General features: G+C 34.0%; 7 protein-coding genes across 10 annotated transcripts; 3 read left to right on the forward strand and 4 right to left on the reverse strand.

Moving 5' to 3' along the window:
* The first annotated feature begins 7851 nt into the window (after nt 1-7851).
* Nucleotides 7852-18031, forward strand: LOC124825548 (guanine nucleotide-binding protein alpha-2 subunit). 2 transcript variants are annotated; one of them, XM_088099564.1, is made up of 14 exons: nt 7852-8425; nt 9445-9619; nt 9712-9784; nt 10528-10565; nt 10652-10741; nt 10906-10983; nt 11769-11876; nt 11983-12084; nt 12614-12669; nt 13588-13722; nt 16802-16895; nt 17051-17110; nt 17192-17271; nt 17542-18031. In XM_088099564.1, exons 2-14 carry the CDS (start codon nt 9533-9535, stop codon nt 17717-17719), a joined length of 1179 nt encoding a protein of 392 aa, XP_087955690.1. In that variant the 5' UTR covers nt 7852-8425; nt 9445-9532; the 3' UTR covers nt 17720-18031. The 2 variants fall into 2 exon arrangements, with proteins under 2 accessions (XP_087955690.1, XP_087955696.1); XM_088099570.1 differs by lacking the exon at nt 7852-8425 and adding an exon at nt 8552-8569.
* A 2513-nt stretch (nt 18032-20544) lies between these two features.
* FAP2 (Chalcone-flavanone isomerase family protein) lies at nt 20545-26643 on the forward strand. The gene is made up of 10 exons (XM_047298183.2): nt 20545-21270; nt 21575-21797; nt 23360-23435; nt 23532-23634; nt 23942-24010; nt 24640-24676; nt 24772-24846; nt 24934-24985; nt 25834-25878; nt 25982-26643. The coding sequence occupies exons 1-10, from the start codon at nt 20801-20803 to the stop codon at nt 26077-26079; spliced, it is 1248 nt and encodes a 415-aa protein (XP_047154139.2). The 5' UTR covers nt 20545-20800; the 3' UTR covers nt 26080-26643.
* Nucleotides 26644-31991: 5348 nt separating this feature from the next.
* On the reverse strand, nt 31992-32709 carry LOC148204862 (uncharacterized). Its single transcript, XM_088093188.1, has 2 exons — nt 32633-32709; nt 31992-32562 (listed from the first exon to the last, which is right to left on the reverse strand). Exons 1-2 carry the CDS (start codon nt 32707-32709, stop codon nt 31992-31994), a joined length of 648 nt encoding a protein of 215 aa, XP_087949314.1.
* Nucleotides 32710-39685: 6976 nt separating this feature from the next.
* On the forward strand, nt 39686-41462 carry LOC124839568 (protein OXIDATIVE STRESS 3 LIKE 2-like). The gene is made up of 2 exons (XM_047315442.2): nt 39686-39990; nt 40782-41462. Exons 1-2 carry the CDS (start codon nt 39785-39787, stop codon nt 41299-41301), a joined length of 726 nt encoding a protein of 241 aa, XP_047171398.1. The 5' UTR covers nt 39686-39784; the 3' UTR covers nt 41302-41462.
* Nucleotides 41463-42260: 798 nt separating this feature from the next.
* Nucleotides 42261-95327, reverse strand: LOC124839586 (myosin-15-like). 2 transcript variants are annotated; one of them, XM_088099585.1, is made up of 38 exons: nt 94977-95327; nt 94756-94902; nt 93730-93875; nt 93465-93621; nt 93297-93355; nt 89563-89719; nt 89246-89395; nt 88991-89127; nt 79893-80039; nt 79700-79801; nt 78821-78878; nt 78597-78698; nt 78035-78072; nt 77824-77950; nt 77563-77736; nt 77279-77410; nt 76805-76914; nt 69036-69096; nt 68759-68936; nt 56921-57126; nt 55593-55712; nt 55405-55503; nt 54763-54984; nt 53526-53665; nt 53306-53417; nt 53134-53181; nt 52963-53052; nt 51885-52055; nt 51557-51709; nt 50408-50584; nt 48970-49110; nt 46381-46451; nt 46173-46272; nt 46048-46104; nt 45903-45959; nt 43829-43909; nt 43658-43740; nt 42261-42828 (listed from the first exon to the last, which is right to left on the reverse strand). In XM_088099585.1, the coding sequence occupies exons 1-38, from the start codon at nt 95094-95096 to the stop codon at nt 42705-42707; spliced, it is 4554 nt and encodes a 1517-aa protein (XP_087955711.1). In that variant the 5' UTR covers nt 95097-95327; the 3' UTR covers nt 42261-42704. The 2 variants fall into 2 exon arrangements, with proteins under 2 accessions (XP_087955711.1, XP_087955716.1); XM_088099590.1 differs by lacking the exons at nt 94756-94902; nt 94977-95327 and having other exon boundaries at nt 93465-93604; nt 93730-93863.
* Nucleotides 58362-65663, reverse strand: LOC148204863 (uncharacterized). Its single transcript, XM_088099597.1, has one exon. The coding sequence runs from the start codon at nt 63635-63637 to the stop codon at nt 62924-62926; it is 714 nt and encodes a 237-aa protein (XP_087955723.1). The 5' UTR covers nt 63638-65663; the 3' UTR covers nt 58362-62923.
* Nucleotides 95328-104219: 8892 nt separating the features above from the next.
* LOC124845125 (LRR receptor-like serine/threonine-protein kinase ERECTA) lies at nt 104220-112692 on the reverse strand. 2 transcript variants are annotated; one of them, XM_088099620.1, is made up of 27 exons: nt 112002-112692; nt 111208-111347; nt 111059-111130; nt 110890-110961; nt 110734-110805; nt 110569-110640; nt 110407-110478; nt 110246-110317; nt 110099-110170; nt 109946-110014; nt 109773-109844; nt 109587-109658; nt 109385-109456; nt 109091-109162; nt 108942-109013; nt 108788-108859; nt 108511-108582; nt 108363-108434; nt 108216-108287; nt 108068-108139; nt 107587-107655; nt 107418-107489; nt 107253-107326; nt 106953-107078; nt 106293-106640; nt 105516-105886; nt 104220-105269 (listed from the first exon to the last, which is right to left on the reverse strand). In XM_088099620.1, exons 2-27 carry the CDS (start codon nt 111231-111233, stop codon nt 104898-104900), a joined length of 2751 nt encoding a protein of 916 aa, XP_087955746.1. In that variant the 5' UTR covers nt 111234-111347; nt 112002-112692; the 3' UTR covers nt 104220-104897. The 2 variants fall into 2 exon arrangements, with proteins under 2 accessions (XP_087955746.1, XP_087955742.1); XM_088099616.1 differs by lacking the exons at nt 111208-111347; nt 112002-112692.
* Nucleotides 112693-122036: the final 9344 nt, after the last annotated feature.

Here is a 122036-nt window from a genome sequence, read left to right on the forward strand (position 1 = left end):
AGTACGACATTGACGACGGGAAAGATTCACATGGCAGAAAAGCTGAGAAGATTGACTCAGTGTCAGAAAAAAAAAGAAGATGATATGTCACAACACCGTTAGCCACATCAGCTGGTTTTTAACGGTGTTAATTTTGGAGGACTAAAATCAAAGTTTCCTTAAGAAGGAGGACTAAAATGTACCTTACTTTGAAAGAAGGACAAAAACCAAAATCGCTTGATAATATAGGGACTAAAAACATATTTAACCCAATTATAAATCATTAAGAATATTTAGTAATTATTAACTGTTTCTTTATATAATTATTGTTATTAATATTGTTTTTTTATTGTTATTAATATTGTTTTTTCAATTATACAAAGGTATCAAATATACTTACTCACTAGTAAATTAAAATAGAAATATTGTAATACAAGATTCTAGAAAAATTTGTGACAGAGTGTTTTAAATATTGAGATTAAATTATTTTAATATAAAAAATTAAAAATATATAAATAGAATTTTAATTAATGAGTTTTATTATCTAAAAAAATACATTATTTCTTTAAAAATCTTTTTCTAAAAACTTTTTGCTTCTTTAAGTTTTCTAATTCTTTGTCCATCTGTCTGAATATTAGAGACCACGTAAATAATTCTTGATATGAGATTTTTAGGTCTATCCGATCAGTTTCTGCAAAAGATTAAGATGATTTTTGTTCTTTATCTCAATTTGTATGTTTTTTTGTGAATAACTGGTGATTTTACGAGTTTTTAAGTGTATACTTTTATGAATAGATTAACTCCTTCATAACTTTTATTTTATTTTGTCCCAAGTTTAGTGTGTTTTTATGTATTTTTATGTTTTAGTTGATATATGTTTGTTTTACCCCTAATAGTGTGAGATATGGAAATAGGTAGCATTTCTAGTGGATGAAAACAAATTGAAACTCAAAGAAGCATGATTGGACAAAAAAGAATGATTTTTAGACAAATAGTCACTTCAGGGGCTTTAGAATCACACCCAAGACTGCAAACATGAAGAAAAGACTCTCTTGTAGGGTTATTTTTCCATGGACCACCCCCGGACAACCAAAAAATCACCATTGGGCGCCAAGTTGAGTCGTTAGGCAAGCTAGCTGCTTGTTAGGTGAGTTTGACAGCCTAAACCTACAATATTAGAGTCGCTAGGTGCAAAAATGGCTCGCCTAATTGGGCACCAAGTTGAGTCGTTAGGCGAGCTAGTTGCTTGTTAGGTGAGTTTGACAGCCTAAACCTATAATATTAGAGTCCCTATGTGCAAAAATGGCTCGCCCAACAAGTTAGAAGTAGAGAACATTAGTTTTTAGACCTTAATGTGCGAGAATGAAGTCGTTGGGCGAGTCTGTCAACTTTGATACGTGAAAGTGATATTTAGTCATGTTTTCGCTGGGGTTTTCGTAATTCCTCATTCTCACACAAATAAAATCACATAGGGTGCTTGAGAAATGCTTTTGGAGGTTGTTTGGAGTCTTGGGAAGCTTTCCCTCTCCTGCTTAGGTTTCCTCCTTCATCCATGGTGGTTTTCCCCCTTTTTGGGGTTAAGGAGGAATATGGGTCACAAATTAGGGGTGTAGATGCAAAGGGGAGGCGCAATTAGAACATGAAGCAACTACCAAGAACCTTGGGAAAGGGCGTGCATCTGTCTTTGGTTTCAATTTTTTCCTTATCTCTTCAATTTGTAAAACCCTCCACCATGGAGGACTATTCTTATTTATTGGTATTAGATGTAATAAACTGAATCTTATGTATTTTGTGATGTTAATGCATATGATTTTCCATTTCAAAGTTAGTATTTGATTTTTATGATTAATTCTTGTTGTGGCTTGATCACCCATGACTTGATTTGTGGCTCTTGATGTATTGAAAAATATAACCTGAACTTAAAACTGAAATTGAATACTTGATGAAACTTGTATCTAGAGATAAAATATGACTCATTAGTAATCTTAAGACTCTTGAACTTAATGCATGGTTGCTTGTTGATGATTCAAGGAATTGGAACTTGATGAGTTATCATAGACTCAAAGTTTATAGGGATAAGATTTGAGTATGTTTGTGAGTTGATTTTGACTTGATTATGGAATTGAGATGTTTGTGAATGTGAGACTGAAGTGGATGAACTTTAGCCTCAACAATTTGTAAATAATATGTTACATTTCCTTGCACACCAACTATTCGATGAAAATACCAAAAAGAGTTTCTTGTGTGTTTTGAAAACTTTGTGGTCTAATTGAGTTAGAATGCAAGAGTTTTTAAGTGTTGCACAAGTCCCTTGGGAGATAACGATATTTATCACTTGTTACGCTGCCACCGAAGCACTTGTCATTGGTTTTGCAGCCAACAAATTGTTGGTGTCGTCATTGGGGACTTGGAAATAACTTATTTGTCGGGGCCAACGTTCCAATGAGTAACTTTTCCACCAATATATTTAAATGGAACCTCCTTTACTAAGTCCCAACATGGTGAACCACAACTTCAAATTTGTCGTCACACATCCCAAATCAAACCTTGCAAATGGAAACCGACAAAAGACCACTAAAAAAGCTTAAAGTTAAAAGCTGGGATACGAATCCCAACACTGAAAATTGACATGGGACCACTACAAAAAAATTACAACATTTTAAACACCAAACCCATACACACTCACACCAAAAATAACATTTTACACACTTCTCCAAATCATAACCACACGAAATTTCAAAACAAACAAAATTCAATTCAACGAACCTTAATACCCCAATACACAAATGCATTCTCAGATTAAGAACACATACCTGACCTAGGCTCCTCCATATCCAATTTCAACGAACAAGCAAGCTAAATTGAACGTGAATGTGATCTAGCTTTTGCACCTCCCCTTTAACAACAAAGTCAAATGTCTTTCACCACAAAAACCACTTTGAAATACCACCTATCCACATTCTTTGTTTAAGTTGTCACGTATGTGAAAAAGTTACACTCATTTACTCATAACTCACATAGATACTATGTCTTTAATGATTTAGACGCCATTATAAAAAATGATCAAATTGAATAAAAATTACAAAAATTGAAACCATGTTCAAAAAAGTTGATGACATTTTAAACAAAACTAACAAAAGAAATATAATTTCTTTAACACAATGAAGCTATTTTTCCTTTTATAGAATGTAAGTTAAGATTTTTTTTATCATATTGATAAAAGAAAAAAGAATCTAATTAATATTATTGTGATATGTCAACCGTAAAGCTTTTTTTATTTTTTTTTACCAATAGCAATGAAACATTTTTTTTATGGATGTTAATAGTATCTTTTTACATGAATTTATAGTAATTAATTTTTATCATGTTTGTAAAAATTATATTTCAATTTACGTTACAAGAATTATTTGATAACAGTACCTTATAAAAACATAACAAGTTAAATTCGATAAACTTAAAATATCTCATCTAAATATTTTAAAAGAATTAATTAATTTTAAAAATTAAACATTTTGAAATTAAAACAATTCAAATATAATATATTTGATTCCTGAAAATTATAAATTCATTGTAAAAAATATTTATTTTTATTTAATAACACTCTAAATTAAAAGTTTATGTCGAAAGGTGAGTTAAAGTTTTTTGTTTGAGTGGGGACTCTCTCTCTATATATATATTAAAATACTAAGCAAATAAATATATTATTTGTTTCCATAAATATTTTATATATTTATACATATTGGATAAATTTTTGTATAAATATTTTTTAAAAACTAAGAAAAAAAATAAAATAATTGTTTCCAAAAATAATTTATGGACAAATTTAATTTGTAAATTTTTTTATAATATAAATTTCTTATATTTTATTTTCTTATTTATATATAAATTAATTTTACCATAAGAAACTATTTTATATTTTTCTTCTCTTTTTATCAAAAATTATTTATTAAAAATGTATCTAAACATACACGTATTTATCCAAAACTTATTAAACATGCACTAGTTACTCTAACATCTCAAAAATATAAAGCATAAAATAAGGAGTTATCATATAATAATATTGTAGCACAATTATAAATATTATAATAAGATTACAGTTATCCTAAACTAACCATAAAATTTAAAGCTTTTTACAGCAGTTCTACACCACTCCAGAACTATACACCTAACTGATCGGGTAATACAGGATTAAGATGCAACTGAACGGTTCAACCAAAAACTATAAACAGTAATATGACCGAACGATCATAATCTAAATAGCAGGATTCTCACCGTCCAACTCCCAACGTACACTCCTCCCCCTCTCCTCACACCCAAAAAGAGTGATCATAAGAGAAAAAAAACCGAACGGGGACATGGACAAAACATGAAATAAGGGTAAGCTAATGTAATTTAATTGTGCAAACATACATACATTTCATACAAGTACAACCAATGCAGAACCGAACACTACAACATACCAAAACAAATACAATAAGCATATACAAACTGAACACTATACTTCATGTATAAACCGAACACCTGACTTGACCATCCAAATTGTATGAATATGTAGCTTGAGGCCGTTCATACACTCGGGTGGTGTAGTAATTGGAAAACCATCAGTTGCCACCCGAGGTTAGTCCGTTATAACTCATCCAAGAACCTATGGGCTAGGACCTCATGCCATTCTCACACAATGCATTACCCGTCTCTACTTGAGAATTGGTAATCACCAGAATATCAGGATGAACTTCGTGAATTTCACTGTCCATATTCATATTTTACCACTTCAATACACTTTTCACTGAGACATTCCTCCTTGGAATTCTCTTCCATATTACTTGAAACATATGCCTTATTGGAATATCAATAAAATTTCACATACATAATAGATCAATACAACTATCTCAAGCAATCAGAGCCAAACGATGAAATTAGCATTTAAAGTCCAAATAATCATTCACAGAAGAAAACCGAACGACAACAACACAATCCCCCGAGTACGACCGAACAAGCGTTAGTACGAGACCGATCACTACCAAGAACGAGCGCTAGTACGAGACCGAGCACTACCAAGAACGAGCGCTAGTACAAGACCGAGCGTTAACAATAGCATTACTGTCAGTATAAGACCGAGCGCTAACATTAGCATAACTGCTAGTACACGACCGATCGCTAACACTAGCATAACTGCTAGTACAAGACCGAACGCTTAACAAGAAACCATCCACACACCTAAGGCCGAACGGTCATGAACGGGTAAGACTAAAAAGACCAAACCCAGTTAATGACTAAGTACTTGAACATAGCCGAGCGGAAAACCATCATATGATCGAGCGGGTCAATCGCTATGACTACCGAATACTAGTGTATAACCGAACGTTATAATCCATCGATTACTACCAGACCGAACGCTAATACATAATACTACTAATAATGAACGATAAACGTAGTACGACTAAGAACGAAAGATAATACCAACTCGAAGACTGCTGAGGTCGAAAACGAGTATAATTATAAATGAACGTCAATATTAACCGAACAACACTAAGACAGAATATCACTACGAAACCGATTATCGCTAAGCCCAATTAACTGACATGACCGAGCGTTCAACAACGAGCGCTCGACTTTCTACATAACTCTGTAGAACTTCTAAACCAGTTCACAGGTCTCGACAATACACAGATATCAAGCCAACATCAAATTATCCACACATGCACACGTCCAACAATGGTGAATACCAATTCATTCACTTTTACACACATGCATGATCATCAAACAACATATTCATACATAGTAAATCATAATTAAATTAACTAGCTTTCCTTACCTCTTAACTAGACAGAAAGTTTTGAGTGCAGAAACTTGCTCACCACCAAAAATCTTAGAAACCAGTTCAAACAACCACTTGATCGGTTCGAAAGAAAGCTTTTGACACCAAGAAAACTCAAGCACCACCTGATTGTTGATGAGATGAAGAGAACATGTGAAGTTCTAGAGAGAAGTTAGAGAGAATGAGGAGAAAAACTCAAGAAGTTTGGAGAGAAGAGGTGCATGCAGAAAGTGGCTCGAAGTTTTGAAAATTTTACTTATATACTATCGTAAAAAACCAATCGACCACTCAACTACACACACCTATCTTCCATTTTTTGAATTTCTAAATCCTTACACCTATACCTGGTTTGCACCCTCTGCTGAGAGTTACCATTTCTTATTACTTTGTGACTTATTCGGTAGTTGTTAATTATCACATGTTTTACTTGAAACTGAAGAATAAACTCATAATAGTATTTCATTATATGTAATATAGAAACAAACTTAATAAATTTATTGCCAAATAAAAAACTTAATAAATTTCAATTTTGCCGCACTAGCGTACCATGTTAGTAAGGGAATGGAATTTTTGCGACAAAAAAATGAGTCAAACTTTGACAGAAATAATGATTTAATAATAAGTTGGCATCAAATAATTTAGAAAGAAACATGGTCGGTTCAACGAGCATGTAAAGAAAATATTGAAAATGAAGAAAAAGGAAAGTTCAAAAAACAAAGACAATTGACCTTTCACTTTGAATTTCCTTTCCAATAAGCTTTGGTCATAAAGTGCAATCTAATCTTTTCCTTTCACATTTATTTTCTAAACTTAACTTCAAGATTTTGTTTAATTATTATACTTGTCTAAACATTCTCTTTTATTTCTTTATCACATTTCATCTAACATAATGTAGGAAAATTTATCTATATCAAATTATTTTCATTTATAACATTTACATTAATTTGAGAACTTCTTCACCAAAAGTGTATTTTCTTGTTTTTGATATAAATAACATAACTACGTATACCAAGTTAATTAATTATGTTTAAAAAAAACATTTCTATTTATACTATAATTTTATCTCTATTCATCATCCATCCTTATTGATTGATTAAAAAATTTATTGCTTTTTTTTACCTCATTTCTTCTAAACTTTTCAAATACATTAATGAATATTAATTTTAATGTTTTAAAATAAAGTTAAATATGTATTTATTTCTAAAATTATAATTCGATCCAAATTTTAATACAATTTCTTAAACTTTAAAAAATAAATCAACATAATTCTCATAATTCAATTACATTAATTTTTGTTACATACTGAAAAGCATTTCTGATTAACTTTTGAATCATTTATATTATTTAAATGTCAACTTCAATTTTTTTACCAAGTAAATAAATATCTAACATAATTATCTAAAAAAAACCATTAATTTTTTAAAAAAATTTGAACCAAATAATATAAAAATTTAAAACAGAAATAAATTTCAATAAATATATTTAACTCTTTAAATTATGTTAACAGTTTTTTTAACATACTCAAAGACTTCTCTTGACCTATCTTATATCAAAATAATAAAAAAAGAAGAAACATATTTGAAAAAAATTTGTAATTATATATATTTATTTATTTTTGGTTTAATGTCTCAATAGGTCCCTATTTTTGTTCAGAATTTGAAATAGGTCCCTTTATTTTTTGGCATCTCAATTGGGTCCTTATTTTTGTTAATTTGATGCAAATAAATCCTTTTCGTCAATTTCATCAAACGGCGTTAATGAATGTGTGACGTGGCCTTACACATGTCAATACTGTCCTCAGGCCACGTCACACATTCATTAACGCCGTTTGATGAAATTGACGGAAAAGATTTATTTGCATCAAATTAACAAAAATAAGGACCCAATTGAGATGCCAAAAAATAAAGGGACCTATTTCAAATTCTGAACAAAAATAGGGACCTATTGAGACATTAAACCTTTATTTTTTGTATAAAAATTCTTAAAACATGTTACAAGTTTACACGGTGAAGGTTATAACTATGCACAGTGGGGATAGTGTATTTTCCCAAGAAGACACATAGAAAAGTGTTGTAGTCGTTCTGGCCTCGCTGTTTCTGTCTTTGACCGAACTGAACCCAAAGAAGAGGAAGAAACCTTAGCAGCTTTCGGCGCTCTTTTTTCTTTAATCTCTATGTTTCCTTCCCTTCTTCTTCGTCTTCTTCGCTTCACCTTTTTTTCATATCATATTCATCCCTGTCTCTCTATGACACACTAGTACTTCTTCTTTTCTGTACCCATTATTACCCACACACCCCAAGTACTAATACTATATTATATTCCACTATTTTATTATTATCACTACTATTATTGTTTTTATTACCTTAAACTAAACAAAAACTAGTTTTTCTTTATTGTTGTTGTGGTTGTTTTGTTTTTATATACTAGAGTCATGTATCTTCTGGTTTCTACACTATGTGCAATGAACAAACCAACTGAAGTTGTTGCCTTTTAGCTTCAATCTCTCAACTCCACCAACGCATCATCCAAATCTAGCGGCATATCTCAGCCTGCACTTTCACAACTCTGCCAAAGAGAAAAAGGAAAAAGTAAAAGTTAAAGAAAGAGAAACCCTTTACTTGTTTTCAGGTAACCCTCTTGTTTTTCTCTGTTGTATTCCCAATATCTCTCTAAAGATCGTTCCTTTTCCTGTTAAATTGAGATGAACTGGATTTTCTTTTGGCCGAGGAGATTTCTGTAATTGATTCTGCACTTGCGTATTCAGATCGAGATGTGGGTTTGTTCCGTTTTTTTTGTTGTTGTTGTGTTGATCTTGCATTTGGTTTGTGTATCATTTTGGAATGTATTTTTCTTTTGTTTTGTTTAAGTTTGATGGGTTGATTGGACTTTGCATGCTAATGGTAGCATTTGAGGTGCTGAATTTTCTTGCTAAGTAGGAAGAAATTGATTTGTTTCTTTTTGTAGGTATGGCACTGCCTAGCTGACCAATGATAACGTTAATAGAAGCAAGAAAGGAAAAATGAGTGTATGCCCAAATGAATTGATTGCTTTCTTCTTGTGTCTATGAATTGGGGAGGGGAGGGTGTTAGCACATCAGAGATTTATGACTTGATTATTTTGCTAAACCCAAAAGGAACAGTCTTAAGGCACAGTAAAACAATGGTTCATGTAAAATTCTGTCAGTCCTAGGTATCTTAGTTATCTTCATAACCCTGTCGTCAACATGGGGGGTACTTGTAAGATTATCTGATTTGTGGGATGTATGGTGAAATTCTTGGTACATTGCTGTTTACCTTGGACCTTTGTGTCTCTCGTACTTCATTCCTGCTTGATTACTAAATTGTTCCCAATTGTGAAAAGTGGAGAATTTCCTATTGTCCATTCAAAATGGCAATTTGGCCTTTTTGGGAAAATAACTTGTTCATAATATTCTCAACTTCAAGTATAACGTGGCAAATATTTTGGCACATATAGGTTTTAGTCAACCTGCAGTCAAGCTGTGCTTGAGTCTGTTTTACTTCATTCAGCTGTCTTATTATGCTGAGTGGAATACCAACTTATGAAGTGACTTAAGATCTTCCGTTGCAGGGATGATGGTTTCTGGTTGTCTTGTTTTGGCTGCTGACACTATCTAGTTTTTTTGTTAGGTGAAATCAAGCCGGTTAATGCATGTACCCATTAGAGACGGACGTTGAAACTCAGTGATTTCTGGTGGAGCTTGACTAGTCGTCTTCTATGCTGTCTTGTGTAACAGAAAATATGGGCTTACTCTGTAGCAGAAACCGGCGTTATAATGATGCTGATGCTGAAGAAAACGCACAGGTCAATAATAGTAAAAAAGTACATGTTTTTTAAGGTCTTAATCTTAAAGTGTTACATAGCTTTTAATTTGATAAATTTGTGTGAATTTGCAGACTGCAGAGATTGAAAGAAGAATAGAATTGGAAACAAAGGCTGAAAAGCACATTCAGAAACTTCTACTACTTGGTACAATTTATTCAGTCAGTTTTCTTATATATCTTTTGCATGTATGCTTAGACACACTTGGAATCAAATATTGTATAAGTGTTGATGATGCTACCATATTTGAAGGAATTACAAATATTTTTTGTACCTAGTATCTGCTGGTGATTGGAGTGCTACAAAAAACACTTGGTCCCAGACGTGTCATTCACTGTTACATATGTTACCATTTATTTGTCTCCGATATATGAAAAAACCTGAAAACTCTGTAGTTTAAGGTCTTCTACTATTAAAAAAATGAAGGTTGTCTATCTTCTGATTAAGCTTTACAGAATTCATAATTCAATATGCTTTTGAGATATAAAATCATGCGAGCCTTCATCTAATATCTCAAGCTTTTGGGGTAGTTGGTGATTGACATGATACTATAATTTAGAGCTTCTATGACCAAGTTGTAATTCAATCCTTCCAGCACTCATTCTTTTTGATAAAATTTGTTGCAAAATGTGTTTTAGTTTCTATTGTTCTGGAAACTATTTGATAATTTGTATACTCATGATCATGGATCAGACCTTTAAGATTTGGAATAACTCATTAAAAAGGATATCTTGGATGATTTCTTCTGTTAGTTTAGTGGTCTATCACCTTCCCATTCATTTAATTGAATCATGCATGATGTATGCAATAAGTGCTTAATTTCTTCCTTAGTTGCTTTTCTTATTTTTCTTCTAGACTTATTTATATGTGTTGAATTTTCTGTTCTTTAGGAGCTGGAGAGTCAGGGAAGTCCACAATATTTAAGCAGGTAAGAAAAAGCATTGCTGTCCTTGTTTTAGCTTTGTACATACTTGCTTGATTGTTGATATTTATTTGTTTGCCTGTACTATGCAGATAAAACTTTTGTTTCAAACTGGCTTTGACGAGGCAGAACTAAAAAGCTACTTACCAGTCATCCATGCTAATGTGTATCAGACAATAAAAGTACGCAATACTTGAAAGGGTGTGTTAATTATTTTTCTCTTTAAAATACAGAGTTTGCAGTGTCCACTGCTTATAGTTTGAAAAAGTTTTTATGTGAATTGAGTTTTATTGGAGGTAGTTGAGTATATTGTTTTCCTTAATATGTACTTGATGTGTTTATACAGTTATTGCATGATGGATCAAAGGAATTTTCCCAGAATGATGCTGATTTTTCCAAGTATGTTTTATCCGATGAAAATAAGGTAGTTTACTGCCACCATCTCTATGATCCTCTACTACGATATGGCCAAGAATTTTAGGATGTGGTCTTCAAAGTATTGCAACTGTGTAAATTTAGTTCCTCCATCAGTTTTCAATTAAGTATTTAATATATTTTGCTAATGTAGCACTAGATGAGGACATGTCGATGATGTGTCAGCTAACATGGTTAACATTTTACATGACTTAATTACACTCTTAGAACCTTTGGAGCCACAATCATTAGCAATCAAATGTGCAATTAAGCCACTGTTAGGTAACATGTCAACTACCATGACATTGTCCAATATAATAGTAAAATCAGATGAATGTTTGAGAGAGGAAAAATTGACATAAGTATGGCTCTGCAAGGACCCCCCCAACTTGTGCAATTGGAATTTGGGAGCTCAAAGTTACACAATTCCGATATTTGGGGAACCAAAAGTTCAATTAAGCAAATTATTTATTAGAAGTATAATATAAAACAATTCATAGGTCTTTAGGCCATAACTAAAGTTTATGGAATAATTGAGATATCAAAGTGTCTACAAGTTTAGAGTTTTATCTTAGTCATCTCCATTCTTTTGATAAAAGGCTGAAATTTTGGCACAAGGTAGATGGACCTGTGCATCATCCATACTTCAAGCCCAAATGGGTATTGCATGAAGAGGCATGTTAGTAATATAAAACCATTCACCAGTCTTCATCCGACAGCTTCATCTTTTGGATAGTGATCTGTGACAGGATTTTTGTCTAAATCCAAATGAATCTTTCTTAATTTTTCTGTCAGGAAATTGGGGAAAAGTTATCAGATATTGGAGGAAGGCTGGATTACCCATATCTCACCAAGGAACTTGCACAGGAAATTGAAAATCTGTGGAAGGATCCTGCAATTCAGGTTGCTAGATGTCATACTTTGGTTTCTTTTACTTAATTCTTGCTATATAGTTGTTTTTTTGGCATAATCTAATTATTTTATGGATCACATATTTTACTTTCTGTAGGAAACATATGCCCGTGGTAGTGAGCTTCAAATTCCAGATTGTACTGATTATTTCATGGAAAATTTGCAAAGGTTGTCTGATGCAAATTATGTTCCAACAAAGGTAGCCAAAATCTATCATACTTTTACATAGATTTTAAATCTAATTCATAATTTTATTTTTATCTGCCTTGGTACATTACAGATCTGATCTATTTCTTGGTTGGTTTAGTAGTTTTTATTTTCTAGATGTTTTGGGTTTGAAGGCCCAAATTATTTTTATTTCTCTTCTTACTTTATTGGAGTTAGATTTAAGAGGTCCGACTTACAGATGCATCTATTTTATTACTGATAAAAGTTTATTTAAAATGGGTTTGAAAAAAAGAAGATTTGCTTCAAATTTGTAAAAGATCAAGTAATATGGTGTCATTCTTGATCTGAAAAACAACTAGTGGTATGTAGTCCTGTTCTGACCGGCCTTGTTTCCTTAACTTAATTTTGTACTTAAATAACTTATGTTCTACTTTGCTTCTTGTTGGTATATAGTTGCCATACTATTCTGCAAAAATAGAGGATCTATCTCAGAAGAAGTTCACCAAAATTTTGTACATTCATAATTTTTATTGTAATTTCGCACTCTTTTACAACTGCAGGAGGATGTTTTGTATGCTAGAGTGCGTACCACTGGGGTTGTAGAGATCCAGTTCAGGTAAACATGCTGTTTGGCTTGATACTTCTTACTATACTTTTTGATGAAGAATGAAGATATATCGCCTGCATTAATTTGTAGCAATGTAATTTCTCTATATTTAAACGGATAACAAATGCATCAGGGAAAGTATGGTAGCACCTATTAAGGATAAGATGGTAGAATCTTCTATATGATGATTTGGTCTTGTGAGAAGAAGACAAATAGAAGCAATGTAAGAAGAATTTATCAAATGGCGGGGATAATATGTAGAGGTAGAAGAAAACCAATAAAAGGTTTTAGTGAAACCATTAAGACAGACTTAGATCTAAATGACTTTTGTACCTACTTGTTCAACACAATTGCAAAGTTTGATCAATGTAACTTATCCCACTTAGTGGTAAATGACTTTTTATTTTTGCACTCTTTCCATGTAAGTTTCACAATATTCTCCAAAGAGGTCATAAAAAACTACATAAGAGTTCAGCATTTGCTGAATACTATTATTACTTGGACATTGTTAGAATGATGGCCCTCAAGTAATACTTAAAATTATATAAGCCATCAATTTTCAATCTATACTTTGAGCTGCCTAATTCTCCTTTCTTTTGTTATCCTAAACCTATAGTTATTTTGACAGTTAGTGCATTGTTCTTACATTTTGCTATAATTGGCTAGCTCATGGTTGTATGTTATTTTCTGATATCCATATCCACCTTCTCATATCATCTAAATGATTAAAAATGATCAAAATCTGGTTGCATTGTATCTTTTGTTTTTGTTTTTCAAATGATCTTTGTTATGCTTGTCTTAGTGTGCTTGGTGACTGACATATGCACTTGATATTCAGTAACTTTTTTATATTTCCTTAACATAATATGCTGTACAGTGTAAAATTACTCAATAACATTAGTTAATATATCTTTGCTATTTTGATAGCCCTGTTGGGGAAAATAAGAAAAGCGGTGAAGTCTATAGACTCTTTGATGTTGGTGGCCAGAGAAATGAGAGGAGAAAGTGGATCCATTTGTTTGAAGGAGTTTCAGCTGTAATATTCTGTGCTGCAATTAGCGAGTATGTTGTTCCTTCTGTCTCTTAATTTTAAATTTTAATTTTACATTGTCAAATTCCAAAAACACAAGATTTCAGCATATATGATTACATACTATTTGGTATTACTTTGTCACTTCTTTAGTAGTTGTTTGATTATCATTCACACATTTCAATTAAATGAATGAATCCACAAATTGTACTCCTGCTATGTATGTTTGCTTTAGTTTCTAATACTTGAGAATTAAACTATAAATAATTCTAGAGGGCTTAATTGATCCCTCTCATAATCTTCTATTTATAAAAATAAATTGATACAAGAGTACATGATAATTAGGGTAACTTAGACACAATATAATCATGATAAATAGGGTAACCTAGACACAATATAATCATGATAAATAGGGTAACCTAGACACAATATAATCAGGATAAATAGAGTAACTCTAGACACAATATAATCATGATAAATAGGGTAACCCTAGACATAATATAATCATGATAAATAGGGTAAATATTCTAACACTCCCCCTCAAGCTGGAGTATACAAATTGTATGTGCCAAGCTTGGAATAAATAAACTCAATCCAACAAAATCAACTTGTCTAAAATGTCGAGACAATAGACGTGGTAACTTTGGCTCCGAACAAGATGCACATATGCTTCTGACCATCGAGAGAGAATGTTTACAAACCAAATTGGACACAATCCAGCATAGCCAAAGAGACTCCTCATAAGTTATGAAGAATAATATTGGACAACCACGAAACTTCATTTAGCACCATGAACCTTCAAGTAGGATGACTTTGACAAAGTTGATTTCCATCAAAAGTGAATGATGAGTGGTAGACAATGACAGCCATTAAGTAAGGATGGGGCTTGCATGGCTAATTAAGACAAACTACAGGGCTTAAATTGCTAGAATAAATAATAATGAGATAACTGTTTTAGTAAATGATGCGGAAAAGGGTAGTGACATTGATCCACAAGAAGCACAACAAACTCTTGAAATAGCAGAAACTAATTTGAATAAGGCTGAAGGCAAGAGACAAACAATTGAAGCAAATCTAGCTCTTAGACGAGCTAGAACACGAGTAGAGGCTATCAATGTTATTTCATAACAAGTTGAAATTGATGCGTCCCAATATCCGAAAACAATAAAAAGAAAAAAGAAACAGTCAGAAGAAAAAAGTAAGTAGAAAAGCTTATTAGATACCACAGTCAAACCTGTAGTGGTTGAAAGCGACCAAACTGCAGGGACTAAACTGCTATCAAGTAAGGATGGGGCCTGTAGTGGCTAAAAGCAACAAACTACAGAGAAAAAATTGCCATCAGTGACTGATGGGGTCTGTAGTGGTTGAAAGCGACCAAACTGCAGGGGCTAAACTACCATCACTGATTGATGGGGTTTGCAGTAGCTGAAACATACTACAGGGACTAAACTGCCATCATTGACTAATGGGGCCTGCAATGGTTGAAAGCGACAAACTACAGGGACTGCCATCACTGACTGATGAGGTGATGGGGGCCTGCAGTGGCTGAAAGGAAAAAACTGCAGGGACTGCCATCACTGACTGATGGGGCATGCAGTGGCTGGAAACATATTGCAATGGTTGGAAATATATTGCAGTGGCTGGAAACATACTCTCCCTCACGGCAAACGACGGAAATGACGACGCGCCAAGACAAATCGTGAAGGTGGAAGATCATTATGGTCTCTTTATTCGGATCCAAAAATAGATCTCACAAGGGACTGGTGAAATTGTTTGACTAAGATTCTTAATCTTGCCAGAAATAGACTCTCCCTCATGCCATGAGGAACCTTCAACCTATGACTTTGGTTTTGAAATTCCTTGTGTTAACAAGCTAATAACACTGACTCTCCTTGGAGACTTATAAATAAATGACACAAGCCATCAGAAACATCACAACTGCTACAATACGCAAATGCTGAAACAGAGGTATAATGCTGAAATAGAGTTTTTTTTATTTGGTCGAGCGAAACGAACTACAATGACACAGTGTGATTCCGACACCGGAAAGGTGGCGTGACAAGCGCCGAATGCTTATCGAAGAGAAGTCGTGCGTGACAAGATGAGAATGAGGCAACGACTAGGGATGAGTCGCGCTCCTCGAGGCACACAAAACCCCTAACTTCGCCAGAGAAAATGTGACCATGGCAGAGGCGAACGTCGGACAAATGTGGCGCGCATGGCGGCGCCTAGATGAGAACTAGCCCTCTCGCTCAAGGAGGCGATCCATATCACTAGTCGTCGGACTAAACTGTGGCAGCAGATGGCAACGGACGACAATAGACGGTGGTCGGCAGCGGACAACGGCGGACGATGACAAACAGCGTCGGGAACAAAAGTTGATGGTGACAAACTTCTGTGGACAGCTCCTCACTGTGGCAAAACAGTGCTAGATGGACAGCGGCAAATGGCACCAGACAACGACAAACGACGTCGAACAGCTGCAAACGGCGCCTGGACAGCAGCAAACGGCGCCTGGACAGTGGCAAACGGTGCTTGACAGTTGCGGACAACAACTAAGGTTTGGAGACTAGACAAAAATCAGAACGGGACTACTCATTGAAGTATTTCAGAAAAGATGAAATTTTTAAGACCGCCCGCCACCGACAGCAACAAACACAGAGTAGGAAGAGACTCAGATAACCTGCTCTGATACCAACTTGAGAATTAAACTGTAAATAATTTTAGAGGGCTTAATTGATCCCTCTCATAATCTTCTATTTATAAAAATAAATTGATACAAGAGTACATGATAATTAGGGTAACTTAGACACAATATAATCATGATAAATAGGATAACCTAGACAGAATATAATCATGATAAATAGGGTAACCTAGACACTATAATCATGATAAATAGAGTAACCCTAGACACAATATAATCATGATAAATAGGGTAACCCTAGACATAATATAATCATGATAAATAGGGTAAATATTCTAACACTAATAAAAACACGCCGTTCATAAAATAGTTGGTGCTAGGACTAACAAAAGTTCTTGCATTCTTCCAATATTTCTGGCAAGAGGAATTATAAACTTTAAAGGTATTGACATCAAACTTGCCTTCAGGTATGATCAAACACTTTTTGAGGATGAAAACAGAAACAGAATGATGGAGACTAAGGAACTTTTTGAGTGGGTCCTGAAGCAACCATGTTTTGAGGTTTCCTTTTTTTTACCTTTAACTTTCTACTACAATTACTAAGAAATTTCTTATGTCAACCTTTTCTTTTTCTGGTTCCTTTATATTTTACATTTCATGAGTTGACATTTCTACCTATCTTAGCAAATAAAGATGTCCTTCTCTTTTGTACGCAGAAAACATCCTTCATGTTATTCTTAAACAAGTTTGACATATTTGAGAAGAAGATCTTGAAAGTAAGAACCATCTGAATATATTGCACATTCTTGCTGGAGAGGTTATCACCATTGCAATCTCTAACGTTTTGCATTGTGCAGGTCCCTCTTAGTGTATGTGAATGGTTCAAAGATTACCAATCTGTCTCAACAGGGAAACAAGAGATCGAGCATGCATACGAGTAAGCAGCTTCTTTATACTAAGGCATACAGAATAATGCAAGTTGCTGAAAGAAACATGCCAAAATAGTTTATCTCTGGCATTCAAGTTCAGCATTCTTACTTTGTTGTGTAACTGCTTTGTACTGCATGATGAGCCAAAACAATCTTGGTCGTGCTGTGTTTCCATCAGAACCATAATATGAAAGGGGAAATAGGAAATTCCAAGCACTTGATGATTACTTTTTCATGACCGAAACAACTAGTTGACTTTGGATACACTTTGTTTTCAGGTTTGTAAAGAAAAAATTTGAGGAATCATATTTCCAGAACACTGCTCCTGATCGTGTAGATCGTGTGTTCAAGATCTACCGGACCACTGCCCTTGATCAGAAGGTTGTGAAGAAGACTTTCAAGCTTGTTGATGAGACTTTGAGGCGGAGAAATCTCTTTGAGGCTGGCTTGTTATGAACAGTGAACCATATATGTCACCAAAAGGGATAACAAACACAATATTTTAACATTGAAGAGTTGATCAGATTTTGGGTATACTAGGGGTCAGGTATACTAAATATTAAAATCGATTTGTTGATTTGTATTTTCAAGTTAATCTTGTTGAATGAATGAATGAGTGAGTGGAGAAAAAGGGCCTTGTAGTTGATCTCCACATCCTTCTTCAAAGGGCAAAATTTGTTACTCAAGTTTCAAGATTTGATGATACCATGATTTGTGATCATGTTTTTACAGATTGAAAGATATATTTCATATTTCTGTCAGGGATCATACTTTGCCTCCTACTTGTGTTGTGTTGCTGTGCATGCATGTTCCATGCACACGTGTAAATAATTAGGAGATGTTGCTGATTTGTGGAGTTCTGAATTCAAACCTATGTTCATTTGCTTTTGAATTCTTGTTTCCACCATTGGTCGGCCTTGATGTTCTTTTCTACCATGTTAGAGAAATGTTTTAACACGTGATTCACGTGTACGCGTTTTGTTTTGCTGTTGCTTACATGACTTGTGTTCTGTTTCCCTGCTGCACACATCTTTCATAGTACAAACATAAATTTGGTCAATGGCTAAGTAAGATTCTTTTTAATAATTTCATTTTTACTAATTATATAACTCTTTTTATATTATTCACATCCTTTAAACAATCAGTGAAATTTGTGTTGTTATTGAAAATAATTCTTAACTTCTTTCAATGCTTTTATTGAAAATATTTTTTACCATATTATAAACTTATATAATAGTTTGGATTTTATTTTATTTTTGTTTTGTATTCTTTTACTCTTTAGAATTAATTGTGTATCACAAAATCAAGGGCTAATTTTAGTTTTATTCTGACGTGGTATTTTTCTTTTTGTATTCCTGGTGTTTTTTTTGCGCTATCATTTCTACTTGTCCCTACATAATTAAATACAAAAGTCAAATACACAGGAGAAATACAAAATTTGTTAATAAAGTGTAAATATTGATATTAATATAAAATATTGCATATGTGATGAGTATATCTTTAATACTTGAAGAACTGTGTTTCCAAGTTCAACCATTTAAATTAATTGGTTGATCTAAATAGCATCAAAAAAATAATATAAACGTGATAATATTAAGAAATAAGTAATGATTTTATGAAAAAAAATTGTCAAGAGATCCTAATTTTTCAACAAAAAAAAAAGTTCTAAAGTTAATAAATAATGACACGCTAAACACGTTAAACACGTAAATAATGTTTCGATACAAACTATTAGATAACGTTATTATTAATTAAATAAAAAAATACCAAACATCCAGATAGATAACACACGACTTTATGCTATTATTAATTAATTAATAATTATAACACTATTTGAATGGTTTTGTCTTATTTTTAATTAGGCTGTATTCTTTTTAATGGATTTATTATTTATGAAAAGATGTGGGAGAATGACATGTTTGTTCTTTTTTTAGGTAAATGATATATAATATTTGAAAAGGATGAAGAATGACTTTTAACTGAAATTAATGATGGTTTATATATATATATATATATATATATATATATATATATATATATATATATATATATATATATAAAAGATAACTAATAATCATAATAATAAAAATAATATTAAACAGAAAAACAATATAACATACAAATAAAATACTAACAAAATTATAATGACAAAAGTAATTAGTTAATAATATTATTATTTTTTTATAATTTAATATTTAATTAAAATTATTTTTAATCAATCACATTTTATTTTAAATTAATTGTACTTATTAATTTGTTTTCTATAAAATGTCATCCAAGTTATATATTAAATTAATTTTATTTTATTTTTTATTAAATTTATTTTATCATTTATTATATTAAATTTTACTTATATTTTATTTAATATATTATATAATTTTATCATGTATTAAATTTACTTTTATTTGTCACATCATTTATAAACTCTATTAAATATTTCTTCTTTTTTCTCTATATTTCTTAAAACAAATAACACCGATTTATTCTTTATTCATATTCCAATAATCTATTTCCTCTTCCTGAAATGATCCAGTCTCTAAAAAAAAAAAACACAGTCTAAATTGAATATAAATAAAAAATTTTAATAAAAAATAATTGCAATAAATTGAGTATTACTAAAGAGTATCCAGAAGCAAGAACCCCATCTCAATCGATGCCATTAATTGCCCAGGTCATGACTTATAGAAAGAGATTCTAAAGGTCATAAACGTCATTCTCTCGTTTTCAAAGATCATCTTATGCTACAATAGTAGTCTACTGATAATTTTTCATGCTAGGATACAAATAATATTTACTCACTCGTGATAAAATTATTTATCTGTTATTTTTTATTTATTGAATATTTATTGATATTTTAAAATTCGTGAATATATATATTTAAAAAATATATTTTATAAATTTTTAAAATAAAATTTAAATGAAATTATAAAATAAAATATAAATTAATTTTAATTTTAATTAAATTTAACTTTAAAAAATATAAATTAATTTTAATTTTTTACTAATAAATATCCATAAATACAAGTAATATGATATTATATCCCACCCATTTATAAAAACGTATTAAAATACCTATTATACATAACTAATAAATATCCATTTTTACAATCTATCCCTAGCATATTTTATGTGTAAAAAGAAATATTTTTGCTATCTATTCACACCTTTCGAAAGCACAAAAAGTTACTCCACAATTTCCACCTTTTCCATTTTTACCCTCTAAAGATCGCTTTTGGGTTGAATCCTCCTTGACTTCTCTTCTCTCCCCTTTCCCTGTCCAAAGCATATTCCCTTCTCTTATTTAATTCCATTTTCCTTTTCCTTTCTCTCTCTCATTTCCTTCCTTCAGACAAACAACAACGCCAAAATTCACGTCGCCACTCGCGAAAAGCCCAACTTCGCATTCAATTATTCTCCGATCCCAACCAAACAGAATCCTTTTGTCTCTCTCCCTTTCCGTTTTCTCATTCCCCTCTCAAACGCCGCCACGAGAACTCGCTTCGCAGGTTCTTGAACTGATCGCCGTTGTGCGTCGCGATGAATAACGATTTCGTTTGGCTGCCGTCGCTGTACTCGGATCCCGAAGTGTTCACCTATTTGGAGCCATTCATGCTCCGCAATTCTCTGAGCTCGCGCTGCATGCATTCGCTGGCCAACAATCCCGGAAGTTTCGCGATCGGAGAAGCCTTGGGACACGTGTCGCGGTTCGCCGGCGCGTTTCTGGTGTGGCTCTCACGCACGTCGAGTTTCAATGTGGCGTGTTCCCTGCGCGGTTCTCCTCCACCTCCTCCTCCTCCTCGGTTTGGTAGTGCGCAGGTTAAGGCCGTGGCGACGAATGTGAGTCTGTTCGGGTTTCCGTTTCGATCGAAGAGGAAATCGTTTGCGTCTGTAAAGTTGGGGAAGATATCGAGTTTGGCGATGAAGATGATTTGGAGTGAAGCGAAGAGGCTTCGGTCGTTACCTATTCTGTCGCTGGCTGCAGCGTTGGTTCCACCTTTTCAAAACTTGTATGGAACATTATGAAAACTGAGATGTTAATTTTATTGATTTTCTGGGATATGTTAGATGAAATATGGTTAGAATTTGATTAAAATGCACTGCTAATTACATTGCAACTCAATTGCAGGATCTGATGATGAGTTAAGTTTTTGGATTTTATAGTAATAATTTAAAAATGATATCTAAGATGATTTGTAATTTATTCTATTCTTCAATTCAAGCATAGGTTAGCTTTGCTTGTCATTTTCTTTCTTCGGTTTGTGAAATGTAAGTTTGTTGTTCTTCTTCTTATTTATTTTTTTTTGCATATAGGTCATCGAATGTTCTAGCTAGCCCATTGCAGAGTCCTGATATGCAAATATATGGAACCATTGACCAAGTGCCCAAGGAGGTTGAATGCCAAGGGTGTCCGTTCCTGTCGTATCTTGAGTTGAACCAATCAAAGCCTGCAGTTGAGCCTAAAACTGGCATTGAATTTCCCTTGGTTCTAGACAATATATTTGCTGGAGAGAAGGATTTTGGCTTCAACTCTGAGGTTAATATTTTGTTTGCAAAGTTCTCTTCTGGTCTTTTGGGCCTTATGCTGTTTTGTACGTAGGGTTTTGTGTGCTCCATGCAACTTTTACACTTTTAGTTAAGAGTTTTTTGCTAGATTTTTGCATGATTGATGTCTAGTAGTTAAAGAAAATGCTGGCTATCAAATACGTAGGAACTATTCAGGTAAATCTTTCTATAAAAACTTATAGGACTAAGAAAGAAAAATAAAATAGACTTCTTTATAAGTAAATGTTGGTTTATTAAAAATTAACTTCTGGAGAAGCTAATATGAGAAAACTTCCACAAATAAATTATACATAAGCTAATTTTAGCTTATAGAGAAAACTTCACTATTGAACTAACTAAACTCAACCAATGAACCATATGCAGTACATCCCAGGTGGAGGATGTGTAGCATTCCAACTTTTGGGATGAACAATGCATCTCATGTTAATAAATATAAAGAACCCTAATTGAAAAATGCAAATATTTATGCTGTAGTCACAATTGGCTAACAAGAATGAAAATCTAAAATTCATTGCTGAATAGAAGTTTTAGTAGAATTTTCTTTAGGCATATTCTTATTCCTGTATCTCAATGGTTTATGACCCAAGAAAAACAAATGTTGCTAGAATTATAAGTGAAATGGAGCTGAAATTTTTTATTTGAAATAAGTTTCACTAGATTTATTGTTAGGTCTGTTGCATTTGGGCTCTGTAGGCCACCAAACAGCATTTTATTCTGATACTAACCAATCCTACATGTAAGTCATGAGTCAGAAATAGAACAGGATTTTATAATTTGTTGGAAGAGGCTGAGGATAAATGAAGGAAAATTTTGGGTTTATTTTCTGTAGAAATGAAAGATGCAGGAAGAAGAAATGAGAAGGATGAAAATGACACTGCTATTCTATCGTTTCTGGACTGACAGAGTGAATTGGAAAAAGGATCTGATGTTTACCTTTGGGGCATCTTAAGTCACCAAAGATCATTACATTGTGATACAAACAATCGCAAATGTAAATCATGAATAAAAAATATAACAAGATTTGAAATAGAATTTTGAGAATGATTGAAATTGATTTGATGGAAAAGGCTGAGGGAAAATGATGGAAAATTGTGGATATATATTTTGAGGAAATACAAAAAATATGCAGAAAGAAGAAAAGAAATGAAAATGACAGTGCTATACTACGGTTTATAGACTGATAGAGGGAGGGTTAGAAGAAGGATCTGAAGTTTACTGAGTCACTTACTGACTTATAATTGTGGAAATAACTGATAACTGATTATCCACCAACTTCAATCCTGTAAGCCAAAATTTAACCATGAGCCACATGTGGTGATTTACGGAATAGGTACTTGGGTGTAAGAGTATCCGAGTAGTATAAGTAGTATCCGAGTATTGTCAGTGGTGTGATCTTGTAATTTTTTTTTTGTTTCTATTTTCCAATTCCTTTTGAATTAATTTATTTGCCTATTATGGTATTACATGCTTTGGTTGAGATTCCATTTTTACCTAATATTTTTTAGATAAACTGATCAATTAAATCTGCTTCAGGTCCTGGTTGGAACAGGATCCAGAACCATGACAATTGTTAAAATCAAGTCACTGAAAGTCTATGCTTTTGGAGTTTGTAAGCTTTCTTGATTACTTGAATATTTTCTACTTCCTTTCGAACAGACAAAGATTATTATTGGTTCATTTTCTGTAACTCTTGGTCTTTTAACAGATATTCATCCGTACTCCCTCTGTAAGAAATTGGGGCCAAAATATGCATCAATTTCTGCTGATGAACTGAATAACCATCAGGACTTCTACCAGGATCTTCTCAGGTCTCAAACATCATATCTTTGATAAATCTATAACATGTTATTGGGGAAGGATTTTTCTTAACAGTGATGGAAATTAGTCCTGCATTGATTATTATAAAGTACATATGAAAGTTTGGGAAGGTCTTTATGAACATTGTCGGTAATTTATAACTAAGTTGATTTAATCAATTGGATATCGTGAAGCTGGATTTAGATAAATATTATCTACTTCTAAGCTTTGCTAACTTAAAGAAGCAATTGGTTGGTTTCGTGTTTATGGAATTTAATCTTAAATTTGACGGAACTTTTCTGTTTTCTACCATTGCAGGGAGGATATCAACATGACTGTTAGACTTGTTGTAAATTGCAGGGGTATGAAGATTAACAGTGTGAGAAAGTAAGTAATAGTTTTATCTTCTGAAAAGTGTGATTTAAAATTATATTTTCACAATTAGATTTGGCTTTCTTTCCCTTTGTTTTTGGAGAAATATTCTCTTCTGTTTGTTTTCTATTTCTTCTGTCTCTTATAAAATTGTCCAAATCTCAGTTTTGCATATTGTGCTGTTGTACAAATCTCGATGTCTCAATACTGAGTAATTTTTCCTTTTCCCAGTAAGAATTTGCTGAACCGTGTTTGAATTAGAAATGATTTACTTAATTTAGATTTGAGTAACTTTTGGGACTACAGGACGAGTTTATAAAAAAGCCTGGTGTGATTCTCTTCTAATTACAAAATTTTCATTTCTTCATAACCCAAATTACAAAAGAACAATAACTCTACAACTAACCTAATCGGATGACGACCATACAATTGTCATCATCAAGCTTTAGGGAATAAAAAGGATATTAAATAATTAAAATAACTTAGTCCCATGCGATATGATCTTTTTGGCCACTTAATTTTGGGTCTGGAGCCCATCCTACCAGGTGCTGCCTTACTATAGAGATGTTAGGCTATACAATTGATTATAAAAGTACATGGTAAAGCAACATGCTGCTGATTTGTTTTGGTATTTTTTATTACAGTGCTTTTGAAAAATCACTTCGAGCTCGATTAGTAAAGGTACTCTATCTATGTAGGAAAATGTTTTTTATTTTGTTGTTTTAACACCGTATTAGTTCTAATTTTAACGCCCTTTGAACCCCATATTTGGTCAGACAAATCCTTCCACGGACTTTCATTGCCTAGAGACATTTGGTTCATACTTCGAAGAGAATATCTCAATACCTTTGGTAAATAATTTATCAGTATGTTTCTTTTCTGCTTTACTAAATTACTAATGATGTCAGGGTTACATTAGATATATTACAATGTTGCAGGGAACAGTAATTGAGTTCAAACAAACAGTTGATGGGCGTCTCATCACTAAAAGTGAGTTATATATTTCAACACGTACTTGACTTCTGAAAATTATAGCTGTCAAAACGGGTAATCCGGCTCAACCCAGCCCGGCCCACCACGGGTTGGTCACTTAGTGAGCCAACCCAACTCGGCTCACTTATTAGCGAGCTGAAAAAATTCAAACCCGGCTCAACCCATCACGAGTTGGTGGGTTAAACGGGTTGACTCACTAGCTTATTTAATTATAATTTTTTTTAAAATAAAAAAATTACAACTTTTTTATTTCAAATCTAAATAAACGGCATTCTAAAATAATGTTAAACTCCCAAGACAATTCAAAATAAAAAAAATATCATACAATCAAAGCGTAATTCAAAAACATGTACAAAAGACGAACAAATAAGTTTTTAATATTGTTAATTTTTGTATCACTTGTCCCTTTATAATATTAGGGTCTTAAATAGATAAATCTATAATATTTTTCTGTCTTGAAATATCTTCTTTATCACCATCTGCAATATATATAATAAAAAAAATGCTAACTAATAATATTGAAACACAAAATAATAAATAATTAAATTAAATTAGGTGGGTTGGTGAGCCAACCCGGCTCACCGCGGGTTCAACCTGGTGAGCCGGGTTCTAAGTGAGCCGGATTGAAAACCAGCCCGCATAAAAAAATTACATTTTTTTCAAATCCAACCCGGCTCAAACCCGTGGTGAGCCGGGTTGGCTCACGGGTTACAACCCATTTTGACAGCACTACTGAAAATATATTTATTTATACTGTTTGCCTATGGGAAAACGGTGATTAAACTCATGTTTTGTGTCTTTTCTCTGTTGTGTGAACTGAAGTGTTCGTTTTTTTACCTGTGCAGTTGGTGACAATCAGATAGGAAGTGTCCACAGCAAAGATTTGTGCCGTAAGTCATTTCAAATACCTGTGCTTGCAGTCCATCAGTTTGAATTTGTTTTTCTTTTATCTTCAGTATGAAACTGAGCTCATGATATCATTTTAACTTATAGGGGCTTTCTTTGACATGTACATTGGAGATGTTCCTGTGTGCGAAGAAACTAAAAAAGAGATCGGCACGAACATAGCGAGTATCATTAGGAGGTGCTAAAAAGATTCGTTTTCTACCCAGTTGGTTGTCCTACTTTTAGAAAGGACAATTGGACATGGGTAAATGGCATATACCCTTAACTTACACTAGAAGCAGTGGTTTCTTGAAATTGATTTAAACCCGCTTTAAAAAGTCATTTGCAGGCATTACTTCTCAAGGTTCGTCCTTTTCAAATCATAGAATAGAAGTCTTTAGGATAGCTTAATTTGGATTTTCACGGAAAATTTTCTGTTCCAATTGATTTTATCATTATATTCATCGTCTCGATGTTATCCCTCGTGTTAGATGTACAGTCCTTTTAGAGAATGAAAGGAAAAAACGCTTATATAATCCTTTTACCCCTTTTCTCAAGCAAATAAGTTATGTCACCTTGCGTTCAACTAACATTTCCCGTTTGACACAGTTGGGAAATGTTGTACTCAGCAGCGATTAGATTCGGTTGACTTAGCACAAGGTTGATTTTATGGCTATTTTTGGGCTGGATAATGTCTCTTGTAATGTGTTATTGTTGAGGTGTAATATTTGAACGATTGTTGTTTTACTCGTTTTCACGATTTCTGATGATTTGTCATTATACATTACAAATCAACCAAACCAATCTTGAAATGGAATTGTTTGGAGTGGAGGAGAAGGTCGTTGCCATTGCCAAACAAGAATAGTATAAACTGTCAAGTCCCACAATTGGCCAGACAATGAGTCACTTTATTTGACTCCTTACCAGCATGAATGAACTCTCTTGAGTAGATCAAGAATTTGATATACAGCATGTGAGGTGAAGATGAGGTGCAAGAAGCAATTGCCAAAACAAGCTGGTTATTATCTGAAAGAGAAACCCAATAGAGGGGTTGAGGTGAGTTGGGCCTTGATGGAGGAAGAGGCGTTATTGAACATGGAGTAGGTTGACATATGGTAGCCAACAGGGAGCGTGAAGACTGCAGCGTAGGTAACATAACCATTCATTTACCATTAGTTGATGATTCAATTCCATACTAATTTAATCTCCCTTTCTACTAAACAATGCAAAACCAAAACTTTTCACTTATAGGTAAATAATTAAAATTTTAAATTTCAGTATAGTTGATTTTTTAATATATAATAATTTAAAATTTTATGTTGGATAATATTTAACAACTAAAAAAAAGTATATATATTTTGATAACAGTCTTTACTAAGTTCTTGGAGCATCTAAGTATTGCATCTGTGATCGTTTTACCATTCATACATTTAGTGAGCAATGATAGTATATTCTAAATAAATATAATGTAATATGTGTTATATATTCTAAATAAATTATGTTAACATATTTTAGATCTTTCACGAAACATGAAAATGTTACATTCTTCACTCATCTAGGATTACTGATTAATGTTCCAACTTTTTAATTTCGTTTTAGTCATTCATTTCCTTTCTTTTTATACATATAATTGATAAAATAATTTTAAATAAAATTTGAAAAGCATTTTTGTCGATCATGATTGTGTAATTAAAAAGCAGTGGAAATCGAGTATAGAAACCAAATGAAAACGACATCACGTGTTGAAAAATACACGTGATGAAACCAAACGAAAACCAGAGCGTTACTCCCTATATCACCCCACATTGCTCTGCATCATCACATTTTTTTAAATTCTAAAACCATCCTTTATGTTTTAAAATATCCCACACTCTCACCTCTTTTATTAAATGGAAAAATTATTCAACGGATGTGCCATATTTGTTGAGGTTTTTTTCTTAGTTTTTAGTTTTTTAATTTATTGTATTTTAAATTAATATATAAATATTACTTAATTTTTTAAAAATTATTACTTAATTATTTATAAATTAATTTTATTTTATTTAATAAAATAATTATTATTAATTTAATTTATATATTATTATTTAAATAATAATTAAAATATTTTTTATAAATCTATTAAAATAGATATGTCATGTGGCGACATGCGTTCAAGTTTTCCTTTTTTTTAGTTTTTAATTTTTTAATTTTTAATTTTTTAATTTATTGTATTTTAAATTAATCTATAAATATTATTTAATTTTTTTAAAATTATTACTTAATTATTTATAAATTAATTTTATTTTATTTAATAAAATAATTATTATTAATTTAATTTATGTATTATTATTTAAATAATAATTAAATTTTTTTTTTTGAAAATTTATTAAAAGGGATGTTTCACATCCGTTAATGTATGTGGCCACATCGGTTGAAGTTTTTTTATTTTTTTTAGTTTTTAATTTATTGTATTTTAAATTAATATATAAATATTATTTAATTTTTTTAAATTATTATTTAACTATTTTTAAATTAATATTATTTTATTTAATAAAATAATTATTATTAATTTAACTTATGTATTATTATTTAAATAATAATTAAAATATTTTTTAAGAATCTATAAAACCGATGTAGCCACATCCGTTGAAGTTTTTTTTTTTTTAAATAAAAACAATAAAATAAAATATATCGTATGTCAACATCCATTCACGGATGTTAACATTCGTTGAAGGCGAAACGAATGTTGACATTCGTTTTATAGCAAGGCAAATTAGGTATGGGATGATGCATGGAGTATTTGGTGGTGGTGGAGGGAGCAACCCTCTCAAAACGGTATCACATGAAATGATGTGTATTCTCTCTCCTTCACCTTCCTATCACTTTCTCTCCTATTTTCTTTTTTTTTTACAATATTTTCGATTCCCCTTTTAAATTTACCATCTTAATTATGACTCAACATTAGATACTATAATAAACAATTAACTTATAACTCATATTTTCAAGCTTAATCTATCTTTTATATAAAAACTTTTTTACATTATTAATCTCTATATCAAAATTATACATTAGAATAAGTTAGACCAACGTAAAGTTTATATTTTAATATTTTATAATTTGACCGTGTAATTATAGTCACATATTAAATTAATAGTATGCAAATTAAAAAAGTAACAATAAGATAATAATTAATAATATATAATGTATTTAAAAAACATACCTTAAAATGTAAAACTTGTATTCTCTTAAAAGCTTATTTCACTACGTGTCAAATATCTTTCTCTATCTTAGGAATCATTAAATTTGTAGAAATGTGGACCCCACCTCACTTTTATCGTTGTTGTGGATAAGCTTCAACTCTCACCACCTTATCTCATTCCTACGTCACTGCATCCAACGTTGTACTATATTCCACAAATAAAAAAATATAGAATTAAATTTCTAAAATAAAAAAAAAAAATTGGAAATTTTGGAACGTGCTTTTCAGACAAGAATTTCCTTGTTTTGGAAGGAATAGATTCTTGAGTTTCTTCATTTTTTGTATATTTATTGAATCTCTGTTTCCTTGTAATACATGGACGAGACTTGTTCCATGGAGTAAAGTTTCTTCCAACAATAATACTCAAAGTATATTTCTTTATGGTCCCGATAAAATTAATAAAATACGTGAAAATAAATCCTAAAAGTAAATATATACTTAAAATTTCGTTTAAAAATAATTCAAACTATTTTGAGCTTCGTTATTTTTTGAATATATTTTATTTTCATTTACTTGACTTATTTTCATTCTCTCTCTCTCTCTCTCTCTCTCTCTCTCTATATATATATATATATATATATATATATATATATATATATTATATCCTACCGACCAAAACCTAAATGGTATTTATTCTACACATTATTTGTAATTCCAAATAATTGTGTAGACCTGTAATGTGCTTTGATAGCATGATTATTTTATATGATTTTATATTTATTGATTACCTTCAATTATTTTTACAAATAATAACGTTATTCTCCCTATCTTTATCTAGCAATATACTGGGGCAATAAGTTTTTTTTTTTTTAAATAGAATACTGAACTTCAGTTTATCTTCGTAGAGAAAAATGTGATTAGAAAATATTAATGACTATTAAGTTTTTATTAAAGTTAATCATTGTTGAAGTCCATAAAAAATTCTTATGACAATAAAAAAGCTTCTGTCCCTTATCCCAAAATGTAGAATTTAATTTTTTTAAGCAAAAATCCTTTTCAAGGTTTTTTCAAAGTATTTTAAAAAATTATTTCATGAAGTTATATGTTTTCACGCAAATTGTCAAATTGTTAAAGTTTCTTCGTCAAAATGGATGTTATGATGCATTAAACAATGTATTAATTTATTAGAAGAACGCAAATAATTTATCTTCTCTTTTGTATTTTATGTCTATGCAAAAAATAAAAAAGAATCATATTTGTGAATATACTCTCTATTTCCATGCCTACTTTTCTTTCGATAGAGATTTTTTTTTTCTGATATAAGAGTTTGAAAATTCTATCTTCATGTTTCTTCTAGATAATTTTCAAATTTGCAAGATCTGCGAAATAGTTTATCATGTTTGAAATGTCTAAATGGTATTCTTATATTAAAAACACCCTAAGACCATTGACATGTCAAATAACATCTAATGAATAATTTAAACTAAATGGTATTAGAAATAACACTGAAATTAAATTAGCACTATTATGCGTAAGTTATTTACAATTAATAGTATTATTGTTTTAGAAAACATATTAAATATAGTAATTGGAATTTAATTACTACCTTAAATTTTAACTAAAAGTTATCCATAATCTTAAACTACAGTTTCATAAACTTTATAGTTTATTTTATGTTAAGAACACAATTAATACAAACTTCAATGATATATATTAGGTTTAATACCTCTTTTGGTCCCTAGAAAGGGGGCCAATGTTCAATGTGGTCCCACCTTTTTTTAGAAGTTCAATGTGATCCCATCTTTTGTAAAAAGTGTGCAATCAAGTCCTTTTTGGAAACGGTGTTAAGTTTTTAACGGAGCAGCTGACAGGGTGGACTGAAGTTAGCTACGTGGCTTTGTGTGGGTAATACGTGGCAGTGAGAGGGTGATACGTGGCTGTGAGAGGGTAAATTTGGTAATATTAGTGAGGTTAGGAAATCAGAAGTTAGGGTTTCAGGAGTTTTAGAGAAATTGCTAATTTGGGATACGAATGGCTTCTTCTTCTGAAGGGTGTTCGTCGTGTTCGAGAAGTTGGGGCAAAGGATCTTCTCGGTGGTCCCATGGTTGTGGTGTGAGAGGAGGTGGGATAATCCCTACTTGTTACTGTGGTGATGTTGCTGTAACCAAAGTGGCGAGAACTACGAAGAATGCTGGGAGAAATTTCTGGGGTTGTCCACGTTACAAGGTTTGAATTATACCCTTTTGAGTTAATGTTTTTTTGAATTGATGATGCATTTGTTGATAGATTCCATAACTTGGTGAATATCAGGGTGGATCTGCAATTGGCAGCTCGTGTAACTTTTTCAAGTGGTGTGTTGAAGAGAAAGTTGATGAAAAAGATTGCACAATGGTGAGGAGGATAAGTCAGCTGGAAAATTCAGTGCAGGACTTGCAGAAAATGATGAAGATCTTAGTTGTACCTTTGTGTGTGTGTATTGTGGTGTGCCTTGTTCAGGTTCTGTTTAGATTCATTTAGTTAGATTGTAAGGTGTAAGATGAATTATGCAATTCAATGTATTACGTATTGACTATTGTAATGAGTAAATTTTAGTGATTAATGTTCAAATCAGTCCCCCTGATGTTTTAACAATGTTGAAATCAGTCCCCTGATGTTTTAAAAATGTTGAAATGAGTCCCCCATTTGCTTTAAAACTGTTCACAAAGGTCACCCAAATAATGCATATGATGCTGAATATTGGCACATAAAACAAATACATAAAACAAGTACATAAAACAAATACATAAAAGCAGTTTCATTCATTACGACACATAAAAGAAATACAGAAAATCAGTTCAGTAAGTAAGTTAAGTATGTATTACACCACCATGTAACAAATAGTACATATTACACCACCACGAAATTTAAATATCTAATAACCCAATTCTTCTGACTTTGCATCTAAGTATGTTTTCTTCTGACTTTGCATTTTGTTGGCCGGGATGATTGGGGACTTGATGGCTGTGATGGTTCAGGGGTTGGGGAACTTGGAGGTGGCTGTGATGGTTGTGTTGTTTCTGCTGGCTGGGGCTTTAAAGGGCAGTTACTCTTGTTGTGCCCCATCTTACGACAAAGACTACATTTTTTCTTATGGCCACCAACACGCATTTGAGTCTGATCTTTAGTTAGCTCCCATGCTTCCAACCTCCTTTTTTTCTTTGGCCTCCCAGGCATCTTCCTGATCAGTGGTGGTAGTACATCATTGAAATTTGTGGTTTCCCATAGTAGGTGGCCATTGAGTGGAAAAATGATGGACGCATAGACCTCTTCATAGGTGGATCTTGTGAACACATTGGGGACAAAAGTCTGTGGATCAACGTTGGAGAAGTTCATTGCTGCAATTGCATGACAGCATGGAATGACACTAATCATCCACTTTCTGCAGCTACACTCCTTTTTGTCCAGGTCCAGTGTGAACTTGTTCCCAACTGAAGAAGTATGCCTAACCTCAAAAATCTTTCGTGCAGACCAGCTGAAAGAAATGAAGCACATCAACAATGTAGATAAATAACTTGTATATAAAATAAATTGAGTTATATTACCTTGGCACCCAAAATCTTGACAGATTACATTCCTTCTCAAGTCTCTTATTTATCTTTGGGCATACTGTGAACTCCATAGATGCCACCTTGGTTCTATTGGTGGCCCACCTTTTCATGAGATAAACTCTGATATCCTCCATCATGGTTATACTGTTCTTTGAAATCTCCTTCAAGCTGTCTTGTGGCAATTAACTTTGCCCTTCGTGCCTTGGATATTGACACATTTGTATTCCATTTTCTTAATGCTTTAGTACGAATATCATTCACCTTTAAGTTAGGATTGTCAACTAAAGACCTATCTATTTCTTCACTCAACCACTGAGCATTCATTAGTTTGATGTTAAGTTGCCTACTACAACCGTGAGTATCAATTATCTTCCTTAATTGCCAAATTTTGCGTGATGGCAAGTACCCACAGTAAGGTACCCATGGGCACTTCCCTTGGCCACCCATGCAGCGCACCCTCACCCTACGCTTATCATTCTTCACAAATTTTAGATCCCTCCCAGCATGAACATCATACCTTCTAATAGCATCCTTAAACTCTTCCTTCCCACTGAAAATGGTGCCCACTTCCCACTTGTAATCTGCCATGGACTTCTGTTTTGTATATTTTGAGAAACCACCCATACATAGTCTATCCTCGTTGTCATCCTCCTCACTTGAACTGTTTTCAGGAGTTACAAGCATATCAGACTCCCAATCATCATCTGACAAACCCCTGCATTGTTGTTGGGTTTCTTCATCATTGTCTGCATCCACATACTCATCACCACTAAGATCATCCATTCCAGGTTCATCATCACTGTCCACGTCCACTTCCAATTCTTCTTCACTATGAACCTCCCCTCCATCCTCAATGTCTGCTTCCAATTCTTGTGCAGTATGAACCTCCCCTCCATCCTCAATGTCAACTTCCACTTCTTGTTCAGTAGGAACCTCCCCTCCATCCTCAATGTCAACTTCCACTTCTTGTTCAGTAGGAACCTCCCCCACCTCCTCAATGTCCACTTCCAATTCTTCTTCACTTTCAACCTCCCTTCCATCCTCCCTTCCATCCTCCCTTCCATCCTCAATGTGCACTTCCACTAATCCCTCATTCTCAACCTCAACATCTTCTGCATCCTCCTTGTCATCCTCCCAGACATTTTCATTCTCAGCATCCTCCTTGTCACCCTCAAGATGTGCTTCTCCTCCAATGTCACTACCCTCACCACTGTCTGCTGGACATTCACATAGGTACAAAATCTCATTGTCATCATTTTCTACAATAGCTGGTTCGTCCACCCCATGCACAACATACATGTTCACTTTCCCCAAATAATGAGCCACCTTCATCATGTTGATGGCTCCTTTATCATCATCAAGCTTATGTAAAACATGTTGGATATTGTAATATAATTCTTTTACTTCCATGTAACCCAGATCTTTAAGTGAACCTAATACTCCAAAATAACACCATTTATCGGGATCTACGTCCCAATAAACTATCTCCCCGCCCATATACTTAAAGGGGACTTCTTTGATCAAGGTCCCACCGTGATGGACCACAACCTGAAACATGTCATCACCCATCCCTACCCCAACCCTGCAAATGCAAACGGGGACCACTAATTTAAGTTAAACTAATATCTATGGGACCACTATGAACCATCAAAACAAGACAACTTTTCACCCCTACTTAATCCCCCTATAAAGCGACAACAGTGATAACATATACAACAAATACATATCATAAAATTATCAAACATAAACCCTAACCTGATTTGCGGTTTCCAATTTCAGCTTCAGATTTGTGGTATCCAATTCGCGCTTGAGATTTCAACACACTTCCTCCACGATGATCAATCCCAAATTAGCAATTTCTCTAAAACTCCTGAAACCCTAACTTCTGATTTCCTAACCTCACTAATATTACCAAATTTACCCTCTCACAGCCACGTATCACCCTCTCACTGCCACGTATTACCCACACAAAGCCACGTAGCTAACTTCAGTCCACTCTGTCAGCTGCTCCGTTAAAAACTTAACGCCGTTTCCAAAAAGGACTTGATTGCACACTTTTTACAAAAGATGGGATCACATTGAACTTCTAAAAAAAGGTGGGACCACATTGAACATTGGCCCCCTTTCTAGGGACCAAAAGAGGTATTAAACCTATATATTATGTATCATCCTTATATATCGTAGATAGAGCGAATGTTAAGCACAACTCAACTTTAACTTTAACTTTAAAGTTATTTTATACTCTTATTTATCACGTAAAGTCACACATTCGAACAATAATAATATCACAAGTATTTTAAAATCAATTATCCATTTTTTTTATTTTAATTTGGTTTTCATGAAGTGAAATAGAACCTTATTCTTTTCAACTTAGTCATCTCATTAGTTCGGTCTATCTCAGACATCACGTTAGCTTATCCATCCTGTCTGCCCGTCCATCTTAGCCAGCCCGTCTATTTCAGTCATCTTGTCAGTCCTCTATCATGTTAGTTTGTCTAGTCAACTAACCTATCCATTCTGGCTATCCCATCAGTCCGTCCATCCCGTTCACCCCATCCATCCAGTCAGCCTATCCATCCTAATCAGTCTGTCCAACCCATCTAGCTCGGTCAGGATGTCCATCCCTTCCATCCTAGCCATCCTCTTAGCTCGTCCATTAAGTCCATCCCGGCTATCTTGTCCAACCTGACCACATTGGCCAACCTGTTCATCCTGTTAGTTCGTCCATCCTAACTAGCCTGACCAGATCGATAAGTTCGTCCATCTTGATCATCTGGTCACCTATCAATCCTGACCATCTCATTAGCCCGTACATCCCGACCAACTCATCCATATCGGCCATCCTGTTAGTTTGTCCATCTCGTCCATTCTGACCATCCCGATCATTCCTTCATCCTGCTAGTGTTCAATTACAATATTAAAATATTATCATAAAGTTGAACTATGCAAATTTAGGAAGCAAAAACAATCATTCTTCCATCACAAAAAAGAAAGAAGAATTGAGATAATATAAAGAAGAAAGATACCAACCTGACATGTTGAAACAGAATTGAGAATTCATAACTATCATAGTATGTTTTTCACCTTAATAGTGTTGTTGGGAAGTCAACTTGCCACATTTCATGTTAGTGATCGTAAAAGGAATAAAAAAATATAACTTGACATTAGTTATAATATTATATGTAAAAAAATAAAAATTTCAATTATCAAAAAAGGGTGAAAAGACAAAACATGTGTTGTCAACTTATGCAATAACTCCAATGACAAAATTGAATGTGGTTCATAACCAAAAAATGCATGAAGAGTCATAGTGTAGTAAATATTAATGAATTACTAATAATAAAACATAAATATCATCACCATAGGGAGAGACATGATAGCTTAAAACTTGCAAACATGTTTCAGATATAACTTTGTCAAAGGATAAGAAATAAATAAGTTCATTAAAGACACTAATGAGTGAGGGAGGAAACAATTATAAACAAAATGTCTCTAACAATCAACCAACATTCATCAATAACAAAATACCTCACCATTATAACAACATTTCAATCTAACATAAGCTATGTTGGAAGTTCCACATTGACTAGAAATAAGATCAACTTAAAGTATATATATATATATATATATATATATATATATATATATATATATATATATATATATATATGTTGGTGCAAACCCCACTTTACAAACCAGTTTTGTGGAGTTGAGTAAGGTTTAAAGTCCACTTCTTTATCAAAGCCATTGTTAGAGTCTATCCTAGTAAGATTTGTTTTTTTGTTGGGCATATTGTTCCACTTGCTATTGGACTATCCATTAATGTCTAATCCCTCGCACGAGATGTATATACCTCGGTGCGAGAGGAGTGTGTTGAAAATCTTACATCGACTAAAGATAAGGCTAATTTAGAGTATACATGTGGGTGCAAACCTCATCTTACAAACCGTTTTTATGGGATTGAGTTTGGATTAACGTCTACTTCTTAACATGTTATCAAAGTCATTGTTAAAGTCTATCATAAAGGCAAAAGCTAAAAGAACATTTTCACATTCTTAAATCAATCACCGCCGCAACAAAATATCAATGTCTGACACAAAAACAAAATCCTCAATACCAAGAAATAATCCACAAAATAAATTGAAACAAAAAATACATATATAACAACAACACATGCTTAATAAAACACCAAAATAGAAGCAACTAATTCTTACATTTCATTAATACATTCATTTCCAATTAAAAAGCAAAAAGCACTTACTAATGAAGATTTCAAGTCATAAAAAAGCTTCACACTTCCTTGAATTTTTCAGTTTCATAAACATGGTCACGGTCAGAAAGCCAAGACTATGCTCATAGATTTTGGAATCCTACCTGTCCAGTTGTCAGCCTAGTCATCTCGTCAACCTGTTCATATTGTCCATCTTGATATCTCATCAACCTATCCATTTCGTCTAACCGATCATATCATCCATCTCGACCATCTAGTCTTATCGTCCATCCTGGCCATCCAGGCTAGCCTGGCTAGATCAGTCAACCCGTTCAAGCTCGACCATTCTATCAGCTTGTCCATCCTTGCCATCTAGTTAACCTGATCCATCCTGGTCAACTCGTCCATCCCGGTCAGTCCGTTCATCTCGATCAGTCTGACCATCCTATCCAAACAATAGTTAAATATCTTTACTATGAAAACTAAAAAACGAAACTAGGAAAGACAACATACTAACAAGCTAAAACAATTTCTTTCATAATCATGAGATAAAAAGAAATGTAATTAAAGAAGACCTGTACCTTCAAATTGATACTAAAAAAAAAATAGAAGAAACTTTGCAAAAGAAAAAGTTGGAACCTAATAATGCATATTGAACCTAAACTTCAAGATCATGATAACTAAATAAGAACATGAAAGATTTAGGGTTTAGTAATGTAAGTTAAAAAATAAAAAGAAGCAAAAAAAAATTAAATGGAAAAAGGAGTTGAACGAACGAATGACTAAAAAAAACTAGACATATGTCATTATATCAGACTAGGTGTTTTTGGTAAATTCCAAAAATATGATTTTCGTATATAAATATTTATATAAATATTGATTAGATAATTACTTTTAAATATATTCTACATCAAAATGCAATATGTTACAAGCATTAGTGAAAAAACAACATATAACGTCATACGTTCAACGTCCAACCACTGAATAACCAAGTTAAAAATGACCGGTGGCATTTTTGTAAATAAATGCAATTGTAGAACGTTGAACCCCATTGAATTCGACGTTTTATGAGGGTAATTATTTAAACCAACGCGTCATTATCTTTCTTCTTTCTTTTAAACCACCAATAGTACGTCGAATCCTGTAGGGGTTCGACGTAATATTTGTCAGTCAGAAGCCAAAGAGTCACCCTTTTTAATTCTTTTTTCTTTTTTCTTTTAAACAACAAATAATACGTCGAATTCTGTAAGGGCTTCGACGTATAATTTTGTAGGAACTTCGACGTATTATTTGTTAACCAAAAGTTTCCCCTTTTTAATTTGAGCGGAAGATTGAAAATTCATTTACTTTATCTTAGTGCACAAGACCCTCTTCTCTTCTCAAACTTTTTCTCGAACGAAGTTTGACGACCATCACATGTAATCTTTCTTTCATTTATAAATGTTAATTAACTACTTAATTTATAATTTTCGTTTGTTTTGACCGATTATTTTCATGTTCTTGTTCTTCATAAGCGCATTTTGCTTTCTCTCCCACTGATGAAAACACTTTATTCCGACGAACCCACCTTTTGAAGGTTAATTTTCGTTTTCGTTTTTGTTTTGAAGAACTTATTTGTTGAACTTGTTTGTTGTTGTTTTTTGTTGAACTTGTTTGTTGTTGTTATTTGGTTGAACTTGTTTGTTGTTGTTATTGTTTGATTGAACTTGTATGTTGTTTGTTATTGTTGTTTATTATTGTTGTTTGTTGTTGATACTATGCTACACGTTCATAGTTCATGTTTTATTACCAACTGAAATTTGTTTTTTTTTTTGCTTTTCAGATTTTGTAGAGTTGTAAAAAATGATTACAATCATTTTTTAAAAAAATTGCTTAACGTCGAATATTAACAAAATTCGATGTCAATTTGATTAACGTAACGTCTCCCGATACTATTTTGATCTCAAATCCGACGTAAAAGGCCAAAAAACAACGACGTTATATGATATTTTTGTAATAGTGAACATAATATAATCCCCAGCAATCTAAATAATTTTTTATTAATTTTGTTTTAAAAATTCAAAAATTTCTATGAATTTATCAATACACACTTCCTATACAAAAACCCCTCGCATATTCATTTTCTAATTAAATTTATTATCTTTGAAAAATTAAACTCAAAACTTTATTTAACAATTTTAAACTCAATTTCAAATGGACCAAATAATTTTCATGAAATTTAGTTAATAACTAAGAAAATAATAACTTTAACCATCTTTTAATTCCCAATATGCGATTATCATAACTTCTTTTTAATAATTTGAGTTTCATATTCACACATCCACCTATATTTAAGTATTTTAACAATACTATAAAAAGAAAGAACGGGTTAAATTTAGAATTAATTAGTCCAAAACAAACACAATAACGGCATGAAAAATAGAGAATTGGATGAAAATTATAAAATTTTTAAAATACGAAAATTAAAGTCAGGTAATGAATCCTTAACGATTTATGATAAAAAAAAATGTATATTAAGAAAAAGGTGTTTGACTTTGTAGATAAGAGGCTTATGAAGCCGTTGGGTAGAAATTTACAGCTCATTTCCAAGTAAGAAAAAAAAGAAAACGTTTTGTTATCTTGAAGTGGAAGAAGAGGATAAGGCCAAGTAACATAAAAAATAATACAAAAACCCAAAACAATTCATACAACGTTGTTCCAAACCTTATCCACAACATTTTTAACCTTAAAAAAAAATAAAGAAAGAAACACGTAAGAGTCTAGAAGCCAATTACCTTTTCAGTTTTTCTTGCCGAAATTATAAATACGCCAACAATCTATAAAGATCGCTATGTCGTGTGCTTGTGTCTATCCATTCCATTTCCAACTCCTCTCTCTCTCTCTCTCTCTCTCTCTCTCGGGTTGGTTTTTTGTTCTTGTTTCTCTTTGCCGAGTTGATGATGATGACACGCGCCGTATTGTTGGACGCGCCGGGGGGAGGTTCGGCGGCGGAGGAGTGTAGTACGTCGTCGTCGTCGTCGATCGGGAGGAACAGCGACGTGTCTTCGGAGAGATCTGTGGAGGGAGGAGAAAACGAGGTGGAAAGTGCCTACCGTGGACCTTTGCATGCTATGGAAACTTTGGAAGAGGTTCTTCCAATAAGGTAAAACTACATGTCCGTGTCTTTTTTTTCTTCCAATGATACTAGATTTAGATCCTTTTTTTTATTTTTATAATATTAGTTTTTTTTTGTTTGCTTTGTTAAGTAGATTCATTTGTATGCTTATTGTTTTCTTTTCTGAGATGATAAGCATCCACCCAAATTGGAATGGGAATAGGAGAGATGGGAAGGAAGAAAAGAAAAATAGAGAGTAGTGATCTATATAATAAAAATAGGAGAAATAAGATAAAAATATATTGAGCTGAAGGTGAAGATGAGTGTATATTTATAATTTTTCATTTTCTAGTAGTTGGAAATGTTCATTTTTTGTGGGAAAATAATGCCAAACTGTCAGTTGTATTGATTTGTTTTCTTCTTTGTCCATTGAGTTTCTGCGTCTTTGGGTGTTGGATTTGAATCTGGTCTTCCATGAAATTGTTGTAAGATTTTGAAATAGTGTTCTTAGAACACTTTAGGTCACTTGTAGTTGTCCTAAACAAGACAATTTCTATTTAACTTGAATGCCCTTTTGAGTGGGTTATGTTTTAGGTGCATCTGTAGATTTAGGTATAAAAGGAAAAAGTTATTGGAGATCTCTCGTGTATGGAAATGGCCAAATTGTTTATTTGTCGAAAGCCCTTTTTCTTAGGTACTAGAGACCAAACATTCCCTCAACGTAGCCTCTTTCAAATAATTTTAATGTGACAAATGTCTGGTTGCTTACATTTCATCTATCTGTTGTTTGTCTTATTTCAAATGATGTTTGGAATTAATGAATTAGTTGTGGTTGTCAGGAGAAGCATCTCAAAGTTTTATAATGGCAAGTCAAAGTCATTCACCACCCTGGCTGATGCCGCATCTTCCCCCTCAGTGAAAGACATTGCAAAGCCAGAGAATGCTTACAGCAGGAGGCGTAGGAGTTTTATGGCATTGAATCACGCTTTGGACAAGAATCGAAGCTACCCTCTAAGATTTAGTGGTGGTGGGATTTGCAAGAGACCAATCAGTTTGAGTAGGAGCACTCTGGCTTTTGCTGTTGCCATGAATAATTCTGAGAGCAATAGTAGCATTACAAGTGAAGACTCTGGTTCCAGCTCAAACTCGATACCATCGTCCTCATCGTTATCATTACTACCACCTCTTCATCCGAGAAATGGAGTGGCTTCTGGTGCATACCCATCGTCTCCTTCGCTGCAAAATCTCTCTTCCTGGAGATCGTTTTCCCTGGCTGATCTACAGCAGCATTGTGCCATTGCTGCAACCATGAAGATTTCGAGTACCTCCATCGGGAATAAAACAGCTCATCCATCATAAAGATGACAACAAAGCTGTGTTATCATTACTATTTAGGTTATTTATTTCAATGAATGTCTTGCTCTCCTATTTGTTGGAGGAAACAAGTTGTTAAGAAAACATGTCTTTGCGTACGATATCTTCAAACTAACTTCAGTAGGATATGATGTGGATTGCCCTCAGAGCACTGACGCTTCCCACTTTGGTAATAATGGTAAATCAACACATATATCATAGTTAATGGTCATCTTAAAACTTCGTACTTGGAATTGTGACAGAACGATCAAAGGCCAAAGTGAACCCTTGAAAAAAACTTACATAAATTTTTTTCGTGCCATTGCCAATTTTATAGAAAGTTGAAACCAAAAGAAACATCTTGTAGTAATGGCCTCGGTTCTTTAAATATTTTATTTTTCAATTATTAAATGTACAGTCACAAATTGTTCTTTTTTAATTTGATTTTTTGTTTGAAATATATGTTCTTAAATTTTGAACTTTACAGCCTATACGTAACCTTTAAAATCACCATTTTGACTACTAGTATTGGTAGCGAGGCATAAATATTTTAAAGTAGGATGAATGGCAACCAATTCATTTGATTTCTATTATTGTTTCCATTACTTGTGGCGTTGTGTAATAATGAAAATTGAGCACAAATATGCAAAGAATATTAAGCTATATTAAATAAAAGTACCACAAATTTTCTTCTTTCATTTTGGCAGAAGTTCGAAAAATATAAACCACCACAAGATAAAGGATGGATTAACCTTATATGTTTCTTATACAGGAAGTAAAATTGAAAAAAGGAACTAATTGTGTGCTTTCGCTGCCAATTTACGCAATAATCAAACCAGAACCAAAACAATGATCATCTCCATTCCAATTGGATCAAATTCAAGCCATTTACAAAGGTTTAATTAGTGGCATTTATGGCACGAAATTCCGCACCGTGCTTCAAAACACAAACAAATTGCTCAAGGTGAAACTAAATTTAGAACTCGAATGGGCAACATTAAATGGTGTTAATATTTACATGAATGAATGAAATTTAATTTTGGCCATAGCCTAGTTACAATTGCATACCTACATAAAATAGAACATCAAATCAATAATAAATATAACTAAGTAGGTGGGAGCCAAAATAATAGAGGCAGAGTATCAGGCTTGCAATGTCATCTATATACTACGGGTAATTACAAAACGTTGGTTGAAGTATGTAATTTAGAGGGGGAGATTACAATCAACCAAGATAATCACTCATCTATCTGTGGCATCATATACAGCAAGCGCACACTGGAACGTGAGAGAAACTTGTGTTTCCAATGTAGATACCGTATTAGCATTCTCATCAATATCCAGAGACGAAATATTGAACCAAACTGTCAACCACAGTCAGTTGTTGCGATCAGGAAATCGTAAACCACTTACTTCTGATGTGAAATAAGAAACTGAGCACAGGAATATTCGGACACAAATTCTGGAAGATGAATCTCATCAAGATCTATGGCAGGGATAGCCATATCTATGTCTTCAGCAGAGAAAGGAATGCTGCAGCAAAAACAATAAGGTTAAATAAGACAAAGGAATCACAAACGGTCGCTGTGACTCTTGAGATACAAAATACAGTTCCTTATCACTAATTTGGTGCAATTTTAAATTTCCATTTCCGAATATGTGTAAGGAATCACACCCGCAATTTTTTTTTTTGTAATATGCACGACCTATATGCAGGTTTACATCTTAATTTTGAAGTTGTAGAGTAGCGCAAATTTATCCATTTATTTTAATTTTGAAGTTGTAGGTGCGGTCAATGACCAGCCTACTTTCCTCCTCTTTATTCTAACTGAATTGAATAAAGTCCATATTTCTCTCTCTCCCAACACGCCACATCAGCATTTTGTTATGCGTGCATTCGTTTTGATTATTCCTCGCGGGGTCAAGTATAGGAAATATCTAAGAGCCAGTAATTCTGATAAGCATTAGATTTTAGCGTCCATGACTGTCACAGTACTCAATTGAAAATTCTAAATAAACTACAAGACAAATATTTTGGCTTATTCGGCAAGAAGTAAAAATGCAACCGACTGAACTGCAAAGTACACCAGATAAGAGTTATGCTGCTTGGCATACATATTAAGCTTCATTTAACGATAAAATAGCTGGTCAAAAAAAGAAGTATCCATTTTTATAAAAAAACGTAAAAGAAGACCTTGCTTTTTCGGTATTATAATTTCAATTTAAAAAAAACTGGAATAAGACTCAGAAGTCCCATTCAAGTAAGAACTGGCCAGAAAAACACAGAAGCAAGGAAATCAATCGTATTGATTCATACAATGCTACAAGTGAAAAAGAACTTAGATGGGAGAAGGTAGTGTACCTCAGATCGTCATCCAATAAGAAAGAATTTGATGTCAGGTTCTGATTGTCCTTGCTGACAATTTCTCTCATTACACTAACCACCTGTTTACCATATATTGTTCAGAACTCTCAAGAAACTACAATACTACAATAGTACTTGTCCTTTGAATCAATTAAGAACAAAACTTGCCTCATTGGACACACTTTGGGTTCCATACTTGTCATCCCAGTACATTGTACTGATTCGATAGATTTGCCTCACTGTCAATGCCTGATGAAGAAATGCATTAGCTTAATTTCCAAATTTTATATGCATAGACGAACTGTATATCAAGAATTTTGTATTCAAATCCTTACACAGGCAGGACCTGGAACGTATGCTTATTGTTGAGAAGAGAAAATTTGAAAAGGCATATAATGAATTCTGTTGGTTTAAACTACAGTACAGCTATTTGATTTATATGATCAACTACACTATTTTTAATACTCTCTCAAGCTGTAACTTACAAGCCCATTTAGATAAAAAATAATGTCATCAACACAAGATCTGGAGACATGTTGTTGGATCCGACTAAGTAAATAATGACAAATCTTCACACATCAATTTGGTGCGAGTGTGTGAAGATGCTGATGAGCTGGTGGCACATAGTGGATGCCAAAAGAGGATAAGTCATATTATAGGGTCAACTTAGAGGTTAGAGGACAACGTGACTATTGGAAAGTAAAAAAATATGCTCAGAGTGCATAACTGATAACTTACACTCTCATACAAAAACTATTTAGAGGAGAAAGGAACAAACTAATATTGAATGTTACGTATTTTCTTACGCATCTCAGCAATACCATACATAGACTTTATATAAGCCACACAAAATAATAAATAAAAACAAAATGGAAAAACTACGCAAACTTTCTAATGATCCATAAATAAAAGAAAAAAGAAATGTTTTCAAAGCATAAGACTCGGTAACCAATTTGATTTAATTCTATTAATAACAGTTGCGGGAGAGCAAGAAATTACTTAGAAGACACAAATGGTCATAATGTACAACTACTACCATAGAGCAAAAATACTCATGAAGACATAGCAACTACCGGAGAGCATAACAAGGATAGCAAAAAAATGCTCAGAGTGCAACAACTGTAGAGGAGGAAAAAAATGGGAACAACTACTAAAGAGCAAAAACACTTGGAGACGCAACAAATACTGAAAAGCAAAGATGCTTGCAGAAGAATGACTACTGAAGCGTCAAAGGGTGTGATGGCAAGAGTGTACAATGATCGAAGAAAAAAAATTATCAAAGGACACAAGCTACCAAAGTTGATCGTTGCACATGGTAATGATAGTGGTGGCAGTGGTCGGATGCAAAATACTTGTCAGAAAGTCTCCAGTGGTGGATAGTGAAATACAACAGAAAAAGAAATGAACCGAAAAATGTACATGTTCACCATTTCTAAAAAATTTACACCTATGCACAGTGGGCCCACAGGAAAAGCATGGATTAGACTTGTCTTCTCGGGAAGAGTAACAGGTCGAAAGCAGAGTAAGAGGACAAAAAAGGAGCGCATCTTGAAGCGTCAGCACTATCCTCGTTCTTTCATTACGATCTCAAGAAATGTGTAAACAGTTGTTTTCGGCATTCTCATACCTATCAACGTGAGTATAAAGGGATAGAATCTTCTCTACAAATTCATAAAAAGTAATCTATTTTAAGTGTCCTATCATATTAATATAGCTTTTCATATCATCAAATTTCTTATACCCCAACTCGCAAATCGCATGTAAGGTGCTTCACCTACCCGTCTAATCTACTAGAAATAACTGTCTTAGATGTTTGTTTTCAGACAACACGTGGCATCTTTATTTGCTTTATTTTTTCTGTTTCAGTTGTTGAATAAGGTTTTCTAGTCAAAATAAATGTTCCTAAACTTTAGGAGAAAGTATCTCAATTAGTTTTTTTGTTACTGTAAGCATTATAAATGTATTTTAATTGGCAGTCCATATCGAGAATAATAACAAAAAATTTTATATCAACTCATACTCTTTCTCTTTAAGAATTTTATTCTCTCTGCTTTGCTACCTGCCTTTATTGTGTAAAACAACACTGGCTCAAGAACATCGTGATTGTAACACAAAATTACATCTAGAATGATAACTAAAAATTGATACACGAAAGACTAAAGTTGGATACATAGCATTGCAACAACATATTTTAGAGAATATGATAATCATACTGGGCAGTCTCATAATATAACAATCATACCGGACAAAGATCTTGCCGAATCTCTTCCAAAGATTTCTTTCTTTTCTGATGTATAACCTGCATAATTCAAAGGAAAGTATATATAAGCGATAGCAGCTCCATTTGACACCATTCAAGTCCAACCAAAGTAGGACAGTTTTTATACCAAGAACCCAACAGCTTGTCGTATGTAATTGAGCTCGTGCCAGGATGTCCCTGCATACTGCATTTCACAAGTACTTAGTAACCCATGAAGCTAAAATTTCAAAAGTATAAACAATGTCAATCTACCTCTTCCTTTGCATTAACTATCCATTTCTCCAGTTCTGCTAGACCAGACTTCACATATTCACCATTTGAGAAAGTGCAACATTCCCGACGCAAGAGAAGACTAAAAAGCGATGGAAGTTTAAAAAGAAATGAAAAAGCTGAACAAAGGAAAAATGAGCAACAAAGTAAATTAGTGACTTTTAGCAACAAGAACAATCATGGGTTTTACCTGTTGAAGAGTGTAATATTGATGAAGGAAAACACTTGGGTAACTAGTTTACGGATGAAGAAGGATGGGACCTGATCATGGAAATTTTAGCCATGACATGTTAGATACCGCGAATGGCTGAAACTTATTAACACTAATAGAACAGTTATGTTCACAACTACATAAGTCATCATTTATTTATACTCCAAAAGGTACTACATATGTTACAAACCACAAAATAAACATGTAGAATGCATCAAACTGTACAATTTCACCATAGAAATAAGTCCAGGATTGAATTAGGCTTAAAATTTCCTTCTTAATATGAGAGCCCTTAAAAGTCAAACATAGCAAAATTTGTTGTTTGTTGAACCTATCATCCCACCCACTATTCGACCACCATGGAATCACCCATAAATATCTTGTTACATACTTAATATGCGAATGTCTCCGCATAAGGGGAGTGTGATTAAAATCCCAAATCGATTACAGATAAGACAAATTTATATCAAGTCCAAACTTCACCTTACAAGTTGGTTTCAAAAGGTTAAATTAGGCTTAAAGTCCACTTCTTAATATTAATGCTTATAAATCTTATGATTTACAATACGAAACAGTTCACAATTCAAAAAATAGCCTCTTCAATCCATCATTTGTATTTTGATTCAACTAGAATGAATTTACTACTTGCATGTTGATTAGAAATTGTTGTTTGACATAGAAGCCAAATTGTCAATTCAAAGCTTCAATTGATCAAACAGTTGCAATAACTCTGTTAAGATGTAGTATATTAATTTGTCACATTATGTTCCCAACTTCCCATCATTCCATTTTCATTTTTCCATTTTGCCTTGATTCACTTTACTAGGATGTAAGAACTTGATAATCTACATACAAAACCCCCAAGCCATCCTATGGTTTATGCATCCCTCTATTTCCAATTATATGGTGTGGTGAACTCAACAAATAGCTAGTCACTCTGTCAGTAAGCAGTATATAAAATGATCAAAATTAGTTCCCAACTTCTGATCATTCCATTGTAATTTTTCCATTCTAGCTTAAGTCACATCACTAGGAAATAGGAATTTACTCTATTCTGTCATGGTATGATGGACCCAAGAAGTGACTCGTGATATGGTATGGTCTTGAGTTTTCACCCCTAAAGACCGGTATTATTACAGCTCCTGCTAAACTTACATCTTGAACAGCAGTATCACAGACTTTTATTCAAATTTCAACATGTAATTTCCTTGCATACTTTCTTCCTCAGTAGGTATTCAGGAAACCACAAAAAATAAAATATAGATTATAGAAGGTCAGTAGAATACATAAAGGGGGAAGCAAATTGCAGAATGAAATATTTGATTACGATAATGTGAAATCCCAATCATTCAAAATAGAAAAAGATATAGGGTTAAAGAAACCACTGAGAGACTGGACATCACAAAAGAAGGGAAGAAGGAGAAGTTTTTTTATTTGCCCCCTGGCTGGCTCACTCCAGCTTTTGATCAGATTTGACCAGAGCCTTAGATGCCAGTTATCTGACACATGACTGTAGAGTGAATTGCCAAGTACAAGACCAGGGAAAACTGAATTACAAATAAGGCTAAAATTCATATATCTGCAGTTATGCTTTTACATATCGTTGATATAGTATGTTTGAACAAACTTCTCCATAAGGCCTTTAAGAGAGAAAAACGGGGAAAAATGGATCTGAATTGTGCATAAGCTAAAATTAGCTTTGTACAAGTTAAAAGCAAAAAATTAGAGAAGCTATATGAGAGTTTCTACAGCATAAACTAATTTTAACTTTACTTTTTTTTTTCTCTAAGAAAGAGCTTATGAAGAAGTCTGTCCAAAAAGGCCTTAATTTGACCCAATCCACATCCATGTAAAAAAGGACAAAATTGGTTATAAAACTAGTTGTTTGGAGCATAGTTAAGATTTAAATTTGGTTTCAAATTAGTTGAGTTAATATTGCCCTGGCTAAGGGTTGACCTTGATTATGGTCAAGCAAATGACACCCCAGTTGAGACCGAGTCAACAACAGAAAAAAAAAATGAAAACGACAACCCAATTTAAGTTGAGCAAATGACTTCTTGGTTGAGGCCAAGTTGATTATTACCCAACCAAGGCCAACTGAAAAAATGTGCAGACCAAACGATGTCTTTAGATGAACATTGATTTTGAATATTTTAAAATAAATATTTAAGTGATATCCAAGTAATGGAATTGGAAATAAAATACAAAAACAATGGATTTGGATATGAAACCAATCTATTAAAATGGACGTAACGTGACCTGCTTTGGTTTGGTTATCACATACAAGTTCATCGGTCAAAAGAAAATTATATAATAGCTAAACGCATCTATCAACATGAAGGTTCACTTTATTACACTACCATTTCCTAGTTTGTAGAGCACTAGCAAAGAGGAAAGGAAGATTTCAAGAAAAAATGAAAGGTGCACAACAAATATACATGGAAAACTTACCCTCCAGTGCATGAAATTAAGGATGCACTGTAAAAGAATACAACAAATGGAGAAATGTGTACAAAGAATCAGACACATTAACAAAGTCAAAGAACATTGAAAACATATAAAACGTACATGATTTCCACGAAGTTTGCTCATGAGAGAATCCAAAAATTTGACAATGTTATCCCATTGACCACCAGATGATGGTTGGGGAATCCCACCAGGAGATCTAGACGATTTTGCCCCTTGCACTCCTCGTCCTGTTTTGGGTGACTAACCAAACAACAATAAATTATAAAATTAGACATAAACAAAAATAAACAAAGGTAGAACACTTAAATAAAAGATTTGATAATTAAAAAATGTAAAATGGTGCAGGATTTTAAGTAAGACCACCAAATCTGATGAATCTTCCCTAAGTTTGATGAATCTGCTGATGGGAGATCAAGGGGTTAATTCAAGGGCAGAAAGGAAGCCTTGAGGCAGCCATGGGGGAAGTTGTTGCAACAATTAAGGACCAGCTGTTAGACTTCAACCTTGAGGATAAGGTCGTTTTTGCAGCAGCATATGTAAGGAAACATATTAAAAAAGTAGTTGCTAGTCGGGTTGTTAGGATAAGTGCATATTTCTAGATATAGTTGGGGGTCCTGGTATGCGGGGGACTTTTGGATGTTTTGGAGAATTGTTGACAGGATCATTGACATCCTGTGTGAAAGGGAAATCCTTGAAGGAGAGATATTGTGTTTTTTTCAGTCTATTCAATAAAGAATATTACTCTTCTTTCTCCTTTTAATTCTGGGTTCCCAACAACTTCGGTTATTTTATCCTTGTTATATTTTTAATCTTTATTACAGGTTTATCTTGCTATTAAAACTAAGATTATGTATTTAAAATCAATCCCATAATTACAGGGATTTGTTTCCATAGAATTAGCTTTCTATATTTCATAAACTAAACAGCAGGCTGTGAGATCAATCAATTAGTTTCCAAAGTGGGGAGAAGAAAATTCAAGTCAGAAAAAAAAAGAGGCGTGAAACACATTTCTGACTTTCCCGCCATCACAAAGACAATGAAAAAACCAAACACTGAAATCAAATTTCATGGTTCATTGTACAAAAAGACAATCAGCTTCTCAACCACAACCATAACAGTAATATTATATAACTGTTTCTTCACATTTCACTATAAACTCCAACTCCTAGGTGCCCCTGTAAACCCTTAACAAAAAGAATTCACACCCAGCAACAAAATCACAGAAAATATCAAACATATAACAATTTTATATGGAAAAAGGATTGGAAGTAAATGGGTGCACCACTGGTACCGCTGAAAACATTAAAGCAGTTCAAACTGACTCCGGAAACAACAAACTTAGTTAGAAATTTTTATAACTCCCTCTTTCTCAGACAAAGAAAAAGGTGTTTGAGAAACTGTCGTAGAATTATATTCACTTAATGATATGGCTACAAGAACCAAGAATAAAGCACAAATTCAACATCTGACAAGGTAATTTAGCCAGAAATAACATCTCCAAAGCCTATGACTATAAGCAAAGAGTAAGAAATGGCACCTGAATACATGATCCCAGAAGTGGAGAAAGTTCTTTTTTCAAATTGTCACGCAACAGACCAAAAATCTTCTCTACACAAGCAGTTAGCTGTTGTTTAAAAAGTATAGCAGGATATCTTGCCTCCACATGTGATACACCATCATCATACCCTATAAATTGCAACGGAGATTTTGGTCCCTAGAAATACCACCAAAACTAAAATCAGGGGAAAATACAAAAACAAGCAGGGAACCTATGACAACCAACCTAAAATGAAAAACACCAACACGCTTCCCAGATTTTAGTCTCAATTTTCTCCCATCATCCAAAAAAGAAAAACACCAATAGCAAAGCTTCCTTTGATTATTTATATCTACATTTAGGTCTGGGTTAGGAACAAAGCACTTGAGAAATGAGAGGAAATAAAGAAATATTTTTTTAATTACATGCTAATCACATTCTCAACTCCTTTTTTTTTTTACAATCACATCCTTGTAAAAAGAAAATAAAATGTACAGGAATGAATGCATAGAGAAGACTGAGACAGCAGCCCGACAACCAACAGCAAAAGATGGCGGATGCTACACTAGAGACTGAGACCAACAACGCAGGACTAACCTGCTCATATGATATACCAACTTCAGGTACATAAAAGAGACAACATTTTAGAGGGCTTGATCACGCCTCTCTTTTGTTTTATATTTAGATTGATAGAATTCTCATACAAAGAGTAGAGGGAAGAGCAAAGATCAAAAGCCAGAACTAGAGTCCTAGGTTTAGAGTTAGGTAAAACTCATAGGTACATCATGTAACAGTTTTCCAATTCAACTACTACCTATATTCAATACCTATTCTAAAATCTGCAACTTTATTTTTAAGCATTTATAGATATATAAGCTATAAATTAAATGTCAAGTATCCACAATCCTTGCTAAAGCTACCATTCTGCTACATCAGCCACTTTGCACTGTGAAATCTAGTTACACTGCTCGAAGTTAAATCTCAAGTAGCAGGTCACCTATCTATCTTTCTATACCATTTTCATCCACTGCAGCCCACAATTTAGTCAAAACGAAATGCAACTTAAACTATAGAGATGTAGTCACAGAAAATTACATATATAGTGGAAGTAATACACAAAGAATTCAAATTTTCAGCAAGACAACTCACATGTCCTGTCCGGCTGGTTAAACCAGAAGATCCAGGATAACGCTGAGCAGTGGCAGTTAAAAAACCATTTGACCGTAAGTTCCTTTGTAAAAGGCATAGAAGCGCAGAGGTATTGGACAGCCAATATGGCAGGATAATGTCATCCTCCCTATCCTGATGTAGAATGCACTCGGATAAGTTTCATAAAATAATCACACATATCCTACGAATTCAATACTGGACTATAAATGAGAAAATACACAATAGAAATAACAACAAATTCTATGTATGAGACAAGCAACAAAACATAATAGACAGCAAGTTTTAAGAATAAGAGCAAAAAATTTACCTTTAGAACCTCATTTATGCCTTCGATGATGGAATCAAAAATCGCTGTGCGCTCATTTTCAAATGAATGCCAATGAAGCAGACATTTATATATAATACGAGCAGCAATAGGTTTACCATTTTTAAATCCCAAATTTTCTTTTATACACTTGGAGAGGAATTCATAGTTATCCTGCAAAACATAAGGTACCTATCAACTTAAGGTGCACAATCATATAGTTAGAAACATGTTGCAGACACTAGTTTATTATGGAGATTGGTAGACTTTTTCACCTTCATTTTGCACAATTTTTTATTCTGCTCCTGTATTTTCATCCAAGTCAATTGACTTAATTCAATTTTTCAAACAGGTAATATGACTCTACCTTGTCACTGAACTTCTCTCTCAAAAGGATGGTTGAAACACTGAATGTTCCAGGACCAATATCAATTTTTCCAACCACAAAAATCAAACCCACAATAACCAGTAAAGTAAGATTGGAGCAGACAATTAATGAAATTTTTGGAAGCGATATGCATTTTCCACATCACAATCAAATTTTGCTTCCATTCAATTGCAACAATTAAAAAATGACCTTTACTAGTATAAATTCCTATAACTACATTACCTCAATACTAAATTGATCCTGCCCAGTAAATATTTTTTATCCCCTTCTCACACTGCGTCTTCAGCTAGTTGTTCTCACAACTCTCACACTAACTCTCAATTACAGTTTTCTTTTTTCAATAAACTGATCCTGCCCAAGAAATATTTGTTATCCGTTCTCACACAGCATGTTCAGCTATTTGTTCTCAATTACAGTTTTCTTTTTCTTCAACAAAATGGTAGTGTAAAAGGATTCCAATGTTAATTTTCATCCCAACTATGTTTGCAAAACAATTGACAACAATCGTATGTAGCACCCCAATCAATAAATAAAGGAGAGAAAAAAAAACAGAAAGTGGGGGTACCTCCCATTTTTCTATCATGAAGATGAATTTTCCTTCTTTTCTTTTAGGTTGAGGATAAACTAAAATAGCAGGATGTCAAATCTAAAGGTGTAAAATTTAGGCCAGAACAGAAATTAAACAAGATCTACCTGGTGCTTCTCTGCTGTTAACTTAGATCGACGAGAGTCTGACAAGCCTACTGTAAAAGGGGCAATAAGTTTTGTGGGCGTGGGTGACTCCTGAATAAGAGCATATTAAAATAATTATGACTCTGTTTATGATTATTTCCAAAAGAGGAAGATGAGAAAATAGGAGCTTACAAATATGGTCTTTCGATCAGTGTGAGAGGTAATTGCAGTAGAGTATTTCTGTAGCAGAAATAAAAAAATGTAAAACAATTCTAAGACAAAGCTATTAAAGAAGATATTTACCTAAAAATGAAACAAAATCATAAGGAATGAATAACAAAAGTAACAGACAAAACAAACTTACTTCTGACACTGACTTCGCAAAACCTGGACGGTTACTCTTAAAAGGGGTACTTAATGCTTTCTGACGAAGCACATGATTTTCATTCTCTAAACTCTTTAACTTTTCCTCAAGCCTACATTAAAGAAAAATAATTATCAACTAGGATTACAGGAATAAGTGTAAGATCATGCATTAACTAAATCATATTGCAGAATGAGAAAACAGGGAAAAGAAAAACCACCTTTCTTCATTTTGCTCGAGTTGAGAACACTTCTGTTCAAACTCCCTCAGTTTCTCCATGGTTTCATCCCGGCCTTTTTGAGCATTCATAAGCTCAAGCTCTAAGGTCTTGTACTTCCTTTCAAATGCATCCAATGAAACCTAGAAATCCAAGAAAGGGAAATGAATCATACTATATAAAAAAGTTTACAACAGAAAATAAGCAAACGAACAAGTTCATGAAAGAAGGTATTTCTCATTATTAAATATTGATTTTGTCCCTTGTTATGTATATCTTCTTCCTTACAAATAAGAATATAAGGTGTAGACAACACACAATTACAAGCAGTCCTTTCAATATAGATAAAAAAAAGTTAAATTCCACAACAAGGATCAAGGGTGGGCCTTTGCTTACATGCTTCAGGCCCAAAGGGTTAGATGTAAAACAAAAAAATAAGTATTCATCAAACAGCTTAAGATGTACGGGTAATTTGTTCATAATGACAGCCTTAACCATGGAAGTGTTACTATAAAAAAGTAACAGATAAAAGGTAAGATTCTATTTTCTCATAATATTAGAAGAAAAATCTAAGAACCAAAAACACCCTCAACCCTCATCTACAAGCAAAAGCTTAGATCCGGGAGAAGGTACCAAGTGTGGTACTTCTCTCATGTCTTTGAACAGAAACAAAAACTAAATAAATAAATTAATGGGAAATTTTCAAATTACCCGTATCATTCCGTTTAACCTTGGAAACTCAACAAGAAAAATGAAAAAGTTTTACACTATTCTACCCTAGGATAATCCGCCCATCCAAAAACCAGTGTTCCATGCTTCTACCATTTTCTTTGATAGTAATGATGATTAAACATCTTGCAAACTTGTCTCCATCTTTAACTCTTCTTTTGACATTTAAATCCAGATTTTCTCATACAGTTCATCAATAAACTTATCTCCAATTAGTAACCTTACTCGTATCATTCACAGTTCGTAATACCAACTTCATGATTTATCATAATATCTATCTCATAAACCATGTCACTGGTCTATAAAACTTAACATGCCTCAGTAAATAATAAAAAAATGGAAAATTGTATAACAAGAAAATCAAGAATGTGAAACAACAATTTGATGTAACTCTTATTCAAACTTGAATTCATCCCACAAAGAGAAGTTCCAAAAATCCTGCCCAGGATTTATATGGTGAGAATAACCAATATTTATTATCCATCACAATCAAACAGAACTAATGAAGCACCTTTAATAAAGCATTTTCCTTTCGCAATTCATCCACCGCTACTAGCTCCCGTTTCAAAGCGGACTTTTCCTTTACTGATAATTCTAATTGATTTTGCAGAACAGCATTCTTGTTGCACTCGTTAATTTTTGCCAATTTAGCAGCATCCAATTCAAGATTCAAAGCTTCTAACATCTTTTGAAGTTTGGAAATCTCTATTTTTTTAGCCTCTTCATTGGAAACCTGCACAATGAAGCAGAATCTTGATAAGTTCAATAATTTTGTTTTCAAAGCCTTTGTGCCAGATAAATGACCTGATCACAGGTAGGACATTCAGTCCAAATTTCAGATACAAGTTGAAAAGTAAAATAAATAGAATATAACCAGCAAAGAAACAAGCAAAAAAAAAGATAACTAATGGTTTATTTATGGAGCAGAAAACCCTAGCTAAAATTCTCAGCTAGACATCTAAAACATTTCAGCTTATAACAACCAAATATAAATACATATATATAGAATGTTGGCACCAACAACACATAAATATGTATGAGAATGTGAAGTAGGAAATAAACCTTCATATCTCAAAAAGACCTATGTATCACAAGGATTCAGTTAATAATATACAACCATTAAATAAAATCATCAATTTTCTAGAGGTAATACCCTTATTTTCTTTTCAAGATGTAAACGCCATGAGAGATCTTCCATTTGCTTCTCCAGTTTATTCTTTGCTAATCGAAGAGCACCAGCTTCATTTGCCTCCTGATAAAGACATTTAAAAACGAAAATAAGAACAATTTGTCTACTTTGGATGGGATCTTCCACATAGACTCTGAAGGTAAAAATGTTACTTGTTTAAGTCTCCGTAACTCTCTTTTTGCTTGTCTGCACCGCCAAAGGCATTGTATTGCCACAACTGAAGTTTGATAGCGTAGGAAAGATGACCTAACCTTGGACATCCTCCAATAGGCCTACAATGTTATGTATGATCAACAAAACAATATAACAGAAGAATGTCATCCAAAGTAACCAGACACAAAGAGCAAGCGTGAAAGTGAATGCAGCAACAATTGAAACCAAAAAAAATAATTCATTGTGCCATTGCACTGTAAACTATTAGACTGAGAAGAGATGGAGATCAAAATCGTATGTTCTCCTCTGAAGAATTCTCCACTAAATAGGGATGATACAATATTTTGCAAGAATGCTATCATGCAGCTTTTCTATCTGTGAAACAAACTGAACAAGAGAGAATTTTAAACCTAACTTAATTGAATGCATCTGAATAACTTGTGAAATAAGATAGTTACAAGAGTAATTATAGCTAAACTTCAATAGAAGAGATAGGTGTGTTAGCAATAACGAACAGCTTTATTCAATTGATACAAGAGATAGTTGTTAGCAGTAGCTTAACAGCTCAAGGAAAAGTTTTTTCAAAAGAAATACATTGAATTTGCCTATGAGAAGAAAACTGAGCAGAAGAAACGGGGTCAGTCAACACATTTGCCCACTGATCCAGAGGTGCAATGTGATAGAAAAAATAAATAAATAAAAAAGCTGTTTGACCAGAACCTTTTCCCACACAAGGAAAACATTAATCTCTATTAGATTATAACAGGCTTAGACTCATCTCTTTGTATTTTATTATTTATAAATGCATAACCCTAATTGTAAAGAGAGAAAAATTTAAATCAAACAGAATATTATCTTGGTTCACAACAAAAGTACTACTCCCCCTCGTCTCATAAATATAAGACATTTATATTTAATTCACACCTGTTAAGAAAGTAAGTTTGATTAATGATAAGAACTTGGTTATTAAGGAATGCCTACTTAGCATCCATTAATAATCAAGTCCCTATCAGTTAGAAGCATTATATTTGTAATTGTAATATTTTTCAAAAGTCACCCTTAATTAATGGAGGGGGAGAAAAATAATAGCAGCAGTTGTTAAGGGTATTTATCAAAATATTTAATGCAAGAGAAACAGAAAAGAATCTTATAAAAGGGAGCAAGGAATTTTCCAAATGATGTCTTGCATCTAGGGACAAAGACAGTATTTGTAAACTAGGATGATAAATACCCAAGGAAGTCTTTTTTATAAAAGTGATGAAGACACAGCCTATGACTTTCACCGTCTAAAAGTTCTACCGCATATAACACATCTTGAAAAAATTACCTGAACAAAAGTAGCAGCGCTATGTTCTTTTGCATGTAAGAATCTTTGGCGAGTCACAAAACCTCGAACATGAGATTGCATGATAATAGCAGAAAAATACAGTTTTAAGTGAGCATGCCTTGTAAGCCACATCCGAATATATTTCTGAATGGAGATAGCCGCTGCTGTCTCCCTTTTAGCAGCATATATCTTTCGGGCAATATGACCTACAAAATAAGTACAAAAAGCTGATGACAGTCAAGCTAATGTCATATTAGCGTGATCCCCATACTTAATGCATTTTCAAGTTGTTAAATTTAGGGGAAGACAGACAGAAATCGAGAAAGGAGAGAGAGAAAGAGTGTGCTACTGTATCAGTGTTAGAATATACCGTGAATGCATGATTACATGGAATTCATTGCACAAGATTAGAGGATACTATGTTTCCCCTAAATGAGATATTCAAGCCACGCCTATAAACCAAATTTATAAGATTCAGAACACTATGATTTGGTTCTTAATATGAAGTAGACCTTTGCGAGAGAATCGATTAAGATACTTAAGAATCCAAATAGTTGCATCACAGTGCACCTAACAAGGTGAATCCAAATAGTTGACTCACCATGCTAAATGCAAAAGCAATATTTGGATCAATGACAATAAGATAATTGAGTTTTCCAACTAGCATTCTATATCTCCCAAGATGTGTTAAGCGCACTCCTTGATCAAGTAGCAACATTACAAGAGAGTGTCTATTGGCTTGGCAACAAGAAAGCAACCTTCTTCCAAGAGGTCAAGTGGATACTACCTTTTGTAAATCACCAAACCATCCTTGGATTTAGCAATTTCAATAACTAAAAATTACCAAAGCCGACCAAGGTCCTTAATCTAAATATCTCAACAAATATATTGCTTCAAGCAACTAATGTCATACTAATCCCTGGCAGCAATGACATTACCATTAACATAGGCAATTAGGTAAATGCATCCCTGACGTGCATGATAGAAAACAAAATAGCCAGCTTTCGCTGCAAGTCATGCCAAGCACAAGGTGACTTTCAATCAATATAAAGTGTAGGAAAGTCAACATTTATAGTAGATGATTCCCCTAAAGCAACAAAACATAGTAATTGTTCCATACAAGCTTCCTAATCAAGATTGCCAAAGAGCCAAAAGACTCAGTTTGAAAAAACTCTCCCTCTGAAGTTGAGAACACATGTAAAAAGATTAAATTTCATCAAAAGTGACATTCATGGAGGTAAAAAAACTTGACTCAAAGGATGGTAACAACAATATCCGCTTTTATTAGATGCATAATCAAAGAATATGCATTTAAAAACTCTAGGATCTAAATTTACATGGAACTAACATATGACTATGGACAAATACAACACATCCAAACACCTGACTATGAAAACTAGAGCGAAAAGGATCGATTGGAATAAAAAGGAAAAATGGACTCAATTGGACTCAAACCATCTAAAACCAAAGGGTGATTGGTTAATATGATAGGCAATAGTGAGGATAGTCTAATCCCAATAAGATTCAAGGACGTACATTTGGAAAAGAAGTGTCGTGTCACCTCAAGAGGATGCCCATTCTTTCTCTGAGCAACACCATTACATTGTGGTGTATTCACACATGAAATCATGAACAACACCATTTTCGGAAAAGAAGTTAGCATGTCATGATTTACATATTTTCTCCCATTATCAAAATGCAAGCATTTAATTGACTTTCCAAATTGTGTTATCATACCACGAGAATTTGATGAATAAAGTAAACTTTATATTTTTCTTCCATGAGGAATATTTATTGGACAAAGGTACACACCTCAATAAAAGTGACAAACCATTTAACACCAAATATACTAGAGTTTGATGCAGGCCACCAAGCATCAAAATGAACCAAATCAAAAGGATGAGATGAGCACGTTTTGTATTACTAGGACAAAAAAGAATGCATGTCCTAGGCAGCAGTGGAGAAGCCAAGAGGTAGTGTTAGGTTTCTGAGTTAGAAAACCTAACTTTCTCACAACACCCACTCACACAAAGGCAATTCAAGCAAGAGAAAACAAAGGAAATGCGTAAATTCACTGTAATTGTATAACGAAAAGCAATAACGATTCAGGAGCCTAATCCCCCTCAACAAGGTCCAAGACCTGTTTACACAACGTAAGAAAATGGCTAGCACCCAACAGAATAACAAAAGGTTTATCTTGAATTTAGAAGAGAGAATATATTATTTTCTATTATATGTCTCCTTACATGCATTGCATATATATACAAGAGCTCATTGAATGAGCAGCCTATTCTACGGAACAAATCCCTAAAATTGTGGGATTGTTATTCTAATAATAATAGCAAGATACAGGGAATATAACAAATTAAATACATGGAAATAATATTTAAAGTTTCCTAAAATATATTTTGACACTCCCCCTCAAGCTGGTGAATAAGTGTTTTCCATTCCCAGCTTGGATATAATTATTTCAAAATTACTGTTGCTCAGTCCTTTGGTGAGTATGTCTGCAAGTTGACCTTGAGTGGACACATATGGGGTGCAAATCAAGCCACTGTCAAGCTTTTCTTTGATAAAATGTCTGTCCACCTCAATATGTTTGGTTCTATCATGTTGTACTGGGTTGTGTGCTATACTTATTGCAGATTTATTATCACAATATAACCTCATTGGTTCATCCCACTTTATCCTTAAGTCTTCCAATATAATCTTTAGCCATAAAAGTTCACATATTCCTTGGGCCATTGCTCGAAATTCTACTTCAGCACTAGATCTAGCTACCACACTTTGTTTTCTGCCCTTCCAAGTTACCTCCTATCCACAACTGAACCTGCATAATCAGCATCTGTATATGCCTCAAGACTGGCATTCTTATTTCTTTTTAACAAAATTCCTCTTCCCGGAGTCCCTTCTAAATATTGGACAATTCTAAGTGCAGCTTGTAAATGTGCTTCCTTTGGTTGTGCATAAATTGGCTAACTAAGCTCACAGCAAAGGCAATATCTGGTCTAGTGTGAGATAGGTAAATGAGTCTTCCCACAAGTCTTTGATACATTTCTTTATCCATAGAAACATCCTCCTCTGCACTTCCCAACTTTATATTTGGATCAACAGGTGTACTTGCTGGTTTGCAGGCTGTTTTACCTGTCTCCTGTAGCAAATCAACGATATACTTTTGTTGGGATATGAAGATTCCTTTCTTGGAGTGGGCTACTTCAATCCCCAAAAAATATTTTAGCTTCCCTAAAGTCTTGATTTCGAATTTCTTGGCAAGGCATTGGCTCAACCTTTGTTGTTCCTTTGTATCATTCCCACTAATAATTATATCATCCACATAGAACAATAGTATTGTCACTCCCCTTGAATCAGAATGTTTGATGAATAAAGTGTGGTCCCCTTGGCTCTGTTTGTATTAAAGACTTGTCATAACTTTGGTGAATCTCCCAAACCATGCTCTAGGTGACTGTTTCAACCGTATAGCACCTTTTTTAATTTGCAAACTGTGTTGGCCTCAATCTGTCCCGTATACCCGGGTGGTATTTCCATGTATATTTCTTCTTCAAGATCCCCATGTAGGAATGCATTTTTTACATCAAATTGCTGCAATTCCCAATTGTAGTTTGCTGCCAATGACAAAATTACTCTAACTGTGTTCGTGTTCATTTTGGCAACTGGTGCAAGAGTCTCTAAGTAATCCACTCCATATGTTTGGGTGAATCCCTTAGCTACCAACCTTGCCTTATACCTCTCAATAGTCCCATCAGCCATGTACTTCACTGTATAAACCCACTTGCACCCAACAAGCTTGCACCCAACAACCCTCTTTCCAGGTGATAGGGAGACTAGCTGCCAAGTATTGTTTTTCTCCAACGCCTCCATTTCCAAGTGCATGGCTTGTTTCCATTTTTTGTCAATTAATGCCTCAGATACAGAAGAAGGTGTAGTTGTGGTGTTTAGGCTTGTGAGAAAGGTTATGGGTAGGTGAGAATTTTTCAAAGGATAGATAATTTGTCAAGGGGTAAGGTTGTTGTTTGGTGCATGTTCTGGTTCCTTTTCTAAGAGCAATTGGGAGGTCTAAATTATGATCTATCTGTTCAACTGGTTTTTCAGAAGGAAATTCATCACAAGTAGTAGAGATAGAATTTATAGGATCAAAAGGAATTACCTCGGGTAATGTTGTAGGGTTGGATTCTTGAACATGAGTAGATCTTGGAATGGCCTTTTCTCTTCGTGTGTACACCAAATCTTTCCCAAATTTTGTATTATCATGAGGTTTAGTTGCTGGTCCTGCAGATTGAGGTATTTGATTCACCTCTACTTGTTCCTCTTCAGCTTCAACCTCACATATAGTGATCATATCCTTTTGAGTTTTTGTTTCTGGTCCAAAAGACAGATTTGGTAATATCAAAGGTTCATCTTCCTCTCTTAAAGTCTCCCCCTAAAGATGAGATTGGTCAAAGTAGCTTACTTGTTCATTGAAAGTAACATCTCTTGACACAGAATTTTTTGGATGGGGATGGAAACACCTATACCCTTTTTGTGTGGCTGAGTACCCCAAGAAAATACATTTTATTGCCCTTGGGTCAAGTTTCCCTCTTCCATTACTATGAACATGTACAAAGGAGACACACCCAAAAATTCTAGGTTGAAGGTTATTTGTATGGATTATATGTGGGTAGAATGAGTTTAAGACTTCCATGGGACTTTTTGAGGATAAAACAGTAGAAGGTAATCTATTAATCAAGTAAGTTGCAGTGAGAATGGCTTCCCCCCAAAATCTTTTTGGAACATTATTTTGAAAAAGAAGAGCTCTAGTTTGATCTAATAAGTGCCCATTTTTCCTTTCAGCAATCCTATTTTGTTGGGGTGTGTTTACACATGAGGATTCATGGATTATTCTATTCCTTCCTTTTGACAAAAAGAATTTAGAGTATGATTGAAGTAATCTTTGGCATTATCAGACCTAATTATTTTTATATTAACCCCAAATTGATTTTTAATCATTGAAACAAACTGGAGAAAAACAGAATTGACCTCAGATTTGTGTTTAAGAAGGAAAAGCCATGTTACCCTTGTACAATCTTCTATAAAGGTTATAAACCATTTAGGAATATTAGAGGGACCCCACACATCCATATGAACAAGATAAAATGGAGAATTGCTTACTTTATTGCTGATAGGAAAAGGTACACGCTTGTGTTTGGCAAGCTCACACACCTCACAATGAAGATCTTCTAGATTTAAATTTTTAAACAAGGAAGGAAATATTAACTTTATGACCCGAAATGAAGAATGTCCCAAACAACAATGAAACAATTGGATTTTTTCTTTGTTGGCCATGGAGGATTCAGATATTAGAGAGTGACTCTCAATGGGCAGACTCAAATCTTCCATGTAGTAAAGGCCATTCCATTCTCTAGCATGTCCAATCGTCCTCCCTGACTTCTTGTCCTGCAATATACAAGAGTTACTATGAAAAACTACATTACATAAGAGGTCCTTGGTAAGTTTTTGTATAGATATCAGACTAGTGGATAACTTAGGGACATGAAGAACATTTTTTAGTATTATGGTTGGGGTTACTTGGACATCTCCTTGTCCAGCTGCAGTTATGAGGGTTCCATCAGTTGTAGAAATTTTCTTGCTGCTGGGACATGGGGAATATGTGGAGAAGTGTTTAGGGAATGGTGTCATATGGTCTGTGGCTCCAGAGTATGTCAATGAACACGTACCTGTGGGTTTTTCCAATTTACTAAGAAAGAACCTTACTCTTTCTAACTCCTCATGGTTGAGTTGTACAGATCCTTCCTGACTTTTACGACCAGTAGCAACATAAGCTTGCCCCCCTCTCCTTGGAAGGCCTCCTTTGTGTCCCCAATCTTTACTTTGAGGTTTTCCATGTAACTTCCAGCATTTATCACTTGTGTGACGTGGCTTGTTGCAATAGGTGCACCAAACTCCTTCATTTTTCTTCTCTGTTCTTGGAAGAGGACCTACTTTTTTTTATTCTGCAACCATGACTGTTGCTCCTTCAACAAGCAATGCTGAATTATCCGCAATTGGGGTCTCTAGCATTAGACTCCTTATACTTTCTTCACTCCGAATAATTGTCATTACTTCATTGAGTCCAGGAACCTTCTCCTTGCCTAATATATGGATTCTGACTTGATCATATTCTTGGTTTAGGCCTACCAAGAAATCATACACCCGATCTTGTTCAGTGTATTCTCTTAGAATTGTTGAATCCTCAGAACACTTGGCCTTTATGACCCTGTAATGATCTAACTCCATCCATAATGATTTGAGTTGATTAGCATACTCCATGACAGTTTTAGTGCTCTGTTTAGCTACCATCGTTTTTACTTGCACCTCATAAATCTGGGTAGCATCCTTTGCCTTAGAGTAGGTTTGCTCTATTGCAATCCATATAGCCTTCGCAGAAGTGAGGAACATGCATGTCTTACTAATTTTCGGAACCACTGAGTTCCATAGCCATGCCATGATCATGGAGTCTTCTTCATCCCATGACTTGAATCTGGCATCTTCTTCCACAGGGGCATCTTCAATGAGATGGCTAACCTTTCCTTTCCCTTTTAGAATGGTCTTAACGAGTTGAGACCCTTTAAGATAATTTTTTCCATTCAATCTATAAGTTGAATGAACATTATGCAATTCTCCCGTACTTTGGAACTTGCCTACATTTTCCATTTCAGCCATTACAAAAATGTGCAATTAAGGCACAAAAAAACGAAGATTGATAATGTGCAGGAATGAAAGCTGGGATGGAACTCTAGGGTTGGGCAGGAATGAAGGCTGTGATGGACCTCTATGGTTGGGCAGCAATGAAGGCTGTGATGGAAGGCTGTGATGGAACTCTAGGGTTAGGCAGCAATGAAGGCTGCAATCAAAACACACGGTCAGAGGCTCCCAAGGATCGGGAGCTCTGATACCATCTTGAATTTAGGAGAGAGAATATATTATTTTCTATTATATGTCTCCTTACATGCATTGGATATATATACAACAGCTCATTGCATGAGCAGCCTATTATACAGAACAAATCCCTAAAATTGTGGGATTGTTATTCTAATAATAATAGCAAGATATAGGGAATATAACAAATTAAATACATGGAAATAATATTTAAAGTTTCCTAAAATATATTTTGACAGTTTATTTATACTCTCTCTCCCCCTACCAGCCTAACAAACTTACCCGCTCTTTTTATTCATCGTCTACCATTTGGTATTAGTGTATATACCGTTCGGCTCCTACACTCCTATTCCCCTACCGTTCGGACACCCCCTTTACTTACTACCATTCGGTATTAGTGTATATACCGTTCGGTTCCTTCACTCCTTCCTCCCACCGTTCGGTCTATACTTCACTACTCCCTTCTGGCTACCGCTCGGCATTTACTTCCCTCCTTCTTCCAGCTAACGTTTGGTACTTCCCTCCTTCCTTTTGGCTACCGCTCGGCCTCTGCTTCCATCCTTCCTTCCAGCTACCGTTCGATAGTTCCCTCCTTCCTTCCGACTAGCGTTCGGTATTCTTCCTTTATTCCTCTGCTCATATATTTTTAACTTCCTAACAGGTAGTCATTTCTCTATACTATTCTTAGTTCCCAAGTTGGTAAAGCGCTACAACTCTCCCTGTTTTTCAATAGTTCCAAATTCTAATAGTCCTTCCTATGACAAGATCCTGAAAAACACACAATGAGTGGATAAAAAGATTACAAAACAATTTGGATCATCGGTATGTTTTTTAACGAAATAAGGTGATTAAAATGTTTTGGAACATAAAGGACATCTTTAAGGCAAGGGATGGCAAAAGAGAAACATTACTACATCCCATTATTGGGATACAAGTCTCATTGGCAACAGTAATGTGGTTACTAGAAAGGGAAATATGTGATGTTAAAAAAGATTAATGAAGGGTCATATGGTCTGCCACACCAAAGTCTAAAACTCAAGAGTCATTACATAAATTTTTAGAAACATTAAAAAGGAAATGGAGTTCCTACCAATCATGATTAGAGAGCAAATACCAGAAGGTGGCTTACTGATAAACTCCATGAGATTTTAGACGTTCAATTGTAGCATGAAGTATAGGCATTCCTTTTTCAATTGAAGAGAACAAAAAAGTCTTACTAACTCAAAGTATAGGAATTCCTTAACCCCACCTAGATAAAACATAAAAGTAAGACGAAAAGTTTGACGACAACTCCAACAAGGACAATGGCTCCGACAAACTGCAGCCACTAGGGCAATAGTGACAGACCCACAAGTTTGGTGCCCTTCAAGCAATCCCAAGAGTCAAAGGAAATGGGTGCACTTTAGGCAACCCTAAAAAGAATCATAGCTAAGACAATAAAGAACAAATGCGGAAGCAAAGCTCCAAAGATCGAAAGGGAGCTCTAATATCAACTCCAAAGGATTGATCAAGAAAGAATATTTGTATTCAATTGATTGATTTGAAATAGCACATTAATCTCTATATATAGAACTTGAATCCTACAGTAATAATTACGGAGAGAATTTGGAAATTCAGGAGGCATTTCTTTTAGGAAAGTGCTTAGGTAAAGTTGATTGTGTATGATATGCTCAATATTTGCACAAATAACGGAGACTATTTACTAGGCAAACAATTATTGGGTGCTACTTTATATACTATTTCCTAAAAAAAAAGGCATATAACATGCGTTGCACGTTATTCCAACAACAATTTTGAATGAGTTGACTTGAAACAGAACCAGCCAATGAAAGCACAAATGTCTTGACCGTTTGAAGGCAAGAAATAAGTTAAGGATTGACTTCTTACTGATTTAATGAATATCAAAAATTAGACAATTAAACTCAATCCATCCTATATAATTCAGAACTACTTTATAACAATATGTAAATTCACACAAATACAATACCATGAGAGATGACCATCTCATAGTAAAAATGCATATAAAATGCATTGCATGTTGTTCTAACAACTTTGAATGAGTTGACTTGAAATAGAAGCCAGCCAATGAAAGCACAAATGTCTTGACCGTTTGGAAGCAAGAAATAAGTTAAGGATTGACTTCTTACTGATTTAATGAATATCAAAAATTAGACAATTAAACTCAACCCATCCTATATAATTCAGAACTACTTTATAACAATCTGTAAATTCACACAAATACAATACCATGAGAGATGACCATCTCATAGTAAAAATGCATATAACATGCATTGCATGTTATTCTAACAGTTTTGAATGAGTTGACTTGAATCAAAAGCCAGCCAATGAAAGCACAAATGTCTTGACCGTTTGGAAGCAAGACATAAGTTAAGGATTGACTTCTTAATGATTTAATGAATATCGAAATTTAGACAATTAAATTCAACCCATCCTATATAATTCAGAACTACTTTATAACAATATGTAAATTCACACAAATACAATACCATGAGAGAAGACCATCTCTGATAGGATATGTAATGTATTTGACAGTTTGTAGACAATTGTTAGATAGTTTGGAAAAAAAAAACATAGAAGTTAGTATGAAGTGGTTAGGGGTAGTTAGGAGGAGTTTAAACAGCAGTTAGGGGAAGTTTTAATTAGTAGTTAGGCAGTTTGTCTTTTAAGGAGGGGGGTGTTCTAGTTATGTGGGTGGAGTGTATTTTGTTACAGAACAGGGCTTGTCCTGTGTAGAAGGGAATTTCTTCCCTTGGAAGCGGTTGGATGTTTTCTTGTGTTATGTTTTTCAGAATTAGAGTGTTAAATACATTGTGCAGTAAGATTTGAGTGTTTATTTCTTTACTGAATCTGAAAATCTGGTTTCTTGTTCCCAAGAAACCTAACAATTTGGTCTGACCTGCCGGATCAATCAAACACCACGGAAAATAAAGTGAGTGCATTAGAGAGAGCTTTTGAGGAGAATAAAGAGGAAACTAGGGCCAACTTTCAAAGGTTCGAAGATATGATGAAGGATATCTTGCAAAGACTCAAGAACATGGAAAGAGAGTCAGATGGAAGTAGAGGTTCTGTGTATGGAGATAGAGTGGGAAGAAGAGAAAAGGATATCAGTGAATAGGAAGGTGGAGACCAAGACTGTGATGGGAATGTTGTGACTCTTGCTTCTCAGAATGAAGTTGCAAAAGTTGCTGGTTTTAGTGGGGATAGTGTGGTAGGTCTTGGTGAATTTGTCAAAACAGTGAAGGTGGGTGAAGACAAAGGAAGGAAGGTCAAATGTGGTGGGAACATTGTAACCGTTACTTCTGGGAGTAAAGTAAAAGATGAGGTTGTTTTGAGTGTAGATGGTTCAAAGGTAGTTGGTGTTGGGACAGAAAATGTTTTTGAAGTCCAGAACATCACAGGTGCAGTAGAAGTACACCTAACCATCAATAACATGGGAAAAAATGCAGTCAAGGGGTTCAATACCTGGCAACAGAAATCTCATAACCTTTCTTGGGAAGATCTTGCAACACCTAAACTAAGGATAGTTGAAGGGAACAAGGGAAACATGTTATTGGAGACTTTGGCAGCAGTAACACAGATTGGGAGTGTGGAAATTTTACGTGAGAGGATGGCAACAGTAACAAGGACAAGGAGGGGGAAAAAGTCATCCAACATCAGAAAACCAGTTGGGGGAGTATTTCTTGACAAAGTGGCAGGCCCTATGCAAGAAGGACAAGAAAGTTAGACAATCTCTCTTTTGTCTTGGGTTACTTATCTGTTATGGAAATCCATTGCTAGCAAACTCCAGTAATAAACTTGTTGATTTTGGAAGCTGAGTCAGATTGTTTATTAAGCATCTGTTTTTAAAATATTATGTTGTCAAAGTTAGATCTTTTTCAGATTCAAGGATTAATCCAACGGCCAAAAGGAAGCCTTGAGGCAGTCGCATGGGAAGTGGTCGCAACGATTAAGGACCAGTTTCTAGATTACAACCTTGAGGACAAGGTTGTTTTGTGGCGGTGAGTAATGATAGGATATGTAATGTATTTGACAGTTTGTAGACAATTGTTAGATAGTTTGGAAAAAATTAAACATAGAAGTTAGTATGAAGTGGTTAGGGGTAGTTAGGAGGAGTTTAAACAGCAGTTAGGGGAAGTTTTAATTAGTAGTTAGGCAGTTTTTGTCTTTTAAGGAGGGGGGTGTTCTAGTTCTGTGGGAGGAGTGTATTTTGTTACAGAACAGGGCTTGTCCTGTGTAGAAGGGAATTTCTTCCCTTGGAAGCTGTTGGATGTTTTCTTGTGTTATGTTTTTCAGAATTAAAGTGTTAGTGCAGTAAGATTTGAGTGCTTATTTCTTTACTGAATCTGAAAATCTGGTTTCTTGTTCCCAAGAAACCTAACAATCTCATAATAAAAATGCATAAAATATGCATTGCATGTTATTCTAACAATTTTGAACGAGTTGACTTGAAACAGAAGCTAGCCAATGAAAGCACAAATGTCTTGACCGTTTGGAAGCAAGAAATAAGTTAAGGATTGACTTCTTACTGATTTAATGAATATCGAAAATTATACAATTAAATTCAACCCATCCTATATAATTCAGAACTACTTTATAACAATCTGTAAATTCACACAAATACAATACCATGAGAGATGACCATCTCATTGTTAAAATGTGGCCAGGTGCACTACCATCCAACCTCGCAGGATTTAGGAGGGTAGATATATGCAACCTTGCCCCACACAAGTGAATAGACTTTTCCAGGATTTGAAACCATGTCCAACAAGTCACAGCAGCAACTTTTACAATTGCACCAAGGCTCAACCTCAAGTGCAAAAGAAAAGGAAACATGTTAACAAGAGTAGTATACAGTTTTAACTGCATAAGGAAAGATGAACTGACCCCTGCAGCCTGCCTGAAGAGAAATCGCAGCAGATCTTAAAATTATAAAATCCTGATGTGCAATAAATGTCCTCATGCGGCGCTGGATACACTTTGCAGCATTGTCTAAAACTTCAGCACGTCTCTGGTCTAAAATACCAATTTGCCCAGCTCTGAGGAATACTTTGGTCCTACCCAACTGAACAACAACAAAATAAAAACATTACTAACACACTTGTACATCCCCCCCTTTATTGGTGAACAATATCTGCAAAACACATTTCTTAGGGAAGCATACCTGAAAATTCTCAAGCTTAAGCTTTTGCAAAATTTTCTCAGTTGCAGCTTTATCATCATAACTATTAACACAAGAATAAAGTTTTTATTAAATAAGCACAAATTGTTGCTGTGGGAAATCAAATAGTATTTTAGGAAAGAATAAATTAGGAAATTTGTGTATTTCATAACAAGTATATATTTTATTGTAATCAGTACAGATTTGAATAAATAGGGACAATCCCATAAATCAAGGGATTCTAGAATAGAATATAGTTATTATATTTCCTAAAATAGCTTAGGTCTCCCGTATATATCTTGTATGATCTCTTTGTAATAAACATATCAATTTCCATTTAACCTAATTTCCAGATGGTATCAGAGCCATGGTTAGTGCCTATCCTAGCGAGTTCTAAGTGGGCATTCTATTCTTCTATTCCACCCGCAATCGGGCCGCTATTGGACCACCCAATTTCTACTATCACGCACGAGATGTCTATACCTCGGCGTGAAGGGGGTGTGTTGGAGGTCCCACATCGACTAGAGATAAGGCCAATTTATAATATATAAGTGAGGTGCAAACCTCACCCTACAAGCCGGTTTTGTGGGGTTGAGTTAGGCTTAAAACCCACTTTCTAATATGGTATCAGAGCTTCCGATCTAGGAAGCTCTGTCTGCGCATTGTAAACCCTAAGACGGCAGCCTGCATTGCTGCTGCATTTTTCTTAACCCTAAGACGGCAGCCTGCATTGCTGCTGCATCTCTCATAACCCTAAGACGGCAGCCTGCATTGCTGCTGCATCTTTTCCTATATTCATTACATTTTTTTTCCCTTGCTATTGCAACCTTCTCTATCGCTCAATCTTCTGTTGCTGCTGTCTTCTCTGTGCCTTAATTGCACAACCTTTCCTTTTTCCCGCTCAGCCATCTTCTTGCTATGATGTCAAGGGAAGCGGAAGTTGTGAACCCAACCCCAGAAACAGGGAATTCCCATTCCCAGCTTCCTGGAGAACTGCAGAATATCCATTCTGCATATCGACTCAATGGAAGAAATTATTTGAAGTGGGCCCAACTTGTTCGTACAGTGCTGAAGGGAAAGGGGAAGTTGAGTCACCTGATGGAGTCTGGACCCAAACAGGAGGATCCCAAGTTTACTACATGGGATGAGGAAGATTCAATGATCATGGCGTGGCTGTGGAATTCAATGATTCCAGAAATCAGCGACACATGCATGTTCCTTAATTCGGCAAAAGAGATTTGGGATGCTGTAGAGCAAACCTACTCTAAAGCCAAAGATGCTGCTCAAGTATATGACGTAAAGGTGAAAACTTTGGCAGCAAAACAAGGGAACAAGACTGTTACAGAATATGCCAATCAGTTGAAATCATTATGGATGGAGCTAGACCATTATAGAGTCATAAAAGCCAAATGTACTGAAGATTCAGCACTTCTCAAGGAATATATCGAACAAGACAGAGTTTATGATTTCCTTGTTGGTTTGAATCCTGAATTTGATCAAGTTAGGATTCAAATATTGGGGAAGCAAAAGGTACCATGCTTCAATGAAGTGGTGGCTATTGTGAGAAGTGAAGAAAGCAGAAGGGGTCTCATGTTGGAGAGTCCAGTAGTAGTAGAGAACTCAGCAATGGTGGCTGACCATAAAGGAGAACAGACGTTGGCCATGGTAGCCGAACAGAAGAAAGGAGGATCAGCAAATGTGGAGAAAAAAGGTGATGGTCTCTGGTGTACCTACTGCAATAAGCCTCGTCATACCCGAGAGAAGTGCTGGAAGTTGCATGGGAAGCCTTTAAATCGAGATCGAGAAGGGGGACACAGAGGAGGCCCCTCAAGGAAAGGAGGACAAGTTTATGTTGCTGCTGGAACAAATGAAGGAAATAATCCAGAAGCTGCTGCCCATCTTAATCAAGAGGAGATAGAAAGGGTGAGAACCTTTCTTAGTAAGCTGGAAAAACCTACAGGTGTGTGTTCTTTGGCATATTCAGGTAAGTTTCCACTTTCTTTTGGATTAAATGTCTCAGATACACCCTTTAACAATTACTGGATATTGGACTCTGGAGCCACAGACCACATGACACCATTAGCCAAATACTTCTCCACATATTCCCCATGTCCCAGCAACAAGAAAATTGCCACAGCAGATGGAACCCTTATAACTGCAGCTGGTCAAGGAAATATCCAAATCAATTCTTTAATAACCTTAAAAGATGTTCTCCATGTCCCAAAGCTGTCCACCAACCTAGTCTCTATACGAAAACTTATAAAGGATTTGTCATGTAAGGTTGTTTTTTACAACGATCATTGTGTATTTCAGGACAAGGATTCGGGGAGGATGATTGGACATGCTAGAGAATGGAATGGCCTTTATTATCTTGAAGATCCAAATCTGTCCAACAAAAACAGAATCTCTCATTCCTTCATATCTGAATCTTTGATGACCAACAGAGAAAAAATCATGCTTTATCATTGTCGGTTGGGACATCCCTCCTTTGGAGTGATCAAAATTATGTTTCCCTCTCTGTTTACAAAGTTAGATGTTGAGAGTCTTCATTGTGAGGTGTGTGAACTTGCTAAGCACAAGCGTGTATCTTTTCCAATAAGTAATAAAATTAGCAATTTCCCCTTTTATCTTGTTCATACTGATGTATGGGGACCTTCTCATGTTTCAAATGTGTCTGGTGCTCGATGGTTTGTCACCTTTATAGATGATTGTACAAGGGTCACTTGGGTTTTCCTACTTAAACAAAAATCAGAAGTCAGTTCTGTCTTCCTAAACTTCCACTCCCTGATAAAAGGTCAGTTTGGTGTTAATATTAAGAGGCTTAGGTCAGATAATGCCAAAGATTACTTCAATCATGTCCTTAATTCTTTTTGTCAAAAGGAAGGTATAATTCATGAGTCCTCTTGTGTCAAAACACCACAGCAGAATGGGGTCGCAGAAAGAAAAAATGGGCATCTATTAAATCAGACTCGGGCATTGTTGTTCCAACATAGTGTTCCAAAAAATCTCTGGGGGGAAGCTGTTCTTACAGCAACACACCTCATCAATAGACTACCCTCTAGAGTCTTAGGATCAAAAAGCCCTATGGAAGCTTTGTCGTCTTTCTATCCAAACCTATCCACTACAAATAATCTTAAACCAAGAGTTTTTGGGTGCATCTCATATGTCCATATTCATAATACAGACAGGGGGAAACTTGATCCTAGAGCCTTAAAGTGTGTCTTTGTTGGTTACTCACTCACTCAGAAAGGGTATAAATGCTACCACCCCCCATCCAAAAAATTCTGTGTCTAGGGATGTTACCTTCAATGAACAAGAGGGCTATTTCCATCAACCTTATCTTCCGGGGGAGAGTTTCAGGGAAGATAAGGAAAGTAGTAATTCTGGTTTTCCCATTCTTCCAGACCTGATATTTGAACCTAAACTAGATCAAATTGAAGCTGTACCAAGTGAAATTAATTGTGAAGCTGATCAAGGAGATGTTGAAGCTGGAAAATTTGGTAAGAAGCTGGTATACTCAAGAAAGACTAAGGCCATTCCAGGATCAAGCAATGTTCAAGAATCCAACTCAAATCCACAAAAAGAGGTAACAATTTTTTCTCCAGCTGTGCAGGCTGAAATTGAAACCCAAAATGATCTTGAAATTGAAACCCAAAATGATCTTGACCTCCCAATTGCCATTAGAAAAGGGCCAAGAAAATGCACCAAACAGCCAATCTACCCTCTCTCAAATTACCTGTCCTTTGAAAATTTCTCTCCTACCCATAAAGCCTTCCTAGTAAACCTAAACACTACACTCCTACCTAATACCCTATCTGAGGCATTGTCTGACAGAAAATGGAGGCAAGCCATGGATGTAGAGATGGAGGCGTTAGAGAAGAACAACACCTGGGAGTTAGTCACCTTACCAATAGGAAAGAGGCCAGTTGGATGTAAGTGGGTTTATACAGTGAAATACAAGGCTGATGGATCAATTGAGAGATATAAGGCAAGACTAGTTGCCAAAGGGTTCACCCAAACCTATGGAGTTGATTATTTGGAGACCTTTGCTCCGGTTGCCAAAATGAACACAGTTAGGGTGATATTGTCTCTTGCTGCCAATTATGGCTGGAACTTGGAACAATTTGATGTTAAGAATGCTTTCCTACATGGAGACCTTGAAGAAGAAATTTATATGGAGATACCTCCGGGATACGGTAGAGACGTTGTAACCAACACTGTTTGCAAGCTGAAAAAGGCATTATATGGGCTAAAACAGTCCCCCCGTGCATGGTTTGGCAGGTTTACTAAAGTTATGACAGGTCTAGGTTACAAACAAAGTCAAGGGGACCATACTTTGTTCTTTAAACATTCCAAGTCAGGGGGAGTAACAATATTATTGGTGTATGTGGATGACATAATATTAACTGGAGATGATAAAGAAGAGCAGCGATTGTTGAGCCAATGCTTGGGCAAGGAATTTGAGATCAAGACCTTGGGAAAACTAAAATATTTTTTGGGAATTGAAGTTGCCCACTCCAAGAATGGGATATTTATATCCCAGCAGAAGTATATCACTGATTTGCTCAAGGAAACTGGCAAGGCAGCGTGCAAACCTGCTAGTACCCCATTAGAACCAAACATAAAGCTTGGAAATGCAGAAGAAGACGTTGCTGTTGAAAAAGAGATGTACCAGCGATTAGTGGGCAGACTTATATATTTGTCTCATACCAGGCCAGATATTGCCTATGCAGTGAGTTTAATTAGCCAATTTATGCATAGCCCAAAGGAGACCCATTTACAAGCTGCCCACAGAATTTTACAGTACCTTAAAGGAACTCCAGGAAGAGGGATTCTATTCAAAAGGAATGGTAATGTGAAGCTTGAAGCCTATACTGATGCTGATTATGCAGGGTCAATTGTGGATAGGAGGTCAACTACAGGTTATTGCACCTTTCTTGGAGGAAATCTTGTGACTTGGAGAAGTAAAAAGCAGGGTGTAGTGGCTCGGTCCAGTGCTGAAGCGGAATTCCGAGCCATGGCACAAGGTATATGTGAGTTGCTATGGCTTAAAATCATCTTAGAAGACTTGAGGATAAAATGGGAAGAACCTATGAAGCTCTATTGTGATAATAAGTCAGCAATCAGCATAGCCCACAATCCAGTGCAGCATGATAGAACAAAGCATATTGAAGTGGACAGACACTTCATCAAAGAAAAGCTTGATAGTGGCTTGATATGCACTCCATATGTGTCCTCTCAAGATCAAATTGCAGACATTCTTACCAAGGGGCTGGGCTGCCACAATTTTGAGAAGATTGTATCCAAGCTGGGAATGGAAAACATCTATTCACCAGCTTGAGGGGGAGTGTGGGAAATCAAATAGTATTTTAGGAAAGAATAAATTAGGAAATTTGTGTATTTCATAACAAGTATATATTTTATTGTAATCAGTACAGATTTGAATAAATAGGGACAATCCCATAAATCAAGGGATTCTAGAATAGAATATAGTTATTATATTTCCTAAAATAGCTTAGGTCTCCCGTATATATCTTGTATGATCTCTTTGTAATAAACATATCAATTTCCATTTAACCTAATTTCCAGAGTTGCACATGCATTCAAATGAATGCAATGAGAAAATAATAATCCATGTCATGAACAAATAAAATCCTTTCATTGACCACAAATTTATCACAATTCCTTACCAAATGTGATAATAATAATCTCCAAATGAGCAGCAGATGTTAAAGCAAAGTTTTACTATTTCTTTCTCTTTCATCTGAGTTTCAGCTCAGCTATCTACAAATTTACAATTGCCCACAAGCTATATTTTGTAATCAGAACAGATTGGCAAGTTCTTTGAGATGGGCCAGTAGTTCCATAGAACTACTTTAAAAATAGGCCAATAACCAAGTAACTAGTCAATTAGGACCAAGTTTGAGAACCACAAGCAGTTTTGACACGAGTGGATCCAAGGCTCCTACTTTCTCTCCATGAAAATATAATGCCACACAGCTGCTAGCCATGAAAATCCAGGATTAGGATAACCACTGCTCTGATTTTTTCATGTAGCTGTGTGATAAGAGGAGAAAAACAGCTTTTCCTCAGAAACCCCAAGAAACTAGGTTACATACAGACACAACAGAAAAACAACTTTTCCTCAAGATAATATAAACTATTCTAACAATATGTATATACACACACATATATATTATTCCTTAGATAATAACCATAGTTTCCTTAGATAGCTTGATTATTAGGAATTGAATCAGACTTTGTATGTGTTAAATATAGTGAAAATTATATATAGGATTAATCTCCCTTATGTTAAACACACATAGGGTTCTCTATTTATAATAGAAGAAATATGGGCTAAGCCCAAAATACAAATAAGAAATAATAACAAACTAACTGAAAGATAAAAGATAAAGATAAAAGATATAATATTTCTAACACTCCCCCTCAAGCTGGAGCATACAAATTGTATGAACCAAGCTTGAAATAATTGAACTTGATTTTGAACTAGATGATTTGTCTTCAAGAGTGTGAGGCAAGCAAAGATGGGTTATCGCATCTCAATGAACAAACAGCAGTGGAGAAGGAGACAATAAACACTTCAACTTCAAAAGTGGACGAAGGAGAGCAGCGGAGAAGGAGGCAATAAACACTTCAACTTCAGAAGTGGATGAAGGAGAGCAGCGGAGAAGGAGGCAATAAACACTTCAACTTCAGAAGTGGATGAAGGAGAGCAGCGGAGAAGGAGGCAATAAACGCAGCAGATCTGTGCGACAGATACAATAAGAAAGGAAGAACAAGGCAAGAACAGCAATATAGAGGCGAAACCCTCTACTACAGAGGCGAAACCCTCTACTACAGAGGCGAAACCCTCTACTACAGAGGCGAAACCCTCTATTACAGAGGCGAAACCCTCTACTACAGAGGCGAAACCCTCTACTACAGAGGCGAAACCCTCTACTACAGAGGCGAAACCCTCTACAACACACGAAAAACGCAGAAAGAAGAAGGAGGTCCGAAGATGTGGAAGCATGCGGCGACTGGTCATCGGTCGAAACTGTGACGATGGCCGGTGAGAAGGCGGCTACTGGTTCAGAAGAGGCAGTGGTTCCCAGGAGACTTCTCTCTTTGATTCTGGGTGCTGAGATTTAAGAAGAGAAAATGAATCTTATGAAATTTTTAGGGGCTGCCGGCGGCCATGACTGCCGACCGCCGGCAGACAGCAAAGACCACCGGAAGAGATCAGAAAACCTGCTCTGATACCATGTTAAATATAGTGAAAATTATATATAGGATTAATCTCCCTTATGTTAAACACACATAGGGTTCTCTATTTATAATAGAAGAAATATGGGCTAAGCCCAAAATACAAATAAGAAATAATAACAAACTAACTGAAAGATAAAAGATAAAGATAAAAGATATAATATTTCTAACAGTATGTATAAACAGGTGTACAAATTGCTAAGCAATATACAAGAAAAATAATCTAAACAGATATATGAAGTGGAAAACAGAGAACAAGAATACTCAATCAGATGGATGATATTGATATGATTTAATGATGTTAAAGGTGTTATACAAATCTAACCTAATAATTCCATTTATACTAATGAGTACAAGTACTACTAGTACAAGACCAATAAAATAAACTTCTTGGCAGATACAGCTTCACGAGTTAGCTTTGAAAACCACAGAAAATCACGGAATACAAGCTATGGAGCCATTTAATACTAAACAGGTAACTCTGAAAATTAATTTAATGAACTCACCTTCCATCCATAAATTCAGAAGCTATCAACCCAAAACGATCCACAAACTCTGAGTAAGTTCTTCGAGTGGGATAACCTGCCAGACTTATCCGAACAGCCTCAAGGACACCCTAAATAAAATAGAGATATGCCAAAAAAGACTTTATAATGGGTGGTAAATCTGGAAGTAAAGCACGTGAAGCCGAGCCATCTTATTTCAAACAATTTTTTAATCAAGTCCACTATTTCTTTAACACACATGTAGTTAGAAAAATGACAAACTATAATAAGTTATACCTTACCATCAACAACCCAAAGAGTCCCATAATAAGTTACACCCTATTGTGTACTGCAGTAAGAAATTGGCTAACAAACCAATTTTCACCACATTGATTAGATAACACCCAAGATAACAGTTTACAAATAGACATGTTGGCAACCTGTATCTCTTTCAACAGCTTGAATTAAAGGGTTTAGAACATCTAAAATACTAACCCCACAGCGTAACTGGTGTATGACACTTGCATTTTCAAATTGTTGTGGTCGATTCGAAGAATTTGGTTTCACACATCGTATGTAGTGAGGCTCTGTTGAGTTTAGGGTCTTCATGAGTGCTTGAAGTTGTTGCTGAGAACACAGACACGTAACCAGGCCCCAAAAAAGATCAAAGACACGAAATTGATTACCAAATATATACATTTAGTCACCTGAACAAATTGGTATTATTATGCTCTCCCTAGCTCCAAAAAATACAAGTTAGAAGATGGAAATCTACGCACCTTAAATCTAGCAGCTACAGAAGAAAACTTGTATGATGATCTTGAAGATTCTTCAGATAGCAAAGGAAATAGACCAGAAACGAAAGGGCATTTTGAAGAAGATAAGAGATTGCAATGTTCTACTACAACATAATCCCGATTTTTGTCTAAAAATGTATCCGTATGATACGTGACCTACATAAAAACAGTAGACGATCTCCTTAAACATTGGAAATGTCACTTGTGTCTGAATCAGGAGAAAGTCCAGTAACTAGTACTCACCTTTCCAGCATAATGAGAAATAGTAAAATCGGTTTGTGAAAACTTTTCCTTTCCCAACCTAGGGTGAGATCGGAAATGCTGAAACAACTTGGTTGAGAATGTTTCATGAGTCGACTTTGGAAACATACTGCAATACGAAGCAATTCAGGATGCATGATGAAATTACATAAATAAATATATACCAATTCATATTGAAGAACTCAAACTGTACCAAGCTTCATCCAACAGAGCAATGATACCAATGGGTTTCTGCAAAAGAATGCAGTAATGAATCCACAAGAAACTGAAACTAAAGGCAAACATATCAAGTGAAATCAAGAGAAAGCAATGTATATATCAATAATATGCATACATTAGCATTGCACCACCACATGAAACTATATTACTTTATTTTGACATAATCATGATTATCTGTACCCTATATAACATAGTCTTAGCGTATTGATTTGACAAAAAAGGTCTTGAGAGACCCAAACATGAGACCTAGAGGGCATAGGATCAGACAAAATGGTTTATATTTTGACAAATTTCTGAATAGCTGAGTAGCATCCTTCCTAATATAGATTTTCTTACAATTTCCATATCTCTAACCTCGTGTATTTCATAATTTCTCATATACCATTATTATTGATTTCTATGCTACACATTATGCATGAAACCAGTAATCATGTATGAAAATGTGTAACAATACTAAACAGCAATGTCAATACATAGACTAAAGAAGTATTTGCATCTAAAAAGACAATAAAAATATTAAAAGATCCAATACAAACCTTTTCAATTAAATCTAAAACATCTTTGTTATCTACAAATTCAATGTAACTCCAGTTAATTTCTTCTTTGCCATACTCATCCTGTTCCATCTTGAACACATGCTGGAAATAATGACAAGACAGTAAGCAAAAAGAGAAGGAAAAACAACAAGATTCAAACTAAGACAACAAAACATTTCATAAATTTAGTGAATGCTAATTAAAATACAGTAATATATGGATACCTCATTAAAATGTTGCTGAAGCTTTTCGTTTGCAAAATTGATGCAAAATTGCTCAAAACTGTTGGAGGTGAATGTTATTGACATGAGAAAAACAATCATATAGAAAAGATCACTAAATCAACAAAAATTGAAGCAAGCAAATGAAATCAAATCAAATAATGGGAATACAAAGAAAAACAATCCATGCATACCTTTTATTGAAATGTAATGTTATTTTATTATTATTTCTTTTGTACATACCCAGTTTCAGGGTGAGGGTTTAAGGTAAGTGTCTTGCCTCCTTTTGTAACTATACATATACATATACATATACAAATATACAAATATATATACACACACATGAAAAAATTATTTATCTTAGTTCGCATCCTTGGAGTTATGGTTCCTAGCCCATTTCAAATGAAGAAAAACCTTAATTGCAGAAACTAAACTTCCAATTTTGTGTTGTTTTATGGCAATCAATAGAACAAGATGTTTTAGAAATTATAAGATCGTATAAGACATGTTCTTCGTTTTTGAAAAACACGCAAGATATTTTTGTCAATGTCATTCAACATCTCTTTAATGCAACTCACACAGTAGCCTCTCTCACTACATTTTCTCAATAAAGATGATTGCACAATTGATTGTCTTACCCCTTATCATAATGCATGGGAAGTTCATGATCAAATGTGACTTGTTTGGCTTCAATCTACTCATTCTTAATCAATTCTCTCATGTTCTCGGATGGACTCACATGTGAAGTTCGGGAGAAAATTCACAAATATTGTGGTCTTCAAATTAAGTCAATTGTGTACATATAACATTCCACAATCCATATATACACACAAAAAACGAAAAGAGGTCTTACAAATGACAAACAATTGAAAGCCAACATACCTATTATCCTTAAAGCACTCAAAACCATAAATATCCAAAACTCCAATCTGTATCTTGGAATTGATGTCTTGCCCAACAGACATATTGATCTTATCAACAAGCCTGTTAAAACAGGATAAACAAAAAGAATTTGTCACTCTAAACAAGGCATAATAAAAACTACATCCCAATTTTGCATTCACCACATGTCTACCAATCAAATAAACGAGCGTAAACAGTTTTCGCCAAAGCATCACGGCCAGCAACAGCAGCATTGCAATCAAGGGCCTTGACAATACTTCCTTCAAGAGTTTGTATTGAACGAGTACACAATGTTGCCAACAGTAGGTCTACATCACACCTATTAAAAGAAAAGCAGAAATGAATAGAAAAATGAAAACTTTGTATTTTCGTATCAAAAGATGGAAGTGTTAAAGTATCATTGATATTTGGCATCCTAACTATGTCGGTACACCAACTAACAACAACCATTTGCAGCACCCCAAGCAATTACAGAGAGTTTCGATGTGATGAGCTCTTGTTTACATTGACTATTTACAAACTACAAAAGCTCATCTAATTGACAAAATCATGTATAACAAGACAATCAGAGTTGTAACTATCTGAACAATAGAAATCAACAGATAATAATAGTTGTAACAAAGTAATAGATTACATGTGGCAAGTTTGTTAGTGTACTTGTTGCGGGTTGTTAATTTTCATCTAGTCATTGTATTGTTGTACTGTGCGTTTATTCTTTGTAGTATAAATATATACATGTACACATTTTTTAAGTGAGTTCAGTTTAATAAAATCACTTCAGTCAAACATGTCCTTTATCTCTCTACTTCGTCGAGTTTTCCCACAGCTATTGCTGAAAAATTATGATAGAATAAAATCAACTGTTACAAATTTCTAGAGAATTAGATGTTACATTCTGTCAGGATTTGTGTTTTATTGTTTCTTTATTTAGCATATTATAATTACAGTATATGATGGAGATATCCCTGAATCATAGGGATCTGGTTGTCTAGGAGCTATTATTATACTTCCTAAAATAGCTTTCTAGCCTTGTATATATAGATAGTATTCTTAGCATAATAAGATGAATCATTCTACCCTTAAATTATAGCTTTACATAATATGGGAAATTAATTAGGATGATTGATTCCTAATTATTAGGTGTATTTATTATAATTGATTTTTGTATTATGCTATAAATACATGTTGTGTGGTCTGCATTAGACACACAATTCATTCAGAACATATAAAATTCTATATGGTATAAGAGCAGGTTCTTTGAGTTTCTTCCATCATTGTCTTTGCCACCCGCTGTAAAATTTTTGTCTTTTAACACTTGTGTCTAAGTACCTTAGTTCTGCTCTCCTAATTTTAGTTCTCTATCGCACCTCTTTCACTGTTGTCCACAGGCTGTTGCCTTCATTAACCACTCCAACCCGGCCGACCATGCTCCACCCGACCGGCCATGGCCATGCTCCATCTCAGTAGATCGTGCTCCAATCTGGCCAACCATGCTCCCACCCGGCAGACCGTGCTCCAACCCAACCGTACAATTGAATACATTTGTAACAAGTTTGGTACATATGACATATATGTTGATGGGGAGTGTTAGAATAAAATCAATTCTTACAGATTTCTAGAAAATTAGACGTTACATAATCTAGAAAATTAGGATGATTGATTACTAATTACATGTAGTTATTATAATTGATTTTGTATTACACTATAAATACATGATGTGTGGTCTGCAATAGACACACAGTTCATTCAGAACAAATACAATTCTATAAATTAGATGATACAAATTACCTTCACTAGATGCAGAATGTTGAACCAGTGATTAAATCTCACAAACTTCAACGATTTGTCGTAAATCCTATTATTCCTTCTAAGTATCTAACTGAACATGATAGAACTCTTGACAATGTTAATCCTAATTATGAAGCATGGGAGGTTTAGGATCAGATCTTGTTTGGCTTCAATCTACACTCTCAAAGTCTGTCATGTCACGTGTGCTTGGCACAACACATTCTTATGAAGCTGGAACCAAATTCATGAATATTTTGGATTGCAAACCAAGTCTCGTGCACAACAATTGCACACTGCAATACGCGCTGTCAAACTATAATCCAAGGCTAGATAAGAATATCTACTTAAAAATAAAGGTTATGTTGATGAACTTGGTGTTGGAATGCCTGTTAGACACAAGGAACAAGTTGATGCTCTACTCGGAGGTTTACCATCAAATTATGGTCCTGTTGTTTCCATGATTGAAAGCAAAAAATGTCCTCCTTCCATTGCTGAAATTGAGGCTTTATTATATAGACATGAAACTCATCAAAATCGTTATGATCTTGTCTCCCCTTCATTGAATTATACACAGGCTTCATTTGGTCGTGGTCGTGGAGTTCCAGATCCACTTTCGGATCATCTTTTCATGGTGGTAATTTTGGTAGAGGCTACGGTGGCAAATTTACCAATTTTTAGTGCCAAATTTGTCTTAAATTTGGCCATACTGCTATTGTTTATCATTTTAGAGTTGATGTCTCTTATCAACCTCATGATTCTCTTTGCTTCATTGATCCAGCCACGCAACAATCCATTCCATACTCCACTAGCTCACAGAGGACTTTTAACACATGGATAAATCTGAAGTCTGGTAGTACTGGAAACAATCAAACTAGTATTATGATTACAAAGACTACTTCAGGGGGCAATAGGCAATGATTAGGCAAAGATTACCAGACTCTGGGGCAAGCTTTCATGTTATTGGTGAATCTCAGAATATCAAACAGTTTCAGCAATTTGATAGTCCCCATCAAATATTCATAGGCAATGGTTCAAGTTTCAATATTTGTGTTGTTGGTTCCTCTTTTTTTCCTCACCTTATAATCCTACCATTCTTTTGAAGTTAAACAAATTATTACATGTTCCTTCCATTACTAAAAACATGTTAATATGGAGAACAGCTAGATTATCACATATAAGTGTCATGTGAGTGACATCTCAAAATTTCAATTCACCAAGTAATTGTTTAAGCCACACAAGCTCGCAAGTAGTCGATGTCATAGCTCTATATTTTGCTTCTGCACTGGACCTTGCCACAACACTTTGCTTCTTACTTTTCCAAGATATCAGGTTGCCACCAATAGAGACAAGATATCCAGAAGTAGACCTCCTATTAGAAGGGGAACCAGCCCAATCAGCATTTGAATAGCAAACGATTTTTGTATTGTTGTTAGGACCATATAACAAACCTTTTCCAGGTGATCCTTTAATATACTTTCAGTATGCGAACAACTGCATCCCAATGGTCTTCACATGGGAAGTTTAGGAATTGACTCACCATGCTAATTGCAAAGGAAATGTCAGGACACGTAACAGTAAGATAGTTTAATTTACCAACTAATCTTCTGTACCGTTCAGGATCTGAGAAAGGCTCCCCTGATTTGGTAGGAGTTTGATGTTAGGATCCATAGGTGTCTCAACAGATTTAGAGTTCATTAACCTTCTTTCCTCCAAGATGTCTAACGCATACTTCCTCTTAGATATAACAATATCAGTGTTGGATTGTGCTACTTCAATACCCAAAAAGTATCGGAGTTTGCCAAGATCTTTGGTTTGAAAATGGTGACAAAGGTGTTGTTTCATCTAAGAGATGCCAAGATAGTCGCTTCCTATGAGAACAATGTCATCGACATACACTATTAAGTAGATACATCCGGCACTTGAGTGGCGATAGAACACTAAATGATCCGCTTCACTGCGAGACATACCAAATTGTTGAACAACACAGCTGAATTTACCAAACCAGGCCCGAGGAGACTGTTTTAGACCATATAAGGATTTGCGAAGACGACATACCAATTCAGATAACTCCCCCTGAGCAACAAAGCCAGTCAGTTGCTCCATATAAATTTCTTCATGCAAATCACCATTAAGGAACGCATTTTTTACATCAAGTTGGTATAGAGGCCATTGTCGAAGAGCGGCCATGGCAATGAATAGGCGAACAGAGGTCATTTTTGCCACTGGAGAAAAAGTATCACCATAATCCAAACCAAAAATCTGTGTAGCCTTTGGCAGCCAGTCGAGCTTTCAGACGATCAATTGTACCATCAGGGCCAACCTTGATAGCATACACCCACTTGCAACCAACAACAGACTTTCAAGATGGTAATTGGACAAGCTCCCAAGTTCCACTTTTCTGTAAAGCACTTAATTTATCCAACATGGCTTGACGCCATCCAGGATGAGTTAAGACATCACCCACAGACTTGGGAATTGACACAGAAGAAATGGATGAGAGACATGCGTAAAAAGATGGAGATAATATGTTGTAACTAAGAACAGTATAATGGGAGGAAGGGTTACGGGTAGAGCGTATACATTTATGGAGGGCAATGGGCAGGTCAGACTCCTTTGCTGGAGCCGGAGGAGACACAGGAGGCGGAACTGGAAGTGAGTCATGAGGGAGACGATTGCGGCGACTATAAACCTGAAGGGGTGGTGGTGAAGGACGATCCTGTGGTGAATGAGAGTCTAAAAAAGGAGGAGGCAAAATGGATGGAGCATCACGAGGAGGATCACAGAAAATAGGAATATCAATAGTAGCAGATGAAGGTACAAAACTAGAAGATAGATGTGAAAAGTAAAAAGAAGATTCATCAAAAGTGACATCAGCAGAGATAAAATGACGATTGAGGGAAGGGGAAAAACACTTATAGCCCTTTTGTGACCCTGGAAATCCTAAGAAGACACATTTGTGAGATCTAGGAGATAACTTATCAAGACCAGGACTAAAATCATGAACAAAACATGTAGACCCAAAAACTCTAAGAGGTAATGGATGTAAAGGGTCTTGAGGAAATAAGATAGAATGAGGGATTTTGTTATCTAGGACAGAAGATGGCATGCGGTTTATAAGATAACATGCAGTGAGAACTGCATCACCCCAAAAACGCGGTACTTGACCATGAATTAGAAGTGTACGAGTTGTTTCAATAAGGTGTCTATTCTTGTACTCAACCACCCCATTTTGTTGAGGGGCATAAGCACATGAGCTCTGGTGAAAAATGCCATGAGAAGCCATAAAATGTTTAAACGGTTGAGAAATCTATTCACGGCCATTATCACTGCGTAAAGTTCTAATAGAAACCCCAAACTGTGTTTTTATTTCATTGAAAAATGATTGGAAAATAGTAAACAACTCAAAATGATTCTTCATTAAAAACAACCAAGTACGTCTGGAATAGTCATCAATAAAGGTAACAAAATACTGAAAACCTAAAGTGGACTTAACACGACTAGGTCCACAAATATCATAATGAACCAATGAAAAGGGGGACAACGCTCGTTGTGAGACACTACGAGAAAAGGAACTACGAGTATGCTTTCCTAACTGACAAGACTCACACGACAAACTTGATAATTTCAACAAACTCGGAACAAGTTGTTGCAGTTTGGCAAGACTAGGATGACCTAACTGAGCATGAAGAAGGGATGTTGACTCCATGATTACGCCAACATGTGGAGAAGGGCAGAGATGATATAGGCCATGAGACTCACATCCTGTGTCAATCATGTGTTTCGAACTCCGGTCCTGCAACCAAACAGAATCTTTGGTAAATGAAATAACACAATTAAGGGCACGAGTTAGACGACTTATGTACAATAAGTTGAAGGGAGACCTAGGGACATAAAGTACATGATCAATGGATATGGATGGAAAAATATGAGCAGTACCAACACCATGAGATGAGACTCTAGACCATTGTTACCAAGGGTAAATTATCCAGACATGACAAGGAAGAAAACAAGGACTTGTTACCAGTGATATGATCGGTGGCGCCTGAGTCAAGGACCCAAGGTCCGAGGGAGTGAAAGTGAGTCAGACCAACAAAAGGTGTACCTATGCGTGCAACAGATGCAAATATAGTGGAACTAGAGTGCTAACGATCTTCATACCATCTGAGAGATTCGTGAAAGATTGCAGGGTTTTCTACGGTATTAGATGAAGTAGGATGGTCTGCAGACGGTGATCGGGGAGGTGGATCAGAATTAGCCATTGTTACAGGTCAAGGAGGACGTCCATGAAGCGCATAACATCTATCAATTTTGTGGCCTAACTTGCCACAGTGGTCACATTTTGGACGTCCTTTACCTGGCTTGCGAGACCAACTTCGATCATCACGTTGGGCAGCCATAACTGAGGAATCATCAGTATGAGGAGATGTCTCAGTGACTGGTTTGCTCAGTATACGCAAAAGAGCATAACAAGTAGAAGTAAAGTTGGGTATGACAGGAGAACCCAAAATCTGATCACGGACATGAGAGAAATCATCAGAGAGTATGTAGAATGTCAACAACATGAAGAACTTTGATCGTTGTTCCAGTTCTTCATCATGAGTGGAAGCAGGAGGTAATAGCTCATTAAAATCATGAAGGAGGGCATGAACTTTACCCAAATATTCTGCCATGAGACCAGGACTGCACGGACCAATAACAATGAATAGGTCCTGACAAACACCATAAAGACGCCGAGTGTCATTTGTGTATAACAACTTCGCTTGTGCCCATACTTCTGAACATGTTTCATATGATCGAAACATTTGTTTCAGTGAGGAGTGAATGGTGGACTTTATAACAATGCATAACTGGGCATCAATTTTCATCCAGCGGAAAGTGTCATCTGTGGCAGCAGTAGCCACATTTTGAGTAATGTGATCTACGTACCCCTGACTCTTCAACCAAAGTTTGATGTCTGACGCCCATGTTGCATAATTTGTGCCATTTAACTTGTCAATGGACAAGTGTACATTCACATAATTGGTGCATATTGAGGGATCAGATGATGAGCCACCAACAGAGGTGTTTGTAGACGAGAAAGACGCCATGGAGAGGGAGAAACCCTAAAAATCCAAAGTGCTCTGATTGACGCAACGACCACAAATCCAGAAAGAGGGTGAGGAGGCGATCACGACGGTCCTGGACGACAGCGGAAATCTCCGGCGACGCGCCGGCACATGCGGTGGGAAGCGCCAGCGACTATTGCGGCGGCACGTGGCGGCGCGTGGGTGGTCTGTTCGCCGCGATCTTTGCACCACGGTGGTCGCCCGGCCGAGACGATTCCGAAGGTGTTGTCGTCAGTCAATTCTAGATCTCCAGCGACGGCAGCGGCGGCGACGGTAGTGGCGGCGACAGCGGTGGTGATTTGTGTCAGAGACCGATGAGCTGGAACTAATCTTAAGCTCTAAATACCATGTGAATAATGGAGAAGATTGGGAGAAATCTCCCTTGTGTGTTTTGCATACACATAGGATAGTTTATTTATAATGTAAGATATGGGCCAAGGTCCTTAATATAGAATGGGCTGAGCCCAATTAACATAAACGCACATCTTAACATCTAACAGGTCTTGAAGTCAAATATTATTCTAATTCATCTCTTATCATGACTCAAACCAAATACATCAGAGATTTACTTCACAAAACCAATATGATTGAAGCTCATCCTATTTCTTCACCAATGGTTAGCAATTGCAAAGTTTCCAAACATGGAGCTGATTTATTTTCTGATCCAACATTATAGAGGTCAATTGTGGGTGCTCTTCAGTATGTAACTATAACTCCTCCTGAAATTAGCAACTCTGTGAACAAGATCTGCCAATTCATGGGCTCTCCTCTTGAGTCTCACTGGACTATTATGAAGCATATTTTGCGGTATCTTAAGGGTACCATCTTCCATGGTCTCCATTTTTTCAAGCTGCTCCTTTCCTCTCAAAGCCTATTGTGATGTTGATTGAGGTTATGATGTTGATGATAGGAGGTCTACATCTGGTGCAGCTATTTTCTTTGGTCCCAATCTCATTTCTTGGTGGTCTAGAAAGCAACAAGTTGTTGTTCGCTCCAGTATGGAGGTTGAGTACAGAAGTCTAGCTCAAACTTCTGCAATTGGATTTCTGCACTTCTTACAGAATTACTAATGACGTTTTCTACTCCTATTATGTTATGTGATAATCAAAGTGCAGTCTCTGTTGCTCATAATCCAGTCTTTCACATCAGTACAAAGCATATGGAGATTGATGTGTTTTTTGTAAGAGACATCATGGCTAAGCACATGCAAATGCACCATATTCCTACGTGCTTTGATGTTTTGATCAATGGGTAGAAGTTTTAACCAAACCTCTTTCTTCTACTCAGTTTGCTTTCCTACGTGCCAAACTCAATGTGAAGAATTTCTCTCTTGATAATTCTTTCCCTTGAGTTTGAAGGGGGCTGTTAATGTACTCTTACGGGTTGTTAATGTACATCTTGTAACTGTACCGCTGTACTGTGCGTTTAAGCTTTGTAGTATAAATATATACATATACACATTCTTTCAGTGAGTTCAATTTAATAAAATCACTCCTGCCAAACATGTGTCTTATCTCTCTCTTTCTCTCCCCTCCATGTTCTATCAAAGTTGTTATTCTCTCACAACACCTAGCAAAGTGAAAAAAATTAAGCCATTCAGTTCAGAAATGAAAATAAAAAAAACTACAATATGGGGCCAGTTTACTTAGTTAAGAATAAAATAAGACTTGCTTATTTAAGTATGCAGAAAACTGCTTGTATTTAAAAGACTACATAAACAAACAAAAAAAAAGCAGAAATTTGTTTATTTTATTAAATAGCACTTATTTAAAAAATAAAAAATAAAGCACAAACAATCCAGCCAATTATGACCATCAATTACATATTAAAAGAGAAACAGAAATAATCCAATTTATTTGGTATGACTGCTGACAGTGACAAATATAAGCTAACTGACTTAAGGAAATCAACTGGTAATGACAGCTCTAACAAACTAACAGAATAAAACAGATAAAGGAGTTACTCACTCATAACACATAGCAAAGTAAAAAAAGTTAAGCCATTCAGCTAGAAATGCCAAAAAAGAAATCTATAATATTATGACCATAATACAACTTAAAAGAAAAACAATAATGCAATTCATTTGGTATTCCTGTCGTTTTTCCAATACTGCACAGAACAAAAGCATAGAAAATGTTAACAAAAATTTTTCCATTCACTTACTGTTCTACCAGACTTCAGTAGCATAAATTGTCTATATATACTATACACGATCATACTAACAGAAATTAATAAATCAGTATCATAAAATGTTTGCAGGTTTAAAACTTGTGCATTTGAGTTGTGAGCGCAAATGCTTGAATCAAATGAAATTCAACCTAGTTATGACTCACTTTATGACCATAAGATTATAATAAACAAAATATAAATCACCTACATGAAAAGATCAGAAGCCATCTGCATATGAAATCTTGATTTGTCATTCTTTACTGCCGATGAATCATGCTCTTTTCCAGGAGAAAATTCAATGTTTCCCAAATGTAAAATTGCTGCTAAGACACGAAATATGGCTTCCTGATAATAGGAAGAAGGGATGGCTATTAGTAAATCACTGGCCATCAATAAAACTGTCCATTGAACCACAAAAGCATACAGTAAAGCACGAAATACAATGAAAGAAACAGTATTACACCTGATCCTGGTGACTAATGCCAACAATATCCATTGCCCTCCTTGTCTTGAGATATTCTTCTGAGTTGCTTACACCATCTAATTCATAGATTTTACTTTGATTTAGATAGTGGAAGTGACTCGGATGTCCTAACTTATACTTCTCTGCATCCTAAAATGAGGCATCCCAATTATAAACTATAACACTTAATGCTCTGGCCATGATATATGAAAATCATAGCCTACACACGCACAATGCAAACAATCGCACTATGCTGCAGTACTAACCCCACTCCAACCCAACAAAAAAATATAGTATGCCTCAAAGAAATTAAATACCCTTTCAAATGAACACAACTGATAAAAGCAGTGATAATTTCTCTCTGGATCCGTTATCTGCACTACTCGTGATCTTTCCAGTAAGTAAGTTCTAATTGCAGCACCAGATATTCTACCATTTGAATCAAACTGAATTTCAACAAACTTCCCAAAACGACTGCAACCAAATAACATAGAGATAATGAGAGGCTATGAGCAATAATATAAATGGAAGAGTACATTACAAATTCAACTCCTTGACTGTAAATATGTTTAGCACAGAAAACAAAAATGATGTCAAAACAACCCAAAATAATAGTTCACTAAATATGTTTCTATTCAAAAGTCTATTTCATTGTTATAAAGCTCAACCACTCCTTTTAGAATTCCCATATCAATACCTCCCCAACACTAATATAACACGTGCAAAACAATTTTAAAAATTTTATTAACTTGGATATTTAACCTCACTTCCATATGGCTGAGAAATTTGAGCCAACATCTCCGATTGAATGGACATTTCAAAACAAAAGTATTATAAATGTAAATAAATATATTCATATACATATTTCTTTAACAATTACGAAAAACCAAATTAAAAAGAATATAAAATGTTAAAATATGGTGAAAAATGGAGGTCCTCTATTTTTTCAATATCAGGCTTTAAATGACAGAAAAAAATACAAAACTAAGAAAACTATTTCAGGATAGGTGAACATAACTTTATTCAAAGTATATAATTCATCTTGTTTGGGGCTCTTTTCTTTGCAAAAAACATATAAAGTGCTTATGTTGTAATTTGGGGAAGTTCTATCGGTAATTGATGCTCCCATACAAGGAGAAGGACACCAACACTGATAAACATATACAGGATTCAAGAGTGGTGTTTTCAATGGCACCCTACGGCGATGAGACAAAAATCCTCCTTTCACATATGGAGGATGGCATGGCAGCATATGGAAGACAAAATAAAAATTACATTCACTAAAAAAAGCAGAAAACAATAAAAAATAAAAGTATGAACAATATATGGATTAATTCAAAAAAAATATCATGTCACCTATTAAAAATATCAAAAACTATTAACAACCTCATTTTCATCAAGTTCAAGAGTTCAAAGAAATTAAAAACCAGAATGAAAAAGCAGCAAAGCAATTATAACATAGAAATAAACAGAATAAAAAATAATTAAAAAATAGAACTGAAAAAAAGTTGGAATTCTAAATATTAAGTAGAAATAGAATAATTATAATTTAGCAAAAGCATTAGAAAAAGAAGTATATATGTTAAAAATATATTAAAAAACAGAATTGAAAATAAATAATTAAAGAAAACAAAAAATAATAATTCAATAGAGCAGAAAAATAACTAACAGAATTAGAGAAAACCAAAAATAATAATTAAAAAGTAAAAAAAAAATAACTTTATAAAATTATACGAAACAAAAAACAAAAAAGCGAAGAAAAATTTGTTCAATGGCAAAAGTAGGACAGTGGTTGTAGAAGGTTGGAAATCACCAAAGTGTGGGAGGTTGGATGCTTGGAGGAGACGTAGGCATCATGACTCGTGAGTGAGAAATGTATCGTGACTTTCTGCTTCTTTTATGGTTTTAAACCCTTTTCCGAACCACGTGGTCTAATTCCTTCTGTCTAGTTTTTGGCCGTTTTTGAAAAAGCATGACCACCATTCCTCGTGTTACCAACATAGCCATCATTAAATAATACTGCAGAGAGGAGGATCTTCTGAAATATGATTATATGAGGCAGCTGTGGTGAATGATACTGAATAGGAATAGGAATAGGACTTGAACACAAACTCAAGATAAGGAAATGGAGACAGAAGGGAATAAACTCAAGGAAAGAAATATCAACAAAAATTTGATATGATGAAGAGTCAGCAGCATTTATGACCCCTTTGACGTAGAGTATAACCTAGGAAAACCATTCATGAGTGCAGGCTGAAAGTAAGCATAGCCAAGAACTAGATTATGGATAAACATGGACCCAAAGACGTGAAGGGGTAAAAAATGAAAACATAGAGAGGACACGATTGAATGAGGTAATTGGTTGACAAAACATTAGGGAAGGCACCCAATTGATAAGATAACATGACATGAGTACAAATCCAGAGCTAAAGAGGAAAACTACCATGAAGTAGGAGAGTTGAGTTATTTCAACAAATGTTGTCAAAAAAACTGTTAACGTGATGTCATACCAGTATGGCATTGAAGTTTTGACTTCCATTATCATCTGCTATATGAAGCTTTTTGGCATTGGTTATCACAGTTCCTGACATGCCACTGCAGTTTACAGCATCCATGGCAGAAATTCATAGGGTTTGATGTTTTGTTTTACAAAATCCGATTTAGGGTTAGATCTTGGCCCATTTTAGAAAACATTATTTAGAACTCCCTTTCTGACAATATTCAAAGTCCGCGCTTCCTATCTCTCATAACTCTGGTAAATCGTGAAAAAGAGACGAAACCTAGAATTTATACTTTCCTCTCACCTGCAAACCACTGAAGCTGCTGCCAAGCAAGTCCAACTAGACTTCTCCAGTAACCACCCACGCCAGAAACCTTAACCACAGCGGACTGATCTCTATCAAGATTTTCCAAAAACATTTTCCAGCAACCAATAAATATTGTTTTTGTTCTTCCTTAAACTTCTTTCTTTGCCATTCTTTGTCTGTTCTTTATTTCTTCAGATTTCTTTTTCTCCATCACTTGTCTCTCCCTTTTTGCTGTCTATCCATACACTATGTTGCCATTATTGCTCTTCATCTATTAAAAATTTATGGGTGCTGCTCTTTTTTAAAAGTTTCAAAATTATAGTTCTCTTTAAAAAAAAAAAAAAAACTATTCTTATGGTTCTATCTTTTTGTAGGTTTTTTTCTGAACTGTTATGTTTATGGCTTTATGTGATGACATTATGAAACTTCAATTTTAGTTTATGAAAGCTGTTGATATATATCTACGTTATTCTTAATTTATTTTTTTTCTGTTTTTGAACATATTCCTTTTTGTCCACCACAACTTCTGCCATAGGTTGCCACCTCATGTGTATGTTGAATTTTTTACTTATCACCAAAGACAATTATCTTCAACTGATGACCTTAGTTTCAATAAGGTGTGTATTTTTATGAGTTTTAACATAAGACATCCATCCAATTAATAAGATAACATGGATGCCTTTTCACAGGCATTGGCTGCAATACCACAAAATCAAAATATTGTGTTTCTTTACATTAAATTGTACAAGACTACAAGCTATAGGTCCCTATTATACAATACATTCGGTGCATGTTGGATTTAACTTATTTTGGAGAAATAATCACCTTTTACAAAGGGGTTCTAAAAAAGGCAATTCTTCCCAACAAAATAATTTTCCACAAACAAGCACTCGGAGGAATAAAACGAAAAGAAATCCCCTAAAAAACAAATCTGCCAATCAGCCTAAGAACTACGTACAGAAAAAGAAAATAGAAATAAAGAAATATTTTCAAAACACTCCCCACTTGATGGGATACTGATTAAAAAGATGCCAGATATCGAACATGTTTTCTTCAACAATTTGTTTCCATAAAATTTCACCCAAGCTAAGGATGCTCAGGAGATATACTATTTGTGAGCCAAGTCCTAAAATCCCACACACTAAACCAATCTTATTTGTTAAATAACCTAGAGTATTGCATAGGGTTAAAGAAAATGCAAGAAAGAGAGTAATTATAAACACAAAAAAGAAAAGAAAATTCACCTCGAATTGTCATTCCTAACAGTTCTTGCATTACCAAACGCCTCTAAAAGTGGATTGGACTGAATCAAGTAAAAACGAAATTAGCATCCCAAATTGATTTAAAAGCAGATGAAACTTAGAAATAAATATCTCTGAATTCATGATTAATTGAGTTCAACAATTGTTTACTTCAAGAACTTGTTGTTCAACTGTTCTATCATCACCAGCAGCACGTCCACCAACAAAGGTAAGATACTGCATGATCAATTTTGTTGTCTCAGTTTTTCCAGCACCACTTTCGCCGCTAACCAAGATAGATTGACTTTTACCTTCATTCATCATTGCTCTAAATCATGACCAACAAAATCTCACGAATTTACAACATAAATTGGCAAGTAGCAAATAGGGTAAAATTTGCAAATTTTACAACCAAACACACCAAATGCACCCTCACCTGTATGATGCATCAGCGACAGCAAAAACATGTGGGCTAAGCTCACCCAATGGAGCTCCCTTATATTGCTCCATCATATGGGAATCATATAAATGTGGAAGCTTTGTGAACGGATTAACGGCTATTAAAATGCTGCCTGTATATGTCTAACAAAGAAAAACAAGTCAGGAAAAAAGCACAAAATAACAGTCCACAAACATCAAAATGGTTCACAGTTAATATTAGCAACTGTGAATGCATTAAAATCAAAAAAGTACATTCACTGAAATCCCCTGCAGTTAATTTATATTAGTTAATAGATTTGAAATTGATTATTCTAGTACGTGATCATTAAACAGTGCACTCCTCAACCTCATAAACAAAAGCAATAATGTATTATGAAAAATATCAAAACAGTATATACTATGGGTATGTCTAAATATCCTTCTTATTATTTGGCAAGAAGAACATTATTAATACAATTCTACACTATTCAGTGATCAGTTTCTCAACCAAAATTTCTAATAAATTTTGGAAATTGTTTCCAAAACAAGTATTTTAAAAGCCGGAAAACCAAAAAGTTTGGAGATGTTTCATCTTTCCATTCTTCTGTTTTGCTGTCCAAGTTTAAGGGTGTGTATCATCTGTGGCGGACTTGGTGAGGGTGGAACCTAGTCCAGAGTTGGGTTGTGCTGTGCTGGATTTGCATATATCTATTCATGATTTCAAATACTTTAAAAAAACATGAAAATCACCCACCTTACATGCTATCACTTGTCATGGAATTCAGTGTCATGGAATATGTTTAATTAACCTCAGCTACGCGTTTTACACTCATACACACGTCAAGTTGTCCGGAATTGATTTTACGTGTAAGCCAAACAATCAAGTAACCATACTCGAGAAATTCAAAGCTACTAAAACTAAAAACAATACTTCCGTATGAGCACTCCACTTTCCAATAATAAGAATATCTATCAGTCAAAGCCTAAACGTCTAGTCAACGGCAATTCAACATCAACCGACTATCCAAAAGCAAACACTCACATAGATATCATTGAACGCGTATCTTCTTCGAAGATTGAACATAACTCCAGGCTCGTTCAGGTACGCCAACCGCGTCATGTCTTCGAATCCACCATGCTCCTCTTCGTCAGCATCCCTCGGGAACAGTTTCTCCTTGGAAGCAAACACCTGCACAGAAAACCTCCTCAAATTACCAAAATCATCACCAATTCAAATTCGCAACATCGCGTGAACTCGCTCACCTTCTTGCCGGAATCAGTTAGTAGCAGAATCTTGTTACCGTCGGAATCGAGCACTTCAGCTGGCAGCCAGGCAGAATCCCGGTCCTCGACCCAAACCTTGGAGCCGTGGAGCAGATTCATGGCGTTGGTCACCGCGAATTGCAAAAGGAAGAGGATATTCAAAACCCTAGGAGCAGAGATACATGCAGCGAAAGGAGATAGGGCGAGAGAGACGCAAGAGGTAAAAATGTCGTGTTCCCGCTCGAAGAAGAGCGGAGGCTGTTGAAGTCAAAAATCAAAAATCAAAAATGGGAACCGGCAGATTGTGTATTTATATAGCGGTAGGTACGACACGTCATCTAGTGTGCGTGGTGTGAGAAAGTTCGTTTTCGACTATTCACTCTCGTTTCAACTTTCACTTGCCTGCTCTAACATTAAGGTTCAAAATTTATTGCAGTCGCGTTTCAGGCCAAGATTTCAAAAAAGAACAAACACAAATCGGTAAAAATTATAGCTTAAATTCCTTACGAACGTTACTAAATGTTTTTAAAAACATTAAGTACATTCTTTTAAGTATAATATTTTGTAAAATTGGTAATATATGTTTTCTAAAACACAAAGTATAAACATTTTTTATAAGTATGAAGTATAATATCAAAACTTTTAAAATATATTATACTAAAATATAAAGACTATTTTATATACTAATAATTATTATATAAAATGATTTTTAATTTAGTTAATACAGTTTATTATTTCTGTTTTTAAATTTAATTGTTATTTAATAATATTCTGTAACGTTATCATGTTTCATAAATATTATTCTCATAATTTTATTGTTATTCAAATTTATATTGATATTACTATTCAATTATGATTTTAAGGTGTTAAATTTTTTTTTAGACAAAATCGTTCTCGTAGTTCTTGTTTTTTAATACAAGTGATTCGGAAATTTTCACTTAGTCATTGTATTAAAGTGAATATTGATAATGTAACAGAAGATTGTCAAGATTTGGTTACTTGTGATGATATTTTTAGAGATAGCAAAGAGGAAGATGTCGACCTATAATTTTTATGCCAAACTTATGAGAATTATATATGTTATTCAGTGTGTTGGAATGAGAGATTCTCACATCTTTTATTAGAATGTGATTTAGTTTTGATGTGCAAATTTTTTTCTTCTCAAAATATAATTTCTAGAGATAGATGGAAAAATTGTTTAAGTCTTTATAGAAGAGATATAGAGTTTAGAGTTTTATATATTAAAAAAAAGAAATTATTGTGCTAATAAATTGACTAATGTTTGACAAATAAAAGATATTTTAAATAGGATTATGTTTTATCCTCCAGTATTAATTTTGTTTTTTTTATAATAGATATCAACTACCAATGCATATCAATGCATATATAGGAGGGTTTAGTCTTAGTTAAAAACTCGTGGTGCATTCTTTGTGAATGGGTTTAATTTGGCCCATGATGGTAGAAGTACTAATAAAGAATAAAAAAAACAAAAACAAAATTTTTATTTTAAAATCTTCTAGACTCAATCAAAAATTTACTAAGACAAAACTCAAAAGTTTAAAATCATTCTTTTTTAAATAATTCATGATTAATTAGAAAAAACAATCATAAGCTAACTTAAATAAAAGGATGATGTCATGTCTAGCTTCCATGCAAAGCGATGTCATCATTTATTATCAAGCATAACTCTAAAATGAATTTGAAATTGCAACAAGAAACCACTTACCACATCCAAAACATACAACATAATATATTCAATAACTTTCAGAAATAAACATATAAAGATATTAATTGTGAAACTATATATTAATGGATGAGTCACAGTGGATAGAATATTAGACTTAACAAACAACAAAAGTCTGAGTTAACCTTACAAAATTAGTTTATAATGTGAGGTCACTCATTTATATACTTTAAATGTGTCTTATTTCTAGTCGATATGAGACTTCAAACACAAATTCATCATTTACCCCTCCCAAAGCTATTATAACATTGTACTTTATGATGCACTAATTCTACAATTTGTGTTACGTATCTATGACCAACATGTATCTGTATATGATATTTTAAGATAATTTATCAAAACTTATTATACTACACATGTATGAGCAAACATTGGTAATCTTAGCATAAGTAATGTGTATGACTGAATACATCTCAGTCACCTAGACCATCATGTATTTAGTCCAAATATATTCAACCAAAAGGAGACCATCTCTCTCATACTATTGATACTAGTAAAATATGATAAGAATAAAGGGTTAAAACAAGATTAAAAAACCCTAAACCCTAAAACAAGTATGGGTCCATAAACAATAGTACAAATAACACCTTTTACGAGGTATAATGATTGTATTCATTAATTACAACATTTATTACTATATGCACTTGGCTAACTTTAGCGTTAGAGTGTCTTATGTAGGAAAAACTCTCATTCAACTTGGAAAAAACGAGTATCCTAAAGAAGATGAGTACCTAAACATCTCAGCCTAAAGTGTCAAGTTAGAACTCGGAGTGCTTGGAGTTGAAGTCTTTGCAGAGTATATTCGACTCTGTGAGAATACTTATCAATGGAGTATCAAATATATAAACTAGTAATATGTTTATGACGACAAAAGTTTATAAATTTTCATGTTGAAAATATTTAATACATTTTATTTTAATTTCGATTCACACAATAGTAACCATATACTTATCATGTTTTTAGGAGTTTTTCTACATTTTTCAATATGCATATATTATGTATCTTATCTTATTATTTTCAAAAAAGGCGTATCCGATATACAATTGTATTTGTGCCTCGACAAGACTAATTTACACTAAAACCTCATACCTTGTTTTCCCCATCATCCCTCACCCTCTTACAAAGGGTAATATAAGAGAAGCAAAATTTCCTCCTCTAATAGTTTCCATCCGTAATAGTTTTTTTAGCTTCTCCGTTGTAGTAAAAGAAGAAAAAGAAAAAGACAATGCATAGGAAAGGGAACAAATATATGTACTTGATTAAATGTTTTCCCTCTCTTTGCAATGCCTTGACATCTACTTTCGAGCACATATTATGTTCACTCTAAACTCATGTTGAAAACACTCATTGTCCAATGATAAATTGTGTAACTTGAGTTCAAAGTGCACATAGTAATGTTCATAAGTGAATGTCAAAGGCGTTGCAAAGATAGTGGATAAAACTAATCAAGTAGACACATTGTGAACTTGATATGTCATTCTTATCGGATTAAGATATTAAAATGTCCAAATTTCTCATTATTAGGACTTTTTCATTGTTAAAATGCAATTGACTTTTCTATTTTAAAATATAACAATCTCAGACACTGATCACATGCAAGAAGGGTATTCTATCAATCTTAGACACATTCATGGTCTTACTTTCCCCAATCTTAACTAATAAGAACTCAAACAATGAGTTCTTAGTATGAAAGTATGAAGACGTGCAAGTTACTAACACATTCAAGCATTGGAGACAAATGCATGAAAACTTCAAATGAACATCTTAGAAATATGATTAAGCATTTTGATGAATGCAAATTTATGCCCTTATTTATCCTTTATGTTGTGTTCACTTGGATGAGATGATTTGAGAGAGAGTGAGTGGATGGATTTGAGGGTAAATTTGTTGTTGTTTATTTGAGTGGATTTTGAGGTAAATGAGAGTGGATTTGCAAGTAGAGTTTGTGAGAATTAGTGTAAGATTTGATTGATGTGATAGATAAAAAAATTTGTTTAATTGGTAAAAATTGAAGATTACCAAAGTACCCCTAGTTATAAAAGTAATATAAAATGATAATTGTTAATGTTATATTTAATTGTAAAAATATTTATAAAGAAAATAAAATAAAATTAATTTTAAAAATATAAAATAATTATAATTTAGTAAATTGAAATTATTTTTTTTAGTAAATTGTAATTTAGTAAATGTAAAAATATTCATCATTACCACAACCACATGTATACGTATTCATTCTCTTCCGCCACCTCAATTCTTCATTTCAACACATGTCAACCTCTGCATATGCGTGTCATCCTATGGCCAAATCTCCATGCATGTTCTAAGGACCTACCCCTAACATCCCTCACTTCATTCATCATCCATCAGGAGTACTACTACAATATTCTATCCAGTACACCATGGCCACGAAAAAGTGGAATCGAATACAAAGGATCCATAACCGAATACAAACATAGTGTTCTATTTCGAATGCACGGGAACCGAATACAAAAAGCTGAGAACCAAATACAAGGCTATGTTATTTTTCTTTAATGCACTAGAACCAGATACATCAAATCTGGAATCGGATACTCGACCCTCAGAAGGGCAAACATGACATTGCAAACCAATTCACTCCAAATCTCATGGTATCAGCGAGTGATAAAAAAGACACATATCCCGCAAATCAGCGCAATTACTTCTTCGCATATCCATAGAAACGAACACACTTAGTCTCGCAAATCTTCGCTCCTATTCTCTTGTGAACAGTTAAATCAGCTGAAGTGAACAAAGCATTGATCTTAGGCTTTTAATTGGTTTTTGTGCTTTTAGAATTTTTTAATTAAGATTTTTTATATTTAGGTTTATTGAGCATGAGATACAAAAATATTTAAAAATAATTTTTCAATTGCATAAATGTTTTTTTGATATTTTGAGGCATAAGTCGAGTTCATGGAGGTGTTAAAATAAATTGATTAAAGATTCATGACACCTTAAATCTAAATTCAAGAATAAAAAATAATCAAAAACAAAAAAACTTCAAACCAAACATTACATGAAGAAGGCAAGAAAAACACGAAAAAGTGAAGAAATTTTGGCTAAGTAGGGAATAGGGAATGAGTAACAAAAATTAGACCATGTAGTTTTCTTTTTTCTTTTCAAAAAAATGTTTTGATGATTAAAAAATATGTATGATGAAAGATAATTTAACGAAAATATATATTTATATATTTTAGTTGATATTTTAAAATAATGATCTTATTTAATTATATAAGTAAATATAAAAAAGTATTATTTACCAAATCTTATTTAATATGGCAAGATATTCTTAAATCTTTTTAGATATCCATAACAACCAAATATATCCTCAAGAAAATGAGTTATTTAGAAGATAATTGCAGAAGATTACATTATCATAAAGAAGATTTCATCAACAGAAATACCAGACTCAAAGCTCAATCAAATTCTATAAAGGGAGACCTGGGAGGAACACCTGAATGGAGCTTATGAACCCTTTGAGGGACCTAATTTCGTTATCTCCCTCATCTTTCATCTTCTTCACCCTATCTTCTTATATTTTTATATTATTTCTACATTTCATGGAATGATAAGCCTTTGAAGTTCATTTTGCTCTAATTTGTTAATTGGATTATGAAACTAAATGAGATTTATATTTATTTAAATCTTTTGTCTCTTAATCAAGTAAAAATAATGATTTTAACATCCTAGCAATTTAGAATAATGTCAAATCTACATAATATAACAATCATATGAGTCCAATGGTTGTTAATTTTAATTGATAAGTTAATTTCATTAAAATTAGAAAGTCTCATATGATTGAATGAGTTTTTGCCAATAATTAAGAAGTTACTTTGATTATACGTGAAAATTTTAATTAAAACAAATAAAGAAGTTACGTTGGTTAATTAGTTTTTAATAGATACAAAAGCTTAAAGAATAAATAACAATATTTAATTGAGAAGTTAGTTGGTTAAATTTGTTATAGTTAATCTAAAAAGTAAATTGGGAAGTTACATTAATTAATTTGAAATTTTAGACAAAAAATCAATAATAATAATATTTAGAAAACCAATGATGAATCTTATTTTGAAAAAAGCAATGGAAATAACCTATTTTTTTATTATTACTTTTATCTGTTTTTATCTTTTTTTAAATTTAATTTCTTTCATTCATTTATTACTATTTTATCTAATCTCTTATTTATTTTGTTTATCTTAATATCTTTATACTATTTTTTATTTTATTTGACCAACGCTTTTAGTGTATAGTGTTTATAAGGACTAACTTGTCAGGAATCAATTTCATGTTTGTTAAGAGACGACTTTGGGTTATCTTTACCTATAGTAATCTTTTGGCTACTTTCTTAAAAAATAATAAATTTGTTACATATAAGTAGTATTAATTTGATTGCTTTAATGACAACGTTATTACATTTGCAGCTATCAATAGAAATACTCAAACATGTGGCTATCATACATTTTAACTCAAGATTTTGCAGCTTTATGACTTAATAAACAATGACACACAACAAGCAACTTTTTACACATTTAAAGACATGAAAACAACAACTCAAACATGTTGTCTAGACCTTAATTTCATGCCTAAACAACAGCACATATAACAACTTAAACCTTTAGTTCAGACCAACAATTCAAACCCAAATAGTAGCACAAATAACAACTCAAACCTTATTGTCCAACCACCAAAGCATGCCTAAAACAATAGTCAGGATGTAGATATCAATAGAAACACTCAAACATGTAGTTATCATATATTTTAACTCAAGATTTTGTAGCTTTATGACTTAGTATACCAAGACACACAACAAGCAACATTTTAAGCATTTAAAGACATGAAAACAACAACTCAAACATGTTGTCTAAACCTTAATTTCATGCCCAAACAACATCTCAAACTTGTAGTATAGACTAAGAATTCAAGCACAAAAAGCAGCATAAATAACAACTTAAACCTTATTGTTCCAACCACCAAAGCATGCCTAAAACAACTGTCAAGATTTAGCAAACTTTGAAAATTTAAATTTTACAAAGAACGTCAATTTAAAAAAGAAAAGAAGGAAGATAACAACATATGTAATGATTCTAACTGTAGAAGATCCAAGAAGAATAATGAAAAATAAAGAATAAAATAAGGGCATCCAACAAGGATGACCATTATTGAAAAATTGAAAAAGAAAATGATAAAGTTTACATGGAATGAAGAAAACCATAAAATCTTTGCACACCATCCTCCAAAGTGGGGGTAGAACGTCACCCATTATTGCCACGACCAAATCACTATCGTCAGCAGAGTCTTACTCTGTTGTTGTGCACACTAGGACAACCTTGACGGTCTTTGTTCCTTGCAACAACACAACGATGATCAACGAGGGTGACAAGGCATTGCGAATAGATTACTCGGTTGAGATCACCATCAAATATCCCCGAAGATCCAACATAGAGACGTCAATGTCCACACTTGTAATCACTCTTGACAAAGCCAAAAGCTCACTCAAAGTTGAGATTTTGAAGACCATATTGAGTTGGGGGAATGAAGTATGGGAAATTGGGACATTAGGAAAAAAGAATGTAAGGCGAATTTTGGGAATTTGAGAAAGGGGAAGACCAGGAATGCTCGCAAACTCAAAACTGGATGAAACATCTCCTATGAATATAGAAATCATTTGAATTCTCTCACTCAATTACCAACAATTCGCATTCATGAGTAAAGAATCGAGACAACCTTATCGATGAAAAATTTATCGAAAGATAATTGGTCCACAATTATCCAAATAACTAACCAACAAAAATTTCTATAGATAAAATATCAAAATTCATCAATAATTTTTCTCAACAATGATACATTACCAACATATTTTCATTTTTCAGTAAATTTTTGTGTTCCAATTTAGTATTTATGGTAGTGATGGAACAAGAAATACAATAGATACAAGTTTTTAAAATAAGTTGAAATAACCGGAAAAAAGAAAGTGAAAGATTAAAAGTATTAAGTTATAGAAAAACATAGACAAAAGTACGTGAAAAAAAATATTATGCATTATACTATTTTATTTCACTTTCTTCTTTCAAAATATTATAATTTATCGTCGTCACTGTTTTTCCTTTCTCTTATTTATCATTTACCATTATATTTACTTTTCTCTCCTTCCTTAAAAGAAGTCAAAACATAAGAAAATCAAGTGTAATAATTGAATGTAACCAATATAATAAAGAAATAAAAAAACCCATATTTAACTTGAGTAAAATTAATTTCAATGAAATTTATTTAAATTAATCTTATTTATAAACTTATACCGTATAACGAATTTTTAAGAAAAATAAAACACAAAAGTAGTTCGACATTGTTTCGGCTATTACTTTTTATATTTCTATATTTTCTTCATACACTATCACAAATTATGAGAAATGTGAAAAATATTCTTCCATACGATTCGGTTTGGTTGGGAACATTTAGTATTGAGTTATTTAAAAAATTCCCAGATATCATAATTTGAAAGCTAAAAAATTAAATGTTGTGTTTTATATGGTATGATTTAAAAAATTATTCTTTTAACATTGTTTAATAATCTAGATCGTACAATCTTTAATTGAAAAAAATTAATTCTAAATTACATAATTCAGATTTTGAAACAATATTAAAAATATCATTTTAAATTATACAATTCAAAATACAATATTTAACTTTTAAATTTTAAATGGTTGAATTTAAAAAACTTTCTTACAATCAGCAAGGAAGGATGCTTTTGACATCTCTCACAATCATAAAGGTGTACAAGCAAACATAGAGGTTCGGAAAGTAAAAACCCACTTTTGGTTTTTGTCCATTGAATAGAATTAATCACAATCACAGCGCCCACGCCATTTGGAATTTATAAAGTACATATTTCAATGGTGTTTAAGACTTTGAACATTTGCAGAATTAGTTTTAATTTTACGTAATTTCTGTTTCGAGCATTTCTACTTCAGGAAATTAAATGTTAAAAAGAATTTAATAGTTTGGATCAATATACAAATATCTGTTGGTAAAGAAGTTAAAAACTATTTACTAATAAACTTCTAACACTATCACCGAAATTTAAAATCATTTCAACTTAAACCCAGTTTTCAATACCCATTATAAAGAACTAATATCAGAACGATTACAATTTAACAATTGGTGTCAAGTTACCTGAAATAAGAAAATTAAAACTAGTTCAACATGAGTACACAATAAATTAATACCACTTTTTAAAAAATGAATTAACATAATTTAAACTCACCGAAACAGAAACATGACTATAAGATAATGTATGCATTCAAACTCATGACACCTCAAAAGGCAACACCTGAGAGACAGAAACAGTGCAACTTCCTAAAGTTTTCAAGCTACCTAAAAGCTCAGGTTAATTAATATTAAATATTCTTTACATAATCAATTGTGCCTCACGATATTTTAAATTTTCAGGTAAACCCATCAAAGATCATCAATGAAGACTTGAATATTCCAGAGACCATGCTATTTATTTTAGTTCTGTAAATGTTTTACCACCAAGAAAAAGTTACAGAGCTTGCATTCATTTTTCAACCGGTGAAAATTGTTCAATTGATGACACTGAACGCATTAAACATTTTTGAGTCAACATGGCACGGAAACCAATGGCATATCTGAGCCCTGGCAGAGGAAGCCAATGACCCAAAATTTGATGAAATAATTTCATGGCACTTTACTGAACAAATGGCCTGAGGTAATAAAAGAGGTAATGGATGGACTCTGCAGAAAACTGGCAGCACTCAGACAGTTCACTGATACCAGGCCAGCTAAGAATCGATGCATTATTGATGTTCACAGATTATGTAATGCCTCTTCTCCCTACCATTAAGACCTTTGCTTACCCCACCTTCTGCACATTGGCCCCAGAACCTTAACTTTTACTTCTGCAACCTTGTGTGCTACCAAACAAGTACAAGTATTTGGTTACCACTTCACCTTTCAAATTGTGGTGCTCATACATCCATATCTTTTTCCTGTTCAAATCAACAACGCTAAAGCTAGTACTAAAACTTTTATAAACATTTTCATTACCTTGTACCTACCTTTCATCCCACATTTTTTTTTCTCTTTTTTGGGTTTTAATATACATGATTAATTGTTGGACTTGATTCTCATGACTCACTCACTCACTCACTGTTCTGAGAGATTACTTCTCCAAACTTGAGGAAGAGCTGTGCATCTGAGGTGCTCATTGAGGGGCAGTTCACCAAGTGTGGAGTCTTGAGGTTTGCATACTCGTCCATGTAGCATGGCACTTTGGCAGATGGGTTTGGAGCAGGAGGTGGTGCAGCTGGTTGTTTTGGAGGAGTGTTTGATGGCACAAGGCTCCCAAGTACTCTTGTCACTTCGTGCATTGTAGGTCTGTCAGCTGGCTGCCTCTTTGTGCATAATAGAGCGAGCTGGTACACCTTCTTCACAGCTCCAAGGTCTTTGCATGTGGCAGTAATGTCTTGATCAACTGTTTCCATTACAGCATTGGTTGCTGCCTTGGACAAAATCTGCACAACCATGAGCCATTGCTATGTATGTGAACAAGACAGACAAGAATCAAGTGTTAACAATAAGTTAACAGTTATTTATAGCTACTAGATTTTGCAATCTTGAATCATAAGTGCAGTTCCATGGATGTGTATTTGGTGTTCTCAATCAAAATTGAATTTTTAACTAAGTAATCTTCTTAATAGAATGTTGTCATTGATTTCCAAAATATATACCTAAGCCCATGAAAAGTGTAGTAGACTCACCAGATGGTGGAGGTTGGATTCATTGTCAACAGCTTTCCTTCCAGTTAGCAACTCAAGTAAAACGATGCCGTAACTGTACACATCAGACTTCTCAGTGAGACGGGAAGTTCTAGCATACTCAGGGTCTATGTAGCCAATTGTGCCCATTATGTAAGTAGAAGTATGAGACTTTGTGGGGCAGAGGCTTTTGGCAATGCCAAAATCAGTGAGATGGGGCTCAAAGTCTGCGTCCAATAAAATGTTGGATGATTTCACATCCCTGTGGATTATTCTAGGACTGCAATCATGGTGTAGATATGCAAGCCCTTGTGCTGCTCCAAGTGCTATTTTTAGACGCAGATCCCAGTCAAGCTTTTTCTTCTTAGTAGGTCCTGAAAACAGATACACAAGTAAGCCAGATACGTAATAGAATCATTGACGCTGTGATCAGGCTAGTAATGTGGCATGCAGAAATCTACTTACCATAACAAAACTACGGGGTAGGATAGCACTATATGATATTATGATACCTTCTAACAATGGCTTAATGGTTTCTTCTTCTAACAGTATTTATATATTTCATTATTTACAAGCTGTATGCAGCAAACCAAAAAGAATACAGCTGAAAGACTCACATGAAACAAGAAACTTCAATAAATGACTTAGTCATACACCTTGTATCAGTATGCTCTTTATAAAGTAATTTTCTATTTAAGAGGAGATTCTGGCTGAGACTAGTTCTTAATGAAGGGTTCTATGCATTACAAAAGACTAGAAAAAGATATAGCTTGTATTTACCATGAAGAAGATCCCACAGACTGCCATTTTCCATGTAGTCATAAAACAGAAGGTGGCCATAAGGGGACAAAGAGTAGCCTTGGAGACTGACCAGATTCCGGTGCTTAATGCTGCCAACAGTCTCAAGTTCAGTTTCAAATTCTTTAATGCATTGGGGATAGTGAGAATAGATCCTCTTGATAGCCACTGGCTTGCAATTCTTGAGAACACATTTATAAACTGTACTTGACGCACCATATCCAATTATATACTTCTCACTCAAGTTTTCTGTCATCCTCATGATATCTTCATACACATGAAGTGCCATATTCATATGAAGAATCACTAGTTTTGGAGGCGAGTAATTAACTGTCAATTCCATAGTTCGTGAAGGTCAGTAACTCGTCAAATTATGTTTCAATGGGTAGAGTGCAATAAAATACTGCCACATGATTATAAACCTTACAAAATCCAATAGAGTTAAAAGTTGGCATGTAAACTTTAATGCATACAATTACACAATCCAATCAATTTCAGATTTTTTCGCACTGCTGGCTTAAGGTTAGGTACACTAAAGTATCTATAGACAGCTCAAATCTACAAAAAACCAAGCTTGCTCTTTGAACCTATGCTGATTGAAGGCTACAGCTTACAATGTGAGGATGAAACAAAGATGAGTACCTGGTTTGTCAAGTGATCCATCATGAAAAGGAGGACTGTGTGGTCGGCAAGCTGCCAGCAATACCATTAGAAGAATCACAAGGGCACCGAGAGTAATTCCAAGAATGGCTGCCTTAGATAATGTAACTGCACAGTCAATAAAATAGATTAGCTTATTCTGCATAATTTAAACCCAAAACCCTTTCATCTATTGAATAAAAGAATATCAGAGAGATAACACAGCATCTCTTTTTGACCTCCTTTCTATGCATTGTGAAAGATAAAAGCAACAGAAAATTCCTGCAAAGTGCAACAGCTCACCTCGCTCTGCAGGTCGAGAACCATGGCACGGCAAATTCAGCCAATTACCACAAAGACCAGGGTTTCCGATGAAACTGAAAGACAAAAGGTTGTACTCATGAATCCAGAACATGTCTATGAACTTAAAAGGTGATAAAGACAATTTAAACAGTGAATGACACTCACCTATCAGGGGGAAACCTGGTAAAGTTGTTACTAGTGGGGATAACACCAAATAGTTTGTTATAGGACACATTACTAAAAAATTCACAAGAAAACTTCAACTTATTAGGCCAGAGAGGACATTGTCTATTAGAAATCTCAACAAAATCATTAATTTGAAAGCTAAACTTACAGCACAGAGAGAGTAAGGCAATTCGAAAGTGATGCAACATCACCAGTTAATTTGTTGTTTTCAAGTCTCCTGCATATCATTTGAAACCAAAAATAATTATAAATATCAATCTAATAGCACAATTACCAAAGTCAATAATCATCCACCATATTGACATGTGAAAAACAACACAGTTAATTTGAAGCTATTAAGTTCTATTACACAAAAACAAAAGTCTATATTTAAGTTAGATGAAGATGAATAACTAATTATTGGGAAATTTATCAACTAATCAATATAACCCAAAGTAAAGAGAATTCCAAAGTCACATTTGCAGATTCAAAACCTTGACATCTTTATGAGCTAATTAAATACAAAGGCAGATTCAATTACAGCACGAGATTACCCATAACAATAAAACTACCATCAAGAATACATAATTTGTTAACAAAAGCATTTTAGAATATGAAACAAAATTGGAAAAGATGCAAATGAAGCTTACAATGATAGCATGTTCTGAAGCTGGCTAAGTTCTTCAGGAATAAGGCCAGAGAGTTCATTATTTGAAAGATCACTGTTGACAGAATCACGTAGAATAACAGTCACGAAAACAACAACAAAGAAATAATATTTACTTTATAATGGCTTACATTTCCATGACACTTCTAAGATTTCCAAATTCTGCTGGAATAACTCCTGTCAAATTGTTTCTGCTTAGATTCCTAACAAAATGAATATCAGCTATCAGTAAGAAGAAATAGCCCATATTCCAAACATGACTACGCAAGTTAACTCACAACTTCAGAAGATGTTCCAAGTCACCAAGGGAAGAAGGAATGGATCCAACTAAATGATTGTTTGAAATATCCCTGTCGAGGAAATAATTTTTTAGTACAAATTTAAAGATGTCGGTGCAAAGAGATAACTTGAATAGTTCATACTCACAACGTATCCAAATTACCAATCCGTGACAGTTCAATTGGAATTGCACCCTGAAGATTGTTGGAAGAAAGATTCCTGAGGATGACCATAACAATGTCATGAAGCCATAATAACCAATTAAACAAAAGGATAATTGGTTGAGGCATGGTAGTTAAGTGTGCTTGCAGGAATTGGCGTGTGCTTCAACGTGTTTATAGGAAAGGCAGCATTAAAAGAAGAAAACAACAGAATAGCAAGTCCATTAAGGTAAATGTTGCTCATGTATCAAGGTGAAACTTACAAAGAGGTCATGCTCTCCAAGCTTTGCAAAGCAGGAGGAATTGTTCCATTCAACTTGTTTCCATGCACATTGCTAAAAGGGTATGAAAGTGTCACCTTAACGCATTAGATAAACTACATTGTAACAAAGTACTAGTGCAAGTTTAGTTGCTTACAGGCTGTTGAGATTTTTGCAGGAGCTAATATTACTAGGAATTGTTCCTTCGAGATTGTTATTAGCAACATTTCTGCAAGAATGATGGGTGACTCATAAAACTTACAGAAAAAGCAAACAAAATTGACACTTCAAGGTAACCACTCTTACAAGTCAAACAAATCAGTAAGTTTTCCAAGCTCAGGGGGAATATGTCCACTTAAATGATTGTCATTCAGTTCTCTGCAATAGGAAAATAATAGAAGGTTAATTCTAGAATAAAATTCCATCCAGTTGAGACCAGTGAACTAACAAGAACTGCCTTGAGGCAGTATGTCATTTTGCAAAGAGAATTTAGGTAAAACATAATGTCACATGCAATAGAATAAATTCCATATATAAGGTTTCCAAGTTCAAAATCAACTGAAATAATTTGAGTGGCAACTACTTGCTCAAGTAACTTACAAATAGTGAAGTTTTGTCATATTTCCAAGCTCCGGAGGAATGAAGCCAGTCAGCTTGTTTCCATGCAAGTATCTACAAACAATTCAAAAATTGTGCTTAACGCAGAAGTGAATCTAGAAGCTTTCACATAGTTGTTGATATGAACAATTTATATCAAAGTCATCCATTAGATGTAAATGTAAAACCATTAGCTTATGCATACAGTTTTTCTGTGTAGGTCAGATTTCCCAAGATAGGAGGAATTGGTCCACTTAACATGTTACAACTCAAGTCTCTGCATAGGAAATTTGGAATAAAACCAATGTTAAAGGAGCATCAGTGAGAAAACGTAGTCAATTATCAAATTTCCCAAGTCACGTTCTAGAAATTACTATCAAACAATGCTTACAAGACAGCAAGTGCTTGCATGAGACCAATCACCGATGGAATATGTCCAGAGAGTTTATTGCCTTGCAATGACCTACCAAATTTAAGAAAATCTATCAAGAAATTCCTAGACAAGTAAAGTGAAAGGCCAAATCTCATGCTTGTAAGAACTCAAAAAATTCATGCAACACGTACAAAGTGGCTATTTGCAAGAATCCAATATTGAATGGTATCTCTCCAGTTAGCTGGTTGTAGGATAAATCCCTGGCATCAACGGAAGACATAAGAAAGGTAAAAGGAAAACAAGACCAAGTATGGCAGAGCCTTTCATGCAATTGGATTACATACAAAACCTGGAAGGTAGTACAATTGCCAATGTTTTCCGGAATACTTCCTGTCAGGCTATTGTTTCTCACATCACTACAAAAAAGGAGAAAGACAAGCATAAACATTTTTTAAGCTTTGATTATAAAAGACAGTGATTGTGCAACTTACAAATACCACAGCCCAGTTAACTGGCACATATCTGGTGATAGTGAACCAATCAAATTGTTCCCTCTCAAGCCCCTATCAAATGGATAAGGAAGGAAGGAAAAAAAAAAGTCAACACTAAGTTTATGAAATAACAATTTCATTTGCAAATTGTTTATACTCACATATACTGCAAAACTTCGTTCCAGTATATAAGCCTTGGTATTTCCCCACTAAGATTATTTTGAGCCAGGTCTCTAAAAAACATTTTCCAGTAGTCCAGAAAGTCAGTTATAGAGTCTAAAATAAGAGAGAAATGAGGAGTGAGAAATACAACAACGACTTACAGAATCTTCAAATTAGGAATCTGAGACAAAGTTGAAGGAATTGGTCCAATCAACTGGTTGTTCTTCAAAATCCTAAGATACAATTTACATAAAATCAAAAACCTCTCATAACCTCTTCCCAGGATAAAAAATTTCATTTGAATGGAAATGCCATAAAATACTCACAGATTCTCTAGTTGTTTCAACTTAGAAATAGAAAACGGGATATCCCCTCTAATTTCATTAAATGACAAGTCCCTGAAAACACGATAAATATCAAAGTTTAGTAAGTCGCTGTGTGGTATAAATATAAACTGAATTCAGTTCAAGGGAGGAACGTACAAGTTCTTCAATGAAGAACAGTCACCAATCTCATCTGGCATCTGCCCTGATAACCTGTTTTCTCTCAGGTCACTAAATAAAAAAAGAGGAAGAAAGCATAAGCAAGACAATACAAATGCCTAAACTACATCACTGTACCAAAAAATGGACGAAGGAGAGTAACAATTACATAGAGACCAAGCTCTGAAGCTTCCCTATTGCAGGTGAAATTTCTCCATCAAGATTCAATCCAGAAAGATTGCTACAAAAAATAAAAGCGTAAGAGATCATAGAAAAGAAAACTGGTATATACCGATGTACAAGGAGACAGTAACTCACAGTGCAACAACATTAAACTGTGACATTGTCGCATGTTATCCCTCTCCAGACACAATAATCTGATGATGGTGAGTCTGTCCAATCATATAAAACGTTATCCACATCCCTGAATGACTTCTTTATCTCCAACAACGTTGATCCTGCAATGGAAATATCCAAAGTCCAGACATCAAACCATGAAGAACATAGTTAGAAGCTTGAAGCCAAGGAGAGCTAAGTCCTTCCTTATAACATCAGTAAACTCGTTGTCTAGACACTGAATTCTACACAAGTTAGTATATTATGCTATACAAAACCTCATTTTTATCGAAAATTCATTTCTACAATGTGAAACATGCAAACCAAGCATAAGTAAGTAGTAGATGTAGCATACTCGTTCCAACAATGAGAAAAATAGACAACAGAATTAAAAGACGCAAAAGATCCCAAAAGCAACCAAGTCAAACTCAAAATTCGCGGGACAAAAGATGACGTTTAAAAACTAAATGGACCAACTGAAAACAGCAGAGGAAGTGCCATGCTTGGCTGAGAAGAGAAAAAGAAAAAAAAACTCGTTTTTCCGACACCCTTCACCAAGAAAATGAAACGAGACAGAAGAACACACGAAGGGTACTAGGCTACTAACAATGGCACTCACAAGTCATACACCTCTCTGTTAAGAACTACATAACCACAACAACTTTCAACATTGTTAAGCTCCCATTCTCCCTCCCCATAAAAACTGACAGCAATAGCCATGCCAAAGAATCCAAACATACACAAAACAGAAACTTGAAACTGTAAACAACACTCACCATCATCAGATTGCACAGAGTTAACACTCAAACAAAATAGCAAAGGCAAAATGAGGACCCCAAATCGAAATGCCATGGCAGCAACTGCAGGACTTCAACTTCACACGAGCCTAACCATGAAATCACTCACAACCACCACCAAGCTCTTGTTCATACGCAAGGAACCAGGGAACAGAAACAAAAAAGGGTGTTACGCCTAGTGACACTGAGCACCACTCAACTTAATTGTGGCTAGAGATAAAAAGGTAGTTGTAAGATGGGTTTTGTTAGAGACTTTGTATTCTTCTTCTGTGCACCCTTCTTAAGCTTTTTATGCAATTACAATTACAATTACAATTGGATTTGCATATAACAGAACAAGTCCACAGCTTTGGCTGTGCAATCACATCGTTCTGCCACAAACATCACTCCCTAACACAAGATGCAGGAGGAAAAAGAGAAGAGAGAGAGAAAAAAAATCACTCAAAAAAAAAAAAAAGAGAGATAGAAGAAAATTATTTCACACATAAAGTTAAAACCATCTGCCACCATTTCTGCTACAAACCTGCACACTCTGCACACACACACTCTCTCTCTCTCTCTCCACCCTCCTAACTTTCTCTCTTTTTACACTCGTTTTCTCTCTCTCCTCCTAACTGTTATGCCAGTAGTGTTATGCCGTATAGTAAATAAACACTGTAGACTGTGCTATGCTGTGCCATTGGTTTTAACTTTTGATTCCCAGGGGTCACTTTCTGTGTGGTTTTTGCTATTGCATTATCTGCAAGAGTTTATGGGGAAATGGGTCATGTATGTAAGAACTGGGGACACTGATATAGATTTCTTGTTACATTATTTCATATAGTTTTTATCAACTAACAAAATAAATAAAAAAAGCATCTTTCAAATTTTTTTCTTTACTACACTTTTTATTCATGTTCTATGCTTACATAATCTCAGTTCTCCATATATATAATGATAGGGAAGATTAAAATCATTCGACCGTTACATTTGAAATATTAATTTGCGCAATTAAAATCTAAAATACTAAACTTTTACACTTAAAAAATTCAATTTTTAAAATAAAAAGGTTAAACTATTAATGAAAAACTCTTTCTACATTTTCTAATTAATAAGCTAGTATAAATAGTATGAATAAAATATGTCATTTTCAATGAGTAGTGCAATCCATTTGAGATGACAGGGACATCTTTCTCTTTCTGAATTTTTCTTTTTTGCTAGTCTCATTAGCATTGGATTCAAGTTCATGATATTATGTTTTTTTTTCTCCCTTCAATTTATTTAATTTTCCTATTTATCTCAAATGCTCTTTCTCTTTCTCTCTTATGTCTTATTTATTTATCTAATTTGTTTGGTGGTTATGCATTCTCGTATTAATTGTGTATGGTTTAACACTGTCTCTCTGTGATTGCCCAGAGGAATTCTCTAGTGCTCTGTTTTCATCAAATTTTGAAGTTAATGGAAAAAAGAAAGTATATAATAAAAAAAATATAAAAGTATTTTGGTCTAAAAAGCAGAGTATGTTGACATTGGGAAGGTAGGAAGAGGTAAAGGTTGAAAGAAAAGGTGACAAAATTTACTGCATGTCCCTATCAAACAATTATCTGAATAGTGACATTCAACTGCTAAAAACACACTCTTCTTCTTGTTTCTTGTTAATTAGTTGTGGTTCCAATTTGGAGAGAGAAACAAAGAAAGATTATGATTTTTTCTTGTAAGCCAGCAACAAAAATATATGGATATTGGATAACCCCACACAAACATTACTTAACTCACTGATCATATCAAGTAATCAAATAATCTTTGACACTTAATAGTATGATTATTTTTCTAATATTTTTTTCTTCTGCATAATTGTATTTACTGTTTTTATTTCTATATGAGAAAGTAATGTAATCAGTACAAATCCCCTTTCGGAACTGCTTTTATTACACTTTTTTACATATATAGTAGACTTTAAGGACTCATTGAATGTTTAGTAATTTAATTATGATGTTTGAAATTGGAGAGTTGTTTCTGAATTTGTATAACAGAAATTAAAAAATTGATAAAAGTGGTGAGGCTGTTTACTCTAATAAATTAAGATAATTTTTTTATTTTAATTTGAAATTTTAAAATGTGTTTTATAGGATTTTTTGAATGATTGTTATTTGTATAATCAGTATGATACTTTTATATGAGATGGCGTTTAATTCGAAAGAGTAATTTTATTCATTTTATTCATAACTTGTGTATAAAGTATGAATGTTTACCAAAGATTTATCTTTTGAGTTAAATGTTTCTGTACTAACATCTATTCTGTAGCATTTGTATTTTGTGAATGATCATTAATTGATTTCAATCCATATACATTCTTAATATATGTTGTAGTTAATAGTAGTTGGTAGTTTTGAAGGCCAATAAAATAAGTTAGTTAATTCCTTTTAGTGAATCAAGTAATGAACTAGCTTAGCAAGAGGTGTTGAAATATTATTTTAATGACTTTTTTTTTCATTTCAATTTGTAATATCCAAAATAGTTTTCGATTCTTTAATATACACATATAAATCCTACTTTAACACAGCTCAAATCTTACAAGGGAATTAAGTAAGCAAAAACATATGATATTAAATATATTTTTCTTTTACTTAGATACTTATGTTACCTTATTTTAATAATTTTTTTAATTAATGAATGATGTAGTGAAATCTTACCATCAGATTTTGTCTTTTCTTGTATTTTTGTAAATATACGTAATTTAAAATTTTTCATATTTTCAAGAAAAATTACTGTGTTGTTGGTAAATTAATTAATTTAGCAAAATTCATACAAAATAATATAAGTAATTTAATATTTTATTTAATATATTTATTTAGAATTTTTAAAAAATAAATATAATTTATCGAACTTATCATAAATTTAGTATGATCTCACGTTATTTTTTATTTAGTTTTTTCGTTTTTATTATATTAAATTTTTATATAATAACAAATAGTTGATGGATTATGAGTTATCAATGTATCTAAGATGTCATAGTTCTCGGAAATGTTTAACATACGCTTGTTTGAAAATACATTTCTTATATGCAAATAAAATTCAAACATGTGCATTGAGTTTAAATATAAAAAAATTGAATACATATCACAACTATATTTAATGGATTCTATACATAGTTTTTTTGTGATGACACTTTTGAGATTTTTTAGGAGGATATGATAGGAAGTTTTAATACAAATTAGCTATAGTTTTTCATGTGTGTTGTGTTTTCTATATGTCATTTGATTTTATTACTTTTATTTCATGTGAGACTTTCAACTTACTTCTCCATACCTTAATAGTTAGATTTTTAGTGCAATGATTCATCTTAACCAATCACTAATATATTTACAATTTGTATAAATGTATATTCTCTTTGTATTTTTTGTATAAATATGTAAGGGCTTTGATTGGACCTTGATTAATATTTGAACTGAGCTTAAAAAGTCAACTAAAAAACTTAAATACATTGTCAAATTTATCATAGACATTATAATAAGGCTTTGAGCATGAAATTCCACATTACTTATAATAAGTTAAAAATAATGTACTTTGGGGCATTGGTTTTAGAAGCTCATATGAGTGATATTCACTCTTCATTAGTCTCACATTTTTGTCTTATGAAGTGTAAAGAGGTTAGACATCTATAAATAAAATCTCTTAATACATGTAAGCTCACATTTGATTAAATGAAATATAAATTATTTATGTTTTTTTTTTCTTATTCTCCCAAATGAAGTTAATATTCTCTCATCAAAACTTTGATTATGAGAAGATCAACCTGCTTAAAGATGCTTTCATTCCATACATATTACTTGAACAAAAAAAAAAATACAAAATATTAAAAACATGATAAAAAAAATGCAAGACTTATATTAAATCGATGTAGCCAAAATTATCGTGATTTTTCAAAATAATATGACTTTTTATTTCTACTAAACCAAAATATATTAACAAATTCATACTTTTATTTACCAAATGAATTTTCACCCATAACACAGTTTTTTTATTCAAAAGTTTATCTTAGACATCACTGTGTGTTTTGACATCTTATGCTCACACTCCAAAATACATAAAGATGCTTTCATTCCATAAATATTACATGAAAAATGTTATTAAAAAATAAAATACAAAATATAAACAATAATGGAAAACAAATCAAACCCATAAACAAATAATACATGAATAATGTTATTAAAAAATAAAATACAAAATATAAATAATTATGGGAGGACAAATATAATACATGACAAGTTTTCAAATAAAATTATATTGTTTATATTTTTTATTTTGTTCTTTTAATAAAGTTTTGATATCTATAATGAAAAAAAATATAAACTAATACGAGATATAAAAAATTATTAATACAATTTATCAAAAAGCTATATTTAAAAAAAAAATCACACTCAAACTCATTATCAACAATACATTATCCTTCACAAAAATCTATCGTTATATGCACACAATTCATGTATTGTAGGATTCTAAATAGAAGAAAAAGATAAAACTTTAAATACATATCCCAATTAGTAACTTGCAAATGTCTTACTTCTCCAGTATTAATAAGAGCTCAAATCTTAAAAAATATATATTTGTTTTAGAAAATGATTTTTTATCAAATAAAAATTGAATAATCAGGTTTTTATATTTATAAAAAAATTTACTGAACTAATTAATCAAATATCAATTCGCATGATTAATTTATTTTTTGATTATTTTTAAAATAAATTGCAGGAATTCGAAGAAGTAATTTAGCTAAATTCAAAATAATTATTTTCCAAATCAATTTTAAGAAAACTTCATAATTACAATTCAATTTTCTGTAACCATAAACAAATCTAATGTTGTTCATAAAAAAAATACACGAAAAATATACGAAAAATATTATTGTATTACAGATAATATTATCTAATCACTTTCACCAAACTGTTTGTTATAAAAGCTAAAAAAATATATATTTTAGAAGTGATGATAATTTTAAAATAGTAAGATTTTGTTATTTTAATATTAAGTGGTTTATTTATAAATAATTTTATTATAAACGAGTTGCATTGTTTTAAAACATACTATCTTTTTATAAACAAATTTTCTAGAGTTATTTACATTCTCTTTAAGAGTTCTAACTCCTTAGTTATTTCTTTGACGATCAGGAGCTGCCTAATCGACCACGGCATCGAGGTCTACATTTCTATCCAATCAGTTTCTGCAATAGAGCAAGTAAGTTTCAGCTTTTTTTTGCTCTTTGCTCTTTAATCGAGTCAATGCATGAAAGCTTTCATTGCATGTTTGTGTTGTGTTTTTCTTTGAGCTTCTTGGTAAATCTAAGGTTCCAAGAACTCTTTCCTTTTCCAATTTGATGTTTCGTAGGTGTTTCTAGACTTTCCTTGTGTTTCAAGCAATTGGTGAGGCGTTCTTAAAGTTGGACAATTTCTTGTGAAGTAAGGGAAGCTGGATGTTTGACTTTAAATTATGTTTATGATGTAAGTTTTGTGTTTGTATGTATGTTAAACTGATTTTAGTATAATCTCAATAAATATGCTAGTGTTAGTTCATTTCAATATGCGTGGATGGTTATTAGACAATTTAATTATGATATGATATGATTTGGATGTTTTTATGACCATGAATTGTATGTTATAATGTGGTTTTGATGTCTGAAATTAGTAGCAGGGTTTAAGGAATGAGGAGTCATCAAATACATAGGTTTTACGGTTGAAAATGGGAGGTTTTAATAAGCAAGTTTGCGAGATAGGGTGTGGATTGAGAAATCTGATGTTTCATGTTTGGTTACATGTTAATTGTGACTTGTTAGCACCTTGAGTTGGTAAAAATCTGATAGAAAAATTGGTATGGGTCAATGTAGTGGTTTTGGTAGGTTTTAGGTTTAATTTAAAGGTTTTAATAGGTGAAAGTTTAAAGGAAGTAAGTATGATATAAAACAGAACTTTTAGGTCCATCCTTAGGTGATTTAAAATCGGTTTGAACTTTAAAAATGGTAGGAAAACTTATGTAAGACTCTTTAGTAGTTAATATGCTGAATTTGGCTTGAATTACAACTAGTTTTATGGGTTTTGATAGGTGAGATTTTGAATTAGAAGGTTTTAGGTAAAAAAGATGATTTGGGGTTTGTCATAGAGTCATTTATGACTTGTTTGTACCGTTGGTTGATTGAAAATGGTGTTAAAAAGAGTAAAAGTGAATTTGGGTAGCTTTGAGAAGTTGATTTGGTTTGAAGTGGTAATTTTAAGTTAGAATGGTGTTTTTTGAGTTTTCTTTCTAGGGATTAGTTGGAGTGGTGTAGGAAGTGCCCAAGGTCATAAAAATATAGTTTCAAGTTCTGATATGGTGTTGAGCACCTTTATCATGACACTTGAGTGCTACTTTCCAGTGTCGTTGGGGTTGAGAGTCAGGATTCTAGTGGCTGTAGCGTTGAGCGCTAGCTTATGGGGTTGAGCGCTACTTCTGTAAGTATGAGTTTAAAGAGATTTTTGTGTTGTTTAGTGATTCTTCTTGGATTGTTTCTTGTGTATTGATGTATATGGAATGGTTTCATGTGATTTTTGATGACTTGTAGGGTTGTTTCTAGTTCTTTAATGTATGATCAATGATTTCATATATTGGTTTCAAAAGTGTGGAAGTGAGTTCCTTGGTGGAACTTCATAGTGTGGTTTCAAATATCATTAGTCTGAGTGCATGGAGTTTAGTGTTGGGGGTTATCTTGACACTCTAATGGTCATTCATTCTCAAATAAAAAGGATTGACACATGTGATGAGAGTAGCAGAAGGTCTTAATCTTGGGTGCTTCCAATATGATCCAAGATGTGGAACAGACTAACATTGTGAGTCTGGTAGGATGAAACTCATTGACTATGGCTCTACAAAGCAGTAGAAGCCGCCACAAGTACACAGCCCGTCATAACTCGACATTCATTCTAAGTCCGGACAATCCAATCAAAGTATTGTCATGCATAAAGTGTTTGGTTGTTTTGGTGTGATATTTTATCTTGTGTATAATGTTTAAGTGTTCACACACACACACACACACACACACACACACACACACACACACACACACACACACACACATATATATATATATATATATATATATATATATATATCATTATATATATATATATATATATATATATCATTATTTGTTTTGTATTCTAGCTTACCCTTGCTTTTTGTGTTGTTTGTTTATATGTTGTTTTCTCTTTTGCGATGATTATCTTAACCGATGTCGGAAAACAGTCTTTACAGTTGTTCCAGCTAATGGTGAGGGTGAAACAGATAACTTGTTAGATGGTTCTACATAGGTAGATCTCTCTCTCTTCTTTTTGTATGTTTGTTTTCATCTATTAATTTTATTATCATATATGTAATGTTTTAAATTTTAGGTTTAATATCTATTTTGGTCCCTCGAATGAGGACGTTTGTTCAAAGTGGTCATACCTTTTAAAAAAAGTTTACAAATGTCCCAATTTATGTAAAAACGGTTCAAGTTAGTCCTTTTTGCTTACGACGTTAAAAATCTAATGGTGCAATTGCCCCCTAGCCAAAACTTAATGAGTTGTCTGCTTCTTCATTGCATGGCACACTGAGGTAAAATGACATGTCAAATTTCAATTTTAAAAATTACAGTTAATGACGTGGAAATACTAGTGCAGAAAGGGCTTTAGACGTCTATTATTTTGGGCTTTTAACGTCAGATCCCGATTCGACGTCTTTATGGGTGACGTTAATGGGACGTCAGAGTCCGACGTCTTTATAGACGTCGGATTACACCAAAACCGACGTCTAAGGGCTCTATAGACGTCGGACATGGCATTAACCAATGTCTATTGCAACTCATGTCTTTGGGTAGCGTAGTAGCACCTTCTTCCTTTGCTAGTTTCGTCATAAGAAAAGCTTGCATCTTTTGGATCTCTTATGGCATTTCGACCGAAAACCGAATTTGGATTCTTGCCTAGTTCCATTCCAACCGGCAATGAAAACGAATACGATGACATGAGAACTAGGCAAGGACCCAAGTTCGGTTTTGGGTTGAAATACTATAAGACATCCAAAAGACGCAAGATTTCCTTACAAGGAAACTAGCAAAGGGAGAAGGTGTTACTATGCTACCCAAAGACACGAGAAAAATTGCACCAAAACACAACGAAAACTCATTTTAATCGGTTCAAATGGAAGATAATCCATCAAAGACTAATTTAATCAGAGTAAAAGTAAGATTAAACGGTTAAAAAGAGATAAAACGCACCTGAAAATGCAATGCCGCGGAGAGAAAAGGCGAGGAGGAAGACGATGAAGTGCGCGTAATCGCGGGTTCGCGATTTCTGATTTAACAGGAATCACGACGTCAGTGCCCCCAGTGCCCGACGTCTATTCTCGACTAGATGTCGGGGACCTCACTAATATGACATCCATTCGATTTAAAAATTAATATTCGCGGTGTACATAGACGTCGGACGTAAAGGGAGCCGACGTCCAAAACAACTTTTCACCTACCTTGTCAGGCCATTTAGACGTCGGATGGCGGGATCAGACGTCTATATGGCGGGATCAGACGTCTATATGGCGGAAAAAATAACTTTTCACCTACCTGTCAGGCATATAGACGTCTGTGATAAGGAGCCGACTCGATAATCGTATATAGACGTCGAGATGGCGGGATCAGACGTCTATATAGCGGAAAAAAAGAACTTTTCATCTACGGGGTGACGTTAAAGGCCAATTATGCACTAGTGAAATGTTTTAATAGTGGTCATTTGAATATGTCTTAGGAGTACCTAAACTAGAAACACAAGTTGTTGTCATTTGGTATGGCGTTGAGCAGTCCTGTTTGATGCTCAACACTATCAAACCCATAAGCCCCTAGGCTCCAGCACGCTGAGCGCTATCGCCGTAAAGTAAGTGAGCTCTCTGACTTCTGGGCGCTGAACAATGTATTTGGGTGTTGAGCGCCACTTGCATACTACAAGTATGACATTGAGCGTCAGGGTTCTGGCATTAAACGGCCTGTTAATAGTTTGAGTTTTCACTTCCTTTTTTTTTTTATTTCTTATGGATGGTAGCTATATTGATACTTTAAGGTTTGTTTGGTAATATATATTAAATATTATGATGGTTATGCAAATACATATGTATTGAAGTATGGTTTGAAAAGATTTTCTAAGGTGTTCTTGATGGTTTTTCCAAGTAGAGTAATGTATTGATGTAGAGACTCAGTCTTGGAAATTATCCTAATGCTTAAATAATCACTCCATCTCACTTAGAGAAGGGGATTATGTGGTGAAGAATATCAATAGGTCATAGTCTATGATCTGGTGTTCTTTGTCCATAAATTGTTAAGGAACTAATCTTGTATGGTAGCTTGGGGGACCGTTGTTCCACTACTACAAGTGTAGGACTTACCATAGTCTGACATCAATACATATATCTCGATTGGTCAAGTTTACAATATATCTATATGCTTAGATTTGATTTGGTTTGAAAATTAATTATGTTATATGATGTTTTATAATTGTACGATTTAATTATTTTTTAATATTAACTTATCCTTTTGTGTTTGTCTATTTATGTGTGTTTATTTTTTCTTTTGCAATGATCATCTTAAATGACGTGAGCTTAAAATGATATTTTTCTAGTTAATCCAGTGCTAGGTGAAAGTAAAGTTGTGACCTAGTTAAATCTTGGTTAATTTCTTCCTCAAAAGAAATCTCTAGGTTTTCTTATTAATTGTTATCTTTGTAACATTTCATTTAATAGTTTACAATAATGTTAAGATGAGATGTTACAAACATATTATATATTTAAATATATATATTATATAATTATTAATATATGAAATAAAACGGAATTTTAATTTTAAAATAAGGTTATAATTATTTATTTATTTATTTAATTCTTATTTATTAAAGTTATTTAATGTTAAATTTTTATATACTTTAATATTTAAACTTAAAAAATAATTAATATAATCATTTTAAAAAAATCAATATTTTTTTTAATTTATTA

The sequence above is a fragment of the Vigna umbellata genome, chromosome 1, assembly GCF_029865625.1.
Source record: "Vigna umbellata cultivar VRB3 chromosome 1, Vumbellata_1.0, whole genome shotgun sequence".
Taxonomy (NCBI): Eukaryota; Viridiplantae; Streptophyta; class Magnoliopsida; order Fabales; family Fabaceae; genus Vigna; species Vigna umbellata.

Coding starts and splice junctions, on each gene's coding strand:
- LOC124825548 (XM_088099564.1), top strand. CDS start 9,533: ATGCTGTCTTGTGTAACAGAAAATATGGGCTTACTCTGTAGCAGAAAC. Junction 9,785..10,527: donor TCAGAAACTTCTACTACTTG/GTACAATTTATT, acceptor TCTGTTCTTTAG/GAGCTGGAGAGTCAGGGAAG. Junction 10,742..10,905: donor ATGTGTATCAGACAATAAAA/GTACGCAATACT, acceptor GTGTTTATACAG/TTATTGCATGATGGATCAAA.
- FAP2 (XM_047298183.2), top strand. CDS start 20,801: ATGAATAACGATTTCGTTTGGCTGCCGTCGCTGTACTCGGATCCCGAA. Junction 23,635..23,941: donor TTCTACCAGGATCTTCTCAG/GTCTCAAACATC, acceptor CTACCATTGCAG/GGAGGATATCAACATGACTG. Junction 24,011..24,639: donor AAGATTAACAGTGTGAGAAA/GTAAGTAATAGT, acceptor TTTTTATTACAG/TGCTTTTGAAAAATCACTTC.
- LOC148204862 (XM_088093188.1), bottom strand. CDS start 32,709: ATGGAGTTCACAGTATGCCCAAAGATAAATAAGAGACTTGAGAAGGAA. Junction 32,563..32,632: donor TCAAGATTTTGGGTGCCAAG/GTAATATAACTC, acceptor CATTTCTTTCAG/CTGGTCTGCACGAAAGATTT.
- LOC124839568 (XM_047315442.2), top strand. CDS start 39,785: ATGATGATGACACGCGCCGTATTGTTGGACGCGCCGGGGGGAGGTTCG. Junction 39,991..40,781: donor GAAGAGGTTCTTCCAATAAG/GTAAAACTACAT, acceptor TGTGGTTGTCAG/GAGAAGCATCTCAAAGTTTT.
- LOC148204863 (XM_088099597.1), bottom strand. CDS start 63,637: ATGGCTGAAATGGAAAATGTAGGCAAGTTCCAAAGTACGGGAGAATTG.
- LOC124839586 (XM_088099585.1), bottom strand. CDS start 95,096: ATGAATCTGCTCCACGGCTCCAAGGTTTGGGTCGAGGACCGGGATTCT. Junction 79,802..79,892: donor TACGCTCGTTTATTTGATTG/GTAGACATGTGG, acceptor CTGTTTTAACAG/GCTTGTTGATAAGATCAATA. Junction 53,418..53,525: donor CTCGAGCAAAATGAAGAAAG/GTGGTTTTTCTT, acceptor TCTTTAATGTAG/GCTTGAGGAAAAGTTAAAGA.
- LOC124845125 (XM_088099620.1), bottom strand. CDS start 111,233: ATGTCACAGTTTAATGTTGTTGCACT. Junction 110,015..110,098: donor TGTACTACCTTCCAGGTTTT/GTATGTAATCCA, acceptor CGTTGATGCCAG/GGATTTATCCTACAACCAGC. Junction 109,845..109,945: donor TTCTTGCAAATAGCCACTTT/GTACGTGTTGCA, acceptor TAAATTTGGTAG/GTCATTGCAAGGCAATAAAC.